At 48.0% G+C, this 137,674-nt stretch overlaps 5 protein-coding genes and 1 non-coding gene across 28 annotated transcripts; 3 read left to right on the forward strand and 3 right to left on the reverse strand.

The window, feature by feature from the left end:
- Positions 1-204: 204 nt before the first annotated feature.
- Positions 205-18,162, reverse strand: TYRO3 (TYRO3 protein tyrosine kinase). 6 transcript variants are annotated; one of them, XM_084973551.1, is made up of 19 exons: positions 18,103-18,162; positions 15,395-15,578; positions 15,054-15,154; positions 14,106-14,276; positions 12,592-12,678; positions 11,719-11,834; positions 9,879-10,056; positions 9,078-9,223; positions 8,374-8,518; positions 7,749-7,878; positions 7,566-7,666; positions 7,167-7,262; positions 6,759-6,839; positions 6,246-6,338; positions 5,453-5,574; positions 4,923-5,032; positions 4,583-4,742; positions 4,261-4,397; positions 205-1,692 (listed from the first exon to the last, which is right to left on the reverse strand). In XM_084973551.1, the coding sequence occupies exons 2-19, from the start codon at positions 15,565-15,567 to the stop codon at positions 1,302-1,304; spliced, it is 2,538 nt and encodes an 845-aa protein (XP_084829677.1). In that variant the 5' UTR covers positions 15,568-15,578; positions 18,103-18,162; the 3' UTR covers positions 205-1,301. The 6 variants fall into 6 exon arrangements, with proteins under 6 accessions (XP_084829677.1, XP_084829665.1, XP_084829682.1 ...); XM_084973539.1 differs by having other exon boundaries at positions 5,393-5,574; XM_084973556.1 differs by having other exon boundaries at positions 18,041-18,150.
- A 9,122-nt stretch (positions 18,163-27,284) lies between these two features.
- On the forward strand, positions 27,285-45,709 carry RPAP1 (RNA polymerase II associated protein 1). Of its 11 annotated transcripts, none has more exons than XR_014813164.1 (25): positions 27,285-27,324; positions 28,086-28,341; positions 28,626-28,774; positions 29,051-29,140; positions 30,503-30,623; positions 31,505-31,726; positions 33,109-33,288; positions 34,303-34,418; positions 34,704-34,802; positions 35,708-35,809; positions 36,037-36,204; positions 36,449-36,631; positions 36,758-36,892; positions 36,992-37,162; positions 37,630-37,787; positions 38,446-38,653; positions 38,806-39,007; positions 39,674-39,783; positions 40,052-40,247; positions 40,446-40,598; positions 40,834-40,976; positions 41,534-42,454; positions 44,477-44,653; positions 44,795-44,854; positions 45,189-45,709. XR_014813164.1 is itself a non-coding variant. In XM_021097423.2 (25 exons), exons 6-25 carry the CDS (start codon positions 31,675-31,677, stop codon positions 45,336-45,338), a joined length of 3,471 nt encoding a protein of 1,156 aa, XP_020953082.2. In that variant the 5' UTR covers positions 27,285-27,324; positions 28,086-28,355; positions 28,626-28,774; positions 29,051-29,140; positions 30,503-30,623; positions 31,505-31,674; the 3' UTR covers positions 45,339-45,709. The 11 variants fall into 11 exon arrangements, 4 of the variants coding, with proteins under 4 accessions (XP_020953082.2, XP_003121629.3, XP_084829300.1 ...); XR_014813163.1 differs by having other exon boundaries at positions 41,534-42,290; XR_014813146.1 differs by having other exon boundaries at positions 38,495-38,653.
- A 381-nt stretch (positions 45,710-46,090) lies between these two features.
- On the forward strand, positions 46,091-55,853 carry LTK (leukocyte receptor tyrosine kinase). 5 transcript variants are annotated; one of them, XR_014814391.1, is made up of 9 exons: positions 46,091-46,189; positions 49,277-49,940; positions 51,664-51,816; positions 52,302-53,009; positions 53,491-53,533; positions 54,410-54,502; positions 54,798-54,935; positions 55,010-55,102; positions 55,204-55,853. XR_014814391.1 is itself a non-coding variant. In XM_084974652.1 (7 exons), the coding sequence occupies exons 1-7, from the start codon at positions 51,768-51,770 to the stop codon at positions 55,357-55,359; spliced, it is 669 nt and encodes a 222-aa protein (XP_084830778.1). In that variant the 5' UTR covers positions 51,681-51,767; the 3' UTR covers positions 55,360-55,853. The 5 variants fall into 5 exon arrangements, 1 of the variants encoding a protein (XP_084830778.1); XR_014814392.1 differs by lacking the exon at positions 51,664-51,816 and having other exon boundaries at positions 49,277-49,565; positions 52,934-53,009; XR_014814394.1 differs by lacking the exon at positions 51,664-51,816 and having other exon boundaries at positions 49,277-49,565; positions 52,934-53,009; positions 55,513-55,853.
- A 90-nt stretch (positions 55,854-55,943) lies between these two features.
- On the reverse strand, positions 55,944-64,418 carry ITPKA (inositol-trisphosphate 3-kinase A). 3 transcript variants are annotated; one of them, XM_084974412.1, is made up of 7 exons: positions 63,855-64,418; positions 57,966-58,062; positions 57,666-57,882; positions 57,330-57,534; positions 56,992-57,093; positions 56,624-56,695; positions 55,944-56,534 (listed from the first exon to the last, which is right to left on the reverse strand). In XM_084974412.1, the coding sequence occupies exons 1-7, from the start codon at positions 64,332-64,334 to the stop codon at positions 56,331-56,333; spliced, it is 1,377 nt and encodes a 458-aa protein (XP_084830538.1). In that variant the 5' UTR covers positions 64,335-64,418; the 3' UTR covers positions 55,944-56,330. The 3 variants fall into 3 exon arrangements, with proteins under 3 accessions (XP_084830538.1, XP_084830527.1, XP_084830547.1); XM_084974401.1 differs by having other exon boundaries at positions 63,846-64,418; XM_084974421.1 differs by lacking the exon at positions 63,855-64,418 and adding an exon at positions 58,162-63,822.
- A 10,774-nt stretch (positions 64,419-75,192) lies between these two features.
- On the reverse strand, positions 75,193-131,278 carry RTF1 (RTF1 homolog, Paf1/RNA polymerase II complex component). Of its 2 annotated transcripts, none has more exons than XM_021097446.2 (18): positions 131,054-131,278; positions 117,755-117,865; positions 101,998-102,145; positions 98,351-98,555; positions 89,836-89,950; positions 89,071-89,182; positions 85,445-85,580; positions 84,781-84,958; positions 83,789-83,871; positions 82,058-82,145; positions 81,847-81,954; positions 80,736-80,813; positions 79,994-80,115; positions 79,751-79,808; positions 79,091-79,168; positions 78,527-78,622; positions 77,551-77,662; positions 75,193-77,333 (listed from the first exon to the last, which is right to left on the reverse strand). In XM_021097446.2, the coding sequence occupies exons 1-18, from the start codon at positions 131,267-131,269 to the stop codon at positions 77,227-77,229; spliced, it is 2,151 nt and encodes a 716-aa protein (XP_020953105.1). In that variant the 5' UTR covers positions 131,270-131,278; the 3' UTR covers positions 75,193-77,226. The 2 variants fall into 2 exon arrangements, with proteins under 2 accessions (XP_020953105.1, XP_084830054.1); XM_084973928.1 differs by having other exon boundaries at positions 98,351-98,607; positions 101,929-102,145; positions 131,054-131,253.
- LOC146406395 (U6 spliceosomal RNA) lies at positions 126,393-126,495 on the forward strand. The gene has a single exon (XR_014832282.1). It is a non-coding gene; the product is annotated as a U6 spliceosomal RNA (small nuclear RNA).
- Positions 131,279-137,674: the final 6,396 nt, after the last annotated feature.

Genomic DNA, 137,674 nt, shown 5'->3' on the forward strand with positions numbered 1-137,674 from the left:
GGACCTTCTGTAATTAGAAAAGCATTTTGTGCTCAAAACAAAAAACTTGGAAAACACAAAGGGAAAAAAAGTCCCCTTAATCACATCATGTAAAGATAACAGCTGTGAACATTCTGGCATATGTCTTTCCAGACTTTTCTCCATGCAGAGATGCTTCATTTTTTGTGATCTGGGGGAAAAAGTAAACATTTAAGAGACAAAGCCTTGGGTCTTTAGTCTTCAATTTATTTTTTAAACAGCATCTAACAGCTTGGAAAAGTCCCTAAGAGCAAGGGCCTGCCCCACGCATTCCCAGAGGCTCCCGATCCAGAGCTGGGGTCCAGGCTCCAGTAATTCCCCCTCACCTACACACACACCAGCCATCAGGCCAATTTCTCTCCGTCTCTGGAGACCTGGGACAAAAGAAGGCCTCCTTTTTAAGAGAGAAGGTTGGGACTAGGGGATGCTGCGTGGAAGGATCGGACTCAGACACAGCTGCCTTTGTTAGTCTTAGGATATTTGGGGATTTGGTAGCATGCTCAGACAGACTGTGGGAGGGCGTGAAGAGGGGCTCCTGGACTCCTCTCTGGCCTCACTCATTCCTGGGCAAGCCCTACTGCACCCCTTCCTCTTGCCAGGCTCAGTGCATTACCTTTAGAAGCTTGGCAAATGTAGCCTGTGTAATCCAGCACGCCTTGCTATGCCTGGTCAGCTGCACTTTACTCCTGGCCTAGGCAGGATGGGTAACCAGGAAGATGACAATGACTCAGACCCGAGTGTCCCACTGCCACCCCCTACAGGGCTTCGGACCTGACTGTACCAACCCCTTACCAATTCTCACCTAAAGGGGAATAATACAAGGGCATCTCTTTGTGAGGAGGGGAAAACCTGGGCCTTCAACCCCCAAGCACAGGCACAGATGGGCCCCCAGGCCAGAGATGCCTCAATGCATACACTAAAGCAGCAGGGGCAGCACAGCCGGGAGAGCAGGGGCCCACAGGGTTGGACCTACCCTCCCCCAGCCGCTCTCCACACCCATGGTAACCACGGAAACATAACCACCCCCTCTGCCAGCTGCCTGGGTTTAGACAACCAGGCCTGGCCTACCTCCACCCAGCCAAGGCCTGAACTGATGCCAGGCCGGCCACAGAGTGGTTGCAGGAAGAACTGGGATTGGGTCATTTGGTCAGTCCAGGCTTCCAGCACAGCTTAGGAAGACTACCACAGGAGCCTCCACGCCTTGCTGCCTGGGCTGGGGTCAGACGGGGCTTAGTCAGCCAGCACAGCCGGCCACATGGCCCCAGATGCCCTCTGCCTGTGGGCTAACAGCTACTGTGGGGTAGTAGCCCTTGCTGCAGCAGCAGCAGCCCCTGGGCCTCATTGACGGGGCTTTCTGGCTGCTGCTCCTCCTGCTCAGGCCGCTCAGCCAGCCCCCCGGGACTGAGAATGTACCGATAGTCACTGGGGATGCCCCCCACTGCCTCTAGGCCACTGCCATCCCCAGCTCTGCCACTGGCCTGGTCCCCACCAGGCAGCTCCAGGCTGCCTCCCTCAGCAGGCTCCTGAGCTCCCTCAAGATTGATGTACAAGGGGTCCTGACTGGTGGACAGCACAGACAGGCGGCCCAGGACATTCTCTAGCTCCATCCGCAGACATGTGAAGCTCGGGCGCTGCTTGGGGTCGGCGCTCCAGCACTGGTACATGAGCTCATACCTGGGGAGGAAAGGAGGGCGAGGGGAGGTAGTGAGGAGCCAGAGGAGGGAAAAGATGCTCCTTCCCTCAAAAGCAGAGGTCCCTTACTCATATGAAACTGGGATTTAAAGAAAAAATTTATTGGAGTTCCCATCGTGGCTCAGTGGTTAGCCAATCCGACTAGGAACCATGAGGTTGCGGGTTCGATCCCTGGTCTCGCTCAGTGGGTTAAGGATCTGGTGTTGCATGAGCTGTAGGTCATAGACACAGCTCAGATCCCGTGTTGCTGGGGCTCTGGAGTAGGCCGGCAACAACAGCTCCGATTAGACTCCTAGCCTGGGAGCCTCCATATGCCACAGGTGCGGCCCTAGAAAAGGCAGAAAGACAAAAAAAAAAAAAAAAAAAAAAGAACCAGGTTGGCAATGAATATTAAATTAAAAAAAAAAAATTATGGAATACACTCATGTATAGGGCTTACTATGTACCTGGCACTCTTCTAAGGATTTTACACTGATTATTAGTTCTCCCAATACTGTGAAATAAGTGATCCCCATTTTACCAATGTTCAAACAGGTATAGAGAGGTTAAGAACAATGACTAAGGCCACACAGGTAGAGTGACGAAGCCAGGTGGGTTGGGTCCAAAGTCCCTCCTATGTTTAGGGAGGCAGGTAGTAGGAGTGTTTTCATCTTGGGGAACACGGCCTGGAGTCAGGGTTATTTTATGGGGCCTGGGGGTCGGGGCGGGGGAGGGATTTGAGCCTCCACCCTTTGTCCTAAATCCTCACCCATTCAGGGGGTCTTAAATCCTCACAGTTCATGGACACCTCTGAGACTCTGAGAAGAGCTTCCAGCCCTTTTCCCCTGGCAGGAACATTTTTTACTTATACTCTTGGGAGCTTTACAGATTCCCTGTGGTCTTATCCCTGCTCCCAGGGAATGCCTCTGGCTGAGGGAAAAAAACAAAACAAACAAAAAAAAAACACTAACGGGAAGGGTTTGAGACTAGATCTAGTCAGAGCAAATTCCTGACTTCCTTGCCTGTGCCCACAATAAAACCCCTAGACACACCCCACACACCAGCCCTCCTGACAGGGGCCTCCAGCGAGGGGGGAATCATGCCAGGCCCTGAGTAGGTCGTGGGAATGGTCCAGACTGTGGCTATGTGACCAAGCTGGGACACACTGTCAAGGCTGTGCCAGGAGCCAACTGGCGCCTGTCCACCCGGATGCCTGGTGGGAGGCCAGCGCCTGCCCACCCTCTGTTGACAACACTAACTCCAGCCGGGCAGTACACTAAGTCGGGGCCTGGTCCCCACTGCCCAGCAGAGCCTCAGAAGCTCCAGAGGCCCAGGCAGGCTGCAGCCACTGGAGACCTGAGTGTCCCATCCCTGCCACGCCCCAGAGTAGGAGGGGCAGAGCCTGGTTTGTGGTACTCAAATTTCCCTCTCTCCCAAACTCCAGCCTCAGGGCACTTCAAACCCACTGTCCTAGAGAAAGAGGACCCCACCATTCAGGCTGGGCCTTCCTCTGCCTGTCCCCATTCTTGGACCTCTGGAGGTTCAACCCCAGAGCAGAAAATCAGGAAAGATCATTGTGGATGTACCCCTGCTACTCCCCATGCCCCCAACACACTAGTGGAAAGGGCCTCCGGGGGCCCAGGGAAACTCTGGCTTGCAAGGGGTGGGAGAATAAAACTAAAACAGGCAAATCATAGCCGGGGTCATGGTTAATAGGCACATTCTGAAATCACAGGGATCTAGGTTCAAGTCCCAACTCATTCACTTAATAGCCGTGTGACCTGGGTCATATTACTTAACCGCTTTAATCCTAGTTCCTCATCTACAAAATGGGGATAATAACAGTCTTTTCTTCATCGGGTTAGGGGAGGATTACCTGAAAGAATGCCTGTAAAGGACCCAGCTAAGGTCAGCAATACTATCTTCCAGTCACAAGCGACTCCTGACACTCCCCCTGCAGAGAGTGCATCACCACCCCACCCAGCCCCCAAGGGCTCCAGGCTTCCAGAGAGGACAGGAGGCACCACCCTTCTCCCCAGGATCTCAGTTTGTTATCTTAGGTCTCTCCACTACCACCAAGAGGAGGTTAAGACAAGAAAGGAACCCAACCTCCCGCCCCCAGCGCCCCCTCCTTGTCAAGCTCGGAATGTGATGCAGCAGCAGTTCTCTTCCTGCCCGTGCAGCACTCCCTGAGGGGGCGGGAGAGCTCAGCCTTGGCGAAGGAGCAGGAGCGGGGAGGAGGTGACAGGGAAACCTGCACTGTTGTTCAACCCTGTACCTTCTGCCCTTGGGTGGGGTTCCTGGTTCTCTCTGGAAACTGGAGAAAACAGAGTGATGGGAAAAGGCTGGAGCAAGAACCACAGGATGGTAAAGGCGGAGAGAAAGAAAACTGGAGTGGTAGATGAAGAGGCACTTAGGGGTCAGGCTTCCTTCCAATGACAAAGATGTTTAGACACACACAAGTCCAATGGAGCATTTGAGCTCCCACTGGGCCAGCAGCTGTGGTGGCAGCCATCAGCTGAAACCCCAAATACCTATTTCTTCCCGGAACCCCGTTCCCGGGGCACTCACACGTCCTCCATACACTCCGGAGGCTGTTTCAGGCGGTTCCCGCCGATGAGGTAGTTGTAAATCTCAGCGTTCTCGATGCCAGCATATGGTGTCTGCCCACGAGTCATGATCTCCCACATGGTCACCCCAAAGGCCCACTGCAACAGAATCGAGGTTGAAGGGGAAGTGTCACTAGGCTTCTGGAACCAGGCAGAGTCCCGAGGCAAACACATCTTGGGGCTTAGGGGCCTCAAAATGGGGCAGCCAAAGCCTGGAGAGCCAAAGCCGGGGCCCTCAGAGATGCTCAAGGTCCACCCACACCCAGGTCCACGCTACTGCTCACCACGTCACTGTGCACAGTATACAGGTTGTCAGCCAGGCTCTCCAGGGCCAGCCACTTGACGGGCAGTTTGGAGGCACAGCCCTGGCGATAGTAGTCCCCGCTATAGATCTTCCGGGACAGTCCAAAGTCGGCCACACACACTGTCATGTCTTCCGCCAGCCTGTGCGGGATGTTGGAGGATGGGTCAGCCTTCCCTGTGGCTGGCAGCCTTACTAAATCCAGGGTGTCTTTGCTCCCAAGCTGTCCCCTCAGTGTAGCAAGTACTGTTCCAGGTGGGAGCTGACTGTTAGCTAGTCATTCCTGGCTAGTCCTCCCACCCAAGCCCTCCAGAAGTACGTACATGCAGTTCCGAGCAGCCAGGTCTCGGTGGATAAAGTTCCGGGAGCTCAGATACTCCATGCCACAGGCAATGTCCACCATGAACCGGACCAGGGTCTGCAGGGGCAGGTTCTGGGGCGGGGGGGGTGGACAGGACAAGCTCAGGCTAGACCTTCTGCCCAGCTGAGGCAGGAGGAATGCGGTTCCCTGGCCAGAACGCTTAAAGGCTGCCCTCAGAATCACTGAACGGATGGGGATGAGGGGGTTTCCCAATGCAAGGAAGCTTTGGCTGGGCTGAGGGAGAGCACCCCAAAATCAAGACTCCTCCCATATGGGGCGCCACAGGACTCTTCCCCAAGGAAGGGGCCTTGCCCAGCCTAAATTCCCAGCAGGGATTTGTCAGGGAGAAGAAAACATGTTAGCATAATAAGAGTCAAACTTGGAGCCCATCTTCTCCCAATCAACTTAATCAGTCCTACCCACCAAACCCACCTCTCTCCCAGGTTCTCTGTCCCTTTCCAGCTCCTGGCTGCTCCCACCCCGGGCACTCACAAAGGGGTTCTCCCCAATCCGGGAGGCGAGCAGGAAGGCGTGCAGGTCCCCGTGCTTCATGAAAGGCAGGATGACCATGGGAATGGGGAGACGGCCTTTGGCCCTGCTCCGGAGGCTCACCCCTGGGGACAAGGGAGAGTCAGCGGGGCACAGAAAGGTCAAGGGATGGCTTAGGCATCTGCATGAACCTCCACCGGTTCAGACCAACCTCTAGCCCTAGCTGTGCTACCTCTTTTTATTTATTTATTTATTTATTATTTTTCCCCCTTTTTTAGGGCCATACCTGTGGCATATGGAAGTTCCCAGGCTAAAAGCTGAATCAGAGCTGCAGCTGCTGACCTATACCTCAGCTTGTGGCAACACCATATCCTTTAACCCACTGAGTGAAGCCAGGGATCAACCTGAATCCTCAGGGACACTAGTCGGGTTCTTAACCCACTGAGTCACAAAGGGAACTCCTCTGCTACCTCTTTCCCCATAAGTTTCCCACTGGCTGGTGACTACCCAGGAGGGACTCTGGCTGACCCCCAATCTCTGGAGCATCTTCTCTGTCTCCTCCTCCTCCTTCTCCTCCTCCTTCTCTGTTCACATGAGCAATCTTCACGGCACCAAGTCTGCAAACTGAACCCCTTACCTGGAGGCTGATGAGATTTCATCCAGGCCCCTCCTTGCTATTTTGACATCGGCTTACCTGCCAGGCAAGTCCAAACTTCTCTCTCACCAGCTGCCCTCACATCAGGGGAGCACAATTTTAGCCCTATTTTACATCTGCCTCCCTGCAAAAGGGGCTCACCAACAAGCTTGGCCACGTGTGGGTGGTCAAACTCCTTCATGCAGGCCGCTTCTCTGAGGAACTCTTCAATGTCGCTTGAGGCAATGATGTCAGCTGGGAGAAAAGGAGGGAGGGAATGAGGGACATGTGCCCTCCAGGGGCCCAGGAAACAGTCTGGGCACGAGCAGGAGAAACCCCCATGGACGGGTGCTATCCAACGATCTCTCCCCTTGCTCATGCCTTCCCTTTGGCTTGGACAGCTGAGTAGCACAACCAACCACAGCTTTAATCACCCCTAGTGCGACCACAGGACAGTCACTGCTACAGCAGAGGTCAAAAGGCTGTGGCACCAATGAGTATGGATACATGCCTGTGAATTATTCACAAGGTACAGACAGCATCCCAGTGAGTGCTGACTAATTCTCCTTGGAAAGTCTAGGGGCCCAGCAGAGCCTGCTTCAGGATCAGCCACCCCTCTCACCACCCCCCAAAGGACACCATCACCCCATAACTATAGTACTATTCTCCACTCACCTTTCAGCATCTTTACGGCCACTTTCACAAAGGAGCCATCCTCCTGCTTCAGCTGGGCTTCCCTCACTGAACCAAACTCTCCTAGGAACCGACCCAAAGGATGGTGAGTCCCCTTGGCCTCCTGTCCCCCACAGGCAGCCCTCCCAGATGGCCCTTCATAGGGACACAAAATCACTACACTCTGGGGCCACTGGAGGAGGCTCCCTCATTCGTAGGCAAAGCAAAGTATATTGGGAGTAACACCTCAGCCCTTCTCGTCCCCATTCCCCCAAATATCCCAAACCCAGGAGTCTACAAGCAAATCCTATTCATAAGAGCTGACCCAAATCCACACCCTCAGAGTGATGACAGCAAACAAACACACCCAGACGTGGCAACTCATGCCAGTCCCTGCACAGCCCCACACACCTTTGCCCAACATCCGGCCCAGGGTGAACTGCTGCTCTGGGATGAGCACATCCTCCAGTTTGTCCTTCAGCTCATCGCTGATGCCCAAGCTGTCCACTGTGGGGAGCAGGGTTGGTCAGAAAGGGGAGGGACCCCTCTGGTTCCTGATACAAAACCCAACTTGCTTCCCACACCCCAGACTCCACCCTCAGATCAGACGTAAGCTTAGTTCAACTCTTCCACAGCTAGGTTGGCGACCTGCAGGAGGTGGGTATATGTCTTTTCCACTACTCTGTGCTTGGGACTCATCAAGTTCAGATCAAATGAATCAAGGGGAAATGAGTAAGTCATTGGTCAAGTGACTGCAGGTAGGGGCCCAAGACAGCCCATTTTCCCCTCCTGCCATTCCCCATCACTCACGTGTGGCCTCAATGCGCTCAGGCCTTTCTCGATTGAAGGACCGCGCTGCCCGGAAGTGAACAGCTGGCTCCCCACGGGCCATAACGCTGTCAAAGGCTTGCCTAAAGAGAACCCAGAACTTGGAGTCAGCTCCAAGGTCTTCAGTCACCACCTGACTCTTCCTCCGTGTCCCCACCCTCTTACCCAAACCGTGTCTCCTTCCGCCTCTTTCGAAGCAGGATAAGGGCCAGGGCAGCAGCTGTCACTAGGGCTGTCAGCACACCCAGGACCACAGGCACCCAAGATGTGCGGCTGTGGGGAGGGCCATGCTGGCCTGTGGGAGACAGAGATAGTGGCATGAGCTAGGCTAACAGCAAGAGGAGGCCCTTTGAAATTTTCCAGAGATGGCCATCTGGCCTGGTCAAGAGGCTCCTTTCAGTCAATAAGATTCCCAAGTGGAGGGAGTTCCCTGGTGGCCTAGTGGTTAAGGATCCAGCGTTGTCACTGTTGTGGCTTGGGTTTGATCCCTGGCCTGGAGATCTTTTGCAAGCAAAAAAAAAAAAAAAAAAAAAGTCCAAGTAGAAAGAGGCTCCAAAGGAAGAGCCAGGAGTTACTACGCATATCAATGACAGAACCTGGCTGTTGGGACCTACAAGGTGCCCAGGGATTTCTACACTAGTAGCTGTGGGGCAGGGAGGAGAATGAGATACAAGCCTGGCCTCCACTGTTTGAGTCTTTGGGCGTATTAAGAGAGGAGGCGCTGCCAGGCTCCTCCCACCAGTCTAGGCTGCCCCTCCATCCCCTGTCCCCTCCCCCTTACAGGCCTCACCTGCGTGGTCATGAGGAGAGACCACCAGTGGCTGACTCCAGGGCCCACAGCCAACTGCATTGGAGACGCACACACGCACAGTCAGGTCCTTCTGGGGATCCCAGCCCGTCAGGTTGGCCCTGGTCCCCTCCACTGTCAGCTCACCCTGCAGCCAGGAAAAGCCCCCACCCCACACTGAGCCTGAGGAAAAGGCCTCCAGCTGAGGCCTGAAGGCAGAAAAAGGTCGAACTAGGAACACAGGAGTCTAGGGACACTGTGGGTTCAGGGGCTGCAGGCACACAACCTGCTGGGAGTCATCACATTCCTGCTCCAGGCTGCAGAGGCCTCTCCTGAACACAAACAAGGCTCAGTCCGCAAAAAAAAAAAAAAGAGGCAGGGCTGAGGCCAGGAATGCAGAGATGGGGGATGGGAGGGAAATGGCGGGGGAGGGGGGATAAGAAAGCCTTATCTGTGTCCTCTCTTGGTTTGTACAGGAATTCGCTTCCTGCTTTCTATTCAAAGTGGACACTGGAAGCAATCCTAACAGGAGACCTAAGCCAGCAGGAGTGCAGCCTGCAGGGGAGGGCGGGGAAGGGTAGACTCCCTGGGCTGAAAGGCCCACCAAGGCCCTCAGGCTCACCAAAGACAGCCATTCTGAAGTCCTAAAGGCCTCAGAGCCCTGAGGACAGACCCTAACACACTCGGAGGCTGGAGGCTTCCCTTACCTGGGTTCCGTTGTCTTGAACCCAGGACAGTTTATAGGGTCCCAGGGGGCCTTCCATAGGGCCCTCAGGGATCACTTCTTCCCATTCCAGGATGAGGCCTGATTCTGTGCGGATGGCATGGAGGTTCTGGGGAGCGCTGGCTGGGGCTGTTCCCAAAGAAAGAAGGCTGCTAAGAGCCCTGCCCTTCCCATGGCCACTACCCCATGCGGGCTTTTGCAAACAACTTCAAAAAACTAAACAGCTCGGAGAGCAGCAGGTGGAGGAAGAGTCCACCTCCCACTTCTAACTGCTCTCACCTACCGTCCTGAACCACCCCAGCTAGACAGGGCCTTGCTCTTCATCACCTTGGTTACTGCCTTAGTGGCATCCTTCACTACTCTGCTCTCACGGCCCGCTGGCCTCTTTGCAATCTCTAGCAAACTCCCAGCAAGTTTGTGCCAAGGATCGCTGCACTCTGTGCCCCCTTCCTACAGTGATTTCCCCCAGGTATGGCTCCCTCCTTATCACTCAGAGCTCAGAGCTCTGTACAGGGTATCCCTGGACCACCCTAGGGTAACTCTTGGCCATCACAATTACCTGGTCTTTTCTGCTTTCCCTGTCTGTTCCATCCACTAGAACTACAGCTGCATGGGGGAGGGGGGTTATCTAGTTCACAGGTAAGCAGCAGAGTGTTTCCTGAAGGAAGCATGATCCTCCCTCTCAGGTAGCCTTCTCTTAATCAACTACATTCAGAACCGGAGCCAACACCACCCCTCCCCTGCTCAGGCCCTGCCCAGGTACTCTGCTCTGTAGGTCCCTTACCTAGACCCTTTGTCCGAAAGGGTACCCAGTCAGCATATGGAGAAGGCCCCAAGGCATTGGCACAGCGAACCCTGAGGCTGTAGTTGGTAGCAGGTGCCAGGTCCCGGAGCAAGCACGTAAAAGGTGGTACAGGGACCACGACAGCCAGGACCTCCCAGCCTCCTGGGGCCTGCGTCACCTATGGAAAAGCAGAAGACTAATAATGTAAGGGAAGGAGGCTCCTATGGCCCGTGAGAAGAGACGGAAGATGGGTTAGGTGTTAGTATGGCTCGGGAATTTGAGTTAACACCTCCTCAGGTCTAGCAGCACACACTGGCAACCCACTCCTTCACGCCCACTCCCACTCCAGGTTCCACATCTCTCCATGTTTTTGCAAATGTTGTTCCTTTTCCTGAGAATACCTGCTCTTCCTAGCAAAGTCCAACTCATCCTCTAAGATTCAGCGCAAATACCACTTTCTCTGTGAAAGCCTTTCTCAAATACTTGAGAGAAATTCGTGCCCCTTTGTGCTTGATGCACAATTATGTTAGAATGGTTACCACACTTTGTTTACATGCCAGTGCAAAGGCTCAGAGCTTCTCACAGGCAAAGTAACTGGGAGCCTAGGGGTACCGTGAACCAGGCTTGCACCTTACATCTTGGGACCCAGGGCAAGAATACAAATGGAGATCCGGTTGGTGTACCATACAGCTAAATATTACAGGGATGGAGTTCCCTGGTGGTCTAGTGGTTAGGATTTGGCACTTTCACCACTGTGGCCCTGGTTCAATCCCTGGTCTGGGAACTGAGATCCCACATCAAGCTACTGCACACCACAGCCAAAAAAAGAAAAAAAATTCAGCTAACACAATATTAAGTAAAATATTCTCTATCTTAATTTATTGACAAACAAAGCCACGAATCAACCAGGAAGATCAGGTTTGCATTTATAATTCTCCAAGGATTTGGAGTCCCAAGCCAGAATGTGGTGGCATAAGAGCCAGCCTCCAGGCCAGGGTCCGCACCATGAGAGACATTACGTGTACGGGTGTAGACAGCACTGCCTGCATACCCACCCCTCTAAAAATGGCTGCCCTTTGGGTTCAGAGGCGCACATACCATAGCATGATAGATCCTGGGGAGGGTGGATCAGGGAAGGGGCCCATACAGGCCCCAGAAGCAGATTCAGGTTAAGGGGAGAGGGGTGTGTCCTGCTCGTCTGGATGGGCATGTTCCCCTGGCTCTAGGGATTCCTTGTTCAAGGACAAGGGGTGCAACCAAAGGAGGGCCAGAGTGGAGTCCTTTAGTGGTGGAGCCCAGAACAGGGGCCTTTGCAGCCCAGAACTGTCTCAAACAATTTCCAAGGTGCTCATTAAATGCCTTTTGAGTGAATAGACAAAATGAACAAGGCTGCATTGCCTCTTATTTTTAGTATCACCTTAGGTAGCTTTTCTTCTCTCTGGGGCCTAGGGGCCCTTCTGGTCTCTCTCTTCTCTTTTGGCATGAATCATGGGGTGGGGCACAAAGTACAGGTATGAAGAAAAGTCAAGGGTTTGAGGTTTTTTTGCCACATAAGAAGTACTCTTCTTCCGGGCATCCCTAATCTGCTCTAGCAATATGCTTTCCAGCCTGAAGAACGTTTGGGTTGGAGCCGATCTGCTGTCACTTGGTTGCCCGAGCATCCTATGATAAAGGGCAGTGGCCAGGCTGTTCCTCGTCAGCCTGGGAAGGACATCTGAATAGCTGGAGACTAAGCCCCACGGGCAAGACCAGGTAAATGTGATACCACTGTCAACAAAGTGCCATCAAAGCAGCCAGAACAAGCCTGGCCAGATGAGTCTGTCCCGCCCTCTCAGCCTACCTGGACTGTACAGGACTGGAGCAGGGCTCGGCCATCAGCACCTGGCATCCAGGCCACGCTAGCATTGCTGCTGGAGAGCTTCGTCACTGTGATGTTGAAGGGGGCTGCAGGCAGTGCTGTGGATGGGGACTGAGAGTCACTGCCCAGGAAGGATGGGAGAGGAGGGAGAAGGCAGGGAGCCGAGCCTTGAGTCCCTCCCTAAGTTTCCCTCCCCCCAAACTTAAGATGGCTACTTAGCACTCCCAGGACCACGGTAATACACAAGCCAAGCAACTGGCAGCAGAGAGCTGCTCATACCTGGGAGAGTGCCTAGGCTGTGGAGAGAGGTTGTTTCTCCCTGAATCAGGGGCCCCTGTCTGACCAAGGAATAGGATGAGATAGTGGGTGTGACAGGGGACAATACCTCCGCCTCAGGAGGTTCCCATGAGAGGCAGCTGCCCCTGCAGCCACAGCCCATTCCTGCATACTGGCTCGCTTTCCCTCTCCACCACTCCGGTCTGCACACCAGCCTTCTGGGTCTCTTCTATCATTTTGCTAGGCTGTTTTCCCCACCCCCATTCCCTTCACAGGGGCTGGCAGAAGCAAGGTTAGGCATGAGCCTTGACCATCTCCCGCTGGCTCCCTCCCTCCCTCGCTCCCAAAGACTCTGCTTCGTGATGGGAAATCTGCTGTGACGTCAGGTTTCTATTCTCATCTCAGCTATGGCAGGGTCTCAGGTGCTCCCACTAGGAATGGAGCTTTGCCAATTAACCCCTCATCCCTCAGATCGCAGCAGGACCGAGGTGAGCTGGAACAGCAAATCATTCTAACTTCACCGCAGCCTGCTGAGACTGCCCTTGCCTCACCGACCCTCCCTCCCCGGGGTCCCCCTACCTTGAAGACGAACCGTGGCTGGGCGAGAGGAAGCCAGGCCTTTTAGGTTGTGAGCTTCACAGGAGAACTCGGTGCTCTGGGTCACCCCTGGGGCCAGAAAACCTCAGTCAGCCCCCCACCCCTGCCAAGCAGCAACTCCCACTCAATCTGGGATTGAGGAAGGGGGAGAGTTAGGCTCTGGATCTGAATTTCCTATGAGTCCCTCCAGCCAAAGGAAGGGGTTAGGCAGCAAGGGCCTGGATATCCAATCCCAGGGCTGGGGCTCTGTTTTCTCATCTTCCAAATGGGAGAACTGTGAGAACCAACTGATGTAACATATGTCAAGTGCATGGCACACAGTAAAGCCCTCCCACCCACCTCAACCCCAAGCTGCCTCCCTTTTCTGGTCACTCCAATATTGCACATTCCAGAGTCCTTCCCCACTTGCTCTGTGCCATATCATTGTTCTGTTTGCAGATTCTCTGCCTTTCAATAGTTCTCCACTCCTTATGAATGTGTCTTGTCTCCCCAATTATACTAACTCCTGGGGGGCTGGGTAGATGGCTTCTATTTCTCTTGTATTCCCTTGATCCCCTGCAGTGCCTAGCACAGTGTGGTGTGTGGAGTAGGAGTTCAGTGAGTGCTTATTATCAAGCTGCCTGCCTGAGGGTCCCAACCACGCACATCTGGCGAAAACAGAACCCAACCTCCCTTCTAATCTGCTCCAGCCCAGTGCCTCTTGAACAGGACCTGCCCTCGTTCCCAACAGATCCTGCAGTCCACCCTCTCAAGGTTTGTGTTACCAGGGGACTTGGCAGATCAGATTCCTCCCCTCCCACCTGTCACTACATGAGACCAAGCTCAGACTCCCATCTTTTTCAGCCAGTTCAAGCTGCCACCAGAAACATTAACTTTGTTTCACAGATGAGCAAGCCTCACAAGCATGTGAGGTACGTGCCTGAGGATCTTGGGGTTCAGGTGGGTGTGCTGGCTGCTTTTGGTCTGTGTGGCCATGTGGATGGATACAGTTATTTGGGGAAAAATCTGGAGATTTCTGGAGACGACCATAGGAGAGAGAAAGCCCCAGTATCTTTAAGCTGGCTTCCCCTCCCCCTCTTCCTTCCCCCTGCCATTCCCAACTCGGCAGCCTGAGACTCTTGTCTTCTAAACAAGTCTGCCAGACACTCCTCTTAGCTCTGCGTGGGCTGGTTCCTGGCTCCTTTTCCCTTGGGAGGGGTGGGGGGGATGGGTGCCCCGGTCCCATACAATCATCTCCCAGGGCCAGCTGTGCACGGCCTAGACTGCTGTGAACTGAAGAACGAGGCCCCAGCATCTCCTTAAGCACACGCATAGCAGGATCACCGCTAATTAGCCCACCCAGCCCGCCCAGCACACCTGACTAATGAATTTAGTACTGGTGCAGCTCACGTAGTCAGGCACTCTGGACACTCACATCAGCGAACTCAGGGATTTAAGCAGATCCCAACTCTGCCAGCCTCACCACCCCTGCTCAAAGCCCCTTCTGAGGCTCTCACCTGTTACATTTAACACAGAAGGAGAAGGAGCAGGTCCCCCAACCTTCGTGCCTCCTCTCCACCAGACAATGGTAACAGGTTCTGGGGGACCCACGGCCTCACAAGACAGTTGGAAAGGGGCATTGGGTGGCACTGCCAGGTCTTTTGGCTCCACAGTGAAAAATGGCACACCTAGGGAGAAAAATGCAGTTGGGGAGTGAGCCTTGCCACTTCGCAGCTTCCAGCTGCCCAAACCACAAGTCTGCTACCATTTGAAGTTCTTGACCCCACAGGTCCCACAGGCCCTTATGATTGGGTCAAGTGCAAAATAGGCTTCTAGCATGAGGGAGGGGTGAGCTTCTCTTCTTTGGTCCCCTTAGGGACAACCTTTACTGCTGTCCCCTTGGGCCTGATGGGAGTCTCCCTTCTCAGACCTGCTCTAACAGCCCTTCTCAAAGCCAGGGAGGCAGAGGGTGGGGAGCTAGGGGAGGGGCAGTAAACAAGGGGGAATGGGCAGGAGCTTTAGCAGAGTTCTGCTGGCAGGCCTCAGATCCAGTTCAGGGCCCTTTGTTACTTTCTTAGTCACTTTGTTTTCCTGGGTTGAACAGCTCTGAGCTCCTGCAGCTGCAGAGCTTTCTTCCCCTCCCCCACCCCTCCCCCTTTGGGCTTGGCCACTAGGCAGAACAGGGTCCAGCTCCAGATGGGTGATGGAGGCTTGTTGCTCAGATAATGGAAACTTGACTGTACCCCTTGGGTTATGGGTCCTAGTTGCCCCCTTCGTTCTCAAAGACCCAGTGAGTATGGGCTTCCATGTCTGGGCTGGTTCTAGAGCCCAGCATAATCAGGCCCCAGAGAACAGTGGGGCAGCCCAGCTTCCACTGAGCTTTCTTGGGCGGAAGTGTGGTCACTAGCAGAGAGCAGACAGCACCTGCTCCAGGTTGACATGCCCAGATGGTTCTGCCTCCTCACCTTCAACAGTGAGCCACACTGGCTGGGAGGTCTCAGTTTCGCCTCCATCCTCCACCTGGCACCAGTACCGGCCCGCATCAGAGCGCTCCACTGACTTCAGGCTGTGGAAACAGGACAACAGGCCTCCCAGAGTCAAAGGGGGCAGCTCTGCTGGGCAGACTCAATGGGTGCAGCCTGCCCCCACTTCTGGAAGTTTCCACAGGTTGCCAAATTAAAGGAAAAACAAACAAACAAACCACAGACCTCTGGACATCAGTATTGCCCCCAGCTCCCAAACCCCAAGGAAAGAGCACCACACAGCCCCAGGCTGGCATTCCATGCCTTCTCCCACAGTCCTGCACCTGAGGAAGCCAATCCAGTGCTGCTCACTGACTGGGATGTACACCTGATCCACGCTCTGGACCACAGCCCCGTCCTTCACCCACTGTATCTCAGGCTCCTCCATCCCCTCCACGCTGCAGTTGAGCTTCACCGGCTGCCCCTGGGACACTGTCAGCTTCACAGGGGCTCCCATGAGCTTCAGGCCTGAGAAGTGGGAAGGAGAATGTGTCATTCTGCTTGGGAGGGACCCCATTTCTGGAAAAATTCCCCATCTTCTTCCGGAACTTAAGTTCTGTGTCAGAAGGGCTCATTCTCAACCAATGGCCAAGGAAGCAGAGGCAGGACAGTGTAGGAGGGAAGGTGGCCTGGACCTGGGCTGAGGAAAAGAGCATGGCAAGCTCTCCTGGCACCATGTTTGCCAAGGCCAAGTTCCTCCCAGCCATAAGGAAGTGACCTCTTCCCCATACCTCCCTGCTGGGCGATGTTAAGTTCAGGCCCAACCAAGAAAAGGAAAATAAGCCAGGTTGCAACAGTGGGACGCTCTCATACACCTGGGGCAGATACTGTACCCAGTCAGTGCAAGAGGCAGCCAGCTTTCCCCCGAGGGGGTGAGCCCAGACCCTGCACTGCTGCTGGCATCCCCCTGAACCCCACCTCTCAAGTGTAAGGAGGCTGAGGAAGGGAAGGAGGGGGTGCTCCCCTGAAGCAGAGAACATATGGCTGCAGAACCACGTCAGATCAAACACATGGCAGCCTTCCTGGCAGCCATCCGCTCTATTAATACCTGAATGTGTGCAGGGGTGGGTGCTAGGAAGGTAGGAGGCAGAAGGGAGGGGAGGGGCCCTGAAGAGGGAGCCCAAGACCCCTGAGCTACTGTCACACCAACAGAAGGCCACCCTTTGAACACACACACATACACACACACACACACACACACACACCCTCCTGGTTTCCTAGCATGTTTTTAAGTGGAGAGGGGCAGGTGAACTATTCACAGAGCTGAAATCCAATTTTGCTTCTTCTTCCCGTCCTTGGCTGTGTGAAACTAAGCAAATTCCTGGACTCTCTGATTCTGAGATACACACCTTTCCACTTGGAAATAGTCACAGTTGCCTACCCTTTCCTACCCTGAGGTGCTGATAAGGCAGGGGGTGCTGTCTGTAAAAAAGGTGCTTGTTCTGTGGCTGCTGGTCTGGCCTGTCTCTTCCATACCCCCTTCATCCTCTCAGAACCAGGCACAGGGCAAGGAGGGGTAGCCTCACAGCCGATACCCGCCCAGCAGTCCCAGGGGTGTGTAATGTGAACTTGGGGATCCCGGGTGCTACAAGAAGCACTTCCTGCCACTGGCAAATGCCTCAGTGGCTATGTGGGAAGCAAGGCTAAGCAAAGACCAGTGCAGCCACTCCAACATGCTTGGTTTCAGGAAGCTCGGAGTGAGCACAGGGACTAGAGTATGCCCAGGTGTTTTCTGTGACTAGGTAATCTCACAGCCCCTGTACCGACATGATGTAAGGGTGCCTGTGGTGCTCAGCCCCAGCCCCTGTGGCTTCAGAGTGAGACCTTCGTGTGTGGGGCAGGCAGAATGGAGTCCCCAGTCCCGGGAGGGAAAAGCAAACAACTAGGAACATCGAGGCGGGAAAATCCTGTCCCAAACACCCCCCGCTGACCACTCAGCGCTCTGCCCTACTCCTCTCCCTTCCACCCCGACAGAAGAGCCCCGGACGCGAGAAAGTTGGGGGCGGGGGCCCCGACCACAGATCCAGGTGCGAACACCCGGCTGCGCCCCCTCCCCCCAGTGCCCGAGCCTCGGCCTTCCAGCTTGGGTCCCCCAGCCCAAATCTCCGGCCCGCCCAGGCCCGGGGTTCGCCCGGCTGCTGTCCCCGGGCTCCGACCCCAGCCGCGCCCCTCCGCAGACCCCGCTTTCCGCCGTCCCCCCGAGCCAGCCCCTACCTGCGGCCGCGGACTCCGGGAGCAGCAGCGCGGCCAGACCCGCCAGCAGCAGCAGCAGCAGCAGCGGCGGCGACGGCGGCGGCAGCGGCAGCGGCAGGAGCCCCGACCGCCCCATGCTCCGCCTCAGCGCCATCGGCGGCGACGCCGCACCATGCCGGGCCCGGCCCGCGAGCGACGAGGGAGGAGGGAGGAGAGGAGGAGCGGCGAGGTGGGGGAGGGCAGCGGGAGGGGCGGGGGGCGGCGCTGGGGCCGCGCTCCGAGACCCGCGCCCGCTGCGAGTCGCCGCGGCGGCCGTCAGCCGCACAGGGTCCCCGGGGCCGCTCCTGGGCCACCGCGCTCCTTCCACAGCCGTCGCCGCCGTCGCCGCCGCCGCCGCCGCTGATTCATGTTCTCGGAGCCGCCGCCTCCTCCCCGGCCCGCCCGCCCGCAGCCCGAGCTCGTACCGCCCCCCCGCGGAGCCCCGGGCGGCTCGCTCCGAGCGCCAAACCCGCGGCTGCCAGCACGGTCTCCAGCCGACCTCCACCCACAGACCTCCGCAGACCCGGCTGGCACCCCCTGGCCCAGCTACCCCAATGCCGAATCCGAGGATCTGGTTCGGTCCTCTGGATGGGCACCCCAGCCACGCCCCTCCTTCCCCTAAATACACTCCAGCATCTTCTCAAACCCAACACACTGATCCTTCCTTCGAAATTTTGCTAGAAGCCTCTACCGCGCACCCCAACTTTTCTCCACACTCTGATGCCAGAACCCAGCATCCTCTTCTCAGGACAGAAAGTACCTCAATCCCCTGAATACTCCCAACCATCGGGCCTCCTGAAATTGTCGCGACTCAGTGCTCCCCCCACTGGATCTACTAGGACACTTTCATGCCTCTTTGATGAGCCTTTCACCTATATTCCCCCTATGCATACTCCATTTCCCACCCCTTTATCTCCATGACTTCGGGCCTTCCGTCTTGAGTTTTCCAAGATCTTGGTAATTCTCAGGTTTTATCTGCAATCCCCACGGCTACAGTACATAAGTCAAAGCCCAGTGGCCTGTTTCTTTGGGGCGCTCATTCTTCCTAGTTGCTTCCTCTGCTTCTAGCCTCCATCTCTCAGGATGTGGTGTGAAAGTTGGGTATGCCCTCACAATATCCAGGAAAAATACTAGCTATTATTGGTTGTCCACCTTGCACACAGTAGGCACTCCATAAGTAAACAGACAGATGCCTTGTTAAATGAATGAATAATTGCCTCAGAGCTTGGCCTGCCCCACAGCGAGTAATCAAGGGGGTGGCTGTGCCCACAGACATCCTGTCAGGCAGATACAGAACTGGTTCCAAATCCAGCCTACCAAATGTTCCCCTCCTCTTGCCCTTGCCTCTACTGGTCCCCTGGCGCCTACTCCAGAAGGCTGTTCCCAGAAGTCTTGAGTGGGGAGGAGAGACAAGCCACCCAGCATCCCCCACCGCCACACTTCCATTTCTCTGCAGCCTCATTGGATCTTTCCAGGGATTCTCCTTCTGAGCAGCAAGGGCCTGCCTATTCCTCCTCTTGGCCAGCATCAGTGCTTGTTTATTAATTATACTAATGATAACAACAACAGCAGTGCTGGCAGCAGCCTTGGACCCAGCTGGGGGCGCCCCCTGGTGGCAGCACAGGGAGAAGGGCTGTCAGAACTGGATGGCCGGGGCCTGGGTGTCTTCCTTTAGCAATTTTCTTGGGCACTGTGGGTTGGCTTCAGGACTCTTTCCCAAAGGAAAAGTCTTGCTCCGTTCCAGAATCCACAGCTTCTGAGCTTAGGCTTGGTTGGATCAGGGCAGGCAGACAACAATCTGGGGCTGAAGCCAGATTCACTGGGGCCCCAGCTACTGCGGCAGTTTGGCTGCTGCAGCCCTGCACTTGAGCCCTCCACACTTCTCAAGGTCCTCCCCCACCCCCCACCTCTCCTCTCTGGAGGGGACTTCAAGTTTCTAGGGAAAGGAAACTGTTGACTCTGGCTGATACTGAAAAGACCTCTCCCAGAGGATGTCGAACCTAGAGCCCAAACCCCTGCCTTTCACTTCCTTTTCTTCCCTCATCTCCACAGCCCCACCCCTCATCATTTCCTGAACTCTGATGAGAATCCCAGGCCAAGGACCATCCTTTGCCATTAAGCAAAATGGGCTTCTGGCACATGTCATGGATACCTCTGCATTCTCCACTCACAGAGTTGACAAACTTCCTACCTCAGCTGCAGGCCTGAGGCACATCACTGTCACCCTGGGGCAGCACACTGACCATGTGGGGCCTGGAGCCCTGACTGCCTGCCTCCTCAATCCCTGCTACTGAATGCATCTCAATTCTTAGCATTTCTACTTGCAGGGTAGGGAGAACTGAGGCTTCCTGGTCTTCTGACTTTCCAGCTCCTACATAGAGTGCTTGCCTTCCCAAGCCCTCACAACCCACTCTTCTTACCCATCTCCCCCATCTTTCTCTCTCTCCGGGAATATACTTTAAGGGTATGTGAGCAGGTGTGATTTTGTGGAAGAGGTGTGTAGGTGGGTGAGAGGGTGTGCATTGTGATGTATGAGGGAGGGTGTGCATTTGTGCAAACTCTAAATGTGACTGGCGCTTTGTGGGTGGATGGGGAGAAGATATGTGTGTGTGTGTGTGTGTGTGTGTGTGTGTGTGTGTGTGTGTGTGTGTGTGTGTGACTGGAGGAGGTTGGCTGCCTGTGCAAATACATGCCTGCAAAAATCTCCCTTCCTTTGGTAAATGCATTGCTTGGAAGGAAACTAATCAAATCTACAGGAAATGTATTTGACCTAATGCATGAGCAGCTGTCCCAGGAATTCCTGTCCTCAGAACAGAACCAGAGCCAGCTATGATCTCTCCCAGGGGAGAGGAAGGGCCAAGAGCAGCCCCTTATTATGGGTGGAGATAGCTTGGGCTTTGGCATCATCATGTGAAATACATATCTGCCCAATCTCTGCCTTTTATAATCCACAACTGTCCTAGGAGGCCAGGTATATAGAGAAGACAAGGATAGGAGTTCCTGCTGTGGTGCAATGGGATCGGCAGCATCCTGGGAGCACTGGGACTCAGATTCGATATCCGGCCCAGCACAGCGGGTTAAGGATCTGGAGTTGCCCCAGTTGTATCTTAGGTCAAAACTGCTGTTTGGATTTGATCGCTGGCCTGGAAACTCCACATGCCTAGGGGCAGCCAAAAAAGAAAAAGAGAGAAGACAAAGACAAAATAGGAAAGAAAACCCACCTGCCCATGGCAGCAGAACTTCTCAATGGCAACTTCTAGCAGTCTTAGGAAATAGCTTGCTTCAGCTTTCTTAGAGTTAGGACTCCTCTTTCTGTCCCCATCTCAGGGAGTGGTGGGGGACCAAGGTAATTCATGGGGTCACAGCAGTCTTGCTGGCCCTGTGACCAAGACTATATTCTTTCCCAGCTACTGGTTAAAGAGGTAAGAGTTGGGAAGTTCCATGTAAGGAATGGGGCAGGCTGCAGGCCGTGTTCCTCATCACCTTAGAGAAGGCAGGGAGTCCACAGCTTTGGGGTTAGGGGAAAACTACCTTACAGATATGATGTCAGGGGCACTGGGGCCAGTTGTTGTACCTGCCAAACACTTCTTGCCTGAACTTCCTACACCAGAAACAATGCCACTCCTTATCCAGTTGAGGATGAAGCAGAAAGTAAATTCCTAGAAGGGACCACACTCTGAAAAAGGGACTTTCAAATGATCAGGTTTTTCTCCAAAAGCAGATTTAAAAAGTAGGAAGAGAGCAGTAAGGTTGGGGTTTCTCAAACAGCAGATGGGTCCAAATGTGCAGGAGAAAAATAATTGTCCTCTTCAAAACTGCACCTCGGGATGGCCCTGAAAGGAAGTTTCATATGCGAGATAGTGTGTGTGAATGCCATGTATCTGGCTGGCTGTACTTCTATTTTTTTTTGTTTTGTTTTGTTTTTTGTTTCTTTTGTCTTTGTATTTTTAGGGCTGCACCCACAGGCACATGGAGGTTCCCAGGCTAGGGATCAAATTGGAGCTGTAGTTGCCAGCCTACGCCACAGCCACAGCAACACAGGATCCGAGACACGTCTGCTACCTACACCACAGCTCAAGGCAATGCTGGATCCTTAACCGACTGGGCGAGGCCAGGGATTGAACCTGAGTCCTCATGGATACTAGTCAGGTTCATTAACCACTGAGCCATGACGGGAACTCCCCCTGTATTTCTGTCTTTGACCTGCTGTTTTTTTGGTGTGTTGGAAGGGGTGGCCTGCACCTGTGGCACATGGTAGTTCCTGGGCCAGGGATCAAACTTGAGGCACAGCAGTAACCTGAGCTGCTTCACTGACAATGTTGCATCCTTAACCCACTGTGCCACAAGGGAACTCCTATAGACCTGTTTTATTTCATTTTATTTTGCTTTTAAGGGCCACATCCGCAGTGTATGGAAGTTCCCAGGCTAAGAGTTGAATCGGACCTTCAGCTGCTGACCTACACCACAACTCATGGCAATGCTGGATCTCCGACCCACTGAGCAAGCCAGGGATTGAGCCTGCATCCTCGTGGATACTAGTCCAAATAGTTTCTGCTGTGCCACAACAGGAACTCCGTGGACCTGGTTTGTTTTGTTTTGTTTTGTTTTGTTTCTCTTTTTGCCATTTCTTGGGCTGCTGCTGCTGCGGCATATGGAGTTTCCCAGGCTAGAGGTCGAATCGGAGCTATAGCCACCGGCCTACACCAGAGCCACAGCAACCCCAGATCCCAGCCGCATCTGCAACCTACACCACAACTCACGGCAATGCCAGATCCTTAACCCACTGAGCAAGGCCAGGGATTGAACCTGCAACCTCATGGTTCCTAGTCGGATTCGTTAACCACTGAGCCATGACAGGAACTCCTGGACTGTCGCAAGACATGTTTCCTTGAAAACTCCATCTTGTCCTTCTTTACTTTATCCCATCTTCTTGTCTTACTTTATCCCATCTTCCTGCTTTGAAAAACAGTTGCAGTACTGGTAAATGACTTAAGCTTAAGAGCAAAGACTTAAAGGCATAAGTGACTTAAGTTTAAGTACTGTTATGTGCCTAGAGGTCAGAGTAAGAGCTTAACCCTTTCCCACCTAAGTGGCCCTTTAAATAGTAAAAGAACTTATATAATAGTAAACAAACCCTGTATCCTCCACCCATAGCCACTCCTCACTTGATCTCATCTAAAGAGCACAATAAAAGCAGTGTGGATTCTTGAGTCCTTGGCTCTCTTGGTCCCTGAGACCTTGAGTCCCCCGGCTCCCACCTTTACTTAAGATAAATGTCTCTGTGTCTTGTTTTATGTCAACTATTTTTCCTTAAGTTCCACAGCACCCGTTCTTCAGCCCCATCCTGATGAGCTGGCCCTGGCACTGGACCTGCTTTAATAGCAACATGGCAACTGAGGCTTTTATGGCTTTATTAAAAAAAAAAACCCACTTTTTTTTATTATGGAATACTTTAAACGTACACACAAGAAGAGAGAATAGCATAATGAATCCCCAATGTACCCATCACTCTGCTTCAGTGATTATCTTAGCCAAATGTGTTTTATTATCCCATTTTTTTTGTTCTTTTGCTAGAGTTTTTGAAAGCAAATCTTAGTCATATAATTAATTTCAGCTGCAAATATTACACTGTGTATCTGTAACAGACTTAAAAAAGCTCATCCATATATATATCCAGATGGTCACATATAGAAATATTTATAGACATGTGTACAGATAACAGTAAACACCTATATTTCCTTTGTCAGCTGAGAGGGGCCGAAAAGCAAGACACCCCAGTAGTAAGGAGCATACCAAACACCCAAATCCTGGTTTATTTTTTTTCCTTTTTTGGGGGGAGGGTGGTGCGTGGCACTCACAGAATGTGGCAGTTCCTGGGCCAGGAATCAAACCTCGGCTACAGCAGTAACCAGAGCCACAGTAGTGACAACACTGGATCCTTAACCTGCTGATCTGCCAAACTATTTTGGGAGTTCCCTCTGGCACAGTGAATTAAGGATCCAACTGCAGCGAGCTGAGCCACAGCAGCTGGATCCTTAATTTGCACCTCTCCACTGCTGCAGAGGTGCAAGTTCCATCCCCGGCCTGGCTTAGTGGGATAAGGATCAGGCATTGCTGCAGCTGTGACTTAGATTCGATCCCTGGCCTGGGAACTTCCATATGCTACAGAAGTGACCGAAAAAGAAAAATAAACAGCCCGACTGAAAAGTGGGCAGAAGACCTAAACAGACATTTCTCCAAAGATATACAGATGACCAATAGGCACATGAAAAGATGCTCAGCGTTGCTAATTATTAGAAAAACACAAATCAGGAGTTCCCGTCATGGCACAGTGGTTAACGAATCCGACTAGGAACCATGAGGTTGTGGGTTCGATCCCTGGCCTCGCTCAGTGGGTTAAGGATCCGGCATTGCCGTGAGCTGTGGCGTAGGTTGCAGACGCGGCTCGGATCCCAAGTTGCTGTGGCTCTGGCGTAGGCTGGGGGCTACAGCTCCAATTGGACCCCTAGCCTGGGAACCTCCATATGCCATAGAAGCGGCCTTAGAAAAGGCAAAAAGACAAATAAAAAATAAAAATAGAAAAACAAAAATAAAAAAAAAGAAAAACAAATTAAAACTACCATGAGGTATCAACTCACACTGAGCACAATGCCCATAACTTAAAAAACTACAAATAGCAAATGCTGGAGTGGGTGTAGAAAAAAGAGAACCTTCCTACACTGTTGGTGGGAATGTAAGTTGGTGCAGCCACTATGGAAAACAGTATGGAAGTTCCGCAAAAAACTAAAAAAAGAGTTGCCAAATGATCCTGCATCCCACTTGGGCAAATAATCTAGACAAAACCCCAACTCAAAAAGATATATAGGAGTTCCTGTTGTGGCTCAGTGGTAACAAACCAGACTAGTATCCAGGAGGGTTTGGGTTCGATCCCTGGCCCTGCTCCACAGGTTAAGGATCTGGCGTTGCTGTAATTGAGGCTTAGGGCAGCAGCTGCAGCTGATTTGACTCCTAGCCTGGGAACTTCCATATGCCATGGTGCAGCCGTAAAAAAAAAAAAAAAGAAAAAGATGTATAAATCAACTATACTTTAATAAAAAATTTCTTAAGAAAGATACATGAACAACAATATTCAAAGGAGCACTATCTACAATAGTAAACAGACATGGAAAACAGCCTAAAGGTCTGTGGACAGATGAATGAATAAAGAAGATGTGGCACATACATGCAATGGAATACTATTCAGCTATAAAAAAGAATGAAATATGGAGTTCCCATCGTGGCTCAGTGGTTAACGAATCTGACTAGGAACCATAAGGTTTCGGGTTCAATCCCTGGCCTTGCTCAGTGGGTTGAGGATCTGGCGTTGCTGTGAGCTGTGTGGTGTAGGTTGCAGACTCGGCTTGGATCCTGCATTGCTGTGGCTGTGGCGTAGGCCAGCAGCTACAGCTCTGATTAGACCCCTAGTCTGGGAACCTCCATATTCCACAGGAGCAGCCCTAGAAAAGGCAAAAAATAAATAAATAAATAAATAAATAAATAAATAAATAAATAAAATAAAAAAGAATGAAATAATTCCTTTTGAAGCAACATGGATAGACCTAGAGATTATCACACTAAGTAAGTCAGAAAGAGAAAAATACCATGTATCACTTATATGTGTAATGTAAAATATGGCACAGATGAACCTATTTACAGAAGAGAAACAGACTCATAGAGAAGAGACTTGTGGCTGCCAAGGGGGAAGGGGCCATGAGGAGGGAGGGAGCCGTGAGGAGGGAGGGATTGGGAGTTTGGGATTAGTAGATACAAACTATTATATATAGGATGGATAAACAACAGGGTCCTACAGTATGGCATAGGGAACTATATTCAATACTCCGTGATAAGCCATAATGGAAAAGAATACGAAAAAGAATCTATATATGTATAAATGAATCACTTTGCTATACAGCAGAAATTAACATAACACTGTAGGAGTTCCCGCTTTGGCACAGTGGGCTAATGATCTGCCTTGTCTCTGTGGAGGCACCCGAGGCATATGGAACTTCCATATGCCGCAAGTGTGTCTGGGGAATAAAAAAAACTATAAATCAACTATACCTCAATAAAATTTAAAAGAAAAAAGATTCATCAGTAAGTTAAAAAATTGGCCACCTGGGAGTTCCCATTGTGGTACAGCAGAAACAATTCCGACTAGTATCCATGAGAATGCAGGCTCAATTCCTGGCCTTGCTCAGTGGGTCAGTGATCCAGTGTTGTCGTGAGCTGTAATGTAGGTTGCAGACATGGCTTGGATCACCTGTTGCTGTAGCGGGCAATTACAGCTCTGATTCAACCCCTAGCCTGGGAACTTCCATATCCCACAGGTGCACGCCTAAAAAGAAAAAAAAAAAAATGGCCACCTGATCCATCCTTATAAAGTCCTCCTCGACCTTTTACCTAATGGTTTTATCAGTCATTGATTATCATTGCCTGGAAAGATTATTTCTTTAGTGGTTGCAAATAATGATTTTATACTTTCATTCTTCCTGCATTTTTGGCTCCAATTTTCCTCCCTATTCACTGTAACTTCTGACCAGCCAGTACCATTTGGACCCCAAGGTTGGCTAAATCCTAGTAGCTGAAATTTACTGCTGCAGCTGAAACCAAGAAACCTAAAGAAGGATTCTGTAAACTATTTGGAAAGTTGTTAGAAATGCAAATTCTTGGGTTCTGTCAAAGACCTATCAATTCAGAAACTCGGGTGAGGCCCAGAATCTGGTTCAACAAGCCCTCCAGGTGCTTCTGAGGCCTGCTAAAGTTTGAGAACTCCTGGACTAACATTGACTTCCCCGAGATGGCCTTCAACCAAGCAATAATTTACTAAAGTCCTGTGTGCATGGCAATATGCTGGGTGCTGAGCATTATCGGTGCAAAACAGAAGGCCCACTTCTCCCAAGGAACCCACAGTCTAGACCAGGGAACAGGGCACATGCTTGTGAAGAGGTAACCAGTGGTAGGTGATAGTCAGCAGTATGTTCCCAACATGGCACACAAGTAGTAGAGATGGAAGATTCCAGGAAAATTCAGTGCAGAGGCCCAGTTGGTAAAAGTTTATAGTTGATTCCAACTAGGTCTTAAAGGAAGAAAAAGACTTTGGGGTGGGGTGGAGGAAAAAAGAGGGAGGATTTCTTTTCTTTTCTGGCTCCACCTGCGGGATATGGGAGTTCCCAGGCAACTACAGCTGCCAGACCAAGCCACAGCCACAGCCACAGCAGATCTGAACCGCAATGCAACCCTGACCTACACCGCAGCTTGCAGCCATACCAGATCCTTAACCCACTGAGCGAGGCTAGGGATCGAACCTGCAGCCTCACGGATACCTGTTGGGTTCACTTCTGCTGAGCCACAAGAACTCTGAAGGAGGATTTCTAAGTAGAGATACTGGCAGGAGCAAAGTCAGGATGTCCCTGAAGAGAATCACCTGGCAGTCAGTGAGGCTGTTCTAGCCTCTCTTCTCATCACCATTCAGGCAGTGTTTCTTGCGCTTTGTCTTCCCTTTTTCCTGGTTAGCTTCTTGCTCGCCCATAATCACACTGGGGAGGCCACACGTGTGTATGCAGGTTTCTAAGTGCTGGCCCTGAGCTTGGGTGCTGGAGTGGTGGATGCAGTTACCCAAGCTGGTGAATGCAGGATGCCTGAGGAACCCTTTGCCTCTGTCAAGGGTGTTGTGAGTGTAGAAAGGCTTGTGCTGGCTATGCATCTGAAGAGTGAATGTTACGAGTGTCTGCCTGGAGCTCACGAAGTGAGGTAGACCGCGGCAAGCGGAATATATTCGCGTTCAAGCGTCCAAAACACCGCAAGGGCAACCTTTTCCCAAGAGTGGGCGGGGCCAGGCCATGGAGAGGAGGGGCCGGGTTGCGGAGCGGAAGTTCGAAATGAAGGCGGCGGAAGCCCGGCCCCAGCGGGGCAAAATGGCAGCGCCCAGAACGTCCTAGATCAAGTAAGTGGCTTGGCTGGAGGGAAGGACCTTAGGATATCTCGGTGAAAGGGGCTGGTACACGGTATGTAGTTCTTTGTCGTAGCCGTCCCCATTATCTTTGGTCCGGCCAGGAGCGGCCGCGGTCATGTCGATGCGGAGATCCCAGCCATGGCCCCCCATTCTCTGGCGGCATAGGCTGAAACTCGGTGATTTCTCTTTGCTGATGCGGGTGGTCCAGGAGCTCCGGCGACCGTAGAGCCCTAGGGGCGGTTGTGGAAGCCTGCAGAAAAAAGTCTTGAACTACTTTGGCGAAATTTATTCTTTTTAATGCTATAATAAATAGAATTGTTCTCTTAGTTTCGTTTTCTGATTGTTCTTTGCTAGTATATAGCAATACACATGTTTTTTTTTTCTTAATATATATCGATCTTTTATAGCCCAAGGTTTTAAATAATTTGAATACTCTTAGGCCAGGTATGTTCCCACCAGTTTGACACCAAATCACCACTCCTTGATTTGACACGTTTATATGCCTGGTTCCTGATGGCATTTTCCTTAGGTCCCTTATGGTTGTTCATGGGAGTTTTTATCATCCACAGATTGTAAACAACCTAAATCGGCAGTAAATATTGTTGTTGAGCTGCATCAGAGAGGGCTAAGTAAGGAGGGAATGGCGATAAGTTATGAATGAGGAGAAATGAGTTGATGTGAACTCAGGGAGAAAGAACCTTCTCTGATGCTCGGCTCACTGGTAGAGGGCTCATCATCTTTATTGCTTTTAGGGGTGAATGAGAGTGAGTCCCCTACACTGAAGCAGTGCTGGAAAGTCACACTAGGAAGGCAGCTGGTGTGCCAAGATGCTGTCGAGACCAAAGCCAGGGGAGTCCGAGGTGGACTTGCTGCGCTTCCAGAGTCAGTTCCTTGCAGCTGGTGCAACCCCAGCAGTACAGCTGGTGAAGAAAGGAAGTAGGAAAGGTGGCGATGCTAACCCAGACCAGCCTCCTCTGCAGGATCGTCGGGATGTGGTGATGCTGGACAGTGAGTGGCTGTGGGTATGAAGTTGAAAAGAAGGGTTTTCTCCCTCTTATTGATGTGGATGGATTCCCCAGCATTATTTCAGAACCACGTAACCTCTGTTGCTACAGCCCCATTTTACATATGAAGAAACTGAGGCTCAAAGAGGTTAAATACCTTGCCCAAGGTGACACAGCTTGAGCCAGGATCCCACCACAGCTGCCTTTCTTTCTTTGGCTTCCTACTAGTGCTCAATCTCTTCCTGAGAAGGTATGAGTAACCTCACATGTGGGTTTTTTCTTTCTCAGATCTCCCAGATTTGCCCCCAGCCTTGGTTCCTGCTCCACCAAAGAGAGCCAAGCCTAGCCTTGGCTGCCCCCTGCCTGAACACGAGGACCCTGAAGAGAGGCTGAACAGGCATGATCAGCACATCACTGCTGTCTTGACTAAGATTATTGTGCGTCTCATCCTGGTTTGGGCGAGGCATCCTAGGGCAGCAGGGATGTTGGGTGTGGGTGGTGAGCCTTATTGAGTAGAGGGTGATTCAGAAAGGTGGGACTTTATCTCTCTGCATTCAGATTAGGGGCTGGTTTAGAATCACTGTGTTCTGAGATGCATGGTGAGTTCATGACTCCGTAGAGTGGGGTTTTGGTCATATGGAACTGGGGCTAGTGGGATAGTGTCCACCCTGGGGAAATCTGTATCTTCACCGTTTTGTGCTTTGTTGCTGCAGGAACGAGATACGAGTTCAGTGGCTGTAAATCTGCCTGTGCCCAGTGGTGTTGCTTTCCCTCCCGTATTCCATCGCTCACAGGGGAGACAGGTAGGGAGAGGTGATCTTAGATAGTATTTAGAGCACAGTCATGTCACCATGATAGTGCATTTGAAGTTCCCCAGGAGGATTATCTTAATCATGGTTAGCAATTCCATTGTGAAAATAGCACCACATTAAGCACTTTATATGCATTACTTCATTTAATCCTAATAACCATGTAGAGCAGGTATCATTATCTCCTTCTTTTTTTTTTTTTATTTTTTTATTTTTCCTTTTTTTTTTAAGAGCCTCACCTTATGGAAGGTTCCTTCCTTATGGCTTATGGAAGTTCCCAGGCTAGGGGCTGAAACAGTTGCAGCTGCCAGCCTTCCTCATAGCCACAGCAATGCCACATTCAAGCCACATCTGCAACCTATGCGGCAGCTTGCAGCAACGCTAAATCCTTTAACCCACTGATCGAGGCCAGGGATCAAACCCACATCCTCATGGGTACTAGTCAGATTCATAACCTGCTGAACCATAATGGGAAGTCCTCCATTTTTAAGATGAGGAAAATGATAAGTAATTTGTCCAACCACACATGTAATAGATAGAAGAGCCTGAAATCCAACTCAAGTCTGTTAGAAGTAAAGGGGGCTGTGACTCTAGGCAGCAGAGTGTGTGGCCCCAATCACCACTCTTCTCAGTGGCTGGGAAACAACCCAGAAAAGTGCCTGATGGACATGGGACAATGTGGACCTGGGATGAGAATGGTACTTAGTACAGAGCAAGTAGCAGGTACCTGTTATATACTGAAGATGTCCTGAGGGATTCAGGCAGTAAGTAAAGGGAGCAAAAAGGTTTAAGTAGAATGGAAAAGATCTCATCATAAAATAAAGGTGGATGGAGTTCCCACTGTGGCTCAGTGGAAGTGAATCTGACTAGTTTCCACAAGGATGTGGATCTAATCCCTGGCCTCGCTCAGTGGGTCGAGGATCTGGCGTTGGCCTTTGAGCTGTGGTGTAGGTCATAGATGAGGCTCAGATCTGGCATTGCTGTGGCTGTGGCGTTGGCCCGCAGCTGTAGCTCTGATTCGACTCCTAGCCTGGGAACTTCCATATGCCGAGGATGCAGCCCTAAAAAGCAAGATTAATTAATTAATTAAATAATTAAAGGTGGAGAGTAGGGAAGTGGGGAGGGAAGAGAAAAATCAATGATTCATTCAGGTGACAGAAGCCTTGAGTTTTGCTGAAATGCAAGCTGATCCCAGGGCTTTCTGTAAAGCCCTGCTTTTTCTGAGGACTAGGGTTGTGACCCTCAAAGATTAAACAAGTCCCTTTTATCTTTGTTCCAGTGACCTTGGTATAAAGAGGTTGGGAAGAGAACAGAGTAATGAACATCAGTCATCTGGGTTTCCCTTTCGCCCTGTAGGGAAAGCCAGCAACATCTGGGAAGAGAAGTATCTTTGCCCAGGAAATTGCAGCAAGGAGAGCGTCTGAAGCCAAGATTCCACCAGTTAGAGAAGTTGCGTCTACCTTGGACCCACCAGGGGGTGAGTTGGGGTTGAAGAGTCTTGGATTCAGCCTCTTTATGAGAATTGTAGAGTCTTCTTTGGATATCATCTTTCCTGCCTCAAATGTGATGTGCATTTGAGCCATCTAAAGAGGGGCTGTCCCACATCCCCACTTAGAGTGTTGAGTATCGGCCTCTTGGGTCCATATCTGGGTTTTAGGTACAGGGAGAGAGCAGGTCATTACTTTACTATGGGAGAGAGAAAGGGGATAGAAGTGTCTGGTGGAGACTATAAACTAAAGACCAAGATTCCTTTTTTGTTGTTGTTGTTGTTGTTGTTGCTATTTCTTGGGCCACTCCCGCGGCATATGGAGGTTCCCAGGCTAGGGGTTGAATCGGAGCTGTAGCCACCGGCCTACGCCAGAGCCACTGCAACGCGGGATCTGAGCCGCGTCTGCAACCTACACCACAGCTCACGGCAACGCCGGATGGTTTAACCCACTGAGCAAGGGCAGGGACTGAACCCGCAACCTCATGGTTCCTAGTCGGATTCGTTAACCACTGCGCCATGACGGGAACTCCCCAAGATTCCTTTAATGATGCAAGTTACTAGCGGAAGAGTTGGGAGTTGGTCCCTGGAGGCAGATGGCTGCCTAGGCATCCAAGAAGAGAGTCAGGAGATAGGGTGTTTGTAAGGGAAACCGTCTCATAGAAGTCCAAGGGGAAGGATGAGTGGAGAGTTCATTACCCCAACCCAACCCAGGGAGCCTACACTCCTGTGCCAGACCGAGGGGAGTCTCCACTCTGTGCTTGGGAAAACTCTGGGGCCTCCGTCTGACTCCAGAGCTAACAGGATTGGAGAAGAGGGCCAGGAGGCCCAGCTAGGGTGAGGCAATGAAACTGATTGTATACTTCTTCCAGGTGCCGTGACCTCTGAGGCTGTCACACCCAGAGAACAGGGCAGCCAGCTTCCATGGGGCAGCTGCAGCTTCCAGGGACCCCATCTGGTTACAGGGAAGGGGCTCAGGAGCCAGGAGGCTGAGCAGGAAGCCCAGACCATCCATGAAGAGAACGTAGCGAGACTGCAAGCCATGGCTCCGGAGGAGATCCTGCAGGAACAGCAGCGGTTGCTGGCTCAGCTTGGTACAGTACCTGCCTTTCCTGCCAAGACCAGGCTGGGAAGGGACTCTTGCTTACTGAGGAAGGCTTACTGTGAGGGCCAGGCAGGGTACATGAATGCATTTCATTCTCTCCTCAAACTATTCCTGGGAGGCAGGTGATACTAACTTCATTTATTTATGAAAAAAGCAAAACTGAGGCTCAAAACGAAGAAATTCTCCCCCAGGTCACACAGGCTGGTGCCATATTCAGTTAATGAACTCAGATGAGATGTAAACCTAGTTCTGTCTAGTCTTGTGGGCTGTGTTCTTAACCACCATGGTAGGTGTACTGTACTACTGTAATGGAACTTAACACTGGAACCACTGCATTATCCTCTGGTATGATGCTCTGCTGTACCACACCTCTCTCCTAGTTTCCGTTCACCAAAACAGTAGTGCCAAGTCAGTCTCGTTCCAAACTGTATCTAGCCCTAAAAACAACAACAACAACAACACAACAAAAACAAAAAGGAGTTCCTGTCATGGCTCAGCAGTAACAAACCCAACCACGAGGATGCAGATTCGATCCCTGGCCTCGCTCAGTGGTTTAAAGATCTGGTTTTGCCATGAGCTGTGGTATAGGTCGCAGACCATGCTTGGATACCATGTTGCTGTGGCTGTGGCTGTGACATAGGCCGGCACCTGCAGCTCTGATTACACCCCTAGCCTGGGAACTGCCATATGCTGCCAGTGCAGCCCTAAAAAAAAAAAAGAACAAAAAAAAACAACAACAACATCAAACTATGGTATCTAGCACTGATCTAGAACATAATCTGTATTAGGTTTTTAGTGAATATTTGTGCAGCTCTGATTCATTTATTCCACAGCCCCCCCACCTTTTTTTTTTTTTTTTTTTTTGCTTTTTAGGGCCACACAGGAGGCATATGGAAGTTCCCAGGCTAGGGTCCAGTTGGAGCAGTCAGCCTACACCGCAGCCACAGCAACATGAGATCTGAGCCACATCTTTGACCTACACCACAGCTGACAGCAATGCCAGGTTCTTAACCCACTGAGCGAGGCCAGGGATCAAACCCGCAACCTCATGGTTACTAGTCAGATTCGTTAACCACTGAGCCACGATGGGAACTCCGCCACTTACTTTTGACCTCTGACTTAGAGCCAAGCACAGGGATAGGCAGAGACTCGGGGGCTAGGGGACTCTGCAGCCTGGAGGACTAGGTAGGCAGGCAGGTCCCAGTGACAGATATGGGTCATTGAGGCCCCAAGAGAGCCCAGGGAGCTCAGGCCAGGGCTGGGAAGTGGTTTGTCTTGGCCTTGATCCTCAGAGACAGGCAGTGTTCAGCAGGTTTCAGGTCTGTAGGAGGATTTACCCCCAGCCACCGCTCCATCCATGCTTTCTTCTAGATCCCAGCTTGGTTGCCTTCTTGAGATCTCCCAGCCGTACCCACGAGCAAGCAGGAGAGAAGGCCAGCGGGGAGCAGAGGCCAGGAGGACCCTCTGTTGAGGTCACTGGGGAGGAGCTCATCATGCCAGCTTCTGCCAGTGAGCCCAGGCAGGAAGATGAGCTGGAGCCAGGAGCCCCAGGTTTGAAGGAAGCGGGGACTTTGGGGAAATGAAAGCAGAGGAAAATATTCCTTCTCCTAAGCCTGACAGATGGGACGAGAGAGAATCTCCTCCGTCCGTGAACATCTAATGTTAGTTAATCTTCATTATTGGCTTGAAATCAGTCTTCACTTGCTGATGCATATATTCCTCCCGCGCTTGCTTCCCATCTTCTCGTCCTGTTCCTGCTCTGTCTCCCCCTTCCCTGGTCAGAGACCGAGCACTGTGATGGCTGCAGGGTCCCCGCCTCCCTAGACCATCTGCCCCCTGCCTTTGCCTTCACTCTCCCAGCTCTGGCTGCATCCTCCCCACAGTCCTTTCTGCCTCTGCCCTCCATGTTGGGGGGATGATGGCGCAGCCTGGGTGGTGGGAGAGGAGGAGTCTGATGCCAGTCTTCTGAATGTGCCAGACCTACGGCACAGGGGCCAGTGGGAGCAGTCATCTTCCGGGAATTGGATTATTTTTTTAATGATTAACCAAAAAAGAAATTGAATTAGGAGAGCCAGGAACCTCCTGCCCCTGGGTGAGCTCCAGGCCAGCAGAGCAGCTAGGATGGGGCTTGGGTGGGGTGTGGAAGGAGGATGTCGCAGGTATGTGTTTCTCCATCTTGCTCCGCTGAAGCAGTGTAGCTGCCCCCTCCTCATTGTCCCCATTCCCCCGCTCCTTAAGAAGGTTGGTACCAAAGTGTAGAGAACCATGTTTCCCCTGGTATATGTGGTCCTTCCTTCTTCCTCTGCTCCCTCTCTCTTCTTCCTTTTCCTCTTTCCCCTCCCAACAAATCCTTGGGGTCAGCAAGAGCCTAGAGCCCAGGACTGAGTGTGTTCTGCCGTTTCGGACATTCCAGTCTCTGGGCCATACCATTAGCCACAGCTGAGGGCAAAGGCTGCCAGACCCTTGGGCAGAGGTAGATATGGCAGCTGCCAGGTCATGGCTGGGACCCAGTGGATCTGTGAGCTGAGCCCCATAGGGAATACCACTCTGCTTCCATGTCCCCAGCTCTGGCACTGCCCGTGACCCGCCACAAAGAATGGCTGCACATGGACACTGTGGAGCTGGAGAAGCTCCAGTGGACCCAGGACCTGCCTCCACTCCGGCAGCAGCAGACACAGGAGGTGAGAAGGGGCTCCTGGCCTACTGGGGTGAGGGGGGTGGGACTGAGTGGGGCTCTTGCTCTTGCACCCAGAACTCAGGCTCTTCCCTTCCCTTGCGCTTGAGAAGCATCTCTCCTTTGCTCACCCTCTTCTTCCTCCCTGGCCCCTAAGGCCAGAGGCACCCCAATTCCCATCAGAGGTAGAGGCAGGACCTAAGTCCTGAGAGGCCTGGGATGAGAGGTGAGGAGTGGGTATGGGGAAGTTGCTGCTGCCCCCAGCCCGTGGTCCTATTCCTCTCCCCATCAGAGGATGCAGGCCCGATTCAGTCTTCAGGGAGAGCTGCTGGCCCCCGACGTGGACCTTCCCACCCATCTGGGCCTGCACCACCATGGAGAGGAGGCGGAGGTGAGACCTGGGGCCCAGCAGGTATCAGGCAGCTCTCAGCAAGTGCTTTTAACAACCATGTGGAGAAGGACCGCTGCTCAGCTGCCTTGGGCCTTCTGTGCGCCCTATTCCAGTTCATGGCCTTGCTGTCTTTACAGTTCTTAGACTTGAAATTTTTCTCTGCATTCCCTCACATTCCAGTCAGTCACTCACAACCTGCCAATTCTGTGTTTGTCACCTCGCCATAATACTTCCTAGAGCAGAGCCTCACTCCCTCTTGTCTTCTCAGTCGCCATGTCTTCCACTCGTTCCGTCAGGACATTCTCTCCCTCATGGGGCTGCTGTGCTGATTTCCTCTGGCACAGCTCAGGCTGTGCCTTGCCTCAGAAAGCCTCCTAGTGCGTGGAATGTTCGCAGAATAAGGTCTCAGCTCCTCGGCTTGGCAAGAGAGCCCTTCCACCGTCTGTCCCTGCTGACCCCGCAGCTCCGCCTCACTTGCTCCTGCTGCACATTCTGCTGCCTGCTCCCCACGTACACACTGTGCTCAGGGACCTCCAGGGCTCCATTCCTGAGGCCTGCGCCAGGGAATGCTTTGACCCTTGGCTCCACGCTAGGCCATCAGAGTTCTACCCCTCCACTGAGAGCACATCAACTTTTCCGGGTCATCCTTCTCTCTTTCTCCTGTTCTCTGGCTGCAAATCAAACACTGATCACTACATTCCTCCCAGGCTCCCTTATGCCCTGGTTACTTGTATGCGAGTCTTGTTTTCTTAGCAGTCTGAGGATCCATGGAGAGCAGAGGCAAGAGATACCACTTCCTTTCCTTGACACCTAACTCAGTGTGTGGCAGATAGGGGTTGCTGCATATTTGTTGGTGGGTGCTGCCCTGGTCTTGGCTCCTTCTGACTCCCTATCCCTGCCTCTAGAGAGCTGGGTACTCCCTTCAGGAGCTGTTCCACCTGACACGCAGCCAGGTGTCCCAGCAGAGAGCACTAGCGCTGCACGTGTTGGCCCAGGTCATCAGCAGGGTGAGTGGACTGCTGGCCCGGGTCCTGCCCACCCACCCCACCTCCCCCCTTAGGCTTTCCTACCTCTTGCCTGTGTCTCTCTGACTCATTGTCCCGTATACCAGCTGTCTGTGGGGCACCCTGGGAAAGGGACAGTCCCAGATTTCCTGGGTGGGCAAGTGAAGAATTTAGGACAAAGGCTCTTAACTTCAGGGTTTTCAACAAGGTTTTATCCTTCTGCCCTCAAGGCCCAGGCTGGTGAGTTTGGGGACCGGCTGGTGGGCAGCGTCTTGCACCTCCTTTTGGATGCCGGCTTCCTCTTCCTGCTGCGCTTCTCCCTGGATGACAGAGTGGAGGGGGTCATCGCAGCTGCTGTCCGGGCTCTTCGGGCTCTGCTGGTGGTTCCTGGAGATGAGGTACAACAGGCATGGGAGGGAGGCTTCAAGGATCAGGGTCCCCACTTCTGCTGGGCCTGCCCTCATTGCTAAGCTTTGCCAGGCAGAGCAGAGGACAGGGTGGCGGCGTCACCCTCTTCTAGAGGCCCCAGAGTCCAGGAGCCTTGCCTCTCTGTCCTTCATGGATGGCTTTTGTTCTCTACTCTTCCACTGGTTTCCTGGCCTGATCCCTTCTTTCTCTCTTCCCCACCCCTTCCTCTGGCAGAAGCTCCTCGACAGCACCTTCTCTTGGTACCTTGGAGCTGCGGTGTTCCCTCTCATGCCCAGCCAGGAGGACAAGGAAGACGAAGACGAGGATGCAGAGCCCCTAGGAGAAAAGGCAAAAAGGAAGACCCCTGAGGAAGGAAACCGACCTCCATCTGACCTGGCCCGACATGATGTCATTAAGGTAAAAGTGCTGCAGCAGCTGCCCCAGTCCCTTGACCTCCAGGGAAAGCACATGCTGGGCAAGAGGGGTTCAGCAAGGCCTGGGGCCCAGTTGCTCTTGGCAGTGGGTTGTGTCTCTGATCCTCAGGGTCTTTTGGCCACCAATCTGCTGCCTCGGCTGCGCTACTTGCTAGAGGTGACCTGCCCGGGACCTTCTGTGGTCCTTGACATCCTAGCTGTGCTCATCCGCCTGGCCCGGCATTCCTTGGAGTCAGCTACAAGGGTGAGAACAAGAAGGAGACAGAAAAGGTGTGAAGAGCCTACCTGGGCCTGGTCTTGACCTTCAGCCTCCCTACCTCCCTTTTCATTCCGTCCCACACAGGTCCTAGAGTGCCCTCGGCTGATAGAGACTGTGGTTCGAGAGTTCCTGCCCACCAGCTGGTCCCGCATGGAGGTGGGACCTACCCCCAGTCTACACAGAGTGCCCTGTGCTCCTGCCATGAAACTGCTTCGTGTCCTGGCCTCGGCTGGTAGGAACATTGCTGCCCGGCTGGTGAGCAGGACACAGGGCTTGGGTTGGTGCAAGTACGGCCCCCTGCATTCCGGTGGCCCAATTGTGCCATTTTTCTCTTTGTATCTATTCCAGTTGCTCAGAAATGCAATAGAAACCTCCAGGCAGAAACCTGGTCAGTCGGAGCCTAGTGTATCCTGTAGGCCTGCTCTACTCTCATGCCAAGAGAAGCCTCCCTGATCCCTAGACCCAGGCCAGAAGGGCCACATACAAATATGCACCCATCACCCATATCCAAGTAGCCCTGGAAAAGATGCTCTGCAAGTGCTTGCTAAAAAAGGGAGGGAAGGAGGGCGGGAGCAGGGGATGAGGTACTTTCACCCTAGGCCAGAACTAGGATCCTGTGGCACCAGAGGGCCCTGGAACAGGGCTGAGGTGAGCCAATCTCTGACGCTGGAACTTGGGGCTCCCAGCTGACCCTGATCCCCACCCTCTCTGCCCACCCCCAGTTGAGCGGTTTTGATCTCCGGAGTCGCCTGTACCGCTTTATAGCTGAGGCTCCCCAGGAACTGGCTTTGCCCCCAGAGGAAGCGGAGACGCTGAGCACCGAGGCCTTCCGTCTGTGGGCTGTGGCCGCCTGCTATGGCCAGGGCGGTGACCTATACAGGTGAGGCGAGGCAAGGGTAGGCTCCCTCACATACCCCTGTGGCTCTGCACGCTGCCCTCACCTGATGATTCAGCCTTGCTCAAGGTTCAAGCTCGGAGGGAGACCAAGTGTGAGGAAGAGGTGATTCGGGAAGGAATGAAGATGACTTAGGAGTTAGGACTGGCCAGAGGAGGGGGGAGCGGAGCTGGGTTAATCACATTCTCTGCACAGCATCATTGGTATCTTGGCGAAATCAGACTTCAGTTGCCTGTTGGAGTTCCCTTGTGGTACAGTGGGTTAAAGGTCTGTTGTTAATGCAGTAGCTCATGTTGCTGCTGTAGCTCAGGTTCCACATGGGCATGGCCAAAAATAAATAAAAATTTAATGCCCTGTTGTGGGGGGAAAGCTTGAGGGGCTGTATCCTTCCCTTCAGCCCCCAGCCTTCCCTCTTGAAGCCTTCCGAGAGCACTCAGCCCTGGGCCTCTCCCTCCTGCTCCTCATTAGCCAGACTCAGATCCCCTGGGGTGGGGCCTTGCTTTGTGTCTTTTTCTTTTTTTTTGCTGCACCCACGGTGTGCAGAAGTTCCTGGGCCAGGGATTGAACCTATGCCACAGCAGTGACAAACCAAGTCCTTAACCCACTGAGCCACCACCGTACTACATGTGTCTTTGTTTTATAGCTCCATCTCCCTTCTCACATTGAAGGGCAGCCCCTGTTCTCCCCCCCAGGGAACTATACCCTGTGCTGATGCAAACCCTTCAGGCTGTGCCAAAGGAACTCAGCAGCCACGTGCCTCGGCCTCTGGCCCTGCAGAGGATAGCCTCACTGCTCACTCTCCTCACCCAGCTGACCCTGGCAGCCAGCAGCACCACCCCTGAACCCAGCAGGTAGGTAATAGCCCTGAACTTCCGGTAAGGATATCCTATCAAGAGCTCTGGGACTGGCGGGAGTGCTCCACCACAGGGAGAGGGTGGCCAGAGCTTAGTGGGGAGTCCCGGCAGCTAGATCCTCACTATGCCCCCTTTTGGCTCTCCTGTAGTGACTCTGCTGAGGCCAGCCTGTCGGCCACCCCTTCCTCCATCACTTGGACACAGGTGTCTGGGCTCCAGCCTCTTGTGGAGCCATGTCTAAGAGAGACCTTGAAGTTGCTGCCCAGACCTGAGATGTGGAGTGCGCTGGGCCCAGTGCCCCCTGCCTGCCTGCTCTTCATGGATGCCTACTACCAGGCCTGGAGCCAACAGGTGAGTGCTTCCTGCCTGCTTTCCACTCTGCCCTGGTGCCCTGCCTTCTTCCTAGCATTCCACCCTCCTCCCTGTCTCCCCTTTCCTGCCCTCCATCTTTTCTTTTTTTTTTAAATTTTTTTAATTTTAGTTTTTATTTTTTGCTTTTTCTGGCCACACCCACAGCATATGGAGGTTCCCAGGCTAGGGATTGAATCAGAGCTATAGCTGCTGGTCTACACCACAGCCATAGCAACACCAGATCTGAGCCGCATCTGCGACCTACACCACAGCTCATGGCAACACCAGATCCTTAACCCTCTGTGTGAGGCCAGGGACCAAACTTGCAACCTCGTGGTTCCTGGTTGGATTTGTTTCTGCTGCACCACGACAGGAACTCCCCTCCATCTTTTCCCTCCTAACTTTCTTCCTCTTTCCACCTCCACATCCAGTGCAGCTTCCAAGGAGCCATGTTGCTGGGGACCAGGGAACCCCAAACAACTGCTCAGCCGCCCTGGAGCCTTTATGCTCTCTCAGGACCCCTAGACAGAGGGCCAGAGCATCTTCTCTCTCTATCTGGAAGGCAGAAGCCTCTAAACACTGACTCGTGGGCTCGGCCTGGGTACACAGGGTCTAGGAGAATGGAGATCCTGGGCCGCCAGCTCAGGGGGTCTCTTGGTTTTCCAGCCAGGCTTGTGCCCGGGGGACTGGCTTCAGGACATGGAGCGCCTGTCAGAGGAGCTGCTGCTGCCCCTGCTGAGCCAGCCTGCTCTGGGCAGCCTGTGGGATTCCCTGAGGTAGGGACTGTGTATGTGGTTGGGGTGTTGGGGGGAGGCAGTTCTTTGCTGGATTCCTGGGTCTGGCTCCCTGGTCCATCCCAGGTGGAACCCCTCAGCTTGAGAGGAACCTGAATCCCTAGTGGGAGACAGCTGGGGGCTCCAGGGAACGTGGGCACTGGTCTGCATGGCCAAGTTCCTGCTGGCTTTGGTCACAGACCAGGCAGCTCTTTCTAGCCTGACACACATCAGGCCAGAGCTCTCCTTAGCTTCTTTGTTCTGCCTCCAGGTGCTGCTCCCCTCTCTGCAACCCTCAGTCCTGTGCTCCAGCCCCTGAAGCACTCCCCAGCCTCGTGTCACTGGGCTGCACAGGAGGTCCCCCCCATCTCAGTCTGGCCGGCTCAGCCTCACCCTTCCCATTCCTCACAGCCCTGCTCTCTCTTTTCAACACCCTGGGCCGGATCCACAAGGGGCTCTGTGGCCAGGTGAGTGCTGGGCATCTGGTTAGGGGAGCCAGACAGGGCCAAGACGGTGGGAGTCAGAAAGCGGGGGGGGGCACCCCTTGGGGAAGGGAGGCCTCTTCTTCCAGCACCCCTTTCTCTTGAGCTTGGCTAAGGTAAGGGCAGCTCCCCAGAAAGTATCAAAGTTATCTTCTAACTCTAAACAAACTTGCTTTTCCTCAGCTGGCTGCCATATTGGCTGCCCCAGGTGTCCAGAACTACTTCCTTCAATGCATGGCCCCCGAGGTTGCTCCACAGCTCACACCCTTCACTGCATGGGCCCTGCGCCACGAGTACCATCTGCAGTACCTGGCCCTCTCCCTGGCCCAGAGAGCGGTGGGTACCCCCAAACCCCCATACCTCTGTCCACTCCCCCACCCTCCGTTATCCTTGTCCAGCTTCTCTGGAATTTGTGCTGCTTCTGCAGGCCATGCTGTTCCTTCTTTCCTGCAGACACGCCCAGGATTTGTGCCCATCAGCATATATTCTTTTCCTCACTTCTCTTTGCTTTATCCCCTCTCACCCGCTCTGTGCATTTCTTCCCCTCCCCCACCCCCTTTTCTGTCCACAGGCAACACTCCAGCCAGTGTCGGCCCCTAGTGCTGCCCTCCATCACGGCATGGCCTTGGCCCTGCTGGGCCGGCTGCTGCCTGGAAGTGAGCACCTCGCCCATGAGCTCCTGCTGAGCTGTGCATTCCGGCTGGAGTTCCTCCCGTAAGTCCAGGCTTGGTGGCATCAACTCAGCCGTTTGAGAAGCTGCTGTGGTTGTCAATAGGGCAACCCTGAATTTGGGTCCAGGAGACTTGAGTTGCATTCTTTCTTCCATGGATTGTGCTTAACCTGTGTGAGCTTCCATTTTCTCATTAGTGAAGTGAGGCTGAGGATAACACACTAGAGAATTAGCGAGACGTCTGTGTCTATATGGCTGAAAAATGGTACATAAACTAGCTATATGCCTGTGATAACTAACAGTTACTCAGTACCTATTCTTTGTCTGTTACTCCTTTAACTATTTGTCTCTATTTTAATTTCTGTACCATGAGATGCGTATTATTATAATTACCCCCCTTTTACCATGAGGAAACTGAGGCACAGAGAAGTTGTATAACTGTAGCTCGCTCTAGTGACCATCCTCCTAACTGTTCTACATGGAAGGCTAGTAGGGGGACAAGGAGGAGAGGATTCCACCCAGGAACCTCTGGGAAGCCCTGGAGAGTTGGCATGGCCTTCTGGTTCTAGCCCTGATTTTTGGCTTTTGGGTTCTGTTACAGGGAAAGAGCATCAGGGGGTCCGGAGGCAGCCGACTTCTCTGACCAGCTCTCCTTAGGGAGCAGTGGGGACCTTGGGTGTGGGCGAGGGGCTCTGCTCGCTCAGGCCTGCCGGGACCTCCCCAGCATCCGCAGCTGCTACCTGACCCACTGCTCACTGGCCCGAGCTGGCCTGCTGGCCTCTCAAGCCTTGTACCGAGGGGAACTACACCGAATCCCAGCCTTGCTGCTCCCTGTGCCCAGGGAGCCACTGCTGCCCACTGACTGGCCTTTCCTGCCATTGATTCACCTCTACCACCGGGCCACTGACACCCCCTCAGGGCTCCCACCTGCTGACACTGTGGGCACAGCCATGAGGGCCCTGCAGTGGGTGCTAATCCTGGAGAGCTGGCGTCCCCAGGCCCTCTGGGCTGTGCCTCCTGCTGCCTGCCTGGCACGGCTCATGTGTGTGTTCCTGGTGGACAGCGAACTGTTCCGGGAGACCCCTGTACAACGTCTGGTGGCCGCCCTCCTGGCCCGGCTCTGCCAGCCTGATGTCCTACCAAAGCTCAACCTGGATTGCCCACTTCCTGGCCTGGCATCTTTCCAGGACCTTTACGCCAATTTCCTGGAGCATTTTGAGGCTGTCTCTTTTGGGGACCATCTCTTTGGGGCTCTGGTTCTCCTTCCCCTACAACGTCGGTTCAGCGCCACCTTGCGCCTCGCCCTCTTTGGGGAGCACGTGGGAGCCTTGCGAGCTCTGGGCCTGCCTCTGACCCAGGTACTTTCTCAGCCCAGCAAGACCCACCACAGACATCCTGTCCTGGGCCTTGGAGGCTGTCCTGAGCAGCAGGGAGCTTTGGTGGGCCGCAGGTTCCTTATCTTGAGGACTTTGAGGAGATTAAGGAATCCGTGAGAAAGGTTTACTGAAGCATGTGGCATATGGTAGGTGTTTATCATTATTAACAAGGCACCGCTTCTTGCTTGTGAGGTGCTGTAGTCTAGGTAAGAGATGTTCTAAAACCAACCTAGTTCTCAGTTATTAAGATTCTAGATGTTAAGTCAGGGTTCAGAGAAGGGAAAGGTCAAAGTGGATTTCCCATAAGGAGAAGAGTTTGTGGAAGAGGTAGGGATTGAGCTGGGCACTGAAACTTTGATAGAATTTGGATTGTTAGGAGTTCCCGTCGTGGCTTAGTGGTTAACGAATCCGACTAGGAACCATGAGGTTGCTGGTTTGGTCCCTACCCTTGCTCAACGATCCGGTGTTGCCGTGAACTGCGGTATAGGTTGCAGATGCAGCTCGGATCCCGTGTTGCTGTGGCTCTGGCGTAGGCTGGTGGCTACAGCTCCGATTTGACCCCTAGCCTGGGAACCTCCATGTGCCGCAGGAGTGGCCCAAGAAATAGCAAAAAGACAGAAAAAAAAAAAAAAAAGAAGTTGGATTGTTAGTGGAACAGCATATGCAAAAGCTCGGAGTCAGGAAGGAATATGACAGGATGGGAGGAGGAAGGAGTTTAGAACAGATTTCAGTTTGGGAACTTGTTGGAAACAAGGCTGATAAAGTTTTAGCCTCAGATATCAGGCTAGGGAGATAAATGTGTAAGCTCTAAAGAGTTACTTTTCTTTTTCTTTTAAAAAATTTTTGTTTTCTTTTTTTTTTTTTTAATGGCTGCACCCACAGCATATGGAAGTTCCCAGGCCAGGGATTAAACCTGAGCCTCTGCAGTGACCCCAGCCACTGCAGTCGGATTATTATTATTATTTATTTATTTATTTTCCTTTCTTTGCTTCTTATGGCAGCACTTGTGGTACATGGAAGTTCCCAAGCTAGGGGTCATATTGGAGCTACAGCTGCCGGCCTACACCACAGCCACAGCAACACCAGGTCCGAGCAGTGTCTGCAAACTACACCACAGCTCACGGCAATGCCAGATCCTAAACCCACTGAATGAGGCCAGAGATGAAACCCGCATCCTCATGGATATTAGTCAGGTTCATTTCCACTGAGCCACAGCAGGAGCTCCTGCAGTTGGATTCTTAACCCATTGCACCACAGCAGGAACTCCTAGTCTTTTTTATATGTGTGTATATACCTACCTATACACATATATATATATTTGTTTTGTTTTTTGTTTTCTTGCTTTTTTTTTAAGAACCCCACCTGCGGCATATGAAAGTTCCCAGGCTCTAGGGGTTGAATGTGAGCTACAGCTGCAGGCCTACACCACAGCCACAGCAACATGGGATCGGAGCCGTGTCTTTGACCTACACCACAGCCCACAGCAATGCCGGATCCCTGACCCACTGAGCGAGGCCAGGGATTGAACCCGCATCCTCATGGATACTAGTCAGATTTGTTTCTGCTACGCAATGACGGGAACTCCGTGCATATATATTTTTATAAAATTGGGATCACTGCATAATATTTCTTCTTTTAATGTTATGTAATAAGCATTTCTCACATCATTAGTATAAGAAATCAACACTTTTATCATTATATACTGATTCATTGTGCAGGTATGTCCCAGCTTATATTCTCAGAACCCCTTAGTGGGCACAAAAGTTTTTCCTAATTTTTTGCTATTTTAAGTAACATTATAGTAAACACTACTGGACTTTAACTCATAATTATTTCTGCCTGGAATTAAGAACAATTTTTTAGGAGTTCTAAAAAGACAAAAGACCAAAAAATAATAATTTTTTAGAAAGAGAATTACTCTTTCAAAGGTTTGGTGATAGAACTGAACAGCTGAACATGACATGACAAGTTTAAGTAGATTAAACAAATAGTGATGGCAGTAGAAATTCACAGCTGCTTAGTTTCCCCTCTTTCCAGCTCTGTCATCTTTAGCCTTGATCTTTGTGATCTCTGCCCTCATGATTTGGTTCACGTGACCATTAGCCATCCACTCTGTTGTCCAATAATACACATTCTCACCCTCATCATGTCTCATTTCCCTGTCACAGTTGCCTGTGTCCCTGGAGTGCTACACGGGGCCTCCAGAAGACAACCTGGCCCTCCTTCAGCTCTACTTCCGGGCTCTGGTTACTGGTGCACTCCGTCCATGCTGGTGCCCCGTGCTCTATGCTGTGGCTGTGGCTCATGTCAACAGCTTCATCTTCTCCCAAGACCCCAAGAGCTCAGTAAGTTGCATCCCTATCTCCAGAGGGAGGAAGGAAGTCTGCATTTGAACTTGGCAGCTAGGGGAGGAGGTGAGGACAGGCAAGGCCAATGTTAGTTACCTGCCCTTGGTTGGGAGCCACCTCTCTCTGTTCTGCCTCTAGGATGAGGTGAAGGCTGCCCGCAGGAGCATGCTGCAGAAGACTTGGCTGCTGACAGATGAGGTAGGGCAGGGCACATCTTGGAGTCGGGGAGAATGGAGGTTTTGGGGAACAGAGATCTCAACAGGATCTCACTACCCACTTCATAAAGTTTCTTCTTTGGAGTCGTGGCACAGTGGTTAATGAATCCAACTAGGAACCATGAGGTTGCGGGTTCGATCCCTGGCCTTGCTCAGTGGGTTAAGGATCTGGCGTTGCCGTGAGCTGTGGCATAGGCCAGTGGCTATAACTTCGATTAGACCCTAGCCTGGGAACCTTCATATTCTACGGGAGTGGCCCTAGAAAAGGCAAAAAGACAAAATAAATAAATAAATAAAGTTTCTTTCCTTTTCTGTAGGGTCTTCGGCAGCACCTTCTCCACTATAAACTTCCTAATTCTGCCCTTCCAGAGGGCTTTGAGCTGTATCCTCAGTTACCTCCTCTGCGTCAACAGTACCTCCAGAAACTGATCTCAGGGATGCTCCAAAATGGGGTATCTGAGACCTAGTATAGCTGTTGCAGAAGAAATGGACACATTCTCCTGGAGTTCAGCAGATGCCCACCAGAGAGAAGGGCTTTGTGTTCTGAGAGTGGGCAGGAAACAAAGGAGCAGAACGCTTGCCTTCCTTCAAGCAAGCTCTCTGTGCGTTCTGGGAGCAGGGTGAGCCTAGCCTTATATCCTGATATCTGGATTTCAGGAGCTGGGGCTTCTGAGGTCTGTGCTGCGAGTGAAGGGTGACTCAGCTACGTACCCCTCTTGGGGACAAGGCAAACTCACTACACCTCGCTTTCTCTCCCCACTCCAGGCCAGGGTGTGTGAATACTAGAGCTGTGTTACTAGAGCTGTGTATGGAAATAAAGAATTTTTTTTTTTTTTAATCTTCTGGGAATCTTATTGGACTGACTTCAGATGTACTAGTTCAGGATAGGTGTCAAGGGATGGGTTAACCCAGGGAGGGTGGGGGCAGGGAGCAGGACTCCTGTGAGAGAGACAGGGGAGGAATCAGGAATGGGAGGTGAAAACCGAGTCCACATCTGGGACAACGGAAATGTGGGTCCCAGTTGTGGAGTAGAGCCAGGCCAGGGCAATGCTGTTGGGAATGGAGACACTTCTAGAGGGACTCTCTTGGAGGATAGGTGTCCTTCATGAGGTCAGCATCTTGTCCCCTTATGGTCCCCTAATCCCATCAACTGCTATCCTGAGACAAGAAGAAGCCAAAAATCAGACTGGTGCAGTGGCTTCTGTCTTAATTTGTTTAGGCTGCTGTTTAACAGAATACCATAGGCTGGTGGCTTATGAACAAGATGTTTCTCACAGGTTGAGAGACCTGGGAAGTCCATGATCAAGGTGTTGGCAAGGTTGGTATCTGGTGCAAACCTGCTTCCTGGTTCATAGACAGCTCTCCCATGGCAGAAGGGACAAGGGAGCTCTCTGGGGTCTCTTTATATGGACACTAATACCATTCTACCCCTGAAGGTGGAACCCTCAGGACTAAATCACTCCTTAAGGCCCCACCTCCAGATGTCCTCCATTTGGGGATTCAGTTTCAACAAATGAATTTGATTGGTGGAGGGGGGACAAACACTGTCTACAGTGCTGTTCTGCAACACCCCTTCCACTGTGGACTTTATTGGTGATAGGCAAGGCTGGGGAAGAGTGAATTGAAGCATAAATCCTGGTTCGTTTGTTTATCTCTTTCTCTTGGTAGTTTCTAGGTTGTCTTTTTGTCTGAATTCCAACACCAAGCTTTCTTACAGTGTCATGTGCTGTATGGAATTACTTATCATTGTGTTTACAGGTCAAGGGGAGTGCAGTGTGCGATCATTGGGTAGAGAATCCACTCTATAAATGGAGCTGCTAAACACAGAATCATGTCATACATTTTATGAAGCAACTCCTATATCTGCAAAACAGCAATACTTCTCAAACCTTTTTTAAAAAATTCACCTAGAGAGTTCCCTTTGTGGGTTAGCAGTAATGAACCCGACTAATATCCATGAGGATGCAGGTTCGATCCCTGGCCCCCTCAGTGGGTTAAGGATCTGGCATTGCCATGAGCTGCATGTAGGTTGCAGATATGGCTCAGTTCCCTCATTGCTGTAACTGCAGCTCCAATTTGACCCCTAGCCTGGGAACTTCCATATGCCTCGGGCACAGCCCTAAACCCCCCCCCCAAAAAAATCACCTGGAGACCAGATCACTGGGTACCAGTATTTCTGATTCAGGAGGTCTAGGCTGAAACCCAAGAATTTGCATTTCTAAGAAGTGCCCAGGTGCTGCTGCTTGCAGAGTCAACCACATTTTGAGAACCATTGGCTTACAGGGATCTTGCAAAGTATAAATTCTGTGACCTCATAGTGAGCATTAAATAGGAAGGGTGTGGCCACTAGACTTTTTATAAAATCACCATTGTGCCTACACCCAATAGTATACTCTCAGACTTTACCAAGTAGCTAACTACTATAACTTCTTTTTTTCAGTGTTTAATATTCAGCAGTCCTCAGCCTTTAAAATTGGTATTTTGAGCAAAAGAATGAGGAAGACACAAAACCACCCAACGGCTGTGTAGCCCTCTCAGTCGTTGCCTGCCTTGTGGTTTACAGAGCAATTTCCCTTCCTATGGTTTTGCAGATGGTAGAGAAATTTTCTCTGAGCAGTTGTGATCTGTTCACCAAAACCAAGTGGTTAGGGCTGCTAATACTAGGATTCTGATCTTCTGACATCAGGTCCAGGCTTTTCACCAAATCGCGGTAAGAAGTTGTGCACAAAATTGTACGAGGTGGACCCTTGGGAATGGCTGGGCTGACTTTAGGACCCATGGCTGGACAATCCCACAAGCGGCACTCCAGGATAAAGTAGCAAGATCTGAGCCTGCAACTATGGCTGCAATTGCCAAACTGGCAATGGTTCAATCCCGCTAGCTGCTGCTATGGCTTGAGCCACAGTTAAGTACATTCTGGCAGTCAGGGAACCCTCATGTCAGAGGCACCTTCCTAGGCTTGGGAACCATAGTCTCAACAAAAGGGGTCCTAAGCGGCTCCTGCAGAGGCCTCGAACCCTCAGAGCCAAAGCTCTGGGGTTGGTGCATGGAGAGTGCAGGCAGAAGAGCATGGAGGGGTGTCTGAATCCAAAAATCCAGATCACACTAGGAAAGGAGGGACAGGCCTTGGATCTCAGCACTGCCTGGAGGTAGGACCACCAAGCTAAGTCAAGAAAAAGCTGGGGGACCTGCAGGACTGAGCTCAGTGCTGTGGCCAAGTCATCCACTGGAAAAGGCTCTTCAGGGGAGAAACTTGCACAGACCTAAGCAGGCCCCCCATGGGGCTTTGGCAACCAGAGTTGGCTTGGTGTTGGGGTGCTCGGCTGGGTGGAGTAGGGGCGTGGCTGCAAGAGGCTAAGGTAGGCTTCTCATCTCCCTATTAATATTGGTGCCCTCCCCTAAGACCGCTGTAGAGCTGTCACTTTTCAGGTGCCATTCTCTGCTCCTGCTTGGAGTCCCAGGTGCCTCTTCCCCTTTTGCCAGCTCCAAGCCCCTGGGACCCAAATATCACTGCCCCACCTAATAGCTTTGTGCCAGCCTCTTCCCCTATTTGCCCCTGGTGAGCTCCATGCTCCTTCCTCCCTTCTCTGCTCACCATGGCAGACCCTCATGCCCCAGCAGGTGCTCATGAACCTTTCCTCCCTCCCTGCTCCCAGGCATGGAGTGGTGTTGGCTGTTCTCCACCTGCCAGGTCAATGGCCCACATGCAGAGCCACGCAAACACAGTGTGATCAGGAAGACTCGGAGAGCAGCATGGTGGTGACAGTGGGGGGGGACAGGGCCTCTGAAAGGCCTGCAGTTGTGGCAAGTGTGCAGTCACAAGTGCCAGCCAGTATTTTTAAAGATAAAGCAGTAATAGAGTGGGGGTGACCTGCAAAACTGAGGTTCTGTGGTCAGGGGAACAAAGGCTACATGCGTACCACACTCCACAGCAACATGTTCCCCGGGCGGCTTTGACTGTCCCTTCCAGTGGACCCTGGGAAAGGGTGGCAATAGTCGCCACCAAATTAGCCATGCCCAGGAGCCTATTCCTGCCAAGTGCAGTGTCCCTAAACAGCAGCAGCCACAAGAGGTGGCCTGAGCCTTCCCCACCTCCATTAAGCCTCCCAAAATAAGTGTAAAATCGAATTTTATGGTGTGCATACTTAATCTCCCCATTCCTTCAAAATCGACTATGTCCTCTGAGTCCCTTGGATAAGAACTTCTGGAGCCACCTCTGTCACCAACTTCTGCCCTAGATTGGGGTGGGGGGTGGTGCAAGGATGGAGAGTCAAAGGCTGGGGATTCAGCACCTGCTTTCCTAGGATCTCAGTCTGTGGAGCCTTGGGCAGCAAAGGTGCCAAGAACCACTGTCTCTGGAGCATGGAGTCTTCATTTCTGCTGTCTTCTCCCTTGACATTCTCAGGAGCAGCTGAGAGAGGACACCAGTCCGGAGTAAATAAAGCCAGTGAGAAGGGGCGAGGGCCAGGGCGGCGCTCCTCGGGATTCAGACCTTGGCACTGCAAGGGGAGGGTTCCGGGCCCCGGCTAATTCAGACGCAGGCTTCCGCGGAGGCGGCAGGAGAGCCTGCTCCTCTACCTGAGAGTCTCCAGCCGCTGAGGAGCACGTGCGGACAGATGGGATCGAAGGGGTCCGGGGATCGTGGAGCTGGACTGGAGGGTGAGGGTGGCAGGGGCGCCACCTAAGTCTTTTGGGTATGTACTTGCATGGGCACGCCCCCTTCCCTCCACTCAGCATTGGGGTCCCCAAACTTCCTGTGGGCGGGCACGCATAGAGCTCCTTGGCATCCCCAAAACCCTGGGCCTGGCTGGGAGCCCCTTCCCTTGCTCCAGTCCCCGGAGCGGGATCCCTCGCCCAGGTCCTCTCTCGACGGCTGGAGAGCGCGCCCCTGAATCCGCTGTTGGCGCGGGTAGCTGCGCTCAGGCGAGCTGGAGCCGCTGCCGCTGGCGGCGGGTGGAGGCGGTCGGGCGTACTTGACGCGGAGAGACAGAGGCCAGACTCAGGCCGCCCCTAAGAAACTGGAGAACCGCTTGGCGGCGCCCGGGAGCAGGGGGAGAGGCGGGGGGCAGGTGAGGGCGTGGGCTGCGGGAGTGGGCGCGAGCTCCTCATCCCCGCGGCTAGCCACCCCGCGGGCTCTCTGCAGGTGGAGGGGCCAGCTGGACATCACGGGCCCCTCTCCGCAGCCCGGCAGCTCACCACGGAGTGGGGCGGAGAATGGCCAGGGCTGCGCAGAAGCTTGGGCTACGCTTGGCTGGGCTGCAGCCGCTGTAGGGGATAGGAAGAGGCGGTGGGGCCTGCCCTGCGGGCAGCGGCGGCTACGGGGGCAGCTGCACCTTTGGAGAGGGCAACTGGGCAGCCCAGAGAGTGAAGTGAGATTAGAATTAAGACCAAAACCATCAGGTATGGAGCCGCCCTCCCCGCAACCCCACTCCAGACCAGAACAGGTAGAGAAATAAACGGTTAGAAAAGGTCAGATAAGTTGCAAATCAAACGTGCAAAGAGGACTCTCTCGATTTTCATTTAAAATCCAGAACCTTTGTCATCACAACAGATCCCCTCTGTGATTTGCGTCAGTCCCAGAAACTTAGAGCTGGCTGAATGAGTTAAAACTGAGGGGGGGGGGAAGGCAGTGAGAGGTTAAGTCAGCAGTGCTCAAAGTGTGGTCCTGAGCCCAAAGCATCAGCACCAGCTAAGAAATGCAGATTCCCTCCTCCAACCTACTGAATCAGAAATCCTAGGGAAGGTCCCAATATCTGTGTTTAAATCAGTCCTCTAGGTGATTCTAATACATTCCAGGGTTTAGAAACTACTAATATAAAGAAACAGAGCTTTCAGGCTGTTAAGGATCTGGCATTGTCACTGCAGTGGTTTGGGTCATGATGCTCTGATATCTGGCCTGGGAACTTCCACTTGCTTCCAGTCAGCCGAAACACCACCACCACCACCACCAAAGAAGCAGAACCTTTGTGTCTGTCTGGGCTGTACTGTTCATAATGTACCTTATACACATTATCTCTGTTATCACAAAAGTGGAATATGTGGGTTGGGCCTCTTCTATGTCATAGCTGAGGTTCAGACAAAGAGCTGTCCCAGCCAACCTGTGCCACACCTTTGGATTCCAGCTGATTACTCCTTCCTCACCTCTCTGGCCCCTCAGCTACCACACAGCCACACTGGGATTTCCACCAGCAGACTCCAACTTCTCCACTGTTCATAAGCCAGCTTCCCAGCTGTGAGGCAATTGTGTGCTCCTTCCTCTCCCTATTTTGTACCCAAACCCTCTATCTCAAGTTCCCGGGGGGGTGATGCCTCAGAGACTGACAGCTTCTGGGCTGGTTGGGAATATGGGGTATCCTTCCTACACCCCAACAGTGAGCTCTACCTGCAGCCTCCGGCAGGTGTTGGCCCTATCCCCCACCTTTAAGCCTAGCCTGGCCCTTTTCCTCAGTCCCTGGGCCACCATCTGAGCCACCACCTCTGTGAACTGCCTCTTCCTATGCAACACAGGGATGCTTGGGACCTGGGCTGTCAGTGATGATGCCAGTATGGGGCATTCTGGTCTGCTTGTCAGATATCTTTTGCTATGAATTCTCTTCAAATACCCATGAGCTCAAGGGTGCCAGAAGGGTAAGCCTGCAGGCTTGACAGAAGTCCTCCAAGCTTGCCCACCCACTGTACATATCTGGTGCTGCTCCTTGTTCCAAAGTCCAGGGCTAAAATTAAACATGAGGCTGGAAAAAGTACATATGCCCTCCTCCCCACCCCCCGCAATATCAATTCTTTTACTCATAGTCATGGAGAGCCACGGAGAGGTGGAGATTTAACTGTACCTCAACTGCAGTCATTGCCTTTTGAAAATCTGCCAATGGCACACAGAGTTCTTGTTGGCCAAGTACATGTGCCCAGAGAGCATGGAGCCGGCTGTGGATAACATCACCTGCACAGGCATGTCCTGCTTTGTCCAAGGTCTGGACTCCCGGGGGGAGCAGTAGGGTACTGGGAAGGTGCTGTGTGCTGAGCACCGTGTTTTGCTGAGCAGGGGATTGGAGATGCAGCAGCACATGGTCTGCCTTCAAGGAGTCTAGTGGTCTAGTGTGGGAAGGGAGAGATCTATCACTTTCTCTATATCTACAGCTACATTTATATCCAGATACAAATATAGATGTAGACATATCTCATGGTGACAATTGCCATGGGAGGTGTAAAGTATTTTAGGAGTACTCTGGAAAGAGGTTGTGTTTGTTTAGGATAAGTGGGGAAAGTATCACGGAAAAATTAACACTTGAGCTGCATCTTGAGGTGCGGGTAAAACTTGGGGTAGAGGGACAGAGAGATATTTCCCACTGGAGGTGTCTATTTCTGAGACCTGCCCACCCCCTCAGGCCCTCTATTTCTTTTTCTTTTTTTCCTTTTTACCTCTGAACCTGCAGCACATGGAAGTTCCTGCCTCTCCCAGGGCTTCGAATCGAAACTGCAGCTGCCAGCCTATGGCATGGCCCGTGGCGATGCTGGATCCTTAACCCACTGAGCGAGGCCAGGGATCGAACTGCATCCTCACAGACATTATGTTGGGCTCTTAAGCTGCTGAGCCACAACAGGAATTTCAGGCCCTTTGATTCTGATGGTGGCTGTGGTGGTGACCATGATGCAGGGCCTCCATATGGTTTGTGGGGTCCCGGTTCTGGGTACAAAGTATCCATTAAGCATGGCTGATTTCCCCACTGAGCTGATGGCTTCTGTGGGATTCCAGGGGTGGACTGGCTAATTTCAAGACCCCTACTCTCCGCAGAGCAATGGTGGACTCCTCTGGGAGTTTAAGAGTAGAAGTAGCTGGGGAGGCCTGAGGACAACATTTATGTTAATGGGCATCTAGAGAGGTGCCCTAAGCAGGAGGAGGCAGGTCAGTGTGGGCCTGATGGGCAGATAGAGTGTTCCTCCCACCCTCAATGAACCATAAGAAGTGACAGGGCCTGTGGGGGCAAGACTGGCAGGCCCTGAGCTCCAGTTGAGCAAGTTTCAAGTCTCCACCATCAGAACAGCCCTCAACCCCTATGATTTCCAGGTGCAGCTTGGCCCAGCCCAGTCCTGGCTGCTGCCTCCAGGGCTTATGGAGGTTTCCCCAGTCAGTGTTTGCTCAGGTGAGTCTTCTCCCTCCTTCTGAGAACCTATGCACTCAGAATCCCCATTCCCCCCACATCCTGCTCACTGCTGTGGTGAATTATGGATCCCATGGAACATTTCCATTAAACCCCATAGTGGAGCTGTGTCCAAAGTCAGCTTTTCTTTCCAATTCTGGGGTGGCAGGGATCCTAGGATATCGTTCTTTTGGAGCCGGGGTTGCCTTCACCCCAGGGTGACTGCAAGGACCTAAGGGCAGGACAGAATCCCACCCCCACCTTTATCCCATACCTTCCCTTTCTTCTGCCCTGGCTCTGGCCTAGTCACTGTCACTCCTTCAGGGCTTGTACTTGGGGACATACCAAGATGCAGAGAGCTCAGATCCTCAGAGAGGGCCAGCTGGGCATATGGGGCGGGGGAGAACAGGGGGACAAGGGACAGCCTTCAAGGACACTTCCTCAGGCCCAGCCCCCCAATCCCTTCCAACCTGTCTTCCTGCAGAACCCCGGACCATTGTGCCTTTGGAGAGGTCTATGAGGAACAGGTAATTGGCCTTCCTGGGGACCCCAGGCCCCTGCAGGTGGCTATCAAGTGAGAATGGATGGGACTGCTGGCTGAGGGTGGGAGGGAAGGGCCCATGGAGGAGGAACAGTGGCTGGAGCTAGTGTCAACCTGCCCTCCTGCAGTATGGGGAGCTTGGCTCTGCCCTCTTCCTCCCTGGACTCTGCACGGGTAGAGCTGGATTTCCTCTAGAGGTGCTCATCAGCAGGTGCACCTGGGGGTGGGGGGGTGGGGGGTGGAGACAGGGAGGGGCAATGGGAGGGAGGCCCAGGACTAGCCACTCTTCACCCTGGGGCTGAGAGGTAGCAATCTAGGGACACAGAGGTCCTCTCCAGTCCTGTGGAGCCTAGAGCATGGTTTCCCTCCCTTGCTGGTCATGGGGTATGTGCTCCACTGGCCCAGCAAGTTCAGCCCTCAGAACATTGTGCGCTGCGTGGGGCTTAGCATCTGGGCTACCCTTCACATAATTCTGTGGGATTTGATGTCTGGAGGGGACATGAAGGGTTTCCAAAGGCACAGCTGGCCACAGCTGGTGTGACCCTTCTCCCAGCCCTCCAGGCCCCTGTACAGACCCTGCTCATGTGTTCCCAAACCTGCATGATCTGATGTGCCTTCCGGGCCAGCTGTCACCTCTGGCCATGCAAGACCTTCTCCAGCTGGCTTGGGACATAGCCCAGGGCTGTCACTGCCTGGAGGAAAATCACTTCATCCACAGCTTGGGAGTGCTCAGGGAACTCCCCACCCCCGCCAACCAGCTTAACTCCCTTACCCAAGGAATAGCCCTTCCACATCACTTAAGGAAAAGACTGAGGCTGGAGTTTCTGAGTCTGGGCAGTGATTTTTTTGCTTAACTCTGCAGGGATATTGCCTCCAGGAACTGCCTGCTAAACTGCAGTGGACCCACCCAAGTGGCCAAGATGGGGGACTTCAAGATGGCAAGAGATACCTACAGGTATAGGACCTAGGGATGTGGAGAAGGCTGACGCTCCATGGGAGTTCACCAGCACCTTTGCATCGTTTGAACAATGCATGTTCCCCTCCTCCCTCCAGCAGGACCAGTTATTACTGCCAGGGGGGCTGGGTTCTGCTGCTGTCCAGTGGATGCCCCCAGAGGCCTTCCTGGAGGGCCTCTTCACATCCAAGACACACTCCTGGCGATAACACTCCCTTTCCTGCCTTGGGCCACCTCATGTGGGGAGAGGGGAAGCTGTGCCTGATAGGCTTCGCTTGTTTTCCCCCACTTGCAGGTTAGGTCTTTCAGGGTGCTGCTCTGGGAGACCTTCTCACTGGGCTACAAGCCCTACCCTGGGTGCACCAATCAGGAAGTGCTGGACTTTGTCTCAAAGGGGGACAGAAGGACTCTCCCAGGGGCTGTCCAGGCCTGTGTGAGTATGGAGTGCTGCCTCGGGTGGGAGGTCTTTCACAGCCATGGGCAGGCATGAACTTTGCCTCTCCTCAGGTACCATACACATCACCATCCAGTGTTGGCAGCACCAGCTTGAACTCCACCCATTTTTCCAGCATCTCGGAGCACCTTCCACGCTGCACTCAGGTGTGCCCCCTGACCTGCCCTGACTATCCTGGCCTTAGGGGTCAGGAAGGAAGCCATAAAACAACACTGTGGCCCCCTGCTCCCCTATCCTCCCACTTTAGGACTCTGATGTGCTGAATTCACCCCTTCCGATGGAACTGGGGCCCATCCTAAAGGAGGAAGGGACTGAGCAGCCCATCTTTGAGGGGCCCAAGATTCCCACAGACCCGGGAACTGAGTGTGGAGTGCATAAAGAGCTGAGGAGGAAGCCTCCTTAGCCCCTGGCTGCCCTATGGCCTCAAGCCCCCCAAATCCAGGGGTCTCCAACCTCAGAACCTCTGGTTCCCACCTGTGGTTCCTGGGCCCCAAAGGGCCCTGAGGGTGAGGACTCTGGTGCTGATGTAGTAGTTCCTCCTTGCACTCCTCCCTAGGCTTCTAGGTGGCTGGTGTTCTAAGTAGCCTCGGTGCCCCACAGTCTGCTGCCTGTCTGGGCCTGTCTCAGAGCCGGCCTAGCACCGCTGAACTTTCCACCCTGGAAACCAGCCTCAGGCCTCCTGAGAAAGCCTGGCCACTCCCAGCCTTTGATATTTGGGACCAGAGGCTACCTTCCTCCACCACTACTTCCTGCCCCCCCCCCCGGGGGGGGGGGTAGGTGGGGAGTTGAAATTGCCTCCTGCAGGAAGCCTTTGCTTGATTGCCTTTACCCCATGGGCAGCCTCCATCTGGGTGGTCCCCACCCTGCAGATGCCTCTAATAAAGAGCTCTTCTCATATCCTTCAGTGATCTGGGTGCATGTGACGGATGCTAGCGAACTGAGAAAGAGGGGACTGGAGGAGGGAGGGGATGAGGCTTGAGTCAAAGCTGGTGTCTTTCAGTTTTATTGGGAAGGGGAGTCCATTGTAGTGTGGGAGGTTAGACCAATAAATCTAGTGCCTGTGAAATAATTCATTATCTGGCTTCTCTGGAGAGGTATGGAGCCCCCTCAGAAGAGCTGGGCTAAGGAAGAAGCCATCTGTCCCACTCTACCCCGCCTCCCCATTAGTGTCATAGGCTCTGGGAGCACTGGGGCTTGTATGGGAGCCAGGCCCTGTGCGTGCAGTGTATCCCATACTGATTGGCACCTGGCCCTGCAGGACCGTATGAACCACCCCGCACTGCGGGGTTTCAGTCTCTCGCCTGCATGCATGGCAGGGATGCAGGCGCAGGTCCATCTGTCAGACCCTCAGGTCCACGGAGACAGGGCCCAGCCTCATCTCTCAGCCAGGCTGGCCAAGATGCCAATGAGATTGTCCAGCCCCAGCAAGTAGCCATCCTCTCGGTTGCCCTCCTCCCAGGGCCGTCGGTGGTCCAGGGTCTGGCCGTCCGGGAGAGGTGTGGTCTTGCCGAAGTCGATGAGCCATACGCCTGCACGATGGCAGTGATCATGCACGAAGAGGAGCGAGCTGCCAATCACCTGTTGAGTCCCACGGGGTCAGGCTGCTCTCTATCCCAGAGAAACCCTCCACCTCTTTCCCTCACAGACTATGGACCTACCCCTCTTACCTCGTGCCTCCTAAAGAACTCAGAGACCTCCAGGGTGTCCCGGATCTGCTGCAGCCGGTTCAGATACCTCCTCTGGAGAGGGTAGAGTAGGAGAGGAGGGCAAATGGCTCAAATGCCAATTGAGCCTCTGTGAATATGAGGAGTGCCACGATGCATGCTTGGCTTGGCAAATATTGTGGTGAGGAAGGCACAGGCCCCCACGTGGCGCACAGCCCAGGAGGGAAGAAATGTAGAGCAAGTACAACACAGTGCGAGAAATGCTACAATGGGGGTCACATAGAGGAGGGCACTACATCAGATGACCCGACCTGAGAGCACCCCTCGGTTTCAGAACCCAACACCTCAGGGTTCTGGGATCCCTTGCTCACCAGCACTTCTGCATCTCCTTGCACGAACTCCTCGAAGACGCTAATCACCTGTTCCCGGCTTCTCGTCGTCTTGAAATCGGTGCTGCAAGAGCCATCGGCTTTCTGTGGGAAGTGGGTCAGAAACTGTCAGGGGACCCGTACCCACCCGAGGGGAGAGGATCAAGCTAGAGCAGCGGTACCTCCCGGGACCTGGAATGCCAGATGGCGAGACCACTGCCAGAGGGTGCCTCTTCCGGGGCGGTCGGGGTGAGAGGTCAGCAGGGTGATCAGACACCGCGAAATGGGACTGGGACGGAGAAAGGGACCGGGAGGTGCAAACCCAAGCGGGCCTGGCTCACCTTGATGCCTTCGATGCGGAAGCCGAGCGTGGTGCTTGAGCTAATGCCTTCTCGCCATTGCATGTAGCGCGGCTTCGTGACCGCGCGCTGCGCGTGCTCCTCCTCCGTGGGTGCTTCAGGGTCTACTGCCAGCATCTTCTTGTACATGTCCTTTCGCAGCTTCGGTCGCTCGCGGGCTTTGGTCAGCTCCTCTTCCAGGTAAGTCCTATGGAGGCACCGGCGACGGCGGGGCGTGAGAGGGCGCTCACCGGGACGCCGTCGAGCACCGCCTTAGGCACGCGGAGAACGCGGGTCCCCGCCCTGAGCCCTTTGCCCATCCCCACCGGGCGCGCCTACCTGACGCCCATCTTGCAGTCCAATACACAGGGCCCATCGAAGCCGTCGAGCAGGTCTTGCAACTGCAGGTAGCTCTCGCCATCGCGCTCCACCACGCCGTGGAAGGCGGGCACGCAGCCGCGCAGCGCGTCCGCCATGAGCCGCGCCAGGCAGTAGCGCTCCGGCTCTGAGCTGCGCTTTAGGATCAGCCCCGTGGTGCCAGCCGCCTTGAAACTCCCTGTGGGCAGGCGCCAGTTAGTGCTGCCTAATCCCTTCCTCCCCCGCCTCCGCCCACCGCACCGGCGTCTGCCACGTGCTCACCCGTGTGCCCCGCCAGCTGCACCCAGGCATAGCGCTTCTTGAAAGGGCTCATGACTGGCAGATTCACCATGGTCCGGATCTTCTGCCAGTGGCTTTTCTGAAAGCGACACGGTCTCGGTTGGCAAGTCAGCGTCTTCTCAGCCATGTATAAGCACCCCCAACCCCTCGAACGCGGTCTTGCCTCTCCCCATCCTACCGCAAGCAGCTAGGGCACGGTGAGTCAACCATTCATTCACTCAGGGAACGTTCATCGTGAGCCTGTGTGGCAGATCCTGAGCCAAGCGCATGGAGGTGACAGACATCCAGTTCCTCAGTGTGCTTAGCGTCAGAAAGCTCAGGTTTGCACCCCGGTTCTGCGGATCCAAAGCTTCATGGACAAGTTACTAAACTGCTCTGTCGAGGTTTTAGAGCTTCCTGGGAGCGTGAGAATCACATGATGGTCATCCTTGTTTAAAAAATGCAGATTTTCAGGTCTACCACAGAGAAATTCTGAGAAGTCTAGGGTGGGACCAAAATTTTGCATTTCTACCAATGCCTCAGGATATTCTAGAGCCTGAGAAGCCTCTGAGCTTGGTTTCATCTGTGAAATGGGGAAATAACCACTCTCACTGAGTTGTTGTGAGTACTAAATGAGGCTGAGTGTGACAGCCACCCCACCCCCACCCCACTCCTTGGCATGAAGTAGTAGCTGGACAAATCTGGATCATAGTTTCATTTACTTGGGACTATTGATTCCTCTCATTTAGGGAGAAAGATGGACATGGAAACAAACCATTACAAAGGCCCAGGGCAGGGAGGCCAGCCTGGTAGGGCTAGAAAAAGAGTGGCTGGGAGCTCCCCAAGGCTCTCTTGCTCTCCCTGGATGCCATCTCACTTCTTGCCAGGTGACAAGGCCCAGGGTACCCTTAGTCCTGATCTGGACCCAGAAACATGAGTTTTGAACATGGGATGCTAGACTGAGGGCCTGTCATCTCAGATGAAACTGGGAGGGAAATGTGGACTTTGGTGTAGCTCTTGCCTCTTGACCATTGCATCTAGCTTCCACCCAGCCCTGAGAGCATCTCATCCTCTGGCCCTTTCTTCTTCCCACCCCAAATTCAGCAGTCCTGTGTCTAGCCACTGAAGCGTACGTGTTTGCTCATCTAAATGGTGCTCTGTTGCCTCCTCCCAGGGTGCCTGTCTTTTAGAGGAGTTACACATAAGTGTCTCCACAGGGCTGGAACCCAAGAACTCAGCTTCACAGAACAGAAGTCATTCTAACAGGGGGAAGGAGAACTGGGGTGGTGGCCTAATAAGCAGGGGAGGCTGCTGACCCTAAAACCCTTTTCTGTGGGGAGGGGATGGGCCTTAGTAACAGAGCACTGGATGGGGAGTCTGGAATTGGTTCCAGTCCTGGCTCTGTCACTTTCTAGTTGAGTGAACCCAAGGGAGAATTTCATCTGTGTGAGCCTGTTTCCTCTGCACTTAGCTGCTGCCATAGCATGAGCCACCACTTACTGACCTCCTACCACATGCCAGGTACTTCTCATCTCCATCAGACAGCATTGCTCCTGCTTTGCTACTGAAGTCTCTACATGGCGCACTAGGGTGTGATCACATGTCCAATCCTCGGGGATCTGGGGGTGTAGCCAGAAGCAGCCCACTAGAAGCATGACGTCTCTTTCAAAACTCCCTTTTTCATTCTTTAAATACATATAAGGTTTGCTTTATGCTGCATAATAAATCCAAGTTTTATTATAAAACTCTCCCACCTCCAAAGCCTCAAAAAGAATTTCCAGGATGATGTATGTGCTGTGTGTATTGAGTGGCACCATCCTATACCCTCCTCCCCCACGCTCAGTATGACATTCATGATGCGGCTGCACAGGCACAGCAAGTGCATGAGGTGGTAATTATTGCCATTTTACAGAAGGCAATCAAAGTTCGGAGAGTTAACAGCCCTGCCATTCCTGCTTCAGCCTCCCAGTCTCTGCCTTAAAACCTTTACTGGTTCTACCCCCTTCCCATGTTCCAGTTGCCCCAGCAGGTTCCAAAAGCCATGCTACCACTCTGACTCCCTTTAGGGGTCAAATGGGACCCTGCATGGGAAAGCGTTTTGTACAAGGTGGAGCCATTTGCAGCCATAAAGTGGTGTGTTTTGACCTCTGGGGAAACACTGAGATCTGCCTGGGGACCCTTCTCAGTGGGCTGGATACCTTTGCTTCATCGAAGGAAGCAAAGGGCTTCAGGGGCTTGCTGGCAGAATTTGGAGGACAGTGGGACCTTGTTGGAGGGGTACATCTAGTAGAAGATGGAATGAGCCTGGGGTTAGGTGAGATGGGAGAATGGCATCATCCCTTCTCCCGGGACCATACGGAAGCAGTGAGTGGGGCTGGAAGGTGGAAGATGGGCCTGATAGAAGAGGATTTAACACCTGCATTCCTGGACCACTACCACTTAATTGATGTACGATAATATAGCACTGACTTGCTCCCAAACTGAGGTAAAATGGGGACATCTCTCCACTCTCCCCACCCCAATTTTGTGAGGATTGTATCATCCAAGAGTACCACAGCCTAAGGCTTGTTCCAGCCATGTGGGTTACAAAGGGCTTTCATACCTGTTGTCATCTGAGCCATCCCAGCCAGCTCTTGAGGTTGGTTGGTAATGGCAGGACTTAGCTCCCCTGCCAGTAATGGATATGGTCTAGCAGGGAAGGAGTTGATACATGTGCCATGGAGCTCACTGCCATCTTCCACCTCCCCCAGGGAACATAATGCATATAAAGATGCATATCCAAAAAGCTTCTTGGAGAATTATTCTTGGGTGGGTGGGTGGGGATTGGGCACATGAACAACAGCAGGGAAGATATTTTTGAGCAGGTAAGGCTTTTATTGTAGGAATATCAGGAAGCAGATTTATTTGTTTATTACAGAGTGAAATCTAGCTGAAGAGAGGGCCTAAAATCCCCCTCCTCTAGCCCAGCCTGTTCCCCCACAGAAGTCTGGGAAAGCAGTTCACAGCTACCAGGGGCTACCTGAACATCCTGGAGCAAAAAGCCCAGGAGAGCTGACCTTGTGAGAGTCTTAGATGAAGTCAGAGGAGGACCTCCTGATAATGCCTCACTGGTGGGGCTGGACAGGGAGCGCCTTTCTCTCTGGGCAGGGCTTAGCTGGATACTAGCCCAAGACCCTCCTCTGTCTGAGCTCTATTTGAAAGCCTTGAGTACTCCTGCTTCTTATATCATAGCAGATACTCAGTGTATGTTCTGCCAGAATGGATCCTTTGCTCTGTCTTTGGTATTCATCCCCATCCTTCCTGACTTCTACTCCCCACCTCCAGCGAGCCAGGCTCTAGCTGAAGCTCTCCTCCAGCCCAGCCCCCTTGCCATGTTCCCAGTGCTCTAACAAATAAGCGCTTCTGGTGGTGGCGGTGGTGGTGGTGAGAGCAATCAGTTTAAATTTATAAAATGATTTGCACTAAGGCATAAGTGACCCACGACTTCACCCTCCCAGGGGCATTTGCTTTTTAAAAAAGAAGTATGTTAACCTAAATTCTGCTCTATAATTAGTGAAAAGTGAAGTGTGCGAGTTCTGGGTCCAGGACAGGATCACATCCAGGTCTCCTTACCCATCCTGGAGCACTAAGAAGAGAATCAAATGAACAAGAGTCAAACACCCTCTCTTCTGCTACAGCAACACCCCCAAAATTGTTTTTAAGATGCCAGCTGCCCTTGGGGACAGGCCCCCAACTCCTCTTCTGGCCTGTATGGATTTCCCTGCCCATTACTCTTCCCTCTACCATAGGAAAGGGCCCAGGAGGAAGGCAGGCTGCCCAGTCCCAACTACCTGTGGTGGGGGGAGCCAGCTCCAGGCTCCTGGCAAGCTGAGCGCCATTCTTAGGATGAGAAGGTGAAGGTTGTAGTGCTAGGCAGAGGCTTCCCGCTATTCCCGTTATCCACCCAGGCCCCAGTGTCAAGAGCTGGCGAGCTGGGAGCTGCTGAGCACTGCCTTAGTACCCTTCTCTCAAGTGCATCCTTCACTGTCAGCCAGCCTATGGGCTTTGCTTCCTGCCTGGGGAAGCCCTAAAGGCAGCCTGGGCACGCGCACGGTGCCGCTCCCGGTCCGACAGAGAGGCAAAGTCCGCGCCGGGCCCTTCCACGCGGACGCAGGCGGCCTCTGTCAACAGCTCTTGGCTTATCTGCCTTCGCCGTGGCTGTTTGCCTTCGGGGAGGCCCCGGCGGCCTGGGGGTTGGGAGGGCCTGGGATTCGCAGCCTTGGAGCTGGAAGGGCCCTCAACAGCCATCTGCTCCAGCTCCTGCCGCACCGGGTGACAGCGAGGCCCAGGGTGGGAAAGGCCGGCTGAAGACGCCCAGGGCGCAGCTGCGACTGGTCCCCGGAGTCTTGACCCCAGCTGGCCTGCCTACGTTGCATGCAGTCCTGAGCCGCGGGACCTCCTCCGCCTTCGAGAGGAAGAGCAAAGCAGGGGGCTGCCCTCCTGGCGCCCTTCCTCCAGCGCCCGCCTCTCAGCTGTCAGAGATTCGAGCGGGGGAGCAATGGGCCCACAGCTACTGCTTCAGTTTTCAGAGGTGCGGAGGGAGAGGTCCTCCCATTGCCCCACGTCGCCGCCTTAGAAACTCCTGGGCGGCACCCGCCTCCTTTCAGAGGCCAGGGTTGCCCCAGGAATGATCACGGGTCAGAGGTAACCTTACCCCGGGGGAGGAGAAAGGAACTGCCTGCACCTTACACCTGCCGGTAGGGTGTGTTCCTGCTCTATGAGACTTTTTCCTGATTCCTTGTGTCATTTACAAACCACACCGCCCTCTGGGTAATGTAAGTCTCAGGGGTAACTGAGTCACAGAGCCACTTCAAGTCATTACAGTGACTCCCGCGCCTCGTCCAATACGAGAGAGGGGGAGCCCAGGTTCTGCAGGCCCTGGCAACCCCAGCGCGGGTCCGAGGCTCTCCACCGCCCTAATGGGCAGGCCCCCCAGCCACCAGAGCCTGCGGGGCGCCCTTTGCCTCTCCCTCTCCATTCCAGGGACACTTGCATAACGTGGATCTAGAGCAACTCCTTCGCGTTGACCGCGGATAGTTATTTAAAGTATTTGGCCTTGGTTAAAATGAGCGGGACAAGGCGGCGTATCCTGGGCGCGGCACACGCCGTAGGGGCAGGCACCGGGAATCACTCCACCGCGCTCTAGCCTGGGTTATCCGAGGGTCAAACCTGGTCCCAGAGCACCTAGGCTACCAGAGGCGGAGATCAGCAGCTGGTCCCTTCAGCCTCAGTTTACCTTCTCCGAGGCCAGAATTAGGAGCGGTGAAGCGGAGGAGGGCTGCGTTCTGCCCGCTGCCAATGCTCCCAGCCGGCGCCCCTCCCTCCCTGAGTCCAAGCTTGGTGCGCGCGCCGGGAGCAGACGGCAGCGGCTCCAGAGCAGAGCCTGGAGCGCGGTTCCACTCCCACTCAGGAGAGGGAAACCGTGGCAACGGCGGGGGAGGGGCCGCGGCGCGCGCGAGGGGGCGGCAAGGAGGGAGACTCGTTCGCCCCTCTCTCCGAGAGTTCGTGGGGCAACGCTAAGCCCCTCCGATCCCTCCAACCATCTCCCAGCCTGCAAGTCACACTCCCCCTCACCCCCGCCCCACCCAGTCCCTGTGGTCGGTCACAGACTCCTCCTCACGCTCCTTCTTGGACGCCCCAGGGCCCGGGCCCCGACTCGCCTGTGCACGGGGTGAAAACTGTCAAGGTGAGGGGTCGGCCTGGCGCCTCCCTTTGACCTCAATGCCCCTCCTAAAGAGCAGGATTCGGACCCTCAGAGGAGGGAGCCTAGGGCAGGAGTGAGCCCGCAGAGAGCTCAAGACAGGTCCGGGAGCCTCGCGCTGGCCCCGCCCCCGCGGCCCGTACCTGACCTACGTCCTCGCTCGCTTCCAGCTGCACGTTGCCGCGGCTCCGGCTCTCGCTGTCGCTCAGAAGATCGTCCTCCGAGTCCTCGGGCAGCGACGAGGAGCCAGTGGAGGAGAGCGATGAGGTGGAGAGGCGGCGCGGCTGCTGCAGGTGCGACGAGCCTACGGCCGGGAGCCAGCCACCCTCCGGCTCGGGCGGCCCAGGGCTGGCCGGGGGCACGTCCGGCTCCTCGGCCGTCACAGTCAGCTGCGGGATCACCGGGGCAGGGGGAGCCCGTGGAAGCCCATTAGGAACCTTTCCCCCCCGCCGCTTGGCCCCGCGGGCCCGGGGCTCCCCTGCGGCGGCGGCGGCAGCGACCGCGGCGCAGCGCGCCTCGAAGAGCAGGCGCAGCTCCCCAACACTCCGGCGCGGGGCCCGCTCCAGCCCGGGGCTGCAGTGCCCCCCGCCACCCGGCCTCGCCATGCCCGTCGGGCCCCCGGGCAGGGTCATTTCCCGGCAATAGAACCGCCGCGGAGCCCACCAGCCCGCGGCGCGGCAGGGACTGGAGACGCTCGGCGCCCCCGGCTTGAGACTGCCCCGAGGCGGAGCCTGCGCTGCCTCCCGCCTGGGCCCCGCCTCGGCCGCGCCCCCCGCCCACTCCTTTCACTTTCAGAGAAAGCGCGGGCCTTCCCGGGCCCTTGTCGGGCGGAAAAGTCTCCCAGTTGCTCCTCCGGGTGGCTGAGAAGCACAGACCTCCTGGATACACACAAAACCTGGCCCTGGCCCTCGAGGCCTCTTAGCGCCAGCCTTCGAGGAGACCGGAGGGGCCGCTCCACCCCACGCGGTGCTGCCTCCCCAGGGGATTCCTCCTGGCAACTCCAAGGTCCTTGGCCCCCCGCAGGGGAGGAGCTGGTCCCGCTCTTGCTCTCTGAGTCCCGCGGGCTCCTTTCCGCATTCAGCCCATCCTGGGCTAAGGCTTCCAGGTCTCTGGGGCTTTTCTCCACCCGGGGCGCCTTCGGCACGGAATTCGAGGTCTCATCCCAGAGCGTGCGCCCAAGTCGGGACTCTGTTTTGGGAACGAGCTGAGGCTTCTCTCCCCACTTCTCAGCTGGCAGAATACAAGGTCAGGCGCTGTGGCTCTCTCCGCGTTTTCCTAACGGAATCCTGGGCAGCACCCCAGGCTGCTGGCTGGCGGGGGCTGAGCCCGTTTTCCTCCTTTCCCTTTGGAGTTCGGGGGTTGGGGTCTGCTTTGGGGCTGTAAGCAACTCGTTTCACCTCCTGGAACTGCTGACTCTCCTCAGCAGGCTTGTTGTCCACCACAGAGGATTGCTGTGAGAATAAAATGAAAGATGTGATGTCTCTAAAACGTTAGAATAGTTTTAGTTAGAATAATTTTAGCCAGCCTCAGGTTCACCATGCTCCCTCCAGATGTGATTTTAGTCAGTCTCTTCACTCCTAAGTCCTGTTCTCCTGTAAATTTAGGAAAGCCCCACCTGATCCACGGAGTTGTAGCTGTGGAACTGGAAGAGGGTGTTCATGTTGACAAAGGGTCTCATACACCGCAAAAGCCTCATAAATGGCATTGTTGTGATGGGTGGTTGGCCACTAAGTATGTTAGTGGTCATTAGCTGCACTGCAAAGGCTACTTTGTGTAGAAAGTCAGTATTTCACAGCATTTCCTGTTTTCCCCAAAATGCCATGAGTGAAGATGCCTCACTAACTAGATGCCTGGTGCCTAGGGATTATTTATTGGGGGAATCCATGGGGAGACTGCCCTCAGAAAGATGGCCTCTGAGCTGATGAAGGCCAAAAGGAGGAGCTTTCCTTTCCTTATCTCCCTTCAGCCAGAATTCAAGGAGGGCCCAGGAGGAGAGAAAAGGAGAATTCAGAGAGAAAGTGGGAGCTTTCAGCAAAGAAGAAAAGAAGATCCCTGGGGGGAATTGATGAAGAAAGTAAAAGAGGAGGGAGGAGAAACTGAGGGAATGAAGGAGTGAGAGAAAGAAGGAATGTCTGAATACTGCAGTCCTCTGTGGAGACCCCGGGAGGCCACATGGCTACCTTCTCTGGGGCACAGAGGTCTGGAGGAGCCTGCGTGTCTTTGCAAAGACTATACTTCAGGGCTTGAAGGCCCAGAAACGTTCATCTCCTGCGCTCATTTTTTTCTCTCCTTCCCTTGGTTTGTGGTGAGAGCTGGGAAGATACTGCCCTCAGAGGCAGGGACTGAGGCAAACCCAAGGTGGGAGAGACAGCAAGGACCTCCCAGCACCAGAAAGGCGGGAAGGAAATCAAGAGGAGGGAATATGTACTGTGCACCTGTGTGCCAGTCAATGGTTGGGCAGTGTTGGAGGCACAAGTAGGCTGGGAGCTGGTGTCATCCTGGCTGTCATGAGAAAATTTGGGGCAGTTCCTTTTTCTTCTTGTATCAGGCAGTTGCCCAAGGGCAGCAACCAAAGAAGAGCTCTTTGCCGTACCTGCCCGAGTGTTCCTCACCAGAAAGGTAAGGGCAAATCTGGGAATGGGTATTGAAAGGAGAGCTAATTTCATGGATTGTAGAGTGGGAAGTAACTCTATTTTTTTTACTTTAAATTTTATTTAATTTATGGTTTTTTTGGCTGCATCCATGTCATGTGGAAGTTTCCAGGGCCAGGGGTCAAACCCACGCCACAGCAGTGTTCCAAGCTGCTATAGTGACAACACCACATCCTTAACATGCTACGCCACAAGAGAACTCCAATTTTATTTTAAATGATTTTTATTTTTTCCATTATAGCTGGTTTACAGTGTTCTGTCAATTTTCTACTGTACAGTAGGGTGACCCAGTCACACATGTATACGTATTCTTTTTCTCACATTATCCTCCATCATGCTCCATCATAAGTGACTAGAGATAGTTCTCAGTGCTATATAGCAGGATCTCATTGCTTATCCACTCCAAAGGCAATAGTTTGCCTCTGTTAACCCCAAATTCCCAGTTCATCCCACTCCCTCCCCCTCCCCTTGGCAACCACAAATCTGTTCTCCATGTCCATGATTTTCTTATCTGTGGAAAGGTTCATTTGTGCTGTATATTAGATTTCAGATGTAAGTGCTATCATATGATATTTGTCTTTCTCGTTCTGACATATTTCATTTAGTAAGAGAGCCTCTAGTTCCATCCATGTTGCTGCAAATGGCATTATTTTTTCTTTTTTATGACTGAGTAGTATTCCACTGTGTATATATACCACATCTTCTTAATCCATTCATCTGTTGATAGACATTTAGGTTGTTTCCATGTCTTGTCTGTTGTGAATTAGAGCTGCAATAAACATACGGGTGCATGTGTCTATTTCAAGGAAAGTTTTGTCCGGATATATGCCCAAAAGTGGGATTGCTGGGTCATATGGTAGTCTATATTGAGTTTTCTGAGGTGCCTCCATACTGTTTTCCATAGTGGTTGTACCTATTTATATTCCCACCAACAGTGTAGGAGGGTCAATTTTATTTAATATTGCAGTACAGTTGATTTACAATGTTGTGTTAGTTTCAGATGTACAGCAAAGTGATTCAGTTATACATATATCCATTCTTTTTCAGATTATTTTCTCATATAGGTTATCACAGAATATTGAGAGTATTGAGAATTCCCTGTGCTATATACAGTAGGTCCTTGCTGATTATCTATTTTATATATAGTAGAGTGTTTAATGTTAATCCCAAACTCCTAATTTATCCCTCCTACCCCCATTTCCCCTTTGGTAACCATAAGTTTGTTTTAGAAATCAATGAGTCTGTTTCTGTTCTGTAAATAAGTTTGTTTGTATCATGTTTTTTAGATTCCACATATAAGTGATATGTGATATTTGTCTTTGTCTGACCTACTTCGCTTAGTACAATAATCTCAAAGTCCATCCATGTTGCTGCAAATGGCATTATTTCATTCTTTTTATAGCTAAGCAATATTCCATTGTGTGTGTGTGTGTACACACACATGACATCTTCTTCATCCATTCCTCCGTCAATGGATGTTTAGGTTGCTTCCATGTCTTGGTAGGAAGTACCTTTAGATGCCCTATCATTCTCACAATACAGCAGAAGTAACAAAGAGGTTAAGTGATTCAGTCAAGAAGGATAAGGCACTTGTGCGAAGCCACACAACTAGTTGGCGAAAAAGCCAGAATGTGTCCTAACTTCTATTCCTCTGCTATGCTCAGTTTCTTTTTCTTTTTCTTTTTTCTTTTATTTTTGTCTTTTTGCCATTTCTTGGGCCGCTCCCACGGCACATGGAGGTTCCCAGGCTAGGGGTCGAATCGAGGCTGTAGCCGCCGGCCTACGCCAGAGCCACAGCAACGTGGGATCCGAGCTGTGTCTGCAACCCACACCACAGCTCACGGCAATGCCAGGGTCAGGGATCGAACCCGCAACCTCATGGTTCGCAGTCGGATTCGTTAACCACTGAGCCACGGGGACTCCCATGCTCAGTTTCTTAAATTAACATCTTGTAGTTCAGTCCCTAGTTCCTTACCTAATGAAGGCAGAGTCTAGTTCCATCTACCATGGGCAGAAAGTGCAGGGCATAAACTAGGGCAGGGCTTAGGGTTCCAATATAGCTATAAGACAAGGTCAGAGGGTTCTCATGTCTTCTTAGTTTAGCCAGGAATGACCTTTCAAATCCCAGAATCTTGTTTTTGTGCCTCAGTTTCTGCAGTCCCTGAAGCTGAGTAGAGGGATGTGACTATAGAGGGGCATGGAAGATCAGATTGACTGTAGGTGGAGGAGCAGTTTTTTGTTTGTTTGTTTTGTTTTGTTTTGTTTTTGGCTTTTTAGGGTTACACTTGTGGCATAGGGAGGTTCCCAGACTAGGGGTCTAATTGGAGCTGTGGCTGCTGGCCTACAGCACAGCCTCAGCAACACAGGATCCGAGTGGAGTCTGTAACCTGTGCAACAGCTCAAGGCAACGCCAGATCCTTAACCCACTGAGCAAGGCCAGGGATCAAACCTGCATCCTCGTGAATGCTAGTCAGATTTGTTAACCGCTGAGCCAAAACAGGGTTGCGTGCTGCAAAAAATGGGGCAAAAACATGGTTTTGATGGTCATTAGCTGGTTGATCTAAGATGGGCCATGAGAGTTCCTCTGCCTTATTCATGAGGTCAGCTACATGTCTGAGGAGAAAGCAGATTTTCCTTCTGTGGCATCTCAGTTCAGGGACCCTCCTATACCCTAGAGGCCTGCATCGCAGGGTGTCTCTCAGTCTTCATCGCAGGGTGTCTCTCAGTCTTCACCCATCTCCATGGCCTTTGGGATTTATCAGGCTTGAGGGGCTACATCCCTCCTGGGGGTAACAATCCTGGGGCACAAAAGCTGGGGAGGGGGGTGGGGCTTGAGAATGAGGTGTGTGAGGTGAGAGGCTTCTGGTTTTTATTCCCTAGTCTGCCTCACTTAGCTCTGCCCCTCCTCTACTCAACACGCAGGACAGCCCCCCCCCCCCAGGGGGGGAGCGGAAGCAAGGTCGCTATTCACCATCTCTTTGCCAATATCTGCTTCCCAAGGCCCTCAGGCAGGGCCTCTCACCTGGGGGGAGATAGGATAAAGTACTTGGCCTTTGACCTGTGCTCCTGAATAGGCCACCTATTGTTCTGAGGGGACTTGAAGGCCTTTCCAGAGAAAACTGAGCCTCTATGGGGTGTGTGTGTGTGTGTTTTGGGGAGGCAGAGGGGTGGCATGTGGTCCTACACTGTCTCACTCTAGTCAACAACTCCCAGACATGCTGTAGGGGGCTTGCTTAGTGTCCTCAAGGGTCTTTCTGACCCCCAGGATTCCAATATTCTGTGATAATACCTATGATTCATTTCTCATTCACAGAGGAAATAAACTTCCATTAAGCAGCTGCTATGAGCCAGGCATTGTGTGAGGTGAAGGACTGAGTAGCTCCTTACTGGGAGTGGTTCTGTATTATTTTACATTATCTCCTGGAAGAAGAAAACCAGAAAGTACCCAAAAGGAAACAGGCTCCAGGATGCTAAATGGCTGCATTTACTGTTTCTGAGGCACTCTCCGTGAAACTTTGGTCTTTCAACTGCTCCGTGCAAACCAGTCCCCTGTCGTGGTCAATCTAATGCCCTTCTCTGCCCAGAGCATAGTAGAAGGACCGCTGGAGGGCCGGCCAGAACCAGGATCCAGTGGAAACCTGCAGGCGGGGAAGAATTGGGTCTCCTTCCTCGTGGGAAGAGGAGTGAATAGCTGTCCTCACCTGACAACCCTTTTCCTTGCCTCTGGGTTTCTCCTCCTCATGCAATCTCTGACCCCATAATTGATAGACTTTGTGTGACTATCATAGCATAGTTTAGCAGGATTCAGGTTGTAGCAGTGTGCACTGACCCTCCACCATCTGAATCACTCTCCTCTAAAATGAACAAAATGTGTCACCACGCCTGTGTATGCGCAATAAGAACTTTTTTTCTCCTGACACACTTCAGAAACAAGGTTTCCCATCCCTCCCAGGAGCCTGCGTTCCTGTGGTTCTCTCTCCTCCTTCTCGCCAGAACTCAGAACCGGCAGACTTTCTCCCAGTGGCAAAGTGGAGGCAGAGGGGACCGGGAACATCTGAGGTCACGGAGGCAGCCAGGTCATTGCTCTAAGAACATCTAGGGTACAGTTGGCCTCTGTCCTTCACCAGGACGCTTCTCAGATCTTGTGACCTGGGCAAGGGGTGGGCGTATCCCCTAATTCCATGATCTCTGCCAGCGTGACCTCCACCCCGGGTGCAGCGACCAAGTCCACAGAACCTCTGATGGCCAGGAGCGGTCGGGAAGCCACAAGCAGACGCGGGGTCCGCGGAGCTGGAGTGCGCTCCGCCAGGTGCGCCCCTGGGACCTGAGCCCCCTGCTTCCAAGTGCGGGAAGCCGCCAGACGCGCGCTCTTGAGACTCGAGCGCGCGCATGTGCAGGAGGCTGGGCAGCCACGGTGCAGTGCTCTTGGACCGAACTCCGGGGTTACTAGGACTGCAGGGGCCGAACAGAGGCTGAAGCTGTTGACTCCGCGAGGCCCTGGCGCACTGGCTCAGGGAGAGGGAAAAGCAGCTGCTGCAGCTGCTTTTCTTGTGGCTTCAGGTCGAACTCATAAGACGGACAGCTTGGGTTCTAGTGTAGGCGGCATCGTCCATCCAGGTCTCATTTCCGCGTGCACTGCGGTCTGAAGACACGACGAAGGGGAGAGATGTGGTCAGTTGACCCAGAACGCAGAGGCTGGGCTGGGGAGGGACGTCCGCGCCCCCCCCCCCACATTTATTGGGCTAAATACCAGGCTGCAAAAGACACTAGTAGTTCCTAGCTAGGGATAGACTCGAAAATAACAACAGTACAGCTGCTGCTGAGGAAGCCTAGGTACTCTCAAAACCAAGCGGGAGGGAGGCAGTCAGGGGAGGCTTCCCAGAGGAGGTGACTTTTTGAGTGCTGAAGAATGAAAAGGCTTCTCCAGGGGAAAATAAGTGGATATAGACCATTGCATTCCAGGAGAGGTGAATTGCTTATGGCTGAGCAAGATGTGGTCTCCGCTTGAACTTAGCAAAGCAGGGTCATTGACAGCTAAGAGAGGGGAAAAAATGATATTTTGAAGAAGGCGTCAAGGTAGTCAGTCATCATAAAACATCAGAACTTTGTTGGACTGCTTTACACTTATATTCCCGTTTGGTGCTGGGTTTTTTTGTTTTGTTTAAAGTTTAATTGATTTACAATTGTTCTGCTAATTTCTGCTCTATAGTAAAATGACCCAATTTTACGTATGTATACATTCTTTTTATTATATTATCTTCCATCAAGTGATTGAATATAGTTCCCTGTGCTATACAGCAGGACCCCATTGCTTATCCATTCTAAATGTGATCGTTGGTATCTACCAACCCCAAACTCCTAGTCCTTCCCATTCTCTCCCCACTCCCCCTTGGCAACCACAAATCCCTTCTCCATGTCTGTGAATCTTTTTCTGTTTTGTAGGTAGATTCTTCTGTGGGATAAGATTCCACATATAAGTGGTATCATGGTATTTGTCTTTCTCACTTCACTTAGTACGAGAATCTCTAGTTCCATCCATGTTGATGCAAATGACATTATTTTGATCTTTTTATGGCTGAAGTATTTCATTGTGTATATGTACCACATCTTCTGAATCCATTCATCTGTCGATGAACATTGAGGTTGTTTCCATGTCTTGGTTATTGTGAATAGTGCTTCAATGAACATAGGGGTGCATGTATCTTTTTGAATTGTAGTTTTATCCAAATATATGCCCAGGAGTGGAATTGCTGGATGATATGGTAGTTCTATATTTAGTTCTCTGAGGACCCTCCATACTGTTTTCCATAGCGGTTGTACCAGTTTACATTCCCACCAACAGTGTAGGAGGCCTACCTTTTCTCCATACCGTCTCAGCATTTGTTGTTTGTAGACTTAATGATGGCCATTCTGACCAGTGTGAGGTGGTACCTCATTGTAGTTTTGATTTGCATTTCTCTAATAATTAGTGATGTTGAGCATTTTTCATTTGCCTGTAGGCCATCTGTATGTCTTCTTTGAAGAAATGTCTATTTAGGTTTTCTGCCCATTTTCAAATTGGGTTGTTTGTTTTTTGGCTGTTGAGGTATATGAGTTGTTTGCATATTTTGGAGATTAAGCCCTTGTTGGCTGCATCATTTGCAACTATTTTCTCCCATTCTTTAGGTTGTCTTTTTGTTTTGTTTGTAGTTTCCTTTGCTTTGCAAAAGGCTGTAAGTTTGATTAGGTCCCATTGGTTTATTTCTGTTTTTATTTCTATTGCCTTGGGAGACTGACCTAGGAAAACATTTGTACAGTTTATGTCAGAGAATGTTTTGCCTGTGTTCTCTTCTAGGAGTTTTATAGTGTCTTATGTTTAAGTCTTCAAGCCATTTTGAGTTTATTTTTGTGCAAGGTGTGAGGGTGTATTCTAGTTTCATTGATTTACATGCAGCTGCCCAGTTTTCCCCAGCACCACTTGCTGAAGAGATGGTACTGTTTTTATGTTTTAATTACTCTCCCTGCTGGTGGGAGGTCAGGACTCACAATCTTTTGAGCCTGATGGGGCAGTGGCAAGATGGAGGCCTTCAGAGCTCCTGAGGGCTGGGAGCAGAAGGACACTTTTAGCCTGGCTATTAGTAAAGAGGGTGTGTGTTGCAAGCTGGAGAGAATAGCAGCAGCAAGTTTGGCTCACAAAGCAGCCGTCCTCTGGATGGGTCTCCAAGCCAGTCCCAGAGCCCACTGGAGACTCAAGGTGGAGACCTGAGTTCTTGACCCCAGAGGTAGGGGCCACCAGGAGTCGCTGGGCCAAGTGCTCCCTGCTGTTGCTCAAGCTATTTTGTGCCTTCAGACCCCTATTTTGTCACACAGCCCCTTCTATCCCAACCCTTAATACTCTGCCCCAGCAGTCTCTCGTGAGGCCCAACGGCCGCTACTCTTATTCATAACAGCATTTATCGAACCCTTATTGGGGAAAGGGATACATAATCCTTAACAGGGTCCTGAAAGATCTAATATTAAAGATGGGGAATTTGGGCTCAGAGGAATTTACCAGCTCAGCCCAAGGTAGTAAGTGACAGAGCTGGAATATGAATCATGCACTGAGCCCATTTGCTTTGTGGCGTTTGGCTTTCCCTCAGGTCCAGAGCAGTCTGGAAGCCCTAGATGTGCCTGTGCTGTGCTGGCTAAGCCCTATGCAGGGCCAAGACACTTTGGTGCTGGGGCTGGCATGGGGAACCTAATGGAGAAAGCAGGCTGCGGCTCTCTTCCCACCCCTTAATGCTGCCGTTCCTTCCAACCCCTCCAACACTCTCCTCTCCAAGCGAGTTCAGCAGCCCCCTTTGGTCAGGGAAGTCAGGCCAAAAAAAAGTCTGAGCCAGAGAACCATGGCTTGCCTGCTCCTGGACACACCACTACCCAGGACACCCAAGGAGGTACTCCCTCCCCTTGCTCCCCCAACTCCAGAAAATAGTCAGTAGATCCCTGTACCCTCTCCCTTTGCATCCCTCCTCCTGAGGCAGTCACATCAAGTGGCTGCCTCACAGCAGGGAACCCTGGGAAATAACTGGACCGGCTGTCATCAGCTCAGAATCTCTGCTCTCCAGGGCCCAGGGAGCCCAGTCAGGTGGCTGGAGCCATAGGGTGTTGAGGAAAACCTCATTAGACCCAGTTGCTGGGTGAGGCCCAGGGACCCACCCCTTCCAAAACCAAAGGCAGGCTCGGACTGGGCTTACTATTGTGATTGTCACCTCCCACTTTCCCATCACTAAAGGAGAACCGATCCAGAATCTTGCTTCCTAGCTAACTCACGGTCAGAAAGGTTTAAGAACGAGCCTCGTGCAGTGGGGGCAGGGAGCCCTCACAGATCTCCCCAGCTTGGGCCATGAGGGAAGGACATCAATATTTCCTCCACAGCCACACTCACAGCCCCTGGGTTATTCCTTCACACTCATGCTAGGCACAAAACAGTAACAAAGGACTTGTGCCTTAGCCAATTGAAAGCTGGGAAGGAACAGACTCTCACGAGGGTACAGCAGTGTAGCAAGGGCCTACCTCGCTCCGTTAAAGCTTGTTGGTATCTTCCAAAGTAGGAAGTAAACCAGGCCAGTTTTGACTCTAGACAACTACCATATCAAGAGAGGCTTCTGGGGAGTTGACAACAGCCACTTTCACTTTGGGGGAGGGGTTGGGCTAAGAGTACGGGAAGGAGAGAAAGCAAGTGAAAGAGGCTCTCTTGGACTTTTAAAGCATGACTTGCAGAGTTGCCACTCAGAATGCAGTCCTTGAACTAAATCTGATTCCCTTGTTAAAACAGGGCATAAAGTTTATTTACAAATATCTTTACAGTTTGAGTGACAGGTCACGACTTCACAGAAACAAAGAAAACAAAAGCATTCTTTCTGAAGGGAAGTTGTAGGCAGTAGACTTTCCCTGCACCTGTCAGAAGTGAGACAGACAAACAGACCTATAACATCATGAGCTAGGCATATGGACATTGGCCTTTTTGCTTCTTCGAAGGAAGTGAAAAATGTATAAAGCACCCTTGGGTGCCGCACCCTTCAACACTGAAACCACTTGGAGGGGTGGAGCAGGGGGCCACTGCTGCGACTCCCCAGCACAAGAAATACTATTAACCACCAAGAAGCCCAGCTATTGAGACAAAGCCAATGTCTCATGCCTGGTCAAGATCTCAGTTTCAAGTCCTTAGCCTTGATTCCAGTCACCAAGCAGGCTATTCAGGTGATAAGTTAACTTTCGGTCTTCTTTGGTTGGCTTTTCTCCCCGCTGTGTCTTGGCGTCTCAGAACGAAAGTTTCAGCAGCTGCATGTGGGGAGGTAGTGGCAAAGTGGCTACAGTGTGATGCAGTTTTAATAAAAATTTTATTACACAGCCATAATGTAATCAACACTTCTCCAAATCCAAATGATACTAAATACAGATCTACATGGTGGATCAGAATGACTCCAGCAAATTATATGGATTCTATAATTTCATGTCTTTTAAAACCAGAAGGAAAAAAAAAAAAAGTCCAAGTTTGTCATTATAGGAGAGGTCCCAGCAGCCCCCAGGACTCGGCTGGAGTCCAGGCGATGTTTAACAGTCTGTGATTCCACATTTACACAATAGTCTATAGAGTTTCGGTTAATGGACTATTCAAGTATCTATGATTTTAATGAGTCCATCACCACTCCTTTGCCCAACCGAACTGCGTCACAGCCACCACATGGCTGTGTTACAGTCACATTTATCAATTTTACAGTCACAATTCTTTTTAAAAACCATCCATTGCTGCTTTTTTTTTTTAAATAAAATAAAGTGTAAACTAAGTTAAAGCAACACTGAGGCTCTACTAAACCCAGAAGAATTACCAAGTTCATTTTTATGTTTAAATACATGATTAATTCCATGATTTCACATCACCCCACTTTCTTATAGAAAGCAGGGTGACGAAATACAAAGTGGGGCTTCTAGATTCCTTTCCCTCTTGGAATCAGCAGCTCTCAGCTGTTCCTTTAGCTTAGTTATTGTTTTATATAGTCAGCTGTACTTTGTTCTGAAAAGATTTGTTAAATGCCACTTTTATTTACACTTGGAGCTTTACACCTGAGAATGATTATCAAGCAGTCAGCTTATCTCTTTCCAAACATTTCATAAAGACATACATACTTCTTTGCTGGCTTCACCCTAGCTGCACAACAATATATATGCTTATCATATATATATATGTATACACACACACAAAACTGCACATGCTTGTAACATTGGCAACCTAAATCTTTTTGTGTTTGTCCTCCCCACATTCATGTTGAATACTTTCTCTTAAAAAACAGAACAAAATATTATTCTTGCTGAAACGGCCAAACAGAATCACTAGGAAGAGACAAGTACATGGGGTGGGGGAAAGACACACTCTACATTCAGCCAAGAAGCCATGGGCTGTTCGCACAGGCTGAGCAAGACACCTGCACTGCCCTCCCTGGTACCTGGCCATGGGCTTCCCCCCAACCTGCCAGGATACAGCCTACAGGGTGGGGGGGGGTTGGGGGGGCAAACTGGGGCGATTTCTCCGGGTGGGGTGGGGACGGGGAAAAGGAGGTGGGGGAGGGGGAGTTACACAGCTACAGCAGTCAGGCCTGTTTAGTAAGAAGATCACATTTAATGAGTTTCTTTCTCGCAGTTTCAGATGCTCAAGTACAGCTGAAAAATATCTGAAACAGCTATAGACCCATGACAGACTGATACAAAGAGTACTGCATTTTTAAAAAATGATAAAAAAATCCACACACTTACAGACACATACACACATACACACTCTCTCTCAAATAGACCCCCCACCCTCCCCACAAATGTACACTTTTTGGAAACTAAATTGGTTTTGAAAACCCTTCTTCCACAGAGCTGGGAAGAAGAGAAAGATGAGGAGAGAGGAAGGAGGACTGCAGGTGCCCAGTCCCCACTCCCTCCACAAGGGTCAGGTGCCAAATGTTCAATGGTTGGGTCCACAGCAGTCCACAGAGGAGACTGCCCAGTGCTGCTGCCATCGCCCTAGGGGCTCCAGCAAGAATCCCAGCTCCGTGGTAATACTGAATGCGTGCAGAGTGGCCAATGAACTGCGCTGGTTTAAAAAAAAGAAAAGGCAAACACAAAGCTAAAGACATGGGTAGAGCCGGAGAGCACCCAGGTTCACACTGGGTGGGGCCTGGGGGGTTGGTGGGAGATGTTGCAGACAAGGGAAGTCTATACAGCGAATGGTGTATATTACAGATGACTGGCAGTTTAGAGTCTCTTCCCAGTTCTTCTGCTGCTCCAGCCCAGTGAGGGCAAATCAAAGGAAAGGAGGAAAGGTGGGACACTGATGGGACATGCAGGGTCAGAAGCAGCAGGCTGGGTGTGCTCAAATAAGCCCCCGTCGTTTTTTGTAGTCTTCCAAGTTCAGAGATCTCCTTGGAGCCCCATCCTTGGCCGGCGGAGCCTTGGAGGTGATGGCCAAAGCCTTTGACTCTATGGGAAAGAAGAGCAGATCAGCATCTGAGGTCCCTTGGTCTTGCTACTCCTTCAGGTAGCCTTCCTGACTACCCCCGTTCTCTCTCAACAGACTGGCCGCCATAAACTCGGGTAAGCAGACACCCCATTTCTTCCCTAAAGTCAGGCTTCCTTGCAGACTGAAAGCCAGAGAGCCACCTGGTCCTCGGCCATCACCACCCCCACCCTCACTTACCTGAGCTGGGAACTTGTAAATCAATCTTCACGTCGAAATCATGTACTTTAAACAAGTCTTCTGAGAGGTCGCTGGCTGACTTGGAATTCAAATCTTTATCTTTTCCCTGACCCTGCAACGTCAAGAGGAAAAACTAATTACAAATGCATAAATGCAAGCGGGCTTCAAGAAGCAGCAGCAGCCACTAATGGTAAAAGCTCCTGCTCAAGTTCGTTAGATCTTTTTACTAAAGGTCCTTTTCCAATTCCTTCTCTCAGAGAGGAGAGGAGAGGCAGGCCACAAAGTTTCTTTCCTGAGCCTGAAAGAGGAGAGGAAAGGAAAGCTTATGTTTGTGGTATGAGGCTAGAAAGGGTGGGCTTACGACAACACACCGCAAGATTTTAGGAATTTCTGGGACAGTCTGGGCTCCTCAGGAAAAAACAGAAAATGACTTCTAGAAGGACAGTTTCTCTTGGCTTAACATTTTAGTTTTCAAAGAGCTTTCACTTTTACAACTGTCTCATCCTCCCATGTCATCTAGTCTTTCTAACTGTCCCGTGAGACAGGCAGGGTGTTATCCAATATTACCGCCACTTTAGTTCTTTTTTGGCCGTGCCTGCGGCATGTGGAAATTCCCGGGCCAGGGATCGAACCCCTGCCACAGCAGAGACCCAGGCCTCTGCAGTGACAATGCCAGATCCTTAACCTGCTGCACCATAAGAGAACTCCGTTACCCCCACTTCACGTATGAGAAAATTATGGATCAGAGAGCTACAGGTCTGTTGCCTAAAGCCACAGTCAAGCGCTTCATTAAGTAGTGGTGCTGGGTTTAGTATTTCGGTCATCTGACCAAAGCTCAGTAGCTGTTTAATACATTGTAAATAATGAGGATGGAGAAAGGAGCCCACGCGGGCCGCCGTGTTCTTCCAGGTGGGGAAAATCAAGTCCTGACCAGGAAGCGTCTGGGCCGGCAGCCGAGCTCCAGTGTAATACTTGCCTTGCTCATTTCCTTTGGAGCATCTGGTAACACGCCAGAACCGTATTTTGCGTTCAGCTGGGCCAATATGGCAGCTTGAACAGCCGGGTCTCTGGACTGAGAGAAATTTCAGTTATTTTAGAGATTGTTCAACACTCACACAGTCCTACCGCCAGATTCTGTCCCACCCACCACCACAAGCACCACAGGAGACCCATCACCAGCTCAGTGGGGTTTTCCCTCCAGACTGAGGGAAGAGGCAGTGAAAAGCTTTGACACCAGTCCAGCCCAGCCAGGCCCCAGCTAGCGGCCCCAGCCTACACATTTCCTCGCATCTGTTGCGCTGATAAACCCACCCTGGCACAGGAGGTTAGTCCATAGGTTTCTACAAATCCATGCCAGGTTTTCACTACCTATGTGTCCTATGGCGAGATAAAAAAGGAAGTATCCAGACCCAAGAGTTTGAGGCAAGCAAATCCCACTAAGACAGTATTATTTTTAACTTCTTTATTCATCTCCTAATGGAATTCATTTTATGTCCCAGAATCTAGGTCCTGACTAAAAACGTCCTCTTTAGACACTCACATTAGAAACGATGGTAGGTTTACACTGTCGCCTGGTAAAGGGATCCATCTGTTGGTTCTTCATGTTGTGACTTTCAGCCTGAAAGAGAAAGCATGCATTACAGAACTGTATCTCTCTTCCCCTGCCTCTCATTCCTTATAAGCTTACAGATAAATAACGAGCTTTGCAAGGGCTTGAAAAAACTCGCAGGCTGTCTATCATCATCTTCCCTTCAAGAACACCAGAGCGGATTTATGGGGGCAACAACCAAAATAACGAAACTGGAAACTGAATATGCATGGACTAGAATCTAAAGATGAGGAGGGGGAGTTCTCTGGTGGCTCAGGAGGTTAAGGATCCAGTACTGTCACTGCTATGGCTCTGGTTATTGCTGTGGCACAGGTTCGCTCTCTGGCCCAGAAACTTCCAGATGCCTCGGGCATGACCAAAAAAATAAATAAATAAAGATGAGGAGGGGTAAGGCCGGGCAGAAGACTGATGCTTTTCATTATAAATTAACAATTTATGTGGTGTATGTGTTCATACAGAGAATCCACATATGTTAAGTATACATGTTACTTCAATAAAAAAAAAAATAAACCCCAGCAAGAAACAGACAAGATTACATGTTGTCTTAATAATTAAAGATTATTTTCAGTGATTCAGATAAAGCTTACTCACCACAAGGGCCTTCTCAGACTCCACAATGTTCCACTCCCGGTTCCGCTGGTTGATGTAACTGTGGGGTGAGTAAGACGGATGAGTCAGTGGGCTGTGAAGGAGGGAGGGAACCACTGAGCCCTGACCCCGGAGATACTGAGTCCGTGTGGCACAATGCGTCCAAGGCCACGGCTTGCCTGATAACTGAGGCAAGGTCTGTGGGCCAAGGATAGGAGCTCAACCAAAACAAGCTCTGTAACGCACCTGATAGCAGATATGTTCTTGGTCCGCTGGCGATCCAGGGCCTCTGCCCGCTCCTCCAGCTCGTTCAGCTGGTCTTGGATTTGTTTGGCTTTGTCCTGATCCCCCAAGTCTTCAGCCATGGCCTGCACACAGAGAGATGTGGGAGACTTTGGCTATGACTGGCTCTCTATCGAGTGTCCCCTTACTTCCAGCACAGGCAGGATGTCTCACATGATGAATAAAGGACAGGAGGTGTGAAAGGATACTGAAAGCAGACTTTATAAACACGAAGTATATTTTTTAATAGACTAAGACCATCCCATATGCTAGCTGGCACTGGGCCCCTGGTAGCACTGACATGTAACATGAACCTGAGAACCCAGGCCCCATATGACTGGCTAACTCACTGTAACAAGGCTTGCCCCACCCTGCTGTGAAGAATGGAACACCACCCACCCTGGCTGAGCTTGGCCATATTATTTGTTCAGACCCAGTGCTGCTACTAGTCTGGGGTCTATCTTATTACACATGAAACAAAAGTGACTAGAAAGTAAGGAGAATGGAACAAGCAAGATCGGTTTCAACTGACAGAAAGGAAAATGGCCAAGGGACGCTGCCCAGGTGCCAAAAAAACACTGTGTTGCTGACGTATGAGTCCAGCACTTTCTTCCAGTCCTGCCACCATGATCTTGGCAGAGGATGAACAAGTCTGATTCCCAGTCTCCTTACAGAATAGGGCAAGAGGTTCACACACAGTCCTCACCTTTTCCTTCAGCAGCTGTGTCTTCTTCATAGCGTAGTTGGGCGGAGCTTTCCTGAACCTTTCTTTCTCTTTTACAATCTGTATCAAAGAGAAGATACCAACAGTAAGATATTCCTAAACTTTTTTTTCCCCCCCAAGTGAGAGTTAGGCTTTATTTGGGGCATTACTGAGGATATAAGCCTGGGATACAGCCTCTCAGATAAAGATAAGGGAGGGGCCAGGATATATAAGAGTTTTTGTGAAAAGACAAAAAGAAAACCAAGATATCTCAAGTTAATGAATTCAGCACTTTTTTTTTTTGGTGGGGGGGGGGTCTTTTTTAGGGCAGTAACTGCGGCATAAGGAAGTTCCCAGGGGTTGAATTGGGGCTGCAGCTGCCGGCCTATGCCACAGCCACAGCTACATCAGATCTGAGCTGAGTCTGCCACCTGTACATGGCAACACAGCTCATGGCAACACCAGATCCTTAACCCACTGAGTGAGGCCAGGGATAGAACCCACATCCTTATGAATACTAGTCGGGTTTGTTCCCACTGCACCATCAGGGGAACTCCGAATTCAGCACTTTTCTGTATATCTTTCTAAAGTATTTTTAGTGGCCATGACAGGTGAGGCCATTTTGGAGGTGGTTAAAGGGGGCTGCTCTGCCTATAGCAGTGCCACGCCCCAGAGAGACAGAGCCAGTTCATTTCAAGGGATGCTCTGCTGCTTCTAGGGCCAGAGATTCTTCTGGGACAGTCTAAAGGAATGTGCAACAAACAGCCCCAGCCCCAGGACCTAGGACTGTCGGGCTAGCTGCTGTCTGAGAGAACAGAGTTCAAAGAATTTTACCAAAATGTTCCAGAGAAAGAAAACTTAAAGAACCAAGCCTAGCAAACTATAGATCCCTGAGCCCTGCATACACCTCTTTGGTCTTGACTTCTGGTGAGAAGGTATGGAGGAAATCTTGATGAATCATAAACAGCAAGGCAACAATATTAGTATTCCCTCGTCCTCATGCAAGAGTAGCATAGCTAAAAACGTCAAGATACAGAAGAGAAAAGAAAGGCGTGATCTCCTCTGACACTGGTTCCTGATGAACCGCCCAGCTCTGAGGTACCAGGTTTCTTACCTCTTCAATGTCCTGGTCATTGAATTTATAATTAAGAGCTTCTTTAATAGATAATTCCTTCTTATTGATTTCATCTAGAGTGGGCAACTGCATGCCAGCAGAGAACATCTAGACCAAAACAAGACAAGTTATTTAGAAGAAAGAATTTAGCCAAGAGGCTCTCTAGTGTTTTCATGAACAACTACTAAGTAGGTGCTGTCAAGCCACTTACCGCTTCTTTCCACTTCATGAATTCACTTTCAGTGAATTCTTGGTTTGAGACAAACTCCAGGCGGAACACTCGTTGGTCACTGCCGTGCCTACATGAAAAAAAGAGACAGCATCTTTAGGAACAGGTGTGTTGACTGCAGTCCCAATGGAGTGACCCTGCCAGACTGTACACTACCTACCTCTGTGGGTCTCCATCCTGACTATCCTTTAGAATCATCTAGGAAGATTTCTAAAAATTCCAATGCCAAAGCTCCACTCTAGATTAACTGAATCAAAATCTGTGGGCACTGAAATTATACCAACAAAAACACCTCCCAGGTTGTTCTAATTGACTGCCAGGATTAAGAAGCACAGCGAGCACTGGAGACAAGTGGAGCTGGCCAGTGCTTCAAAAGTCTCTTTACAGCAGAAATGATCATAATACCGGAAATCAACTATACTTCAATACAACTTTAAAAAATGAAAAAGTCTATTGACAATAAACTCTGTCACAGTCAACTGGCATCCAAAATATGAAATATTCTATAGACATACACATGTAGACATCTGAATGACAGAAAGCTCTATTCCCTACAAAGAAAGAATACTGCCTTTCTACTACTCCTGTGCTGGCAAAGTGAGGCAGAGGCACCCTCCCAGAGAGTCACTCTCTGCATGTCGTGGCGATTGCTAACCTCAACTGGCTTTATTTATTTGGCTGCACCTGTGGCATACAGAAGTTCCTGGGCCAGGGGTGGAACCTGCGCCACAACAGTGATACCACCAGGTCCTTAACCTGCTGTGCCACCAGGGAACTCAAACAACAGGCTCTCTCTCTCTCTCTCTCTTTTTTTTTTGTCTTTTTGCCTTTTCTAGGGCTGCTCCCACGGCATGGCATATGGAGGTTCCCAGGCTAGGGGTCTAATCGGAGCTGCAGCCGCCAGCCTAGACCACAGCCACAGCCACAACAACACCAGATCCAAGCCACGTCTGCGACCTATACCACAGCTCACGGCAACACCAGGTCCTTAACCCACTGAGCAAGGGCAGGGATTGAACCCGCAACCTCATGGTTCCTAGTCGGATTCGTTAACCACTGCGCCACGATGGGAACTCCCCAACAGGCTCTTTTTAAATAGACCAAGAGAAATGATGGGAATGGAAGAGTCCAAATAAGACCGTGGTAGAGCTGTGTCTGTTACTGCTATTTGCAGTGACCTGGTAAACTACTTCTTTTCTGTCCCGTATGAGGTCTTTAGAATTTTCAGTCTCCAACAGGACAGGGATTTATGTATTTTATTCTTGTCTCTATCCTGGTGCCTAGAACAGTGGCAGGTAGCTGGCATTCCGTCAATATTGTGTTACTGAAGCAGAAACTAAGTCCCAAAAGGTGACCTGGCTTGTCAAAGATGAGGTTAGTTAATGATGGAGCCAGGTCCAAAAGCCAGCCTCCTGACCATGCTCACTGAGGAATGCCTGCCATAGTCTGGGCGCAGGAGGTCTCACAGTCTGACTGCTCCCTTCTTCGTGTCCCATCATTCCATATCCATGACTTCTTTTATGAGAGAGAGATATCCTACTTTCCCTAGAGGCACCAGCAGAATACAAGTTTTCCTCCAAGTTCACTGGGGGAAAACGCACACAGTATTACTGTAACAAGAAACAGCACACTGGGAGAGAATAACAGCCCAACCAGGTAGGCAGTGCCTGTCTGCAGTGGAAGCAGAAGCTGCCTCGGAAGCACCTCTCCTACCTTAGTTGTAGCCCTTTGTTTGTCCGGGTGCCACCGAGCTGGTAAACTTTGGCAGTTTCCACAACACCAGTGATCTCGGCAACCTAAGTGAGGACAGAGACACCAGTCACAAAAGACACTTTTGGAGCGCTCCTCCCCACCCTCTGGCTCCATCTGCCTGAGTGGAAACTGTGTACTGGGAGGAGCCCACAGCTGCCAGTGGTCTGGGCACTTTTCTCACGGTTAGAATGCAGACAGTGAAGCACCAGGAGCCCTGTGCTTGGAATAAGCAAGCGCCAGGCCAAGGAGACAGGCAGCCTGCTGGGGCCCACTGGGGGCTTCCTCTCCAACTTAACTCTACCATACGAGGGGGACACTTGGGTTTCAATCAAATGTGAAGACCAGGAGGTCTATTTCTGCTGCCATGCTTCCTGGGACATGGCATGGCCACTGGTCCTCACAGAAGGAGGTAAACACGTTAGACCCATACAACTGAGAACAAAACAAACAAGGAGAGAAAACAAAAAATCAAATAGCTAAGTTTCCAGTCAACAGGACCACAGAAGCAGGGCTGGAACCCACAAAATAACCTCTATTAGGTTGGAGGTTTTTGTTGCTTGTTTTTAATAAAACCTCAATGTAATTCCCTGTTCCAGAAGTCACTTAGTATGTAACAAGGAAAATTTTCATTTATTTATTTTTCAAATGAACAAAGCTTACATATCGTGTTAATTCCTAACACATACTTCTTAGGTGTCTCTGTTCTTGCTTTTATCTGGAAGGATAGAGAAAATTATTCTAAATCCAAACCCTTGGGCTCCCCATACTCTTCGTGGCAACAAGTCACGCCTGATACCTGGTTACCTCACACTGTCACATTACTCCAGGCATCTCGGCTGGAGTCTATTTTTCTGGTAGCAGAAAGGTGACAGATTTGTTCTGTAGTTCCCACTCCTAGCTGAGAATCACTATATTTAAAACATGGACAATTGTCCACATAGAGAAATACCAACCCGGTAAACTGGTTTGCTGTTGTGGTTTCCAATGCCAATCCGCACAAAACATCCTGTGACAGTTTTAGCGAAGAAGGGCATGTGACACCAACGTTCCAGCTTATGCCGTGATAATCGAACCCGATTCAACTCCTCAGGTAAGGAGACTGGTTGTGATTTTGGAGGGATCTCTTCCTTCCTGTGAGGAACGAAGGACACTGGGTAAAATGTTCATCATAAAACAGATCAAGGTCAGTAAATACTATTTCTTAAAACTTAACCCAAGTACGTGTGATTTAACACAGTAGGAGAAATAAATGAAGCAACAGGAAAGAGTGAGAACAGAATCCTGTTCCTAACCAGGAATATAAACTGTTTCGAACGAGGCTGGATCCCAGATAATCTACCAGAGTAAGAACCTAATGGAAGCTCCGGGCCAAACTGAGGGTGACATGAAGTAGCTCCCACTTGCCCCACCCTGATGAAGTGTTCAGCAGTGCAGGCAGAGCCAGGGGCAGGAGCATTTTTGGGCTGATGTGCTGGGGACTCAGTTCACCAATTCAGAGGACAGAGCCAAACCAAAGTTCGCCACCCAAACAGGGAAATTTTGGAAACTACGTACACTAAGCCTTTCCCCAAAGAACCCACCTATCCTGACTACTAGCCCAAAATGTACACAGCTTACTCCTCTTCTTCATCAGATGACGATGTTCGGGATGAGCGGTCTGACTTCTCACTGGACTTGTCATCTTCCTCCTCTTCCTCATCGTCAGAGTACACCTCACTGGTTTTTAATGGCTGTTTCTTGGCGAGGAGCTCAGCTTAAAAAAAAAAAAAAAAGTTTACCTTCGTTCACTCAATAAGAAACTGAACCATGTTCCATGCCAGAAAAAGAATTGGAACATGGAAAAGGATTCAGCACACAGCTCCATCCCCTCTGGCTTGGACTGTGACTACTTGGATATTAAACCTGAAAGTTAAAATTCATCAGGTACTAAATGTCAAGCCCCGGGGGCCGGGGGCCGGGGGGCGGGGGGGGGAAGGCCTGGAAGAGTATCACTAAGTGGGCAAAAAGGGTCACCGGCTCTCCTGACAGTTGTCTTTTATCACATATAAGACACATGTCCGCACAGGGCAGTGGCTGAGTCACCTCTAGCACATTCACCCAAGGTACTACCCTGCAGCTGTAAAAAGGCATCAGCAGAGCAGGCACTACATTCTGAGTCAGAAAATGTCTTAAATGCCCAGACAGTAAATATTTCAAGTCTGTGCTTCATGTGGTCGCTGTGTCAACAACTACTCAATTTTGCTACTGAAGATAGAAAGAAGCCATAGATGATTATGAAACAAATGGGCATTACTGTATTCCCATAAAATTTTATTTACAAAAGCAGGTAGTCTGCCAACCGCTACTCGACATAAAAACCAAGGACTGATCTCTAGGATATATGGATAAGTGAAAAAAAAGCAAGCTAGAAAAAAGTATGCATAATGCACTACCATTAAGATAAGATGGGAGGTGAATGAATCTGTCATTTTTTGCAGAGGGGGTGGAGGGTATGCCCCCAGTATGTGGAAGTTCCTGGGTCAGGGAGTAAACCCATGCCTCAGCAGTGACAACCCGCTATGCCACCAGGGAACTCCTGAATCTATGTCCTTTTGTTTAAAAAATAAAAAGAAAGGATATAAAAAATGTTTTTAAAGCGGTTGCCTACCATGGAAGGGAGGCAAGGGGTGCAAGAGAACAAAAAGAGTACAAGATACTGGAGTTCCTGTTGTGGCTCAGTGGTAACCCAACTAGTATCCATGAGGGTTCGGTCCCTGATCTTGCTCAGTGGGTTAAGGATCTGGCATTGCCGTGAGCTGTGGTGTAGGGTGCAGATGTGGCTCAGATCCTGTGTTGCTATAGCTCTGATTCTACCCTTAGCTTGGGAACCTCCATATGCTGTGAGTGTAGCCCTTAAAAGAAAAAAAAAAAAAAAAAAGACTACAGGGGTTTTATGTAAAAAGGACTCAGGCTACTAAAACTGGTTGAAGTTAAAACACTCTGAGTCTCAATAATAATAATAATAATAATAGCAATGGAGTAAAAACATAAAATATGTTAAAAATCCATGAGTTCACAAGGATATTCAAAATAAATAAACCTCAGTAGTTACCTTTGTAGGTTGCAAAGGAACTATCTCATTCTTTTGAAAACCAGTAAATAAGGAATGAAAAAGCAGGCATTTATTCTGCTTTTCCTATACAGTATGTACCTAGTGGTAACCAAATAGCTGATAAGAAATTTCTCTTATAGAAGTAGACAAATAAATCAAGAAAGAATGATACATTAGAATGTCACCATTTTGCAACTTAGAATGGATGAAGTGATTGAGGTAATGAGTTCTGTCTCAACAGCTGGTAAGACAGAACTCATTATTGTTTGCAGTTCTTCACCCTTCTCTCTCTCCCTCTCTTTTGTTGTCCTTTTAGGGCTGCACTTGCAGCATACGGAAGTTTCCATGCTAGGGGTTGAATCGGAGCTGCAGCCACCAGCTACACCAGAGCCACAGCAACACGGGATCCTTAACCCACTGAGCAAGGCCAAGGATCAAGCTTGTGTCCTCATGAATACTAGTTGGGTTTGTTTCTGCTGAGCCACAACGTGAACTCCCACCCTTTTCTGAACCCATGCACTTTGCCACAGGACTCAGTAGTTCCTCCCACCCATTAAATGTTGGTCTTGGTCAGGTGCCTTGCTTTGGCCAATGGAATGTGGACCTGACACTGTGCCAACCCCAAGTCTAGGCGCCTTAAGAGGCATCTCAGGTTTCTGCTTGCCCCTATCACACTTTTGCCATTACCAGGAGAAGAATGTGTCCTACACATACTGATCTGAGGAGGGAGAGAGAAAGGTGGACCAGGCCTGGTCCCAACCTGCAACTTGGAGACAACCTCCAGCTGAACTACAGAGGCATGAGCAGGAACCCATGAATGTTTATTTGAGTTTTGGGACAGTTTATTTCATATTACTGTGGCAAAAGCTAAGTAACAGGGCTGGTAATGACACAAAACAAGAGACAATCAGATATTATGTATCTCCTGATGGAAGTATATATACTACCACCTAAACCTTGGTCTTCCCCTCCAAACACCAAAATAGAAACAACAAAATTGAATTTGTCTAATTCTATAGCTCGACCTTCAAATTATAGGAAATTCAAGAGACTAGAGAATGCATTCGATAACACCAATGGGATGTACTCAGTCCAGCATCTCAAAGAAACTACAGGACAACTTGTTTTCTTCAACAAATAAGCTGCAAGGGGGGAAAAAAGAGATGAACAGGAAAAATCTATAGGTCAAGAGACTTTCAGAACATTTTAACAAATCACAATGTGTGGATTTAAGATCCTCATTCAAATGATCAAATTAGTATATTTTAATTATAGAACAACTAGAGAAAGTTATTTTAAATATTATTAATTTTTTTGCTTTTTAGGGCTGCACCTGCAGCATATGAAAGTTCCCAGGCTAGGAGCTGAAGCGGAGCTGCAGCTGCTGGCCTATGCCACAGTCACCAGCCTATGCCACAGCCACAGCCACAGCCACTGGGGATCAGAGCTGTGTCTGTGACCTACACCACAGCTCATGGCAACGCCAGATCCTTAACCCACGGAGCGAGGCCAGGCATCGAACCCGCATCTTCATGGATACTAGTCTGGTTCGTAACTGCTTAGCCAGAATACTGAGCCAGAATGGGATCTCCCACCTAAAGAAATTTAAACACTGACTCAATGTTTGATAATACTAAGGGATTCACTGTTACCATTTTTTAGGTATAATGATGGTGCTGTAGTTCTATTTAAAATAAGAGTTATCTTTTTAGAGATACATATTGAAATATTTGTGGTTGAAATATGATGATGCTAGGATTTACTTCAAAATAACCCAAAGTGGGAGTTCCCTGGTGGCCTAGTGGTTAAGGATCCCATGTTGTCACTGCTGTGTGGCATGTGTTTGATCCCTGGCCCAGGGAGTGTGGCCAAAAACAAACCAAAAAACCAAAACCAAACAAACAAAAAAACAACCACAAACCCAAAAGCAAAAACCCAAAGGAAGAGAGCAGTATAGATTTAACAAGACTGGCTATGAGTTGATTGTTGAAGCTGGAGGATGGGTTCATGGTGGTTCATTATATTATTCTCTGTATGTGCTTGGAATTGCCTATGATATAGAGCTAAAAAAAAGGAAAAATAAAAATTGGCACCAGGAAGTCAAAGCATATGCTCAAAGACACAAAGTAGCCATTACATTTCCCCCATTTACCTGTTCTGTTCTTCCGTTTTTCTCGCTCTGCTTTTAGCTCCTCCATGGCTTGAGATTTCTTATCTAGTTTCTCATCCCTTTTGGAACGTCGTTCCTTGTTGTGGGATGTCACCTGGGAAGGCAAAGATGCGTAGGATGGTTCGCTTTACCAAGAGCTAGTGAAAATATTCTCTATACCTAACAATCATTCAGTTCTCCAATGTGAAATCTACATTAGCTGCAGAAACTTAAGTCTGTTTAAGGCAAGAGAGCATCCTCTTGTGGACAAAGAGAATACAGCAGTAAAGTCAGTCCCTGTCTTACTTGCCTAATAAAATGGAAAGCCTAACAATATATGAATAAACTCCCTACATCAGAGTCAATATTTGTTACCATCAACAAAGCTTTTTTTGCGATAAATGCAGAGATGACTAATTTTTCCAGCTACATTTATAACCAAGTCCAAGATGACATACACCTGAGTAAACATCATAACCAATGTGGCTACTTGAGACAGGATGTTTACCAACTCTCCCTTAAGTTGTGCTCACACACCCAAAAGCTGCTTTTTAAATTCAGACTTGAGTAGAATTCCTAAAGAGTTAAACAGCAGAGCTAATGGTGAAGTATGTCCAGAGATCAATGAAACCTAGAAGAGGAAGACATAAATAGTCCTGCACAAACTGCAATAGGCTGATGAATACAAACACATCTTTTACATAAACACATACAGACTCAAAATAAAGGTTTTATTCTTTGGATAATGAGGACCATTGAAATTCCTACCTGAGATTCTTGAATCTGTGTCAGCTTTTTCTTTTCCTGCTCCTCTTCTTGCTTTTTCTTTTTTTCTTTCTTTTCTTTCTTTTTGGCTGTTTTCAGTTTTTTCCTGATTTCAAATCTGTTTAAAAGATATTTGGTTTTAAGTGGCAATGAAATATTTGTAAAGGCGGATTTCTATTATACACAAGAAAGGAAGTAAATGGGGGGGAGGAGTTAATGCTTTGGTTTCCTGAAACTCTAGTGTATCTATAAGTACATTAAAAAGTTTGAATATACGTATACCAAAGTATTTGAAAGCATTTGTTGGAATAGACTTTTCTATCTTCTCATTATGAGAGCAGATATTCAGGATACTGTTATATCCTGTTGGTAACACACAGCTCCTCCTTAACCCTCACATAATGGAAGAAAATAGGTGATTCCTGATCAACTCCAATGATATCCCATTAGAAACATAACGAAGCCGTAGAAAGGCACTGTCACATCTTTAAGGGGTCAGGACAAAGGGTGTATTTTAAAAATATCACTCTTTATCCTTCCTCATTAGGAAATATGCCCCCCCACCCTCCACTCCACCCTAGCAAACACATGAATAAATATGCTACTCTATTAAACAAATGCAAGCTATACTCTTTCCCTATAACAAAAATCAGGCTTTCATTAAACAAGACTATTTTCTTGGTGAATTGAAGGAACTTTATGGAAGGAATAAAGAAGTATAATAAACCTCATAACATTATAAAATAACCCCATTTATAAAAATTTTTAATTCATTCTTAACAGGATCTGTATTCAAAAATTAATTGTACTCCTATATATTTGCAATGAATAATCCAAAAAGGAAACAAAACAATTCCATTTATAGTAGCATCCAAAAGAATATTTAGGAATAAATTTAATAAAAAAGTGCTAGTCTTTATACAAAAAACTAAAAGATTGTTGAAAGAATTTAAATAATAATTAAGTGGGGAGTTCCCGTCGTGGCGCAGTGGTTAACAAATCCGACTAGGAACCGTGAGGTTGCGGGTTTGATCCCTGGCCTTGCTCAGTGGGTTAAGGATCCGGCGTTGCCGTAAGCTGTGGTGTAGGTCGCAGATGCAGCTCAGATCCTGAGTTGGTGTAGGCCGGTGGCTACAGCTCCAATTAGACCCCTAGCCTGGGAACCTCCATATGCCGCGGGAGCGGCCCAAGAAATGGCAAAGACAAAACAAAAAACAAACAAAAAATAAATAAAATAAATAAACAAATAAATAAATAATACTTAAGTGGAAAGAGACCATGTTCATGGATTGAAAGACATAATATTGCGATAGCAATACTTCCAAATTTGCTAGACCAGATTCAACACAATTCCTATAAAAATCGCAGCTGCTACTTTTTGTTGGTGCAGAAACTGACAGGGTGATACTAAAATTCTTAAGGTAATGAAGAGGGCCCACATAGCCAAAACAATTTTGAAAAAGCAAGTTCCCTGGTAGCTTAGTGGGTTAAGGATCTGGCATTTTCACTGATATGGCGTAGGTTCAATCCTTGGTCTGGGAATTTTCTGTTGTCATTTTTGTTGTTTTGCTTTTTAGGGTCACATCTATGGCATATGGAAGTTTCCAGGCTAGGGACTGAATCAGAACTACAGCTGCCGGCCTACACCACAGCCCCAGCAATACCAGATCCAAGCCTCGTCTGCAACCTACACCACAGCTCACGGCAACACTGGATCCTTCACCCACTGAATGGGGCCAGGGAATCAAACTGGCATCCTCATAGTCACTAGTTGGGTTTGTTACCACTGAGGTATAATGGGAACTCCAGGCCTGGAACTACTGCATGCCACAGGCATGGCCCCAAAACCCCCACAAAAACAAAACAAAAAAACAATTTTGAAAAAGAACAAATTCAGAGGACTTACACTTCCCAAGTTAAAAACTGACTACATAGCTACAGTAATCAAGATAGTATGGGGAGTTCCCTGGTGGCCTAGTGGGTTAAGGATCAGGCATTGTCACTGTTGTGGCTTGGCTTTGATCCCTGGCCCAGGAACTTTCAAATGCTGTGTGCGTGGCCTAAAACCAACCAACTAAACAAACAAAACAATATGGTACTGACTTAACAACAGACATAATGATCAATGGAACAGAAATAAAAGTCAACAAAAAAAATCCGTAAATCCATGGGCAATTGATTTTCAACAATAGTGCCAAGACAAAAGAAAGAACAACAGCTTCAACAAGTGGTACTGGGATAACTGGATAGCTACATGCCAAAGAATGAAGTTGGAACCCTACCTCACAACACATACAAAAAAATGATCTCAAAATGGATCAATGATCTAAATATAAAAGCTAACACTGGAGTTCTCTTATAGCACAGTGGGTTAAGGATCTGGCATTATCACTGCAGTGGCTCTAGTTGCTGCTGGGTCATGGGTTTGATCCCTGGTCCCAGAACTTATACATGCCACAGGCACAGACAGAAGACAAAAGCAAGAACACTGGAGTTCCCATCATGGCTCAGCAGAAACAAATATGACTAGTATCCATGAGGACATAGGTTTGATCCCTGGCCTCACTCAGTGGGTTAAGGATCTGGCGTTGCCGTGAGTTATGGTGTATGTAGGTCGCAGATGTGGCTTGGATCTGGCATTGGTGTGGCTGTGGTGTAGGCTGGCAGCTATAGCTCCAATTTGACCCCTAGCCTGGGAACCTCCGTATGCAGCAGGTGGTGCGGCCCTAAAAAGACAAAAACAAAAAAACGAAAAACCTAAAACTATAAAACTCTTACAAGATAACATAGGGGTAAATACTCATGACCATGGATTTGGCATTAGAGTCTAAGCTATGATACCAAAAGCTGAAGCAAGAAAAAAAATTTATTGTATGTTATAAAAATTTTTTAAATTTGCACATCAAACAATATTTCAGAGTGAAAAATACAACCTACAGAATGGGAGAAAATATCTACAAATCATGTATCTGGTAAGAGTCTAGGAACCACAATACATAAAGAATTCTTATAACTCAACAATAAAAAGACAAATAACATAGTTAAAAAATGGGCAAAAAACTTGAACAGACATTTTATCAAAGATATATACATGACCAACAAGGATGTGAAAAGATTAGCAAATCAAAACCACAATGAGATACTACTTCATATTTACCAGGACAACCATTATTAAAAAAAAGAAAAAATAACAACTATTGGCAAGGATGTGGAGAAACTGGATCTCTTATACATTGCTGCTGGGAATGTAAAACAGTTCAGCTATTATGGAAAACAGTCTGGTGGTTTTTCAAAAAGCTAAAACAAAATTACAGTATGACTCAGCAACTCCAATCTTAGGTATATATCCAAAAGAAGCGAAAATAGATTCTACAATATTTGTACATGAATCTTTATTTTTATTTTGTCTTTTGTCCTTTGAGGGCTGCACCTGTGGCATGTGGACGTTCCCTGACTAGGGGTCTAATCAGAGCTGTAGCTGCCGGCCTACACCACAGCTCACAGCCAACGCCGGATCCTTAACCCACTAAGTGGGGCCAGGGATCAAACCTGCAACCTCATGGTTCCTAGTCAGATTCATTTCTGCTGTGCCACGATGGGAACTCCTATACATGAATCTTTATAGTAGCACTATTCACAACAGCAAAAAGATGTCAAACAGATAAATGGATAAACAAAACGTGGTGTATACATATAATTGAGTATTATTCTTCCACAAAAAGGAATGAAGTGCTTATATATGCTACATGGATGAACTTCAAAAATAGGCTTAGTCAAAGAGGCCAGTCATTTATATAAAATGTCCAGAAATAGGAAAATCTATAGAGACGGAAAGTAGGTTAGTGATTTCCTAAGGCTAAAAGGCAATATAGAAAACTGACTACCAATAAGTACAGGGTTGGAGTTCCCTTCCTGGCTCAGTAGTTAACCAACTCAACTAGGATCCATGAGGATGTGGGTTCAATCCCTGGCCTCGCTCAGTGGGTTAAGGATCCAGCATTGCCATAAGCGTCTGTGTAGGTCACAGACGCAGCACAATCCCACATAGCTGTGGCTGTGGTGTAGGCCGACAGCTATAGCTCTGATTTGACCCCTAGCCTGGGAACCTCTATGTGCTACCAGTGTGGCCCTAAAAAGCAAAATAAATAAATAAGTACAGTCCCCCCCAACCCACCCAAGTGATGAAATTAATTGTGGCAACAGCTACATAACTTTATCAATATATAAAAAGCCACGAGGAGTTCCCTGGTGGCAAAGAAGGTTAAGGATCTGGTATTGTCACTGCAGTGGCTCGGTCACTGCTGTGGTACAGGTATCAAATCCCTAGTCCAGGAAAGTTCACATGCCACAGATGCAACCAAAATAAAACAAAATAAAAACTACTGAGGAGCTCCCACTGTGCTGTAGTGGGTTAATGAACTGGCTTGTCTCTGTGGAGGTACCAGTTTGATCCCTGGCCCAGTGCATCCCTGGCCCGGTGCAGCAGGTTAAGGGTCTGGCATTGCCACAGCTGTGGTGAAGGTCTCAGATGATGCACAGATTTGATCCATGGCCTGGCAACTTCCATATGCCTCGGAGGTAGCAGAAAAACAAAGAAACAAACAAAACCAAAAAATAAAAAAAACACTGACCACTTTCAATAGATTCTATGGTATGTGAAATATATCTCAAAAAGTTACTTATTTTATTTTACTTTTTTGCTTTTTAGAGCCATACCCGCGGCATATGGAGGTTCCCAGGCATATGGAGGTTGAATCCGAGCTACAGCTGCCGGCCTACACCACAGCCACAGCAACGCAGGATCTTAACCCACTAAGTGAGGCCAGTGATTGAACCTGCAACCTCATGGTTCCTAGTCAGATTTGTTTCCGCTGCACCACAACAGAAACTTCTCAAAAAGTTATTTTTGAAAGTTAATACCTTAGGTCTGGGAAAACTTGACAGTTACATGTAAAAGAATGAAATCAGAACATTCGCTAATACCATATACAAAAATAAACTCAAAAGGCACTAAAGACCTAAATGTAAGACCAGAAACCATAAAACTAAATGAAATCATAGGTAGAACACTCTTTGAGATAGATCACAGCAATATTTTTTGGATCTGTCTCCTAAAGCAAAGGAAATCAAAGCAAAAATAAAGAAACTGGACCTAATTAAATTTAAAAGCATTTGCAAGCAAAGGGTATCATCTACAAAATGAAAAGATAATCCAACAAATGGGAGAAAATATTTGCAAATGACCTGACTGATAAGGAATTAATAGCAAAAATATATGTAACAGCTCATACAACTCAATAGCAAAAAAAAAAAAAAACAAAAAAAACAAACCCCAAAACAAACAAAAACCAACTTGATTTAAAAATGGGCAGAAGGCCTGAATGGACATTTTTCCAAAAAGGAAATGCAGATGGCCTACAGGCACATGAAAAGATGCTCAACACTGTTAATCATCAGGGAAATGCAAACCAAAACTACAGTGAGATATCCCTTACACCTGTCAGAATGCTGACCATCAAAAAGAACTCAAATAACAAATGTTGGCAAGGCTGTGGAGAAAATTATTTGGTGCAGCCACTATATAAAACAGTATGGAGGTTTCTCAAAAAATCTAAAAGTAGAACTACCAAATGACATAGCAATTTCACTCTTGGGTATATATCTGAAAAACACCAGACACACTAATTAGCAGAGATACATGTACCCTAAGGTTCAGAGTAGCATTATTTACAATTGCCAAGATATGGAAGCAACCTAACCTTTATCTATTTGTAAATGGATAAAGAAGATATAAGGAAAAAAAAGATGTTTTATACACACACACACACACACACGCAAAATGGATGGACTACCCTTCAGTCATAAAAAAGAATGAATTTTGCCATTTGTAACAACATGGATGGACTTGGAGGGGATTATATTAAGTGAAATAAATCAGAGAAAGACAAATAGTGTATAATGTCACTTATATGTGGAATCTAAAAAATACAACTAGCAAACCTAACAAAAGAGAAACAGATTCACATCTAGAGAACAAATCAGTGGGGAAGAGGGAAGTGGGGAGGGGTGATATAGGAGGTAGAGGATTACAAGTACAAACTATTATGTATAAAATAAGCTACAAAGATATACAATACAGGGAATATGGCCAATATTTTATTATAATAACTATAAATAGAGTATAACCTTTAAAAATTGTGAATCACTATATTATACACCTGCAATTTATATAACATTGTACATTAACTATACTTCAATTTGAAAAAGTAAATAGGAGTTCCCAACGTGGTGCAGCAGAAACAAATCTGACTAGGGACCATGGGATTTCGGGTTCAATCGCTGGCCTCACTTAGTGGGTTAAGGGTCTGGGCTGCTGTGAGCTGTGCCGTAGGTCACAGATGCGGCTCAGATCCCGAGTTGCTGTGGCTGTGGCATAGGCCAGCAGCTGTAGCTCTGATTCGACCCCTAGCCTGGGAACTTCCACATGCTGTGGGTGAGGCCCTAAAAAGCAAAAAAATTTTTCTAAAAAAGTAAATAGTTTTTCTTTAAAAAATGGCTGCACCCACGGCAATGCCAGATCCGAGCTGCATCTATGACTTACACCACAGCTTGCGGCAATGGTGGATCCTTAACCCACTGAGCCACAATAGGAACTCCAAAAGCAGTAAATAGCTTATATTTACATTATGTTCTCATATGTATCCTCTTAGTGGAGGCTTACAAGAATTACCAAGGAGGATGCTAAGGCAGGAGGAGGGTAAGTGACTAATTCAAATCACCTGGTCAGTGAATTGGACTTGAGCCTAGACCTTCTGATGGAAAATGTCAGTGTTTGTACCACAACTAAGCTACCTTTTTTGCTGCCTGCACCTACATTAAAAATTTTTTTTTGTTTACAAAAATGATCCAAAATGACATCTCACTACTGGTGCTGCTGGCTGTAAAATGGGATGCTAATGGTATTTTCATTAAAAAGTCATTATTAAGATTAAACAAATGAGACCAATATAAAGATCTTTATTAAGTGAAAAAGACCAAGTTTCTGAGTTACTATACTCAGCTAAACACAAGAGCTATTAAAAATCTCAATTTTCTGTGAATGGCTCTGGACTTCTGTCTTATCATCACTGTAAATATTCTTCCAATCACTAAAAAAAGTCACTGATAATCAGTCAACTACCTCATTCATATAAGGTGAATAATATAAAAACAAAGCTTGAAGTAAGTCACCTACTACTCTTGAGCTACTCTGTGATTATCATAGGGCCCTATTGGCCGTATATGAGAACCTCATTACACTCTCCACAGTTGAGAAACACAAATTTTAAAAGTCATTCTTGGAGTTCCCGTCGTGGCGCAGTGGTTAACGAATCCGACTAGGAACCATGAGGTTGCGGGTTCGGTCCCTGCCCTTGCTCAGTGGGTTAACGATCCGGCGTTGCCGTGAGCTGTGGTGTAGGTTGCAGACGAGGCTCGGATCCCGCGTTGCTGTGGCTCTGGCGTAGGCCGGTGGCTATAGCTCCGATTCAGCCCCTAGCCTGGGAACCTCCATATGCCGCGGGAGCGGCCCAAGAAATAGCAACAACAACAACAACAACAACAACAACAACAACAACAAAAAAAAAAAAAAAAGACAAAAAAAAAAAAAAAAAAAAAAAAAAAAAAAAGTCATTCTTAACCATCTGGCAACTCTGCTACAGTTTTTTTTTCCTGTTTGTTCCAACACAGGTAACCTTGGAAGCACATACACTCAAAACAAATGTCTATTACTTGCTGCTGACTGAAAGCCAAACATTCTTGTCTAGGATAACTCACCAGACTTAAAATGGTCTCCAGAAGGGACAAACAGGCTCCTAGAAGAAATGGAACTAACTGCTGCCAAAGAAAATGCTTCTCTGTATCTTTCACAATATTAGGTAGGGAGGGAAGGGATCCTAGTCCTGAGAATTATATGATTTCCTAAGATAAAAGCCAAGTTCATTTTTACCTTGAAATTCTGATAGGAGATAAGGAAAAAACTTTTGCCACTTAAATATGGCAAAAGTAATGCAAAATACTGAGGCAGCTTTGTATATCAAAAAGTATTTTAACATTTGAGCTTTTAAAACAATACAAAAAGCATGCTAGAAGGACAAATTCCGAACTTGTAAATAACGAAGAGAAATTCTTTTTTTTTTTTTTTTGGTCTTTGTAGTGCTGCAATTGCAGCATATGGGGGTTCCCATGCTAGGGGTCCAATCAGAGCTACAGCTACCAGCCTACTTCATGGCCACAGCAACATCAGACCTGAGCTGCATCTGTGACCTACACCACAGCTCACAGCAACAGTGGATCTTTAAACCACTACTCGAGGCCAGGGATCGAACCCGCAACCTCACGGTTCCTAGTCGAATTTGTTTCCGATGCACCACAACGGGAACTCCAAATTCTAAGTCTTGAAGCCTGTGAAGACAGGACTCCAAATGTAAATTCTGGGAAATGAAATTATTCTTTTATCATTATGGAACTACCACTTTACCTTTTTTTCAGCACCTCCCTCTTCTCTATGCGGTTGAATAGCTCTTGCTCTCTCTCTTTTTCTGTCATCTGTTCCAGACGAGCCCTATCTTCCTCATCTCCCATGAGGTCTTCTCCATAGCCATCATGGAACTCCTCATCTTCTGAGGAAGAGTCTGAATCCGAACTGGAGGAGGAGCTATTGCTGTCAGAATCTGACACTTCACCTGCAACAAAGGCCCAAACACAAGATAAGGTGATGCTGCAAAAGTCAAGAGCCTAGTGTTCATACCTCTTGGCTCTCCTAGGTGAGGTGGAATATGGCCATCTCACCTCCCTTGGGAAAGTCCTTGGTCTGCCTTTGGCAAATGCAAACACAGGTTATAGAAACTTAGGTTGCCCCGGGCGGGGGGTGGGGGGGTGGAGCTTGAGGTTAACGGATGCAAACCATTGCTTTTGGAATGGATTAACAAGGAGATCCTGCTGTGTAGCACTGAGAACTATGTCTAAATATTTACAACAGAGCACAACAGTGGGAGAAAAAATTATGTATACATGTATGTATAACTGGGTCCTCATGCTGTACAGTGGAAAAAAAGTGTGTTGGGGGAAATAATAAAAAAAAAAGATATTAGAAACTTAGGTTGGATTAAGAAACCAACATCTTTTTTAACATTTTTTTCTGAAAAAATTATGGAGGAGTTCTTTTGTGGCATAGTGGGTTAAGGATCTGGCATTGCCACTGCAATGGCTTGGGTTGCTGCTGTGGTGTGGGTTTAATCCCTGGCCCCAGAGCTTGCTCATGTCACAGGTGCTGCAAGGAAAAAAAAAGAAAAAGAAAAAATTGCAGACTTAATGAAAAAAGCTGCAAGAATAATTTGACTCCCATACATCTTTTACTTAGGTTCATTCATTGTTAACATTGCCAATTTACTTTCTTGTCCACATACATAAAATAAGGTATACCTTTGTGTGTGTGTGTCTTTTTACGGCTACACCTGCAGCATATAGAAGGTCCCAATTAGGGGCTGAATTGGAGATGCAGCTGCTGACCTATGCCATAGACACAGCAACATGAGATCTGAGCTGCATCTGTAACCTACACCACAGCTGACAGCAATGCTGGATCCTTAACCTACTGAGCGGGCCAGGGATCGAACCCACATCCTCATGGATACTAGCCAAGTTCATTGCCACTAAGCCACGATGGGAACTCTGAATTTTTATAATCTATAAAAATTATAGTTGCAGAGATGGTGATCTTTCACCTTTAAATACTTCTTGTAAAAAGGACAGTTTCCTACATAACAAAATATACAATGATCAAACTCAGGAAACTTAACATTTAAGAAATACCACTATCTGACATATAGTCCATATATTCAATTTTCATAACTGTTCTAAGACAGTCCTTTACAGCCACTTTTTTCCCAACAGAGGACCCAATCTAGAATTACACATTGCATTTAGTCGCTGAGTTTCTCTAGTATCCTTAATCTGTAACAGCCTTTGTCTTTTATGCCACTAAATTTTTGAAGAGTGTAAGCCTGAAAAATCAGCTAACAGAATTCTGTGAGGTAATGATAAAACTATTCTCTATCTGAATGGAAGCCACTACATGTGGCTACTGAGCAACTGAAGTGTAGCCAGTGAAACCGAGAAACTCAAATTTTTTTTTTTTTTTGGTCTTTTGTCTTTTTAGGGCTGTACCCACAGTATATGGAGCTTCCTAGGCTAGGAGTTGAATCAGAGCTGCAGCTGCTGGCCTACACCACAGCTCACGGCAATGCCAGATCCTTAACCCACTGAGTGAGGCCAGGGATCGAACCTGCATCCTCATGGACACTAGTTGAGTTTGTTAACCACTGAGCCACAATAGGAACTCTGAAAAACTCAAATTTTAATATTTACTCTTTATTTAACTAACTTAATTTTAAATATCTATAGTTATTAAATATCCTCCAAATTTGGTTGGTTAGAAATTATTCAGGTTACATGGGAGTTCCTGTCATGGCTCAGTGGTTAACAAAACGGACTAGGAACCATGAGGTTATGGGTTCAATCCCTGGCCTTGTTCAGTGGGTTAAGGATGCAGTGTTGCCGTAAGCTGTGGTGTAGTTTGCAGATGTGGCTCGGATCCTGAGTTGCTGTGGCTCTGGCGTAGGTTGTTGGCTATAGCTCCAATTCGACCCCTAGCCTGGGAACCTCCATATGCCGAGGGAGTGGCCCAAGAAATGGCAAAAAGACAAAAAAAAAAAAAAAAAAAAAAAGAAATTACTCAGGTTACAAATTTCTGGCAAGAATACCCCATAAGTGACTGTGTCCTTTTCAAAGTACCGCATCAGGAAGCACCTGACATCTGGTTCTTCTATTACTAGCGGTATTAATTTGGATAACTTATGTCCCCAGATGTCTCCTTTGTAAAGGCACCTTTCTCATTCATAGTTATTGAGTACAGGGAGATACTCTGAGACTGTGTAAACATTTTGTTCCCCAACAAACTGCTATCTAGTGGTTTTAAACACTTGTTGATAACTCTTTTTTTTTTTTTTTTTGTCTTTTTGCTATTTCTCTGGGCCACTTCTGCGGCATATGGAGGTTCCCAGGCTAGGGGTCCAATTGGAGCTATAGCCGCTGGCCTACGCCAGAGCCACACCAACATGGGATCCGAGCCACGTCTGCAACCTACACCACAGCTCACGGCAACACCGGATCGTTAACCCACTGAGCAAGGGCAGGAACCGAACCCGCAACCTCATGGCTCCTAGTCGGATTCATTGACCACTGAGCCATAATGGGAACTCCCACTTGTTGATAACTCTTAAGTAAATCAGTTATTACCACGATGGTAGGAAATGGTGATTTTCTAACTATAATTTCTTCTACATTTATTAACTGGCTTTTTTTTTTCCTGGCTGCACCTGCAGCACGTGGAAGTTCCAGGGCAAGGGATCAAACCTGGACTGCAGCTGGACTGTAGCAGTGCTGGATCCTCGACCCACTGTACCACACGGGAACTTCTGGCTTTTTTTAAAAAAATCAATGTTTTAGTGAGTATTAAACTGGTTAGTGAATTGCCAATGAAACTGTATCTTGGTAGGACAAAGAGTGATAGAAAAAAGCAGTATATATTATGACTGAGTAGTTAAACCAGCTATTCTGATCTTGATTCAGTTTGAGCTCACATTCACAGGCATGTGCTTAAAACACAGGTTAGGCCAATTCTATATAAGCCAGTTTATATATAAATATAATTTCTTAAAAGAAATGTAAATTTTACCATTTTAGTCCTAGAACAATTCACTTTCAAGCTAGTGTTAGCAAAATTCTGATTCCAAAACAAGAACATTTTTTTAGTGAGTTTTGTATCTTGGTCACTCAACGAATAGCTAAGAAAATGGAAAGGGAAGGCACTCAAGGTAAGGTGAATGAACTCTAACACAGGATCTCATGGGTTTCCTGAATGAGTTTCAAGGGCCTCAAAAATGCTTTGGCACTGTATGTATTTTTATTTCATTCAGATTCTCAACAGATCCATGACCACTGAAAAGATTACAGGCCCCTGCAGTAAAGGCAGAGGTCATGCTATATTGCAGGCACCTTTCCTCTCTATTTCTGACTCTGCAGCTTCAACCTAGTAAGAGCTCACTCTCAGGTCACTTGACTCACCTTCCTCAGGGGCTGAGCTCTCAGCTGAAGTGTCTTTGTCCGAACTGCCTGAGGAAGCAGTTTTGTTGGCCTGTTTCTTCATGGTTCCTTTCTTCTCTATTTTTCTGGCTTTTCCTTTTTTCTTATTTTTATTGCTCCCAAAAGTCCACTACAAGGAGAAAAGAAGAAAAAGAAAAATTGAAACAGGGACTTCATTGGGAAAAGCTGGAAGATTCAAAAGATGAGTTTCTAACATTCATCAAAATAATTACAACAGTCTCTATTGCTTTAGATCCAAAACAAATATACTTCATATGGAGAAAGATATGGATTTGTGGAACCTTGGTTACAACTTCATAACTTGCAGTTTGCAATTTCTTAAAGACAGTAGATAACTGACACAATAAACATAGAATTTAATTCATTTTTTATCAAAGGAAAACAAATATTTCACCATAATGGAAAGTCAACTGAGTTAATATTGTGTTGGGGAATTCCTGCTGTGGTAGAGCAGGTTAAGGACCTGGCATTGCTGCGGCTGTGGCACAGGTTGCAGCTGCAGCTCAGATTTGACCTCTGGCCCAGAGATGTTCATATGCAGTGGGTGCAGCCAAAAAAACCCAAAAACCAAAAAAACCTACACAAACTCATGTGGCACAGAAAACAGCTTCTAATGTTTCCTGTGGCAGAGAGGGTAGTAACAGAGGTTGGTATGCCTGGGTTTCAGCACAAAGAGCAGGATTTAGCTCTGGAGTGGGTACCAGGAAGGCAGGGCATAAAGATTGTTAGTAGGAGCAAATTGCAGAAAACATAGGGAGAAAAGGATGAAGGCCACTCTTTGGCATGGATGGTAACAATGGTACCAACTCCAAGGAGACAGGAAATAGATCATTTAAAAAATACATATGTGTGTATCTTTTTAAAATGTTTATTTATTATTTATTTTTAATTTTTATTTATTTATTTTATTTTTATTTAGCACTGTGGAATATGAAGTTCCTTGGTCAAGGATCAGATCCACGACACAGTTTCGGCCTATGCCATAGTTGTGGCAAGCCTGGATCCTGTAGCTCACTGTACCAGGCTGGGATTGAACCTGTGTTGAGGTGCTGCAGGATTGTGCCAATCTCCTTGTGCCAGAGTGGGAACTCCATATCTTTTCTTAAAAAAACTTCATATATCGGAGTTCCCATCATGGCACAGCAGAAATGAATCCAACTAGGAACCATGCAGTTGTGGGTTCGATCCCTGGCCTCGTTCAATAGGTTAAGGATCTGGTGTTGCTGTGGCTCTGGCATAGGCTGGCAGTTAAAGCTCCGATTCGACCCCTAGCCTGGGAACCTCCATATACCACAGGTGTGGCCCTAAAAAGACAAAAAAAATAAAGACAAAAAACAAAAAACCTTCATATGCTATACTGCAACATAATGTTTAAATCAGATCATAAATAGGAGATCCCATACATCCAGCCTAAACAAAAGGAACATACAATTTGTATTATTAAAGTAACAGGCAGCCAATATACAGTTAATCATTCCAAAACAAACAAACAAAAAAAATCATCTTCATCAAGCATTTAATTTTATTTAAAAAAAAATTTTTTTAGGGCCGCACCTGTGGCATATGGAGGTTCCCAGGCTAGGGGTCGAATCGGAGCTATAGCAGCCGGCCTACACCACAGCCACAGCAATCCCGGATCCTTAACCCACTGACCGAGGTCATGGATCGAACCTGCATCCTCATGGATGCTGGTCAGATTCATTTCTGCTGAGCTAAGACAGGAACTCCTTTCATCAACCACTTTAATTACAAGGTCAAAAGACCGTAAAGTCATTTTTAAAGAATTCACAAAGACCATTTAGTTACATTAAACCATACCTCCTCCTTTGATATTTTAACTTGTCAATTTAGGAGAATGATCTTTGGTGAAAAATGCTTTACTTGGAAACTTTATTTTATACTCTAAACTTAATATTCACCTTTCCAGCATCACAGATTAAATTAGAAACCTGGTATTAACATAAAATTTCTTCATCTAATATTTAACAAGTCTTTGCTCCTTCTATAATGTGACCATAAATTCATCTCCTACCTTATAATAGCTAAGATCAGAAGTAATTTATTTTGGGTTTTGTTGGGGGATGTGGGTGGAGGAGTAGTTCTGATGAGGTTTCCATCTTAGAAATATTCCAGATGAGCTATTTTGAAGAACCACAGCCTGTTAATTGACCTTGATAAGATAAAGTAAAAGGGTACTACTTTAATCTTCTGATTTTTCATTTTAATTTACTTATTTTAATTGCCACTTTATTTTTGTGCTCAGGAGCTAGGAAGAAGGGACAAGTGAAAATAAAACAGCCACATGTTCAAGAATGACATATTAGGGGAGTTCCCATTGTGGCTCAGCAGGTTAAGAACATGACATAATTTATGAGATGATGCCAGTTCAATTCCTGGCCTCACTCAGTGGGCTAAGGATCTGGCATGGCCACAAGCTGTGGCACAGGTCAAAGATGCACCTCATATCTGGTGTTGGTGTGGCTGTGGCATAGACAGGCAGCTGCAGCTCTGATTCAACCCCTAGCTTGCAAACTTCTATATGCTACAGATATAGTCTTAAAAAGAAAAACAAACAGGAATTCCCACTGTGGTGCAGTGGAAACGAATCCAGCTAGGAACCATGAAGTTGCGGGTTTGATCCCTCGCTCAGTGGGTTAAGGATCTGGCATTGCTGTGAGCTGTGGTGTAGGCTGCAGACATGGCTTGGGTCTAGCGTTGCTGTGTCTCTGGTGTAGGCCGGCAGCAACAGCTCCGATTTAGACCCCTAGCCTGGGAACCTCCATATGCCACAGGTGTGGCCCTAAAAAGGACAAAAGACAAAAAAAAAAAAGAAAAAGAAAAAAGAAAAACAAACAAAAACCCAGAATGACACAGGAGTTCCTTCTATGATGCAGTGGGTCAATGATCTGGCCTGTCTCTGTGGAGGCAAACACTGTGATCCCTGGTGGATTACAGTTGGTTAAGGAGCTGGCGGTGTTGCCGCTGTGGTGTAGGTTGAAGCTCTGGCCCTGGAGCTTTCCACATGCCATGGGTGCGGCCATAAAAAAAATTCTTTTAATGATATATTACGTTAATCAATAGCAATTTCTTCTTCTTCTTCTTTTTTTTTTTTTTTTTTTTGGTCTTTTTAGGGCCACACCTGTGGTATATGGAAGTTCCCAGTCTAGAAATTAAACCAGAGTTACAGCTGAAGGCCACAGCCATAGCAATGCCAGATCTGAGGCTCCTCTGTGGCCCACACCACAGCTCACAGCAATGCCAGACCCCTAACCCACTGAGCGAGGCCAGGGATAGAATCTATGTCCTCATGGATACTAGCTGAGTTCATTACTGCTGAGCCACGATGGGAACTCCAAGGAGATAATTTTTTGGTCATTTTGAAAGAATGCAAAAGGCCACCATGTTTAATCTTGTGGTTAACTTCACTAAAATATATCAACTTCCTATGATGATAATACAGATATTATAAGAGGCAATAATGTATAAAACATCTTCTGCATTGGCTTTAGTTATAAAAAATAGCACAACTATGCACATAATAGTCAATATTTATTGCTTGGTTATGAACATGGGCATGATCCATCTCTTAGTGTCTTTCTGGACTTCTTTGTACAGAAGTCCCTTCTTTGTATAAAGGAATCTCTTTGTACTTCTACCCAATGGAAATATGAAAAGCCTGAGAGCATAAAGGTTGAGCTACCAAGGGTCACATGTGTGTTAAAGTGGCTACATCTTTTTTTGCCAGCAGATCTGGGTCTCTCATGTGCAACAGAGTCAAATTCTAAACTCCTGGGGTTGGGGGGAGGGGGAGTGTTAATGAGAGCAAAAGTGGCCTAAATGTGAAGTCACTCAGGTGAACTCCATTCAGGAGATACTAGAAAGCTATCTGGCTTCCTTATCCTTCCACCGTCTATCTGCTTCAATCTGCCATTGCCTAAGCTTAGCAACTGTCATCTATAGCCTATGATACTTATCCCTTGGGGGAGAAGGAAGAAAGATAAGAGTGAAAATAGAAAAAGTAAAATGTTCCTATTTAACAAGGGCTTTCCTGGCTGAACCTCAATGTAGGAATGGGACCTTGTTTCTCCTTCCAATAATTTTCTAAAGAAATGAGATGACAAAGCTGCCTCACTTCCCATGAGGCTGACAATAGGGTCTGTCATGCCAATGGCAAACAACCAAACTCACTATGTGACAGCTTTTACGGGAATTTTAATAATGTAGGTAACTTTAAAAAATAAAATTTCTTGGAGTTCCCATTGTGGCACATCGGAAACAAATCCAACTAGTAACCATGAGGTTTGATCCCCAGCCTCACTCAGTGGGTCGGGGATCCAGCATTGCTGTGAGCTGTGGTATACATCGCAGACCCGGCTTGGATCCTGCATTGCCATGGCTGTGGCGTGGGCCCGCAGCTGTAGCTCTGATTCGACCCCTAGCCTGGGAACCCCCATATGCCACGAGTGTGACCCTAAAAAGAAAAATAAACAAAAAATAAAATTTCTTATTAATATATTTTTCAATACCAAGAGAAAAGAATAAGCTACTTGTATATTTACTTTCTAAAAAGTGTCTTGAGAGTTCCTGCTGTGGCGCAGCAGATTAGGTATTCAGGAGTTGTCTCTGGGTGGCTCAGGTTTAATCCCCAGCCCAGTGCAGTGGGCTAAGGATCCAGAGTTGCCACAGCTGTGGTATAGATTGCAGGTGTGGCTCAAATTTGACCCTTGGCCTGGGAACTTCCATTATCTCATGCATGCAGCCAAAAAAAAAAAAAGCATCTTAATTTTATTTAAAAAGTTCTTTAGGGAGTTCCTGTTGTGGCACAGTGGTTAACGAATCCGACTAGGAACCATGAGGTTGCGGGTTCGGTCCCTGCCCTTGCTCAGTGGGTTAACGATCCGGCGTTGCCGTGAGCTGTGGTGTAGGTTGCAGACGCGGCTCGGATCCCGCGTTGCTGTGGCTCTGGTGTAGGCCGGTGGCTGCAGCTCCGATTCAACCCCTAGCCTGGGAACCTCCATATGCCGCGGGAGCGGCCCAAGAAATAGCAAAAAGACAAAAAAAAAATAAAAATAAAAATAAAAAGTTCTTTAAAATCTAATTTTAAGAACAATTTGGAGTTCCCGTTGTGGCTCAGTGGTTAACGAATCCGACTAGGAACTATTAGGTTGCGGGTTTGATCCCTGGCAAAAAGACAAAAAAAAAAAAAAAAAAAAAAAAAAAAAAAAAAAAAAAAAAAAGAACAATTTATGTTTATTATATTAAACTTGGGAAAAAATAGAGTTTTGTTTTTGGGCTGTGCCTACAGCATGCAGAGGTTTGATTCCCAGGCTAGGAATCAAACCTGGACCACAACAGTGACAATGCCAGAACCTTAACCCAATGAGCCACCAGGGAACTGTGAAAGTATTTTTAAGGTTAAACAAAAACCAAATCCACCTGTGTTTCTACCACCCAAAGATAAATAATCACCTAAAATTTGGAGACCAGTCTCATTATTATTCCTATTTAAGTGAAAGAGACTCAAATAGGTCCTGATAATCTCCCACAAGAGTCCCCCCCCAACAATAGATCACATTTGTAATCTAACATTTTCCTATAAACCAGAAGTTTCTGATTTTTTTTTTTTTTTTTTTTTTTTTGGTCTTTTTAGGGCTGCACCTTCCACATACGGAGGTTCCCAGGCCAGGGGTTGAATTGGACCTGTAGCCGCTGCCCTACAGCATAGCTCACAGCAATGCCAGATCTTTTTTTTTTTTTTTTTAATATTGTTTATTATTACCTTCGCTTTTTTTCTAAGTCAATTTTTTTTTTTTTTGGTCTTTTTTGCCATTTCTTGGGCCGCTCCCGCGGCATATGGGAGGTTCCCAGGCTAGGGGTCTAATCGGAGTTGTAGCCACCAGCCTACACCAGAGCCACAGCAACGCGAGATCCGAGCCGAGTCTGTGACCTACACCACAGCTCACGGCAACGCCGGATCACCAACCCACTGAGCAAGGGCAGGGATTGAACCCGCAACCTCGTGGTTCCTAGTCAGATTCGTTAACCACTGCGCCACGATGGGAACTCCCAATGCCAGATCTTTAACCCACTGATTGAGGCCAGGGATAGAACCTGTGCCCTCATGAATACTAGTCAGATGTTTTCCGTTGAGCTATGATGGCAACTCCTGAATATCTTTTGGTCTAAGCACACAGACATCTTCTCTCGAGATGACAGAATCTAATAAACCATAAAGGAGATGATTAAGGCTTGTAGAAGGCAAAACTGACATATAAATATCTTAATCCAGCCATTAGCCCAGAGATTGTTCACCTATTCCTGCAAATGCCTTATTCTGTTGACCCTAAGACAGAAAGAAAGCAAATTCTTTCGTTGCCAGAGAGTGGTAGTAAATGGAATCTAAGTTGTAAAGGACAGAATTAAAGAGATGCTCTTAAGCTTTCCCTATCCAGCAGAAAGTAGAGGAAATGAGCTGGCTTTTCTTGATTTGTTTTGCGAACTATTGCTCCACTGAAAGCCAAGCTCTGTTGTGACCTTAAAAGTACTCGGAAAGGCACCACACAGAAGGCAAGAATAAGAAAATGAGTGCCTGCTAATCTGCATCTGAGTACAGAGGTCAGAGCATCCCTCAACAGAGAGCTGCTCAAAAACAATCTGGGAAAGGTAACGGATCCACTGTCAGTCAGGACTCCTGCTTTCCCTACACCCATGCAGGCCTGCGCACAATGCCAGAGAAATGTTCTGTATACATGCAGTGAAGAAAACCTAAAACAGTGACTAGAAGAAAGATGTTTTCTTTTTTTGGTCTTTTTAGGGCCAAACATGCAGCATATGGCTAGGGGTAGAATCGAAGCTATAGCCGCTGGCCTATACCCCAGCCCCAGCCCCTCAGGATCCGAGCCACATCTGCGACCTACACCACAGCTCATGGCAACACTGAATCCCCGACCCACCGAACAAGGCCAGGACTCAAACCCGAACCCTCATGGATACTAGTCAGGTTCGTTACTGCTGAGCCACAAAGGGAAATCCATCTTTTTTTTTTTTTTTTTTTTTGGCTGTCCTATAGCATATGGAGTTCTTGGGCTAGGGATCAGATCCAAGCAGCTGCAGTTGTGATCTACGAAGCACCTGTGAGAACACCAGATCCTTAACCCACTGTGCTGGGCCACCTGCATCCTGGCACTGCAGAGACGCCGCTGGGCCCACTGTGCCACAGTGGGAACTCTAGAAGACGTTTTCTTAACTAATAAATTACTCTGACCACTATAACAGATATTCTAAGGGACAGCAATTATCTAACGATACAAGGAGGGCTGGAAGTACTACACAACCCTGTGCCAGAAGTGAGTATGGGTTGTTATAACCTGGTCCCTCCCCTGGGAAGCAGAGGGTTTTCCTTGCACTCAGCTGAAAGACAAAAAGGAACATGGGTTGGGGAGTGGCTGCTTTGGACTTGGGTAGCATTGAGATGCTGAGTATTTTGAGTATCCTAGAAGCAAAAAGGCAAAGAAACTTCAACATTTCAGAGAGGTTATCTCTAATGGGCAAGGAAAATCATATTCTAGGTCTCAGGATCCAGAGTACAAACCACTGTGGGGAGTTCCCACTGTGGTGGGGTGGGTAAAGAATCTACCTATAGGAGTTTTGGTTGTGGCACAGTGGAAACAAATCCGACTAGTAACCATGAGGTTGCGGGTTTGATCCCTGGCCTTGGATCAGTGAGTTAGGGATCCCGTGTTGCTGTGGCTGTGGCGTAGGCCAGCAGCTGTAGCTCTGATTCGACTCCTAGCCCAGGAACTTCCATATCCTCAGGTGCCACCCTAAAAAGCCCCCCCCCCAAAAAAAAAAGAAAAAAAGAAAAAGAAAAAGAAAAAGAATCTGACTGCAGTGGCTTGGGTCACTGTGGAGGCGTGGGTTCCATCCTCAGCCTGGCATAATGAGTTAAGGTTCTGGTGTTGTGGCAGAGGACTCGGCTATGGCTTGGATTCAATCCCTGGCCCAGGAACTTCCATATGCCTGGGTGTGGCCAACCCCCTCCCCCCACAAAAAAATCCCAAAACACTGTAGCCCATTTACTCCTAAAATGAATTTACGGTGAAACGAAAATACTTTGAGATAAGTAGGGTTCAAGAAGAATAGCTGGGCCAGTGATAAACTATAGGATTAGAGGTTGAAAGAACTGGAATAAAGCCCAAGCCTTCAACCTGAAACTGTTTCCTTATCTGTAAAGCAGGAATAATAATACTGTTTTGACCACCTATCAGGGTAGTAGGAGACACAAAGGAGACAGAATAAAAGATGTTTAGAGCACATCAGAAACTACGAAGTTCTATATAAATGCAGGGTACTCTCTTATGATGGGAAAAGGAAACCAGAACTTCTGTGAGCCTCTGTTTTCTTATCTGAAACAAGCGAGCAAATAATCTCTATGACTTATTGGAGTTTTAAAATTGTAGGATTCTATATAAAATAGTGGTATATATACTTAATGAAAGCAACTGGCAAAACGGTTCTGTAGTGGAAGTTCCCACTGTGGCTCAGCAGTAATGAATCCAACTAGTATCCATGAGGAAGCGGGTTGGATCTCTGGCCTCACTCAGTGGGTTAAGGACCTGGCATTGCTGTGGCTGTGGTGTAGACCAGCAGCTGTGGCTCTGATTTGACCCCTAGCCAGGGAACTTCCATATGCCGCAAGTGCGGCCCTAGAAAGCAAAAAAAAAAAAAAAAAAAAGGTTCTGTAGTTATTATTCTAGATCCTGACAGTGGCCAACAAAGAGGTATGTGAAGAGCACTTGGTTCCAGGTTTAGGTGTACCCCCTCCACATCCCGAAGGTAGAACAGGGTCGGCAGAGTTGAAGAGTAAATGCAAATGTCAGCCTAAAGAACATGACAACAGCTAAGTTTTCTCTTAAAAGAAATAAATTACTATGTAATTAATCAGACAAAAGGATACAAAGGTATACAAAGGATACCACTGTATTTTATCATGAGGCAATCACATACATTTAACTGGAAAATGTAGAGAATCCCTACACTCAATCATAAAAACTTACGGTCTGGTCAGGGAGATAAAAACAAAAGTGAAACAGAAATGACACAAAAAAATGTAAAATATAATCAGTACTCTACTTTGCTGTTTGGGTAGGAAGTATCAGATTTATTGTACACAAGTTTAAGAAAATAGTCCATAAAATCACTTTATTCTCCCAAATTCTTGCAATCAGATTTTTATGGTATCTAGATAAATGAGTGCACTGCATGGTAATCTACATAGCCAAGAACAAAGAAATCTGATGTATTACATAAAGAAAAAAAAGGCTTATAAGCAATCCAAACAGTTACTGTTAAATTTAAGTACTAAAGCAGAGTACTCGAGAGAGCACTCTTGTGGTACAGCAGGTTAAGAATCCAGTGTTGCCACTGCAGCAGCTTGAGTCACTGCTGTGGCATAGGGTTTGTCCTTTTTTTTAGGGCCATACCTGAAGAATATGGAAGTTCCCAGCCTAGGGGTCAAATTGGAGCTGTAGCTGCTGGCTTAAGCCACAACCACAGCAATGCCAGATCTGATTTGAGTCTGCAGCCTACATCACAGATTGTAGCAATGCAGGATCCTTAACCCACTGAGCAAGGCCAGGGATCAAACCCAAGTCCTCATGGATACTAGTCAGGTTCATTACCACTGAAACACAATGGGAACTTGGGGTGTGGGTTTAATCCTAGGAACCATGAGGTCGTGGGTTCAATCCCTGGCCTTGCACAGTGGGTTACAGATCCAGCATTGCCATGAGCTGTGGTGTAGGTTGCAGACATGCCTCGGATCTGGTGTTGCTGTGGCTGTGGTGTAGGCTGGTGGCTACAGCTCTGATTAGACCCCTAGCTTGGGAACCTCCATATGCTGCAGGAGTGGCCCTAAAAAGACAAAAAATAAATACATAAATAAAAAATAAAGCAGTGTACTCCAACCTAAACTCTATGGGGCTTCCTGGTTTCCTGATGCCAAATCAGATCAAAGGAAGGAAATTGGAAGTAGAGCAGATTACCAGAGATGAGAACAATGGCCACTGCTTACCTATGGTAAGGGGCGGGAGAGAAGAGATGTAAAAATCAGTACCACACAGCTCGGAATTTTGGAAGTCATTATCTCATAGTACAAGAACTGCCATTCATAATCATGACTAAATCAGTTAAAAAATTATATGTAATAAAATCTGTCAACATTTGTTTCAAATATAGTGGTTTTATATTTTAAACTTTTAAGAGGTAGAGTTTCGGTTGTGGCTCAGGGGTTAACAAACCAGACTAGTGTCCATAAGGACGAGGGTTTGATCACTGGCCTCGCTCAGTAGGTTAAGTATGCGGCATTGCCCTAAGCTGTGGTGGAGGCTGGCAGCTGTAGCTCAGATTTGACCCCTAGGCTGGGAACCTCCATATGCTGCAGGTGCAGACCTAAAAAGCAAAAAAAAAAAAAAAAAAAAAAAAAGGCTCTTGGGTACCTAGGCCAACTTCCTGGAAAAGTTATTACTGAGTGAATTTTAACTAAAAGTTTTCTCTTTTCAAAATGTTCTATCAATAAAAATTAATAGCAAGTGATAATGACTAGGAATTCAAGTGCAACTAGATCAAAGTAGAAGAGCCCAAAAGATCAGATGGGATAAGAAAGAAAGAGAAGAAGCTTCAGAAAAAAAGAAAGTAGGGGAAAAATGGAGAGGAAGAAAAGCAAGATACCACAATCTCTGAAGAGGTACACTGGAGCATAAAACACATCCAGGAAGGCTGAGAGTTCTGGAGAAGAAAAAACAGGTGTGAAAGGTGCTGAACTACAGGGCTGGGCCAAATGCTTTTATTTCTTTTTTTTTTTTTTTTTTGTCTTTTTGTTGTTGTTGCTATTTCTTGGGCCGCTCCCGCGGCATATGGAGGTTCCCAGGCTAGGGGTTGAATCGGAGCTGCAGCCACTGGCCTACGCCAGAGCCACAGCAAGGTGGGATCCGAGCCGCGTCTGCAAACTACACCACAGCTCACGGCAACGCCGGATCGTTAACCCACTGAGCAAGGGCAGGGACCGAACCCGCAACCTCATGGTTCCTAGTCGGATTCGTTAACCACTGCGCCACGACGGGAACTCCTTATTTCTCAAAAATGTTGACAACAAGACTATTCATGCTGGGTCACTTTGCTGTACAGTAGAAAACTGACAGAACACTGTAAACCAACTATAACAGAAAAAATAAAAATCATTAAAAAAACAAGATTGTACATGAAGCTTTTTAAAATAATCATTCTTTCTTATGCAGAGTGTATTAGAACATAATTCAACTGTTTCTGTGCTTTGACAAATGTAGTTATATTCAATTCTGAACAATGAAGAAAGGGTTTTCTTGGTTTCTAACGATTTTTACTGGTAACAAGTGAAAATTTAGGCTTTCTTCTTATTTCTTATCTAGGTGCAGCTGTTTGCACAAGAGGCACCCTGTTTCTAAAAAGGACTCTGAACTACATGATTTAGGACTCTGTTCCTCCTAACAAATGGACTTTTTTCTGGATAGGAAACTTTTTTTTTAGGTCTTTTTGCCTTTTTAGGTCTGCCCCCGCGGCACATGGAGGTTGCCAGGCTAGGGGTTGTACTGGAGCTGTAGCTGCTGGCCTACACCACAGCCATAGCAACTTGCGATCTGAGCCATGTCTTCAACCTACACCACAGCCTACGGCAATGCCAAATCCCCAACCTAGTGAGCAAAGCCAGGGATCGAACCCATGTCCTCATGGATACTAGTCAGCTTCATTAACCACTGAGCCAGGACAGGAACTCCTGGATAGGAAACTTTGATAACCTCCCTGTATCCTTCCCCCTACCCCCCCATCAATTAGCTAGCTATCTTTTTTTTTTTTTTTGTAGTTGCACCCGTGGCACACAGAAGTTCCTGGGCCAGAGATCAAATCCTAGTCACAGTACTGATGCAAGCCTCTGTGCCACAAGAGAACTCCCAGCTAGTTATCTTCTTGCTCCAAAGTCAGCGCACAGCTCTCCTTATAACAAATCATATATTAACCCCCTAACTCAATTGTTCTTGACTAGTTTTCTGTCTTAGCAAATCTAAGGGAGCCAGCATACTTCTACCTATATTCATCATCACTAATGACAATAAACAACGAGAGGTGGGAGGGGAGAAGGGTTGGGAGGTATATTTGAAAATATGCCAGAGTAGCTTCTGGAACAAGCAGGCCCCACCTGACTGAGAACTAACTGTCACCTTAACCAACCAAATTTCTAAAAGCCTAGTTTGTAGATAGTAAGGATATTAAAGCCATAGCAGAAAATAGAAAAAAAAAAAATTTACTTCAGTGTATGGGTTTTGCCTATAAAGATGTATGAATATTCATTTTGAGAGAGAAAAAAAAGCAAGAGCCTCTGTCTCAAACTTTATATTCTAAGGATCTCTCAGATGTGTCCTACCCACTCTAAAATATTTCTATGGCAGCCATAAATCTGAGTTCACAATAATACCACTGAGTTCTTTAGTGGTGGGTAGTATTTTTTTTTAAAAAAGATTTTCTTAATTGTCCAAAATAATGAAATATTCATCCTAACTTTGAGGTGCTCTGTGCTTAAGCTAGTAGCCTGGGCCAGAAAGTGATAATGCAGAACAAAAAACAGGCACCTTTCAGAGTGGCCACAATATAAAGGCTGCTATTCACAGCGGGAGGGTGGGGAAGAGATAGGAGCAGAGCTGTAAGAAGCCAGTGGGCCTCGGGGGTGGGACCTGGAGACAGCAGCAAGAGCTAAGAACCTTGTGGGAGCAAAGTTACTCAAAGTCCCCTTCCCCACTAGGCAGGGAGCAGATTGCCTGCAGCTTTTTCACTAGTAACTACATAAGCAGCTGGTAGCATTCTAAGGTGAGGACTCTCAGACTTGGTTAAGTAGCTTCAAGTGACAAAAGGGAATCCTAAGCTGTAATCATTTTTACGGATGCTGGACCTACCCTAATGCAAGTTTGGGGCTCCTTTATTTTTATTTATTTATTATTATTATTATTATTTTGGTCTTTTTAGGGCCACACCCATGGCATATGGAGGTTCCCAGGCTAGGGGTCGAATCGAAGCTGTAGCTGCCAGCCTATACCACAGCCACAGCAACTTGGGATCCGAGCTGCATCTGCAACCTACACCACAGTTCATGGCAACACCGGATCCTTAACCCACTGAGCAAGGCCAGGATCAAACCCACGTCCTCTTGGATACTAGTCGGGTTCGTTAACCGCTGAGCCACGATGGGAGCTCCTGGGCTCCTTTAATGCTGTGGAATTAATACATACACTGACCTCCTGGCAGAAGCAGCTAAAAAAGATGAAGGGAATCCCTACAGTAATTGCACACTTAGGATCTAATGATAGGAATACGGAGAAAAAAATGTTTCAAAGGAGAGTTACTGATTGTCTCTTAAGGAAGAGCAAAGACCATAAATAAGTTACAGGTATTCTAAACACAACACGGATTCAAACTCAAGACAATATTGTGGGGGGGACCACCACAGCAGCTGACTTCTGAAATGTGGAAAATGAAAGTAGCTGATGCAGGGACAGTGGGAAAGGTAATTATTTCAAGATTCCTGTATTATCAATGCATTTTTTTTTTTTTTTGGTCTTTTTGCCTTTTCTAGGGCCGCTCCTGGGGCATATGGAGGTTCCCAGGCTAGGGGTCAAATCGAAGCTGTAGCCGCCAGCCTACACCACAGCCACAGCAACTTGGGATCCGAGCTGCATCTGCAACCTACACCACAGCTCACGGCAACGCCGGATCTCTAACCCACTGTGCAAGGCCAGGGATCGAACCTGCAACCTCATGGTTCCTAGTCGGATTCGTTAACCACTGAGCCACGACGGGAACACCTATCAATGCATCTTTTTAAAAAATTGAAAAAACAGGAGTCCCTGCTGTTGCACAACTGGATCAGCAGTGTCTTGGGAGCACCAGGACACAGGTTCAATCCTTGGCATGGCACAGTGTGTTAAAGACCTGATGTTGCCGAAGCTTCAGCTTAGGTTGCAACTATGGCTCAGATCTGATCCTTGGCCTGGGAACTCCATGTGCTGTGGAGCGGCACAAAAAAAGAAAAAAACAGAAAAAGAAAAAAGAAAAACAAAGCAAATTATTTCACAAAACCTGCTTTTCTAACAGATTAGGTTACTTGGAGTTCCCGTCGTGGCGCAGTGGTTAACGAATCTAACTAGGAACCAAGAGGTTGCAGGTTCAGTCCCTGCCCTTGCTCAGTGGGTTAAGGATCTGGCGTTGCTGTGAGCTGTGGTGTAGGTTGCAGACACGGCTCAGATCCCGCGTTGCTGTGGCTCTGGCGTAGGCTGGTGGCTACGGCTCCGGTAAGACCCCTAGCCTGGGAACCTCCACATGCCGTGAGAGCGGCCCAAGAAATAGCAAAAAAAAAAAAAAAAAAAAAAAAAAAAAAAAAAAAAAAAAAAAAGACAGATTAGGTTACTTTATCAATTGTAGAGGAATTATAGTTTCTCCATTAAAAATCAATGAAACAGGAGTTCCTGTCGTGGCGCAGTGGTTAACGAATCCGACTAGGAACCATGAGGTTGCAGGTTCGGTCCCTGCCCTTGCTCAGTGGGTTAATGATCCGGCGTTGCCGTGAGCTGTGGTGTAGGTTGCAGATGCAGCTCGGATCCCACCTTGCTGTGGCTCTGGTGTAGGACGGCGGCTACAGCTCTGTTTAGACCCCTAGCCTGGGAACTTCCATATGCCGCAGGAGCGGCCCAAGAAATAGCAAAAAGACAATAAATAAATAAATAAATAAATAAAACAAAAAGAATTAAAATTCACCCATTCACTACCCCTTGCTGTCAAAACAATTTTAGGCCTGTTAAATCATTAAAGATTAAGAGAAAATTACTAATTTGCAATCATTTCTAATTTTCATATACAGGGCACTGGTAAATACTCTTCCAGGTGCTAATTAAATTTCATTATAATAAAAAACCTTTTTTTACTTTAGTGGGACTTCATTGTTAAGTATACTGGCAGAAATACTTTCCTAGACAGCAGGGTAAAAGATTAGAACAGAAAGGTGATATGCAGCCTTCCTGTTGAAATTACTAAGGGAAAAAAAAGTATTTTATTTTAAATCAAATAAGGAACATGTAAGAGAGCTCCCAAGACCTTTCCCCAGCCTCTTTCTTCCATTACTGGATCTTTTAGAGCCTTGTTTGGCGGTAGAGAGCAGTTTGGGAAAGCCATCTTGGTTTGAGCAATGAACAGCTGGATTTTTTTCTCCGTTAAGGTGAATGCCACTACTTTGAGGGATGTTGATTCAATCTACTCAAAGAAAGCTTCTTGTCCTGCTCAAGTATTTCCCACTAAAATATGGCACTCCTGACAGAATTTCCTTCTAATGTAAAAGTGGGGTTAAAAAGATGAAGAAAAATAAAAGAGATGATGTCTAACAAGTCGTGTCCTCTCAGCAAAAGGGCTGAAAAGACCGAAAAATGGCCACCTAAATGCCCAACAGAGGCACCCACTAGGTAACTGGCAGTATAAAGAACATCACAATGTGAAAGCTTTCCATACGTAATTTCCTTTCCCCAAGAAGTTCTCATAGATCTTAGACAGGAAGGTCTCAGTTTAAGAAAAAGAAGCTGTCCAGGGGTCACTGACTGAGGACCCTCAAACACCTAGTAGTCCCAGGGGCCTAGCCCTCCACACTCACCTCATCATCGCTGTTGGACGTTTCGGAGTCTGAGGAGGCTGCAGGCTGACTCACAGGCGGCTCCTTCTCTTCAGAGTCACTTCGCTTCCGCTTTGCCAGGGACAAGAGCTCCTGAGAGGGTAAAGGTAGCCAGGTGAGTTTTGTTCACAGAGAAAACATATCCAAGAATAATGAAATGCCCACCTTCCTTAGATCTCTTATCTTTGTGCTTTCAATCGAAGGACATCATCAGGGGAACTTTGAGCACATGAACAGACTGCCAGCCAGTACTCCTGAGTGCTGAAGAAATGTTTTCAAAATCTGTCCCTTCCATCTTAGTGGGAAATGTATGTCTGAAATGGGAAAGTGACTAGAAAACTGAATGGGAAGCTACCCTCAAATTGTCACATTTCCTCTACAAGCTAGAGAAGATCTGATTCTCAGGAACTGATAGAAGAACCATGTCTACAAAGGTAATCTCCTCGCTGTTCTTACTGGCATAGCTAATACTCTGAGTGTCCTCCTACTATATGATTCTTGGTAAAATTGGCATTTGTAGGGCTGTTCTGAATAAGCTGACAAGCTACAAGTTCCTGAAGTCATTTATTTTGAATGCCTAAACCAGGGGGAAAAACATATAATTCTAGTGCTTAATCCAGACTTAAGCAGTAAGAATACTGGCCGCTAGAATCCTAATTTGACAACCCAAATATTTCTATTTCACCACCTCTGCCTTGTCCTGGTGATTTAAGAGAGATTAAAGGGGAAGAGATATGGCATTTACTAAGTCATGGCTACAACCACGATTTGCTCTCTCACACAGTTCCCCTCTCCTGTTACTTCCCCCCAATTCAGTCCAGTCACCCAAAAACACAACAAAAGGATACCTGCTATGATTCCGGCACTATGTTAATATCAATACCAGTCCAAAACTATTCTACACTTACTAGATGCCAGGTACTTTTCTAAGCATCTAACATTTAATCTTCACAACAACCTTAAGGTGAGTACTATTACCATTCCTGCTTAAAGATAAAGAAACTAAGAAGCAGGAGAGGTTAAGTAACTTACCCAAGGTTATACAGCTAGTACAGGACAGAGCCAGGATTCAAACCAAGGCAGGTAAAATTTAGCTCCTATTTCAGTCACAGTTTATATTATCCCCTTGTGCCAAGAAAAGAGAAAAATACAACTAATAAATACTAGAAATATTATTTCTTGATGATGGCAGTGCTATACAATTATAGCTTAAGTGCCAAGACTAATTTTTTAAAAAACAGGCTGCTGTAAAATAGCTGTTTTCTTCTTCCAGTCTCTTTCTATTTTAGGACTATACCCTCCTTGGCCAGAATGAGAAAATGACCTTCTCAGATTAACAGCTGACACCATCTCTTCTTTATAAGCAATCGAGAAATGTTACTCTTCTCATTTCATTAGAGAGAGCTAGCATATTAACTTCCTGAAAAGGCTTTACATGGTAAAAACACTCCTAATTTTTCATACCAAAATAACTCCTATGACCAAATGCAAAACAGCAATATTTGTGTGTTTAGTCTTTTAAAAACTTGAGGTATAACTTACATACAATACATTTGATCCTCTCTTATGGACAGTTTATGAGTTCCACAAATACATACAGTTGAACCACTCCCACAATCAAGATATAGGACAGTCTCATCATCCCCCCAAATACCCCTGTAATTTGCACTTGTCAATAGTACTTAACATTTTGATATGAAAAAGTAGAGCATTCTTATGATCTGAAGCCTTTTCAGGAAGTTAGTGCTCTTCTTATCCCTCCCTCCATCTGCTGTCAAGCAGACCTGTTTTATGAGCCTTACAGTTCTGCCTATGATAAAAAGTCATATATATAGAATCATAGAGTATGTAGTCTTTTGAGTCTGGTTTCTATACTTAGCATAATACATTTGAGCTCATCCATGAAGCTGGGACAGGTGTCAGCAGTTTGTTTCTTTTTATTGTTAAGTAGTATTCCATTGTGTGGATATACCACACTTTGTTTACTTATCTACCAGTTGAAAAACATGTGGATTGTTTCCATCTTGGGGGGATTATATGTTTACGTACAGGTTTTTGTATAAACCTAAGTTTTTATTTCACTTGGGTAAATACCTAGGAGTGGTATTGTGGGTCATATGGTAACTTGTGTATGCCCTTTAGTATTACCTTCGGTTTCACATTATTTTCACGCAGATTTATTATAATTAGAAAGACATCTGGTAAGTAATGTCTTTCCTGACCCTCTGAGGTTCACAAATGCAGGAGAATTCTGTTTTAATACCTATTCATTACAACAGGGATTAGGATATGCTAGCAATCAAATCCTTTCCTGGAACACTATTTTTAAGCAGTAGGTATCCATTTAAAGTTACTGTAACTAAGAGTTCCCTGGAGGCTCAGCTGGTTAAAGATGTTGTTACTACTTGTGGTGCAAGTTCCATCCCTGGCCAGGGAAAAGCAATGGCCTCCCCCGCCAAAAAGTTACTGTAACTAAAGTGTTAAGATGTTAGTATTGCCTTCCTGCTAAAGAGATTTCACTCTAAATTAAGAACCTAACAACTGCCTCTGGTAGGCACAGTCCTGCTTCTTTTAAGACATTAAATACCATATTAACAATAGTATAGAGGAAGCAAATATCTTCTTTTTTTTTTTTTTGTCTTTTTATCTTTTGTTGTTGTTGTTGTTGCTATTTCTTGGGCCACTCCCGCGGCATATGGAGGTTCCCAGGCTAGGGGTCGAATCAGAGCTGTAGCCGCCGGCCTACGCCAGAGCCACAGCAACACAGGATCCGAGCCGCGTCTGCAACCTACACCACAGCTCACGGCAACGCCGGGTTGTTAACCCACTGAGCAAGGGCAGGGACCGAACCCGCAACCTCATGGTTCCTAGTCGGATTCGTTAACCACTGCGCCACGACGGGAACTCCCCAAATATCTTCTTAACAGTGTGAAATATACCCTTTCCACAAGCTGAGAATTGTACAGGAGTTACTGGGGGAACTCATGGCAAGGCTACTCTTCATAGTTAAATCCTTTATATTTTATTGAAGGCTCATAATTAAAGCCAAACATACTAAGGTGCAACAAAAGGTCTTGCTAGCACTGCACACGTGAAGAGATCATCTGATTTGCTACCAATAGGGGCTGATTTATCCAACACCAGTACTCGAAAAAGCCAATCTAAATCTGATTGATGCACAGGGGTAGGTCCATCTGCAGCTCTCTCCTGCCAGCCCATTTCACTATGCCCCACTGGGTGAGCTGAATTTCTGTGTGTCCAGTGGTTCTCTCTGACCATCATCCCTGTATTTCATCTCATCTAATAAAAACCTTCCCTACTTATCTTGGCCTTCCTCTAGGATGGAATGGCAGTGTGTGGTGCCAGCATGGTATATCACATTTAAGCTGAAGATCTGCTGAGAGTGATGCTGCCCATGCCAACATACTATAGGTATGGCTGTGGAGGATGCCATTAACACTGCTTGAAAAGTCATATTTAAACTAGGCAGCCAAAACTGAGACCCTAAAATAAAGCAAGTCTAATTGCAAGGTAGTATTTATTAAAATAGTATTAGTCTGGTTAAAATTACAATTCTAATCCATTAATACATGAAGACTCATAAACCTTAGGATTTATTCCCCCACCCTTTCATTCAAAACAGCCTACTTTTGCAATGTCTACCTGGATCAACCTGTAATAAAGCAACTTTGCTTCCCCTTACTTAAAGGAAATTAAATCTCACGGTTTGTTGTTGTTGTTTTTGTTGTTTGTTTTTTTGGTGGACTACACCCCTGGCATGTGGATGCTCCAGGACCAGGGACTGAACCCATGCCACAGTTGCAATCTGCGCCACAGCTTTGAAAACACCGGGTCCCACAGGTGCCACACAGGAACTTCCAAATCTCTCCTCTTTAATCAAATGTGTCATGATCACTGGATACACTGTGCCTCAGAAAAGGAGAATAAGAGCCCATATGGATAATGGATAAACCTCAGAAGTTTATATAGCTAATTAGTATGCTGAGCTGTATTTCACTTATTCATTCCACAAATACAACTAATATAAGTGATTACTAGCAGCTGGGGTGACTAAACATCTTGGTTTGCTCAGGACTGTCCTGGTTTAGCACTGAAAGTCTTGAATTCTGGAAAATTAAGACAGAGAGTTCCCCTGCTACCAGCACCTACTATGTACTAAGTTCTGGGTAGACAGTCATGCAGAAAAGATACACAGTCCTTGACTTCATGGAATTTAAAACCAAGTGAAGGAAACTGAAAAGAAACAGGTAAAGAAAAAATTATATCTAGTGATAAGTGCTAAGAAGGAAGTGAATCAAGGGAATGGGGAACCTGTCTGCGAAAGGGTAATTAGGGGAGGCTTCTCTGAGGCAATGGTGTTTAGGTTGAGACTAGAAACTTGGGGGGAGGAGACAGGGTGCAGTCTTCTGGACAGAGGTCTTCAGATAGAATAGATGTCCTGAAATTAGCAACAGCTTGGCTTAGCCAAACACCTGAAAGGAAACCAGTATGACTGGAGCTTCACAGGCAAGGGGGTGGTGGTGGGCGGGATGCAAAGTGGTAGGTTAGAGGTAAGAAGAAACATCATTCCCAGATTTATAAAGAGAGATCAGGAGAATGAATTTTATTTGAAGGCAGTGGAGAGCTATCAAAAGGTTTTAAGCAGGGGTGTAACCATCCCCGAGGGCTTTTATTAATTAATTAATTTGTTTATTTATTATTTGGCTGCACCAGCTACATGCAGAAGTTACAGGGCCAGAGATGGAACCCTTGCCACAGCAATAACAACGCAGGACCCTTAACCCGCTGAGACACCAAGGAACTCCCCAACTCTCCCTGAGGGTTTTTTTTTTTTTTGTCTTTTTGCTATTTCTTGGGCGGCTCCCTCGGCATATGGAGGTTCCCAGGCTAGGGGTCTAAACAGAGCTGTAGCCGCCGTCCTACGCCAGAGCCACAGCAAGGCGGGATCCGAGCTGCATCTGCAACCTACACCACAACTCACGGCAACGCCGGATCTTTAACCCACTGAGCAAGGGCAGGGATCAAACCCGCAACCTCATGGTTCTAGTCGGATTCGTTAACCACTGCACCACGACGGGAACTCCTCCCTGAGGGTTTTTTAAAGAGCACTCTGACTGAGAGAGGAACAGGCCAGAGGGGCCAGGGAGGAAGTGGAGAGGAATCAGGAGGAATCCGGGGCAGTGTCATCAGAGTGGATGATGACCTGGACAAGCTAAGTAGCCAAAGGGACAGAGAGGAGTGGCAGGACTTGAGAGATGATGGGGAAAGGGTAGTAATTCATAGAGGTTTAAATCTGAGACATTAATTCCCATTCTTTCTTTCATATCAAAATTGTTGAGAATGGAACATCATTCCAACAGTGAACACTGGTTACTTTTCAGGAGAGAGGAATAGAGTCATTGTATGTATAGGTGTTTGTGGAACAGGGGGGTATTTCTGTTTTGCTGGTACTGTTTCAACAAGCAGGTACTATTTTTATAATTAAAAAACAAAAGAAAACAAACCAAAACAATGAACATACACACAAAACCCCTTCTGAATTAGTAATTCCAAAGTGGCAGTATAACATTCCTTTACATTTCACATGACTGGCACTAAATGTGGCAACATCCCCATTCAATTCCCAGCAAAATAATTATAATTACAGATAAAATACTGAGTTATATAAATGCCCACAATGTCAAAGAACTGATGAAATTAAGTTTTCCACTCATTCGAAATAAAAAGTAGATAAAAATTTTTAAAAATTCTACCATTCTACTTAGTTCCCACTTAGACACTTTCTAACTAATGCACATTTCCACGCCTTATAGAAGATATATCAGTATTATAATAGACTGGCTAAAGCAAGAACTCCCAAGCTGACAGTGTCCCTTTATCTCCAAGTAATCCTACCAATAGTCAGAAAAGTTAGAATCTAACTTTCCATCATGATATGACAAGCAGCATTTGCTTATTCCACAAATACTTATTAGTTGTCCACTCAGTGTCAGGCAGGCATTATTTTCAACCACCCACTCAATGTCTCTACTCGAAAATCTCATGGCTAACTTTTTTTTTTCTTTTTCTTTTTAGGGCCACACCTGTAGCTTATGGAGGTTCCCAGGCTAGGCGTCTAATCAGAGCTATAGCCACCAGCCTACTCCGGAGCCAAAGCAACTCGAGATTCGAGCTGCGTCTGCAACCTACACCACAGTTCATGGCAACACCGTATCCTTAACCCACTGAGCAAGGCCAGGGATCAAACCAGCAACCTCGTGGTTCCTATCCGCATTCGTTAACCACTGAGCCACGATGGGAACTCCACTAGTCAGATTCTTAAGCCACTGAGCCACAACAGGAACTCCCTCTCATTGATAACTTTAATCTCTACCTATCCAAGACTGAACACATGTTCTTCACCTTCAAACCTGATCTTCTTCCAGGGTTCCCCATCTCAAGCCGGAACTTCCTCTTCCTCACCCCCAACATCCAATCAGTCATCAAGTCCTCTCAGTTTGACAGCCTGGATATTGTGTCCAGTTGAATCCACCTTTTGCCATCTCTATCACTACATCAATTTAAGGATGGCATTGTTCAACAAATATTGGCAAGGTGCATGCTGCAGGCCAGGCACTGTTCCAGTATAGGGACACTACACTGAACAAACAGCCTTGCCCTCTTAGAGCTTCCATTCAAGTGGAAGTTATGCTCTCCACCATCTCTGACCTGGACTCCTCTATCTGCTACCTAACTGGTATCCTCTCTCCAGATTACTCTCAACAGAGCAAACTGGGAAACCTTTTTTTTTTTTTTTTTTTTTTGGCTTTTTAGGGCCATACCCACAGCATATGGAAGTTCCTAGGCTAGGGGTCGAATCGGAGCCACAGTGGCCAGCCTACACCACAGCAATGCGGGATCCGAGCCACCTTTGCGACCAACACCACAGCTCATGGCCACGCCGAATACTTAAACTCACTGAGCAGGCCGGGGATGGAACCGACACCCTCATGGATCCTGTTGGGTTCCTTAACTGCTGAGCCATGAAGGGAAGTCTGGAAAACTTTTCAAAGGACAGATCCGAACACCTCTTCCACCTTAAAACCGTTCAGTGGTTTCTCATTACTCTCAGAATAAGGTCCACGGTCTTTATATTGCCAACCTGGAACTTCTTTTTATTTTTCCTTTTTTTTTTTTTTTTTTTTTGCCACACCTGCAGCAGGTGGAAGTTCCCAAGCCAGGGATCAAACGTGCACCACAGCAGCAACCCACGCTGCTGCACTGACAACACGAACCCTTAACCCGCTGAGCCACTGAGCCACAAGAGAACTCCTAAAACATTTTTTTCCTTTTTAGGAACGCACCTGCAAGCATAAGGAAGTTCCCAGGATAAGGACTAAATCAGAGCTGCAGCTGCCAGCCTATGCGACAGCCATGGCAACATGGGATCCAGGCCATATCTGCAACCTATACCATATGTAGCTTGTGGCAATGCCGGATCCTTAACCGACTAAGCCAGGTCAGGGATCAAACCCACAACCTCATGGATACAAGTTGGATACAACGCTGGATTCTTATTAACCCACTGAGGCACAATGGGAACTCCCCTAAAACTTTTTAACCACAGCCCACAGTAAGATAAATTATACCTAGTGACCCAGTGTGTATACACACACGTATATATGTGAAACACAGGTTTTATTAAGCAATACTTATCTTTACTAGATCTGATATATGATGTTTTCTATTTGATTCAATTTTTTTAAATTTGATATTTTTTGGCTGCGCCCAGGGCATGTACAATTTCCCCAGCCAGGAATCAACCTGCACCACAGCAGCGACCTGAGCCATGAAGATGCTAGGTCCTTCTTGCCTCAACACTTTTGTACATGTTAGTCCCTCAACCATGAACTCTCACACGTCCCTCTACTCTTCAGTCTCCTAATCGCTTTGTTCTGACCCATATTCCAGGTCTCATTTAAATGTCACTTTCATCAGGCTAGCATAGGGACACCCTGGTCAAGCTCTCACAGAATCCTTGCTCTTCTTCAGAGCCTGTAATGCAAGTGTAAGGAAATGACTCTAAGCAATGCCAGCCCCTGCCCCTCCTTCCCCCCACTTTGAAGGTAGACACTGCTTCCATTTTGCTCCCTCAATAGCCCTATTGCCTAGCACTGAAACATTTGTTGAAAGATTAAAAAAAAAAAAAAAAAAACAACTTTGCCCTTGGGGAACTTAAGGTCTAGGAAGGGAGCAAATAAAGACACCAAGAGAACCAATGTCAAAGATAGGCTTTGAATTTTTCCTAAAAGAAAAGCTCCCAAGGGATTCAGTCTTCCCCAAAGAACCTTTCTAAAGAAGAATCAAGTGAAATCGGCAGATAAGTTACATCAGGCTAGATGCAACATTATGACACAAATTAAAACTTCTCAAGTTAACACTGACACATCTCACAAATTCATCCTATACTTCAAACTCTGCTCTGACTAATGTAAAAAGACTATCTTAATGAGAAACACAACTTTTAAATTTCCCAACTTTTCTGGGGAAGGTTTATTATGGAAGGATACTTTATAACAATGGTGTTTTTAACATATAATATCTAAAAATAATTCCTAGAGTGCTTGCTTCAGCAGCACATATACTAAAGTAGGAACAATAGAAGATTAGCATGGCTCCTGCACAAGGATAACATGTAAATTCATGAAGGGTTCCATATTTTTACTGTCAATTTTCTTAAGTGTGATCATGGGATTGTGATTACATAAGAGAATGTCCTTGGAAGTTCCCTTGTGGAGCAGTAGGTTAAGGATCCAGTGTTATCTCTGCTGTGGCTCTGGTTACAGCTGTGGTGTGGATTTGATCCCTAGCCTGAGAACTTCTACATGCCACTGGTGCAGCCAAAAAAAAAAATTAATTAAAAAAAAATTTTTTAGGAGTTCCCGCCGTGGCGCAGTGGTTAACGAATCCGACTAGGAACCATGAGGTTGCAGGTTCGATCCCTGCCCTTGCTCAGTGGGTTAAAGATCCGGTGTTGCCATGAGCTGTGGTGTAGGTTGCAGACGCGGCTCGGATCCCGTGTTGCTGTGGCTGTGGCGCAGGCCGGTGGCTACAGCTCCGATTCGACCCCTAGCCTGGGAACCTCCATGTGCCGTGGGAGTGGCCCAAGAAATAGCAAAAAAAAGACAAAAAAAAAATTTTTTTTTAGTTTTTAAAAAAGAGAATGTTCTTATCAGGAGATGTGTGCTGCCAACAGTTATGAGTGGAGTAGCACAAAATCTTTAACTTATTTTCAAATCGTTCATCAAAAAAAGGTGTGTATACATATACACATTTACAACTGTTGATTCTAAATGGTGGAAATATGAGTGCTAATGTTAATTTTTTGATATTTAAAATTTTTTCACAATAAAAATGCAGACACATAATAATAATTCCTAGAAAATACTTATAGGTCTATTTCTTTTTAAAAAGCAAAAGGTTACTTATGGCTACTTCAAGGAGAATGAGCAGAGAAAAACAGGAAAGGATAACAAGTCACTATTTTAAATAAGAATGGAAATTATGAAATAAAGCATTCTAGTATGCATACAGCTTTTTTTTTTTTTTCCTTTGAAAAAGACAGAGTAAAGTGTTTTGTTTTGTTTTAAATGGCTATACCTGCAGCATATGAAGTTCCCAGGCCAGGGACTGAATCTGAGCCACCACTGCAACCTATGTCACAGCTGCAGCAATGTCAGATCCTTAATCCACTGTGCCACGCCAGGGATCAAACCTGTGCCGCCACATAGACAACAAGGGATCCTTAACTCACATATCACAGCGGGATTTCCCAGAGTAAAGTTTTTATAAATACTGAGTTGTACTAAAATGAATAGACAACTCTGATTCCTTTATTATCAGGGATGCTTTACATTTTATAGGACCCATTGCATAAACATTATTCCATAAAGAATAACACACATTATCTCCATAGAGGTACAGAATGGCATTAAAAAAAAAGCCTAGATTTGGCTCAAATTGTTGTTGTTGTTTTTTCCAAGAGGTGCTAAATGCAAGTATCTTCATGATTTGCAATTCTAAAATGTTGAAGAAAGGGTGTGGCCAACAGAAAAAAATAAGGTCATTATTAGGTCACACATTAAATCCTTCAAATTCTCAAAGGTCTGAGTTTTTAAAAACCTTGAAAGTTAAAACACATTTTAAACAACTTCACTTCAGTTACTACATACCTCTTCCCACTAAGAAGAAAGGAAAAAAAAACAGGCCTAAAAAAAAAAAAAAAATCCCAACAATTCAAACAGCTTCAGAGATTTAGAAAAACAAGCAGGTTTTGCTACCTGAAAAATATGTTAAGGTCCTTCGGTTATATGTGAAGATATTTCTCTCCCAAACTACTTGGAGCATCTTACCAAAAAGATTAAAACTTGCATACAGACAGTGGTCTCAAAGTCTAACACAAATTTAAGCACCTGGGCTGTAAAAATGCAGATAGTACCCTGCGGGGGTCTGATTCAGTAGGTTCTGGGATGGGAGTCTCTGCAAAGTATACCTTAAACAAGTAACTCCAGCAGTTTCTGACACATTTCTCCTCCCACCCCCAGGAAATACCAGTGTAGAAGGCCCATCTCCCTCACCTTCAGTAAGGACTAACTTGAAGGTACTATTTCTGACATAATGGCTTAGATTCCCATCTGAAAAACAAAAGATCTCCTTACCACTGTGCTCCACTCTCACCATAAACACTCAGAGATTTGTCATAGTTTGTTTTTTTTCCACAAGGACCATACACTAGACAGCAAATACAATGTTATACCCCCAACAAAGGCCCAGAACTACTAGATGGAGCAGTCCAAGGCATCTTGATGAAGGCCCAGAATGCATTAATTTTGTTCTGAGGATTCCTAAAAACCCCAAAACCAGGTTGACTTTGAACATCTGCTAAAGATCTCTGGCAAAACTTCTGAAGAGCATAGACGTTTCTTTTTGATTTCTCTGAGAGCCTGGCAGAGTGCTGAACAAATAGAATGTACTGATGCCTCTGTTAGGATGTGCAGAAAAGGGAATTTTGATCCTGTTCCAATCTGATAACAGAATGCCAATGAGTAGTTAAAGAGGAGGAAGTTGAAATTGCTGTTAAAATGCATTAGGTATTACTTACAAATTTTATGCTAATGTCTTTTCACAAATAGATAAAGTTGGTTTTAAAGTTGCAATCTCCTCTAGTTCTCACTTTGGCAAAGCTTTTTGTCAATCAGGTAAAATCCCACTACTACAAAAGGAAATTTTCAACTCATGTCATTTGTTAAAATTCTGTGGAAAGTCACCAAAAACAGGATAATTTACAGCTTAGTTCGTTCAACTTCAGAGTAGATGTCTTAAGAGTGCTTTACCAAGGAAGCCCCCCAAATAATCTATTTAATTGATGTATCAATTTCTGCTATTCAATGTACTTTACAAACACAAATTCTAGCACTAGAGAAGATGGCTAAGAAACATCATTTTCATTTTGCAATATGAGAAACAGATTAAGTTGGTATGTGGAAAGAGTCTACAGATTTGGGTTCAAATTCCACCAACAAGTTGTGTAAATCTGGATAAGTTACATTTTCAACTTCCATTCTCATATCTAAAACCAGGGAAACAGGTACCAACTTCACCATAATTTGAAAACTTGACAATGTAAATAAATCACTTAATTGAGGTAAGCTGTTCACTCCAGGCCCTAAGTAAATGGTAGCTGATGTTATTATCAGAAATATCTATATTTCTAGATTAGGAAATAGGTGTGTTTTTTTTTTTTAAAGTTCCAATCAAGTGTAAGTCTAAAATTATCAATCAAATTTTTATAGTCAAGAGTGATTTTTTTTCTATTTTTGTAAATTTCAGGAGCCTTTCAGTACAAATATTTTCAACTTAACTTTCAATTCCTATCCCGTAACAAGGTTTCTATTTCTTTTAAAGTTTTCCACAGGTCCCACTATTTTCCCACCTCCCACCTCTCTACTACCATTTTCAAAACAGCCCTCTTTTCTTCAACACATCTCCAGCCCCTTTCTTAAAGTCCTCCCCTTTCATGACCTAATATTTTAGCCTGATACCTCTGGCCTAATACAAAGGACTCCCAAGAAGCCATTTATAAAAAAGCTTTAGTTCAGAAGTGCTTGAACTAACATTAATTCTTACAAACACTTAATCCTTCAAATAACCCAATCAGATATACAGGGATGATGTTTTATCTAGACTTTACAGTTATGGCCAAAGATACATACCCAGTAAACAACACTGTCCAGCCTAGAACTCAAGAATTTCAGACTCTAACTGGAGTACTCTCTCTACTCAACTTATAAAACTACTCCCTCTTGCATAGTCTTTCTTTACATAGTCTCTTCACAATATGGGGGGGAACCCTCTTTGTATTTCCTGGTACCACTAGAGCATTGCTACAAAGGACAACTTCATCCCTATAATATTTTCTAGAGTAAACATTTCAAGCAGTCCCAAGACAGACCAAAAGTTACTTTCAATGGTTCCTGAACATCTTTCAAGTAGAAAGAATTCTGCGATGCTACATGAAAAGGGCCAAGAGGCCTCGCCACAGTCCCTCCGTGCCGCCCTAGATATTTCTCCACTTCTGCCCTCTTTCCTCTTCCCAAGAGCTCTCTTCGGTCTGACATCTCAACGGGGACCCTTCTCAACCACAAACGACCCTAGCTGCTAAACAGATTCGTGCTCACAGCTAAGTCTTCCTCGCGAAGCAACGGAGAGGTTCCCCGGAACAGTACGAGTGTCCCTCCTCTCGGTTCAGACCCTTGTCTGAAAAACTTCATCTTCCAGCGCCCGCACATTCTCGGCCTCCCTCCCCCCCACCGCCCCACGATCACCCTTGCACCTCCTCGAAAACCTCCTTGCCTAGCGGGTTGGCGGGTGATACTTCCTATCTCTCCGTTCCTGGATTGCTTGCAGCCTGTCGCCCCGATCTGGATCTGGCAGATCAAGGACCCCTCCACTCTCCCGAGCCCGAGGCCCACCAGTCTGGTCCCTGCCCCGCCTCCCCGCCCAAGGCGCCAAGTCCTCGGGGCTCCGTCTCCAGGCCCCAGCCAGACTCCAAAGGCCCTGGGCACCGCGAGGAGGGCAGAAAGAGGAGGCAGTGGCGATCAGGGCCCGGGGCGGGCCAGGCATTCCGGACAGAAGGCCCGGGGCCCGACCGGCTCCTGACTAGGGTGGCCAGGACTCAGCCCTCCCGCTCGGCTGGCCCGCGCCTCCGCGGCCTGCCCTCACCTGATCCAGGTTCTCGTCGCTGCCGCTGTCCTCCGTGTCTGAGTCGATCACGACGCGGCCTTTCCGCTTCTTTACCATCGTGGTCCCCCGGCTCCCACGCCGGACGCCGCCTGGACTCCCCTCTTGCCCGCCTGCCAGTGGGACCGCCACTGCTGCTGCTGCCGCCGCCGCCGCCGCCGCCGCTGCTGCTCGACCCACACAAAGGCGACCGCGCATGCGCGCTCCACTCCGCCCCGGCCCCGCCCCTCGCTCGTCGCACGCCGTTCGCCGGCGCCCAGTGCCCCGCCCCGCCCCGCCCCCGACGCAGCGTGAGAGGCGGGGGTAGCAGACTGGGTTACTGGCTGTCCCATATCCCGCGCGGGCAGCTGAAAGCATTGGGTGTGTCTGCTGTGGGGATGAACTTCATGCGCTGCCTACCTGTCGTGGACTAGAGCTGCAAGCGTCTGGGTTCACTTTAAAGAGCCTTTCAACTGTCCAACCCTGATGGCCTGTTGAGGACAACGTCAGGACCGCCCGTCTGGAAGGCACAAATCAGCTGGACCACGCTGAAGGCACCTGTTTTGGGATGAAGCCTGCCTACCTGGGCTGTGCAAGTAGCAGCTGAACTCGGACCTGGAGGATGCATCTGATTTACCCAAAAGAAGAGAGAGGGAGGGGTGTTCCACGCCGAGAACCGCTCGGTCAACGGCCCAGCGATAACAGAAAAAGTTGGGTCAGGAAACAAAGTTCATTATGGCCGAACAGAGGGTATGATGTGTGGGGATGAGGCTGCGGAGGGACGAACAGCCAAATCATTCAGACCCTAATAAACTATAATAGAAAGTTTGAACTTCGGTTTTAAAAGACTCTAAACTGAAGAACTGTATTATCAGATTTGTGTTTTAAAAGGATTACTCTGGCTGCAGTGCGGTGAATTGATTAAGAGGGAAGGAGACTAAGGCAGGGAAACCTCTTTGGCTATTGATGTCATTTTGGTAACAGAGGATGGTGCCCTGAACTAGTGGAAATAGGCGTGGGTGGATCCTGGATCATTTAGAAGGTAGAATTATTAGGACTTGAAGATTAGTTAGTTGAGAGAGGGAAAAGGTGAGGTACCAAATACAAATGATGCTTTGGTTCTGACTTAGGAAGCTGGTGGTGAATGGGCCTTCATGGAAATAAGGAACTTAAGTGGAGAGGAGTTTTGGGAGACTAGTGTTCAGTTTTATGCTTGTTGAGGTCAGCTGATAAAAAGGACAACTTCAGAAGTAATTTCTTTGTGGGATCTGTAATATAAGGTAGGGAGCATAAACAATGATTTGAAACTGTTCTTAAAAGTTCTTGGAGTCCATTCTTTTTTTTTTTTTTTTTCTTTTTAGGGCTGCAAGTGTGGCTTATGGAAGTTCCCAGGCTAGGGGTGTAATCAGAGCTGTAGCCCAGGGCCTACACAACAGGTACAGTAATGAGGGATCCTTAACCCACTGAGCAAGGCCAGGGATCAAACCTGCATCCTCCCAGATACTAGTTGGGTTTGTTACCGCTGAGCCACAATGGGAACTCCCCATTAATTATTATCATTATTTTTTTTTTTGTCTTTTTGCTTTTTCTAGGGCTGCTCCCACAGCATATGGAGGTTCCCAGGCTAGGGGTGTAATCGGAGCTATAGCTGCCGGCCTACACCACAGCTCACGGCAACGTCAGATCCTTAACCCACTGAGCAAGGCCAGGGATCAAACCTGCAACCTCATGGTTCCTAGTCGGATTCGTTAACCACTGAGCCACAATGGGAACTCCCCCCATTAATTCTTTATTCTGGTAGTGCTGAGACCTCAGTCTTCCTTGGGCATTTCTTGGCACAAGCAAGCTGATGAGTTCTTGCTTATTTTCTTATTCTTTTCTCCTTTACTGTCTAAATTTTATTTCATCTAGCAACTTTATATCACAAATGTGCATACCTTAATATAATAATAAAAGAAGATGTATTGTAGAAAGAGAAATCCCTGGAGCTAAACACATACCTCTATGTCCAGTCTGCTGCCAACTAGCTTGAAAAGGGTTCAGGATTAAGGTAGAACAAACAACCTAAATAAGGCCCAACTACCTCTTTACTCCAAAAGATTTTTCCTAAGAGGAGTCCCCTATATTTCTCTTCCCCAACATATCCTTGGAACTGAGCCCATGGCCACGATGACCCAAAATGACCAGGACACTGCCCCTATTTCTAGCTACCCTGAAGACTGATGCCCTTCTCTGAGTACCCTCCTTAAAAAATCGTAATAAAAGAAAGCCATATTATAGGAGTTCCCATTGTGGCACAGTGGAAACAAATTTGACTGGTATCCATGAGGATGCAGGTTTGACCCCTGGCCATGATCAGTGGATTGGGTGTTGCCATGAGTTGTGGTGTAGGTGGGAGACATGGTTTGGATTACAAATTGCTGTGGCTGTGGCATAAGCCAGCAGCTACAGCTCTGATTTGAGCCCTAGCCTGGGAACTTCCATATGTACGGCCCTAAAAAGCAAAAAAAAAAAAAAAAAAAAAACACCTGCCCCAAAAAGCCACTATATAGTCAGTGACCCTTAACTGCAATTAAGAAAGATAGCTTCTTGGGAGTTCCTATTGTGGCATAGCGGAAACAAATCCGATTAATATCCACAAGGATGCACATTCAATCCCTGGTCTCACTGGTTTAAGGAGCCAGCCTTGCCATGAGCTATGGTATAGGTGGAAGAGGCCATGGATCTCAAGTTGCTATGGCTGTGGTGTAGGCTGGCAGCTATAGCTTCGATTTGATCCTTAACTGGGAACTTCCATATGCCGTAGGTGTGGCCCTAAAAAAAAAAAGAAAGAAATGGGTTCTTTATTTGGGTGAAATCAATTGATTTTCAGCTTTTGTTATTTTAAAATTAAAAAAATTTTTTTTGCTTTTTTTAGGGATGCATCTGCCCTATGGAGGTTCGAAGACTAGGGGTTGAATTGGAGCTGCAGCTTCCGGTCTACAGCACAGCCACAGCAACGCTGGACCCAAGCTGCAGCTTGGAGCAATGCCAGATCCTTAATCCACTGAACTTGGCCTGGGATGGAACCTGCATCATCACAAACACTATGTTGGGTTCTTAACCTTCTGAGCCACAATGGGAACTCCAGAATGCTTTTTTTTTTTTTTTTTGGTCTTTTTATCCTTTTAGGGCTGCACCCGCCACATGTGGAGGTTCCCAGGCTAGGGGTGTAATCAGAGCTGTAGCCACCGGCCTACGCCACAGCCACAGCAACGCTGCATCCAAGCTGCATCTGTAACCTACACCACAGCTCACGGCAGTGCCAGATGTTAGACTTCCAGCCTCCAAAATTATGAGAAATTTCTGTTCTTTATATGCCACGAAAATTACTATGTATTCATTAACAATTTTAAATAAACTTCTTTACAACTATATCTAAAAATATATTTGAAAATAGTGATACAAGGGGCATTCCCATGTGGCTCTGAAGGTTACGAGCCCTACTAGGATCCATGAGGTTGTGGGTTTGATCCCTGGCCTTGCTCAGTGGGCTAAGGACCTAATGTTGCCACAAGCTGTGGCATAAGTCGCAGATGTGGCTTGGATCTGGCTTTACTGTGGCTGTGGCATAGGCCAGCAGCTGTAGCTCCAATTCTGTGCCTAGCCTGGGAACTACCATATGCTGCAGGTACAGCCCTAAAAAGGAAAAAAAAAAAAAAGTAATACATGTATGTACGTGAACATTGAGAGGAGAACCAGGGAAATCATTACTGTGTATATTTGCCATGAGGTTGCAGGGTTCTCCTTTTGGTGACCCGACTTTCTCTGATGAGTTCAGATCTGTAAACTGGCCAATATCTGAAGGTGAGCAAAGGATGGTCATTTTCCATTGGGGCAAATGCCCTTGGTTCCCTGATTACCCAACATTAATTTCTTCTGATAGAAAATTGAGAAGTACCCTGGTTGGCTGCCTATTTTGCCTTTGGGATGCTGTTAACCATCTCCATAATTCTCTGAAGGCCACGCCTACTTGACTGATACTCTGACCTTTCCACTCATTATGTGGCATCTACCTGGCTTCTGGCAGTTAAGTGCTGCCACCTGGCCTTTTGTTTCAAGACCCTGTCACCCTTTTGTTGATAGTGAGCCTAGTTTTCTAACAGCCTCTCCTACTGTCAGTCCTGGCCAGCAGTGAACTTTAGTGATGCTGGCACACTTCTTACCATCACATTCCTATGGTCTTGGTAAATGCAGTATCCTCTAAGTCTTCCCATGGAACATAATCATTCTGTGGGATTTGTGACATTATATGGTGCATCCATTTCATGCTCACTTCTCTGAGTTTTTAAATCTCTTCCTATTCCATCCGTTTTGGCAGTTCTGGCATTTTTTACCTCATGTAGGCTGTAAAGTTTTCTGTACTTCTAAGAGTCATTCCAGTAACAAATTTGTACCATTTCCTGGGGTCCTTGACAGAATGATAAATTCTGTATCTTGGAGTTCCCGTGGTGGTTCAGCGATTAATGAACCCAACTAGGATCCATGAGGATGTGGATTAAATCCCTGGCCTCACTCAGTGGGTCAAGTATCCATTGTTGCTATGGCTGTGGGATAGGCTGGCAACTGCAGTTCTAATTGGACCCCTAGCCTGGGAAATTCCATATGCCACACTCACAGCTTTAAAAAAAGCAAAAAAACAGAACCTGGAAATTCAAGATCTTCAGAGCATCAATCAGATATCCCCATTCCATGTGTCATAATTCCATTATTTCCCAGCTAGGGCCCTTAGCTGACCTGCATTGCTTGGGAGTTTTACCTTATTGGAGCTTAAACTATTCTGATGATTATCCTGCCCTCCACAGCAGCAGGTGTTAAATTCCTCTTCCTGTGCTGTTGAGGAGGCCCTCTGGCTTTCACACTTAGCTTTCAGTAACAGAACCTAATTCTACTATACTTATAATTATTCTGCCCCCCCCAATGTTTTTTGAAGTATAGTTGATTTACAATGTTGTGTTAGTTTCAGGTAAACAGCAAAGTGATTCAGTAAAATACACACATATTTTTCATATTCTTTTCCTTTATGGTTTATTACAGCAAATCTTGCTATACAGTAAGACCTTGTTGTGTAGCTATGTTATATATAGTAGTTTGTATCAATCCCAAACTCCTAATTTATTCCTGCTGTAGTGCCATAGGATTGGCAGTGTCTCTGCAAGGTTTGATCTCTGGCCCAGCACAGTAGGTTAAAGGATTAATCATTGCTACAGCTGTAGCACAGGCTGCAACTGTGGCATGAGTTCGATCCTTAGCCCAGGAACTTCTGTATACCACAGGTGTGACCAAAAACGAACAGATAAAAAAAGAGATCAGAGGGAGTTCCTGCTGTGGGTTAGTGGTAATGAACCCCCACTAGTATCCATGAGGATGCAGGTTTGATCCCTGGCCTTGCTTGGTGGGTTAAAGATCCGTTGTTGCTGTGAGCTGAGGTGTAGGTCACAGACAGGGCTCAGATCCTGCACTGTTGTGGATGTGATATAGGCCAGTAGCCATAGCTCTGATTCCACCTGTAGCCTGGGAACTTCCATATGCCTTGGGTGAGGCCCTAAAAAGAAAAAAAAAAAAATGGGATTGGAATTCCCATTGTGTGGTACAGTGGGTTAAGGATCCAACTATGGTGGCTTGAGTCACTACAGAGGTGCAGCTTCGATCCCTGGCCCAGGCACAGTGGGTTAAGGATCCAGTGTTGCCATAGCTGTGGTTTAGGTCATAGCTGTGGTGTAGGTCACAGCTGTGGCTCAGATTTGATCCCTGGCCTGGGAACTTCCTCATGCTGCAGGTGCGGCAAAAAGGGGGGGGGGATTTTTTTTTTTTTACTTTCCCTTTCTGATATCTCATTGTTAGTGTAAAGAAATGCAACAGATTTCATTATGTTAATCTCATATCCTGCTACTTTGCTGAATTCATTTATTAACTACTAGCTGAATTCTAGTTTTGTATGAGTCTTTAGGGTTTTCTATATATATAGTATCATGTCATCTGCATGTAATGACAATTTTACAATTCTTCCCTTCCAATTTGGATAGTTTTTATTTATTTATATATTGTCTTTTTGTCTTTCTAGGGCCGTACCACATGGCATATGGAGGTTCTCAGGCTAGTAGTCTAATCGGAGCTGTAGCCCTGGCCTACGCCAAAGCCACAGCAACGCAAGATCCGAGCCATGTCTGTGACCTACACCACAGCTCACGGCAAGGCCAGATCCTTAACCCACTGAGCGAGGCCAGGGGTTGAACCCGAAACCTCGTGGTTCCTAGTCAGATTCGTTAACCACTGACGGGAACTCCCCTCCCTATTTTTTAAATGCTTGATACATCCCATGAGCTAGTACATTCCCTTCTATCGCATACTATCCCTATTCATCAAGGATGAAATGTTCAACAATTGGACCACCAGATCTTCATTTCCAGCTATATGGTGAGTAACCCAGCTTCTGAACATCATTTTTTGCCTGATTTTTCAGAGCTTTTCTAGCACCAACTGTTGCAGGTTGGATTCTCCAAAAAATGGATTTTGAGGTCCAGTTTAGTGTACAGAATGTTTATTAGAGAGTGTTCCTGGGATTGACAGCCATAGAAGGGAGGA

Source organism: Sus scrofa, chromosome 1 (assembly GCF_054392235.1).
Source record: "Sus scrofa isolate SSC_HxYL_T2T_F1_AM1 chromosome 1, Sscrofa_HxYL_maternal_Yorkshire_Landrace_v2.0, whole genome shotgun sequence".
Taxonomy (NCBI): Eukaryota; Metazoa; Chordata; class Mammalia; order Artiodactyla; family Suidae; genus Sus; species Sus scrofa.

Excerpts from the sequence above, each read along its gene's own strand:
- ITPKA (XM_084974401.1), bottom strand. The coding sequence starts at position 64,334 with ATGACCCTGCCCGGGGGCCCGACGGGCATGGCGAGGCCGGGTGGCGGG. Across the intron at positions 57,094-57,329 it reads TCCGCATCGAAGGCATCAAG|AAAGCCGATGGCTCTTGCAG; the intron begins GTGAGCCAGGCC and ends CACTTCCCACAG. Across the intron at positions 56,696-56,991 it reads AAGGAGATGCAGAAGTGCTG|AGGAGGTATCTGAACCGGCT; the intron begins GTGAGCAAGGGA and ends TACCCTCTCCAG.
- RPAP1 (XM_003121581.5), top strand. The coding sequence starts at position 28,161 with ATGCTGTCGAGACCAAAGCCAGGGGAGTCCGAGGTGGACTTGCTGCGC. Across the intron at positions 34,419-34,703 it reads GGCAGCAGCAGACACAGGAG|AGGATGCAGGCCCGATTCAG; the intron begins GTGAGAAGGGGC and ends TCTCCCCATCAG. Across the intron at positions 40,248-40,445 it reads ACAAGGGGCTCTGTGGCCAG|CTGGCTGCCATATTGGCTGC; the intron begins GTGAGTGCTGGG and ends GCTTTTCCTCAG.
- TYRO3 (XM_013993149.3), bottom strand. The coding sequence starts at position 17,457 with ATGGCGCTGAGGCGGAGCATGGGGCGGTCGGGGCTCCTGCCGCTGCCG. Across the intron at positions 11,835-12,591 it reads AGCCACGGTTCGTCTTCAAG|CACTGCCTGCAGCCCCCTTC; the intron begins GTAGGGGGACCC and ends CCCCATCCACAG. Across the intron at positions 10,057-11,718 it reads TCCAGTCCTGTACAGTCCAG|GTGACGCAGGCCCCAGGAGG; the intron begins GTAGGCTGAGAG and ends GCTTTTCCATAG.
- RTF1 (XM_021097446.2), bottom strand. The coding sequence starts at position 131,269 with ATGCGCGGTCGCCTTTGTGTGGGTCGAGCAGCAGCGGCGGCGGCGGCG. Across the intron at positions 82,146-83,788 it reads AACAAAGGGCTACAACTAAG|GCACGGCAGTGACCAACGAG; the intron begins GTAGGAGAGGTG and ends TTTTTCATGTAG. Across the intron at positions 79,809-79,993 it reads AAGAACATATCTGCTATCAG|TTACATCAACCAGCGGAACC; the intron begins GTGCGTTACAGA and ends CTCACCCCACAG.
- LTK (XM_084974652.1), top strand. The coding sequence starts at position 51,768 with ATGTGCCCAGAGAGCATGGAGCCGGCTGTGGATAACATCACCTGCACA. Across the intron at positions 53,010-53,490 it reads CCCAGTCAGTGTTTGCTCAG|AACCCCGGACCATTGTGCCT; the intron begins GTGAGTCTTCTC and ends GTCTTCCTGCAG. Across the intron at positions 53,534-54,409 it reads GAGAGGTCTATGAGGAACAG|GGATATTGCCTCCAGGAACT; the intron begins GTAATTGGCCTT and ends TTAACTCTGCAG.